This window comes from Osmerus eperlanus, chromosome 2 (assembly GCF_963692335.1).
Source record: "Osmerus eperlanus chromosome 2, fOsmEpe2.1, whole genome shotgun sequence".
Taxonomy (NCBI): Eukaryota; Metazoa; Chordata; class Actinopteri; order Osmeriformes; family Osmeridae; genus Osmerus; species Osmerus eperlanus.
Genome location: NC_085019.1, coordinates 7743660 through 7884768, shown reverse-complemented (window position 1 = coordinate 7884768; position 141109 = coordinate 7743660). Strand labels below are relative to the sequence as shown.

Genomic DNA, 141109 nt, shown 5'->3' with positions numbered 1-141109 from the left:
TCGCTGCATGCAGCTATGATAACGTTGTTACCAAGGCAACCTTTAATCCATAAACTCCACTACAGTATCCAAGTGGTACAATTTTTCTTTCTCCCCCTCGGCTCTTCTCCCAGACATCAAGAATGTATGTTAATAAAACAGCTTCTGTGGATATCTGGATAAGGATGGGGCTTTCTCTTAACCTTTTTCTTTTTACTCGCAAAATGTATATTTCTTGACATCATCCTATAGATCTACATTTTATAACAGATAGCATGTCTGTAAAAAAAAAAAAAGTATATTCGGGATAAGTTTTTTAATAACTGGCAACATGAATACAAACGTTTAGGATTAAAATGATTTCAACATTTCAAAATATAAAGTAGCAAGAAGTTAATTCCCTCTGCTAATACACTGTGCATGTTTGAACTTGAGAGAGAAGCAGAGCCCTAGACAGCACCTCTGGAATTTGGAACCACTGCTCTGGTACTTCTAAAAACTACAGCTAGTAACAGTGAAGGTTTTGTTATTTTTTCACATTGTATTCAACTGTTGAAGTTGCAGTAATAATTATGGTTGTACAGTAGCTTTTACCATTAACTTGTTACGTAGCTATGGCATGTCTGACAAGATGTAATCAGACTTGGTGTAATTTATTGCAGCATGGTGCTGCCTAAACAACAATTGTGGACTATTCCATAGGGGCTAAAAAGCACAAAATACCAAAATGTTGTGGTTCCACGTGGGAATACCATTTAACCTTATCTAGCACATGTGCATGTGTGTTCAATCAGAGACACATTTTGAGAGCTTATCAGGTCAAGACTGAACCTCAACCGAGCTTAGATGTAGCAGATGATAGCAGCTGTATCTGGATCTGTCCTGGTCTGCCCTGTCCACCTCAATGGGATCACTCCTCCTTCGACTCTACAGCTGAATGATAGGATTGTGCCTCGCTGGCCTCCCTTTCAGATCTCGAGCCAGCAAATCAGTTCACACAGCTTTAGCCTGGAACTGGGATCCTCTCTAAATGTAATGCTGGGAACTCACCAGACAAGGAGAGAGGATTTCACCTGAGGTCACCAGTTCTACAGGGCTTCATGAAACTCAAGCAGTGTTGCCACAGTTACTTTGAAAAAGTTATCTGATTACTGATTACCCCTTTAAAAAGTAACTTAGTTACTTTACAGATTACTTGATTTGAAAAGTAACTAAATTAGATTACAAGTTACTTTATTAGTTACATTCAGCAGCTGCCGACAAATGGTAGGTCTATGTATATACACGTGACGTGACCCTCATGCTGAAAACGTAACTTAATTGTCGCATAGGCTACATGACTTCACTCCCAGAGACGCAAGAAGAAATCAAATATACATTTTACTACTAATGAGAAAATAGTAACGCACAGTGACTTGGACAAGTAACTTTTATCTGATTACTGGTTTGGAAATAGTAACGCGTTAGATTACTCGTTACTGAAAAAAGTGGTCAGATTAGAGTCGCCATCACTGGATACATGGAGTACACCTGTACATTAAACCGTACTGTAACTTAAAAAAGTGGAATACACAATACCCAGAAAAAAACAAGCCATTAGATATGTGAACAATAGTACAGGGAAAGTTATCCATTAGAATGCTCTTAGTGCTGAGTCATTGTAATTGTTGAGACAGATTGACTAACCCCAGATTGGTGATGGAGGATGTGACAGTGCACTCTGTATCAGTGGCTGAGAGCGGGAGGACATAATGTTTCAACAGATTATTTCCTCGTCAACTGATTGTTGAAGAGTTGTCTGCAGTGGATTTCGCCAGACAGTCCCTTACAACACTGCAGTGAATTTAATAAGGTTAAACTGCTTTATCAAGCGTTTTCATAGTTTGTTATAGTTTCTATCCAGTTTATTGTTTTTACAACATTGTTATTAACTATTACATTAAAGGAGGACATTTTTTATTTCATTGTGAAAAGTTTAATAACTTAACCAGGACCCTGGCCATTCTGCCTTAGTGGGGATCTGCTGTAAGTCTGTAGCATACACATATTACTCATCCAGGACATTACACTGCCATATGAATAACTGTTAACACCTGCATGGTATCATCATGCTACCATGGTAAACTGCATGTTACATATATCTTTGGCTAGTATAAGGCATTCTGCGGCCATAGGGTTTTTAAATGAATGCTACTGATATGAGGCTCAAGTCTGGGAAATACTCTGTCACTAAATACATAAAAAACGATACATGTAGTATTTGTTGTGCAAGAAATACATACATTCAAAGCAAATAATAATATAACCTAGACAATCCAGGAGCATTTTTGTCAAGTCAGTATTCATCAGAAGGGTATTTCTTTTACCTGTTATGCTTCAATCAGATAATTTTTTTATTTGTTTCCTCACCTGACTTTAGTGCTTTTACTGTTTGCTGATGCTACATGCTGGCACATGGAAAGACACAATCAAAATACACACATTTGCATTCAGTTAAAATGGCGACAGCTGGGAATTCCCCTTGATGTTTATGCCTTCACACCAGATCTGTACCTTTCATTCCTCAATGAATATAGCCAGTCGCATCATTGAGGACTGTGCTCTCCTCCACCGTCTGAGAGCATGGCTCATCGGAATTCTGTGCTTTTAAACAGCATCAAACATAAAAACTTTATTCATTTAGCAGACGCCTTTTCCCACTGCGACATACAAATAAAATGTTAAGAAAACAGGTATAGCTATATTTGGGGTTAACTTTTAGACTAATAGCTTGAAGGCCATTGTGGGAAGTTGGCGACCTCAAATGAAATGATAGATGTCACTCAGGGATGCCAATTACAGGGGAGTGAATCCTCAGAATATGTGCTAAATGGAGCAGAACGTTCATCTTGGTCTGAATCAGACACCGGGGCTGCATGAGTGCACCACAACAGGGGCAATGAGCCATGTGGGGGCCAGGGAGGCCTGTCACTGGGGGCCCAACCAAAGAGGCTGTCTTTTTTCTACCTCTATCCCAACACACCAATAGTGAGAATAAATGTCAAAATGGTTTTACAGTGCCGCACCACACCAAAACTCGAGTACCTTGAGAATATGACCTGAATCCTTTAGCTTTATCACTGCATCAAAAACAATTTCTCAATCTCAATGTGACACAGGGCTAATGGGTCCCAGGGGCAAACGGTGGTCAGGATGAAACTCTATACTGTACTGAGGCTTTTCACAGGCAAATGCATGTGGAGAGGTTAGGGAGACCAAAGACACATTTTTGAAATGTTCTAGTCACCCAGAGGGATTCGGTATGAGCATGACATGAAGTGTTCTCAGCGTCAGCGTCAAGTCCCCAGTGGATTCTCAGGGGAGACTTCAAAGAAAACAGATAAATGTTTCTTCATACATTCTTCAAATGTTTCGTTATCTATCTAATAATGCCAGGAATCTCTGTCTGTCCGTCTGTCTGTGTGTGTACGTATGTGTGTGCAGGGGTGTTTTAAGGGATAGGAAACCTATGTGGTCGCCTAGGGCGCCAGACTGCAGGGGGGCGCCAATTAGGAGCACCGTATTTATTTACATTTTATTGTTGACATTGTGTGAAATGGGTGTACTGCTCTGATGAGTGGTTAGTGAAAATTAAATAGTCCTAAAAAGTGGATCTCTTTATATGACAAACACCAGCGGACTCGCAAAAGATTGCAAACGACATGTTCGCCAGGTTAGCATGGTTTTGTTTTTGAATGAAATGCTGGCTAGCTAATAAAACCACAACATAAAATGGATACTTTATTACTTTAGTTTATAGATCAGTGAATTTTGTTAAATGAATTAATACATTTACTGATGTCCAAACTCTGCCTGCACATTACAAATGTTCACAAACTCCAATTAAACTAACATCAACTATGACATTATAATCACCAGCTGTATCAGGGGCATGGGCACCGCACTATATATTTATTTTTATAATGATATAATCTATAATTCCAGGAATCTGTGTTTTTGTCTGTGCCATTGAATCAATGCCCCACAGCCATCCTCATCATGTTGATGTGAATTGTTTAATTTGTAAGAAGAATGCACTATTTTGAATGTGTCATTTCATCAGAAATAGTTTTGTACACACATGGGGCATGGCCATGCAATTGAATGATTTTATTGTGCAGGCAGATTTGATTTCCACAGGGTCCCACCCCAATGGTAAGGAAAACCATTCGCTAATTATTGACAATCTCTATGGGTATTTTCAGGAAGATGACAGTAACTTACAGAGGCTTGCTGAGGTTTAATTGAAGCCATGGAGCATGTTCACAATCATGAATAAATTCCATGGAAACAATGGTATGTGCAGCCTAGCGTGCTCATTAGTGCTCCTGTGATTTGTTTGTTTAGCTGTTGGTCTGATGCCGACCTCACCACTGAGCTCAGGCTTATCAGTGACTGCTGTAATTCTCAATACAACAGGCATTTAAGAAGAAAAAATAAACAATTTGCTCAAACAAATATAGTTGCTACATGTTTCCTTTGTCGTGGGTGTCAACCGAATATTCGTGAATAAGAGGATGAAGATTGTAAACAACATGCATTATGGGCAATCAGACAGCTCACAGAGTGGCATTAAATCCCAGAAAAAGAGCTCTGCTCTGACAAGTGAAAAAGCAGGATGGTTTCATTTTAATCCATGCACGCTCACAAGAAACATCAGTGGTCTCTGTACCACCACCATCAGTAGTGAAATATTAAATGTTAAAATGAAGTACAGAGCATTGCGTTTGCTATTTAGCAATTTAGGGATAACTTGAAACTGATTGCTGCTTTGTATGCAGCAACATTTTGGTTGGACCCACCAAATCTCACTCCAAGGTTTTTGAGATTTTTGGAAAAGTTGTCAGCCCTGGTTTCACTATGTGATTTGTTTAAATTCCGGTGTGCCAGCCTGCAGTGCTCCCATTGGGAAGTCACTGGGATTGGCTCGTAATACCTGTTGCATTCCCTATCTTCTGTCCTTGAGCATGTCCCGATGAACTTAATTCAACCCATTTGGCCACAGGTTGGAACCAATGACAAATTGGCAAAAATGGCATATGTTCACAATATGACCTAGACTTGGCTTTCTCTGGTAAGTCAACAGTTCAAGGCCAGCTCAGGGCTATCAAGTCAAAGCCAGTTCAACATTTAATGCAGACAGCGAAGATAGAAGTCTGCCTGAGACATGATGAAAGATACATGAACCCACACTAAGACTTTCAGAACTGATCATTTCATACACATACTGTTGGTTAGGAAAAAGACAGCGCTCCTGCCTGTTGAACTCTCCCTGAAGTGAGATATATTTCACTAGTCTGTCCATGTCTCAGAGGCTTGGGGAGATTGCAGGGGAGGTTCTAGACCATTTCAATTGGGGGGGGGGGGGGGGGGGGGTGAAAGCTGGGGTCAGTTGTACTGTTAGATGGGAAAGTTACATTAAACATTATTGTTGTCATATTTCTTCACTGCATTGCAGGCATTCCCAGGCAAAATACCATGTTTATAATTATTCTGATTATTATTATGACTCTACATTTAGCCCCCCCTCCCCCCAGAACATCCCCTTGGAAGATGCTGAGTGGCCTGACTGGACTCCCCCAAAACACATCTGCAGTTCAAATTGGGTTTCCAGGATCGAATGGAGCCAGAAACCTGGGTCACTTCAGCGTCACTGGACGGAAAAAATGACAAGGTTAGGGTTAGCATTAGGGCTTGCACAAATACAACAACATTCAGCCTTGTCAGCCCCTGAACATTGCCCATATAACAAATGATGTTCTTAATATGTCTAATTTACAATTACACACCTGCACGCATTAGGCATTGGAGGATTCAACTATGTAAGTCTGAGCTTATTAGCATAACAACCAAGAATCATCCTCACGTCAACATTTTCTTTAGATTTAATTATACTACCAGGGTACCTGAGGCCAGAAGGATGTCTATTTTACTCACCCTTCACTGATCCCTTATATCAAGGTATTATTAACAGAGATTTCTTTACTTTACCTAATGTAAAAAAGGAGAAACAATGGTCTTCAGACATGACAGTAATACCAGGCAAAGATGCCTGTGGGATCAAGTAAAGAAATAAAAACAGCCCACATCACTTAATCAGGCTCTCATTCAAACTATTAAATAGATATAAAGGGGTTAAGTTCAAGGAGAGCACGGCTCTCCCCTATTTAGCTTGTGCTGTACATTTGTCAGTCTGTGAAATGTAGTTCTGCATGGCTAGGTAGTCAGTGGGCCTGAAAAATGAACACGGTTCACACTGATGACGGTATCATTATGAGAGCTCCCGGGAGACGGATAGTAAAAACACAGGTTCTTCATGCTTCCTGCTGCTATCTACACTGCTGACATTGTTCTTTGGGGAAAAAGAATTTTCCAAATACTTTGGTTACTTGAGTGTAATTCAAAGCACAAAGAATACCGTAAATGACCTGCATAGACCCATTTCAATGAAAGAAGGTGTGGACCCCATCCATATTACTGGCCCTCAAATCACTGTTAAAAGAATAAGTCTGTCAATTTGCAAAGTAATTTAGCACATCTCTACAGAGTTAGTTATCCAAAAAATTCCAAAGCACAGAAAAATGCTTTACAAAATATTTTGCAATAATATTTATTTGTATTAATAGTTTATTTTATTATTAATGTTGAGGCTTGTTGTATTGTTTAAGACCATTTAAATGGCAAGTTATTTCTGTTGTCTCGGTGAAAGAAGAAAATAAACCGATTCAGCATCAAACGCTGATGCTGTATTTCCATGTGGGGAATCATGCACGTGTCTCCACTGCAAAACAAAGCAACACACAAGCAGCACAAAATGCACAGTCAACAAGTTTCCAAAATAAATGTAAGCCTAGCAAAACATCGCTAAAGGGCTCCAAGCGCATTTATAATTCATTTAACACAGAAGTAGCAGCTTGTCCTCCCACCCTGCCATCTGCCTGTTGGCCACCAGCCCGCTCCTCAGGCCAGCCAGCAGGATCAGGTCAGCTCATAACCACGTTTTGAATGTTTCATCTCAAAGCTCACTTTTACATTCACGGATCAGAGAAACACTGCCATTGTGGTGACACTGCACAAACATAAACAACATGGTGGTTTTCTCGAAGGATTCCAAAGTATTCCATTAAAGAAGGGAGATTTACAATGATTTTGGTCTGCAGTTGAATTTTCAAAATGTACAAACTGAAGTTTTGAAGAAAAAAACTTTTCAGCAATAAAGCCGGAATATAAACACTTAGTAAGCCAGAAGTGTTGAATCGTAGCTTGAAATTTCTTGTCTTGTGTCTATAATAGCCTGTTTTTGCAAATCATGCCCAATCAGTTTTTCCATTAAACATGTTCTTCAAAGACTGTACTCTACTCAAGACTGTCCTAACAGAAAGAAACGACTTGTAAAAACATGATGCTCTGTTAACACAACCAACACACTATAGCCAACCCTAACTTCCTCTGATGCGGAATAATTTTGTCTGACAGGCCACTGATACAACTAGAGAGGGTACAATTTCTGTGGAAATTGTAGGGTGTGCTCGCTTGCGTCGGTTGCAGGTGGCTCCGTCCCCTTAAGTTTTTTCCCATTTAGTGATATTTTCAAGCATTTAGCCTACTCAAGAACCCCCTTTGAAACAAGCGAACCCCCTTTGAAACAAGTTACTGTAACAACGTTGTCACCGGCAGTATTTCAGATGGAATCGCGATTCAAACAGTACCATCTGCAAACTGAAAATATGCCCCCAACAATGTAAATAAGCTTTACATCTATTTAGGGAGAAATGGCTAATTTAAAAAAAGCTTACTACGAGCAAGCTAGTTGTGGTGGCTAGCCAAACTTCACTGAGTGAGGGGATTGTTTGAAAGCGCCGGAAATGAGAATGTTTGTTTTGACATAAAGTTTAGGCTGTGGCACTGAAGCCAGCGACGCACCACACAAGCTTGAGTTTAAACTTTACATACATTCTTTAATGTGACATTACTTACTGTACATGCAAGTCTTGATTTGCTTAAATGTACATGTATGATGCTGCTAGTAGTAGCAAAGAGTCAATATAAGTTCTTTGGTAGTAGTACACCACGGCACGATACGATACTCGCTGTGCAACAGCACATCAATCCATGCGTCGTTGCTAACGTGTGCTGACGTAGATAGCACTGAGTACCCTTCGTCGACTAAAGGCACTTTTTTGCCACAAAAACGTTGTAACCTCCTAAACCGTGCAACGGAACGTAAATAAAAATACAAGCAACGCAATCGAGACCAAGACAAACATTTTGACACAGGAGTTGTCTATGTAGTCCAAATATTGACTGATCCTTAGGGGGGCGAAAATAAACAGTAACTAGAGAGGGTACAATTTCTGGGGAAATTGTAGGGTGTGCTTGCGTGCGTCGGTTGCACAGGGGTCCGTTTTTGAATGACATTTTTTTTTTGCTGCTCATTTACAACTGAAAATACGAGTGAAGTGTAGAATGAAATAGATGTCTTCTCATTTCCCCTGCAAGAGGCAGCCTCATCGTTGAATCAAAACGAATAAATTGGGCAGACCGGTGTAAAAATTGACCTAATCTCTATGACTTAAACGTCATTTTAAGTTTTTCCCTTCTCATGATATTTTCAGGCATTTAGCCTACTCATTGCATTCATTCATTAATAAAGAACCCCCTTTGAAGATTATTCTACGACGTTGCCCGGCAGTAGAAGATGGAATCGCGATTCAAACAGTACCATCTGCTAACTGAAAATATGCCCCCAAAAACGTAAATAATCTTGACATTTATTTAGTGGAAAATCGCTCATTGATAAAAAGCTCACTGGTAGCGATCATTGTCAGTAACAACGCAAAATGCAATATAGCCCTGTGTGGAGAAGCTGCCCCGGTAAATTCTACTACGGTACAGTACTAGACTACTGTTGTGTTCGTCTTGGTAGCGATTGCGTTGGTTGAATTGGATTTAACGTTCCGTTGTACGGTTTAGGCTAAAATTAATTATTTTCATGAACAGATTGACAACGTTTAGGCTGTGGCAATGAAGTTCAGGTTAGTAGTTAGATAGACTTTTGATTTAAGTAAGGGGAGTGCCGAACATTTTCTGTCGCCGTTTGACTTCCTAAACAGCTGTGTACTGTAGATGTTTTTGTAGTGTGTCTCGCGTAAGCTACAGCGTTGCAGTGAGCTACACTGGTTTGAAACCACAGGTAATGGTAATTTCACCAACAAATCGTTTACTAATGTCAGAATAAATCCTACAACGAAAATGTATATGTGAGGAATGTTTATTTTAACGATTGAAAACAGATACATCATAGACCACTGTAGTATGTGTTGCCCGGGCAACACAGGCTAACGTCATGATGCTAATACTTCAGTGAAATAGTAGACTACTGTTTCCGAAAGTAGATGTACTTCCTTAATAATATCAGCTTATATTGTACATTACACATCACAATTGTGTGTCATATCACAAAGTAAAATGAGTAAATAGTTATCACCCTGGCCTCTTGCTTGTGGCGTTTCTGCAGCTGCCTTGCAGTAAAGCTATAGTTAGCCTAGCTATCCCCCAAGTTAACAGATGCGAAATGAATGTTCTGCCAAGGGTAGTCACGCGTGTTTTCGTGACGTTAGTGACGTAGTGACGTTAGTAACGTCAGTGACTGTGGCTAGCAAATTAGCCACCGTTAGCTTCACTTTTCGCCACAAAAACTTAACTTAAGCCCAAACCATGCAACGGAACGTAAATTACAATAGAAGCAACTCAATCGCTACCAAGACGAAACTTTTGACACCTACGTTGTCTATGTAGGCCAAATATTGACTGAGTTTTAGGGGGGCAAAAAGAATAATAATAATAATAATATATATGTGAGAGAACAAAGGTTGTGCCCTTGCCGAAGGCAAAGCACACCCAATAATATATATGTGAGAGAACAAAGGTTGTGCCCTTGCCGAAGGCAAAGCACACCCAATAATATATATGTGAGAGAACAAAGGTTGTGCCCTTGCCGAAGGCAAAGCACACCCAATAAATATATATGTGAGAGAACAAAGGTTGTGCCCTTGCCGAAGGCAAAGCACACCCAATGATGTGCACAGTGACCATTTTCTGCTCCTCAGAGGAGATGATTTGAAAAGAAATCTGAAAAAGAAGAGGAAAAAAAATCTAACAGCTCCAACATTTCTTACCTAAGGCAGCATGCTATCCTCAACAATGTAAAACATGTTTCCCTTTCTATGTACTGTACTTTGAATTTATATTCCTTAGTATGATTCTTGCTGCACTATCATCTTAACCATCCACATGTGGATTCCTATTGTGTGGTTCTCCGGGGAACTGTTTGTACTTCAGTCATTTCCATGCAAGGGAGAGAGACACTTATGTTAGAAATAGCATTAAATATCTTTTCCTTGACAACCCACTCAGAGACCAGACTGAGACTGTAGCAGTAATGAATGACATTGCCCCATTTAAATGTTCTTTGTGTTGAATCCATCACATGGTCACGTGTTAGATAAGTTATGGTATCCAAAATAGTCAGTGGCCCACTTCCTGTCTGAAATTTTGTGTCATTCATTGAGAATGACTTCTAGGCTAAACACATTATGTGTCCATCATCATGCCATCATTGACAATGTTTAATCTCAAGTAATCTCAAAGCATCCACGGGTATGATTTGGATCATCAGTCGTGGAATGATTACCATAAATAAATAAAGACACAGTTACACTCCACTGTAAGTATACACAAGAAAAGTTGAGCCAGGTCTTTCTCTACATCAACACATGCCTTTCATCCATGCCCTGTGCCCTTGCCTCTCTTCCCCCCTTTGTTGCAAATGTTTTAGAGCGGAGAAAAACAACACATCATGAAGAATCTTTCGTTCCTCCTCTGAAGTGAGGTGTCGTGAGGGTTATCCTGCAGATCCAGAGATCAGTCAGTGCACTTTGGGGGGTTTTCATGAGCCAAATTATTTTTGAGAATTTGTTGTTGAACAGATAGAGTGCTGTAAGGTTTCTTTTTTACCTAAAATGTGAGCCAAATGAGGAACACTCACATGACGTAGCTCAAGGCTGATGAAGTGGTGACATGGGAAACGACCATCATTGGACAGTGTGCCTGGTAATGCCAATGTCATTGACACAGGGAATTTTAAAAGGGATAGCAGGCTTTCACACTGTTGATATACAATTTCTTTCCTAGGTTTCTGGGTCAATTCTCAAGTGTCTCCAACTGAAAATAGCATTGCTTTGGGACAAAAAGATCCTTTAACAAGTGGAAATTTGAGTCACTTTGTTGAGCTTTAGCAGCAACAGGAGGAGAAAGTCATGTACTTCTGATACATTCTTTTAGGTATTTATGATCTGCTTGATGTTGTCCTCAAATAGACTAGCTACCCATACCTTTTAATCACGACGTATGCATGTTTGCGACACCATGATTGGTGCCGCAATCATTAGCTGGGTATTTTTTGCACTGTAAATCTAGCGTCTCAATGTGGGAGGCAAGAAAGTGTAAATGCCTCATAATGACATTGAAAAACTGAATGACAAAATGTCAGGTTCCAGCGTAAACTCTGTGAGTCCACGTGCTTTCATTATACTTAGGCCATCGTTGTTCTCTCAATGTTGTTTTAATGACAAAATCATGAAACAGGTAGCAACAACCTTGGTAATATGATCCAAACTCACAATAGCACATCCACCGGAATATACAAATATAAGTCAAGTTGTCAGCTCTCAATTACATTTAGTCATTTAGCAGACGATCTTACCCAGAGCGACTTACAGTAAGTACAGTAAGTACAGGGACATTCCCCCGAGGCAAGTAGGGTGAAGTGCCTTGCCCAAGGACACAACGCCATCTGGCACGGCTGGGAATCGAACTGGAAACCTTCTGATTACAAGCCCGCTTCCCTAACCGCTCAGCCACCTGATCAAACATTTCTGCCACAGGTTTTGATGGAAGATTATATTGCAGGAAGAGGACAGAATCGTTGTTACTGAAAGGTCAGTAGAGTTTCCTGTTAATAAAAGCACTAGGGACATATTGGATTTGAATTAAGAATCCTCCCAACACCAGGACAAAGGCCTCTTTCCTTGAAGATAGATGAGCTGACATGGGTGTTGAGTCTGGACAGGCAGATTAACTCCAATACTAGGAGCAAGGTGTCCAGACAGTGGCTTTATTAGCTGTGTGTTGGAACACAATCAGCCTGCAGGCATGTCAGGGACCTGAGATGCTGATCAAAGGGGTATACAGAAGAAGTTGAAACAATGGTCTGTTCTGCAGGCTCAGCACACTGTGCAGGTGGGGTCTGTTTCCTGCGTCACACAGTGGATTGATTGTGAGAGTCTTTTCAGGCTCTTACAATACAGGTGTAGGAACAGGGAGTGTTTTCGTTTTCACTATTTGGATTACTGTGTGTTCGATCTAAAACCTTGGAAATGTGTAGAAGTGGAAAACAGAAAGGGAGAAAATAACGTATGTTTCGATGCACACAAATGTGTTGAAGATAAATTGATTTATTGTAAATATGTTTGCACTGTAGGTGTGAACTGTACAATGGATTTTCCCTTTTTACAACTTGCACATTATGACAAGTGTCCATTTATAAAAAATCTGTTTCTGTGTTCAAAATGATCTACTGACCACAGATGTAAATCCTTTCCCCTACACATTTATAATCAGGCATATTCAACCTTCAACCCTCAATGTACAGTCCAGGTCACCAGTACAATTGTCCAGTTAATAAGAATTGTTGGTGTTACACTCTAACCGTTAAACCCACATGTATACAACAAATGTCAACTACATAGAACTATAGCCTCATACAGGCATATACTAGACACAGTAAAGGGACATTTGAACAGATAATGATTATAACATTTGATTTAAATTTGTCTGGCGGTGAGTCAAACAAATAAACACTAGCATATTGTCATGTATCATGGTGACTAATTTTTTCACCCCTTTTTTCCCCCATTTCACAGAGCTTGTACTGCACTGTATTTGACTACATAAAGGACTTTTATTGTTGGACATCATGGCCTTCATGTAAAACAAAAATACTTCACTAACTTTACAGTCCATGCCAACTTTTGTCATGTACAAGTGCAATCTACCAGGCACTCCAAAACCCATTTTGCAGGGTTGAATTTGTGCACATAGAATACAGTAAGAAAAGGGCTGACTTGTTACAGTTTACATTCTGGTGATTATTGGTTACTCAGTTGATTCCTGTCTCCTGAACAAAAGATGATGATGCTGTTAGTCTGTGTGGCAACTGTGGCTTTTTAAGTAAAAGGTCAGCCCTTGTAGTTCTACTCAACATGACAACCTTGCACTAAACCACAGTTTCAACACAATAACACCTACTGTGTTGTAGAACACTACACTTTTGATACACAATACAAATGTGATACATAGGTACTGTAAGTAGGTATACCTTGTAATATTGTATTTTTGCATCACACAGTTGGTACTCTGACGTGTTTTATTACATTTTGGGACAATGACTGGTGCAAAAATGTGAAACATATGCCTTGCATATATAGTGAACGAACAATACTGTACATAGTATAACTATATTATTGTTCATAAGACATTTGAATCTGCATTAATAGGTGTGGCAGTTTGTGTAATGGCAACTTACATGCAAAAGTGAAATAAGGTTTTTGACAACTGTATAGTCATATAGAGGCAAGAGCAGGTTATGTGCCTTGGTTACACTGTAGGCATACTGTATAGCAATCTATTGTGTAATTACTGTACATCAAACAGAAGAAACAGTATGAATTAAGAGTCAATGCATCCAAAGTATTTGTTTTGGGTATATGTGTGCCTAATTGATAGTTACTGTATGACTCAAAGTAGGTACTGTATTGTCCTCAAATTGAGAGAAACATCTAGTAAGTATTTCTAAAGACAATTTTATGTTAAATTCACAGGACATTATTGTTTTTATCAAACGTGCCATGTGATTTATTAGGAGAACTACAGTGTCTTGGCCATATGCATGTACCTTTTAAGTTTCTAAAGAAGTGGTGAGTGACTGTGCTGGACAACGTGGACATGTATTTTCAGCAGTCGTCATGTGGAGCAAATGAATGACAAGACGGCTTCCTCTACTTCAGCCATTAGAGCCACCTTGTGGCTCTAATGGCTGCCATTAGAGCTGCCTGGCTGAAACGCAGGGAGGAAACCTTTAGAAAGTTGAACCGCAAGTGAAGACATGCAGACAAGGTGTGGGATGTGTCTGCATCACTTGGCAGCAAACGCAACGCAACACATGGCAAATTGCATCAGAAGCCCTTCAGAATGTCTTTTTTTGGTAAGCTAGGCGGGCATCTCAACTGTTAATGCATTATGCTCATGTGGGATTCCCAGAATGAGGCATTTCATTGAAATAGTCCTACGTTTTTATTTGATGACGCACAACTAGCCCACTTAACTCCAAAATTGTCTTCCGAATGAGAGTAACGGCATTGATCGGTAGGGGCTTACATAGCTTATTGTATGTTTGTAGAGTGGCAGTCGACTTTGAAGAGATTTGGGACTAAAACATAATCTGACCAATCCAAGACAAGCATGTATCATAAACATTATTCCATTTGTAGTTGTCCTTCCTAGGTGTAAAAATCATGTTTTCCTTTACTATCATCTGTTAATTTTAACAGTATAATAGTTAACACTTAATATTATTATTTAACACTGAATATTGCTAAACTGAATTAAATTTACTGATACATGATTTGGGATTTTTTTTTTCACTATGTATGTTAAAACAAAAGGATTAGAAGGGCACATGAAATGAGATAATTTCAGAGGGCATTCTCTTTCTTCATCCTGAGTTTCATATCATTCTACATAAAATGCTCCTCTCTAAGGTTAGCTCTGGTCTCTCAACAGCCACAGCTGAATCTCTTGGACATCATCTACTGTAGGATAATCAAATACTTGCTGGCACCGTCAAATGAGAGGCCATTGTACCCTGGTTGAACATTGATCTATGCTACTTTATCTGCTGAAGAATATAAAAAAAACACATTATTAGCTAAGTTACTGGCAGTGACTTTACAGAAGGAGTTAGGTTTAGTTTCAGGGTAAGGATAATACCAACAATGCATTGCTGAATTAAGAAAAAAAATTACATTATCCACACCATTACTGATATAAGAAAGTTGAAATTGGACATGCTTGATTAAGATGGAGCATTCATTTATCCTCATGTCCAGAAGGTCTTTTAAGGAATGTTTCTAAGAGCTATTTGATACGAACAGTATTGAATCCTCTTTGAAAAAGGCACAGTCCCTAACTTCAGTGAGAGTGCGGTGTATAAGAACACCACAGAACCAGTTTGGTAAAGACTTGATTCATCAGCTCTAAATGAACGACTATGCTGTTGGTATAGATATGGAGTTATCACTGTTTTGCAACGTCATCCCTGTCTCTGACATACATGAGCTTGCTTTAAGATGAAGTGCTGAATAACTCTCTCATTACAGTATATACAACATGTATGAGGAACCTTTCTTCAACAATCGATGAACACAAAACTCTAAACTGTGTTCAGATATACTGTAGTCCCATTGAATCATTCGATATGGACAACATAAATCGGACATTTTACAGGCCCGCTGAGATGTCATTAAATACTGACATTTGTAGCCTGAATGGTAATTTGAATGATCAGAGGTTAGACTTCTTTGCTCACGGGTTTAGTCAGACTTGATGTGATTATTGATTGCATTATAATCAGCAATACAGTGATTATTTAAATAACCCTTTGAGGTGTGAAGCGCTGTATTTTTCTGTTGTCACTCTCACCTTTCTGCAGGACTTTCATACATGGCAATCACATGCAGAGTCACGCACAAAGACACACTTGACTCCCTAAAAAGAGGGTCAGAGTCAAGCACTGCAATTCTTCTTCCGCCTCTTGACCAACCCCTCGGTTTTGTGTCTGATATTTCCCCTGCTCCCTGTCTTGCAGCTGCGATTCTAGTGGTAGGGGTAGTTGGGGCCCATCACACAGTCACTTCTGTCTTGCTGTTGGTGACAAAGTAGGGTTGCGGGGGCAGATAGTGCTGGCTGCGCAGGGTGTGCATCTCGTTCACCTGCTCCATGGTGCAGTGTTTCTTAGGGTCATAGGTCTGCCGCCGCCCCAGGGTCTCTGTGTCGTCCCAGCCCTTAAACATGCCTGAGGCGCCCATGGTGTTGGAGCTGTAGGCCAGGGTGTGGGAGGTGTGGGAGCTGTGGGTCTTGTTGCTTTTGGACTTGTGTCCGTTCTGCTTGAGGGAGGGCTGCGGCGGGGGGCTGTAAGGGTTGCTGGGCTCAGGCTCCACACGGACCGGCTGCATGGGGAGGCTGCCCTTGGCCGTCATCTCCACCATGTGCCGCCGGTTGGTGTAGAAGTTCTCATTTGACTTCTCCGCTGGAAGGCACAAACACCACAAAAGGGAACAGAACGATTAGCAAACCGAGAAAGTTCAATATCTTATGCCAGCCTTGCTTTATAGTTAACATATACAGGTCATGTTGTGATTATTAACACATGATTGTCATGCCGGTGCAGATTAATTCCGCCATGAGAATTGTGGTGGAGATGTTGAAAAACAAACAATCCCAATATGCCCTTTGCGAATGTATTGTCTCAAAATACTTACCTGATAGACATTATTTATGATTAGGGACAAAGATTAATCTGACTGGCAAGATGTGGGTTGGCAGTTTTAATGGGTAAAAACTGCCAGGGTTTTTAAATAGTTTGGTGGTGTTAATTATCAGCACAATTAAATGTTGCCAAAGCTGTATTGAATGTCATCATGCCTGAGTATGCCTGTAATAAAAAAAATAAAAAGTTTTATCTACCTATTATCATCTGGGAACATGCTGGTTCTGACTGTCAGAGAATCATCTGGGAACATGCTGGTTCTGACTGTCAGAGGATGTGGACAGGCCTGTGTGCACACATCTATTGTATATGCAAATATGGTGTCATTCATGTCTCCAACACAGCCCCGACATTAAAACAAAATAAAGTGCTAATTGGTGGCGAGCACACCATGTTCCAATGTAAATCCCCATCATTTCACTGTGACATTTCCCATTTCTTTTTAATTGAATGTCCTACAGGTGACCTTTAATAGGCTCTGCCCCCAGCTGGTAGGTGCTGGGGTTGCTTTTGTGCTCTGGATCAAAGGCCATGATGCAGCAGACACATCTGAGATGAGGGGAGTGGACGAGGGAGCCGTGTCTCCTCAGAACAAGCTCCTTTCATACAGCCGATGAAGCAGACTTGCAGACTAAAACACACCAGAGAGACAGGGACATCACAGTGGCTCACCAGGCAGAACCCAAACAGTTTAGTTGAGTTAAGCTTCCTCAGGCTGTCTCCCAGTCCCCAGTCCCACGTCACCTCCATCTCCACCGCTCTCCTTTTCTCTGCCTCTCCATCTCTTAGTAGATAAGATTTCCCCCTGTCTTTATTTTCGTTTTACCCTAATGATCGGTCTACTTGACGGTTCTTGAGTGAATTAGCATCAGCTGCATCTGAATGTCACACAGTGTCTGCTGTTCCACATGCAGAATCCTCTGCTTGATCAGGGCTGCAAATCGCACTCTGACAGCTGTCATCTCTCTGAAGCTTTTTACTGGCTGTGCCTTTAATTGGATGAGACGGAATCCATAAAAGTATATCTGTTTCAGTTCCCTGCTAAAGACTATCAAATGTTTCCATCAATGCTTTTAGACCCATCAAAGACAGTCAGTTTCTGATGCCGGTCTTGAATTCTGTTAATCACACCATATATCATATGCTCTGACTCATGCCTCTTGAACTGTGTTCATGGTGTGTCGGCAAACCAGCTTTGTTTGAAGGTCCATTGGTATCAAACATGGAAATATAAATAAATTAGTATGCTTCTTTTGAAAATGTTGTACATTTCTGTTTATTATAGGATAGTGTAGTTCCGGTACTTACTGTACGGTAGTTCTACCATACATCATGCTCAATAACTTCAAGCATTGAATAAAATACCTCCCAACCCGTAAGATGGGTGAGAGTGAAGGTAGAACAAAGGTCATCATTTCATTATACTATTGTCCGTTTTAATTTGATGATACTAAATTGAATTACTTGCTAAAGCGATGTGCCAAATCTATTGAATATGTCTGTTACAAATACAGAACTAAGATCTTATTAAATCACTGAGGCACCAAGAAGGGGAGTCTTAAACATTTATGATGAGATTGTAAGTTGCAATTATAAGATCTAAAAACTTCTTACAGAAATGATTACATAATCACAGTAAAACCATTTCACCAACAGCACCATTATGGATGGCAGTTCGTGGTGAATATTTATTTGATGTGAGCGGCCCTGGGTGATAAATGATAAATCAATAGCCATTGTGCAAAAAATCTAAGGTTTTTTTCTTTCTTGTCTGACAAGGTAATCAATTCTAATTTCGAATACTTTATTTACACACAGCTAATTTCACATTTCTGTGAAAAGCTCTTTTCCCAAGCCTTGCTTTAAACAGAAAGTGTCACATAAACACTGTCTTTCAGTACACAAGCATTTGCATGCTAAGATTGAGATGGAAAGTGGAGATGAGGCAAAATAATAATTATAGCTGGCAGAACATATCTCTAGTGCTTCGTGTGCTTTACTCCAATTCAGATGTGAGAGATGTGCATTGTGTTAATTAGCTCACATTTAATCATGTAATTTGTCTGTGATTACATGGGACTTCCACACTTCAGGAGCACACGTTCTCTCTCCAAACTCTGTTCACAGTACTGTATCACACTACTTGTCTTTGAAATTGTGAGAAAATGGATGCTATTGAACCAGCAATATTTCCCTTCCACAAAACATTTTGTTTTACATACCGTTTCTGGAATAGGACATATAAACATTGACAAGCCTCAAAATAAGCATCAGTCTCTCACCAACAGCCTTTAGGGAGGCATATTTGTTGATCTCCTTGCCAGGTTGCTGTTGCTCATAGGGGTGGTTGAGCTGTCCAATGGGAGGGTAAGGGTGTGGTGGGGTTAAGCCTGCCATCATAGCTGATCCTGAGCCCACACTGTTCATCTGGTTGCTCTCTGCAGGAAGACAAAAAAAGAAAACATAAGAACCCATGGCCAGCGATACTGTATCGGTATCTCTCGGACATACTTCATGCACAGCAGTAGAAGCTTGGTACACTTTTACGTTCTTTGTAACATTTGCTAGTTTGTGTGCATAAAGTACTCTAACTGCATGAAGTCGCTCACCATCATCATGAAACATGTATAGATGTTATACATATATATAGATAGATATATAGATGTAGATATAGTACATATAGATGTAGATCAATGGGAGTACAATTACAGACCAAAATCCAACCACCAATGGCAGTGCATATTTGTGAATTAAAACAACAGTTTTTACTCACGCTGTAACAGTACAACACTTTTTGTGAGTCTAGAAAGTCTAGAAACTGGAGAAAGTATCCAATGAAAGCTGGAGGAGGTGAGCCCTGACAGTACCCTGTCTGTGTGGGTGCTTACTGACCCATCACCCAAACTTTAGTTTTCTCTGCTAAGGGCATCTCTTCATGTCCACCCCAGGATACAAATCATTAACCATGGATCGCTCGGAGTGCTAGCCAGTTCCAACTGCGCTAATCCCCCTCCAATCCAATTTCTTTTGAACTGGTTTCCTCCAAACAAGCTCCTGCTGATATAACATCCAATATCCCTGATGGAAATGAGCCTGGTGGATGGATGGAAACGGACAATGTTAATTGTTCCAGCTTCTTGGTTGCGTCACTCTCCCAGTGGCTGGCTGTCTCTGGGGACCCAGCTGGGGAAAGTCAGGACTGCTCTTTGTAAAACTGTACTAATCCAACAGAAGACATCTGCTTAATTGAGGGGTGCACAGAACCAGGGTAAATTGACTGGCCCCCTGCCTGCTGGCATGACAGAGCAGCCAGATGTCCCAAGCATCATTTTCCACTGCCCTGATAGCACTGGGAGGTCAGGAGAGCACGCCCACACACAGGTGGCCATTCGGGGGATGCTCCGTGCATCACCACCTTAACAAACAAAGCAGAAATGTCCTTCCCATCATGGCTGTGCTGGTTGGTGAAATCCACACAACCCAAAAGTCACGTTTATTAGGCAACTCATGTCACAGCACTGACATTTAGTTGACGTTCAGTTTTCTTCACACATAAATACCAGCTTCTGTACCAGCTAAGTGCCTCCAAATGAGAATGGTGACAGATGAGGATGTCCCCTCAAGCATGTGATGCTGTACAAGTCAACATCTCTTCCTCCTCTTCTCTCCCTAGTATCCAAAAGCTGCAATGAGCACCAACCATAAGCCCTTGGGAGAGCACAGTTGTTATAACACAACATGGGTGCCATAGCTTGGCTTGGCATACTGAGCTGGCATAGTTAACCTCCAAAGTTCCAAATGGTTAGTCGGACAGTGGTATAAATTATGGACTTTGGCAGCAATTATGTTATACTGGCAGCAAGCTTTGTGAGGATTACTCTTTTTGTAAAAGCAGAGTTTACTAATGGTAAAACATGATACATGATTGATCGTACGTTGTGGTAATTTGTTTAATTGATAACACAGATCATTTCAGAATAATGATGGCAATCATGTAATTGACAACAAAATGTTTTTGCACATATATTACTCGACAAGCACACTATTTAAAATCCATGTCATACCCACAAGCAGTCTGGGATAATTGTCAACAAGAAGACTAATGAACCACTAATGACTTGTTTTTCAAGGCAACAGGTCATCATTTTTTGCAGACATGTTGACTCTTCCACAGCCTAGCAGAGGAGGGGAGAGGGAGAGGAAAAAGGCCCATCCTGTTTACTTCTGCCCCAAATGTTACTGGGCAGTATACTTAATTGGATTGACTTACTTTTAACAAAACTTGTCATCATGCACTTGCTACAGTACAGTTCACACTGACAATATAATGTCAGACAGACAATGCTTTGACTTCCTAATCTCCTTCGAGCGTTATAATACCAAAATGTTTGGTAACAAATAAACATCTAATCAGACAGATAGTGTGTGTAGCAGCAACACCTTAATCACGTCACACTCCACATCGCTAAAGGTCAGTGGTGTGTTTAACGTTGCAAGTACCTCATCCAGACACTTAGGTATCTCGTCACACAGCTACTGCTGCTGAGGTTGTTTGTTTTGGATTGAGGACAATGGGCTGAGAAGACAAACAACACTTGATGCATGGGGGACGGGACGGGGGGACGACATTGCATCAAAAACACTTATGCCAAATTGAATGAAACATTCTCAAACTGGTCTAGGTTAGCAGAGACCATGTGTCATGGAAGACATGTCAACTATCAAGGAAATGCCACCCGAGCTTTTATTCTCCTCATCTTCCCCTGGTAGCCCCTTTGTGTGGAAGTTAGTCATCTTTTTCTTGACAGCTACTTAATGAATATGTCAGCTCTAGTTATGCCTGTTTCCTGCCAGGTGACACAGAAGGACCTGACAGGTCTCTCTAATCCTGAGGAACATGGTCATCACTGGATATACTTTTTCCGAAGGCTGGCAAGACTTGTATTGGAAGTATTATGGACAAATGAAAAACACACATACGGCCAGTATTGATTCATTGATCATTCATTGATTCACATTCATTCAAATGGCACCTGGAGGGTTCTACTGTAACCCAAAACCCCCCACTGGTAATAGTTTTCTTGATGTACAAGAAATGTCAATTGGTGTCCCATTCATGCTAACTGAGCAGGGAATCTATGTGAAGAATCATCCATCAGTTTTGTGAAATATATAGATCATACCAGCAAAAGTGACTGACATTGCTAATCAGAAAATCCTGCTGAGAAATTCTTGTGAAATACAGCATTAAAGAAACACATTTCCCGAGGAAACCCACTGGTCCCTGAGGATTCTCTGCTATTGGGAATAATTCAGGATGGAACAAGGGAAGAAGGGAAGCAGAAAGTCAAGCTAGACCCAAAGAGACCCTGACATGAATTAATGATTATTTTTGGACCCCTTTTTCTCAAGGAAAGTTTATTCCTTGAAAATGACAGGGGAAATAGGAGACCATGTCAATGCAACTACAATAGATTTGACTTTAAAGGGGGGACTGATCTGTTTTGAAAGCGGAAACTGGGTGTGTTTATTTTCTTTAGCAGTGTAATTAATGAAAGAGGAGACTATGCACTGAGATGGAAAGTGGGAGGATGGCAGAGAGAAATCAAGGTCAGGGACAGGAGGTGTGAACCAAACAGAAAACAACTGCCAGAACAACTTCAAAAGGACTCATCTCTTGTGCAGATTTTTTAATTTTTGGGGGTAAGTTTGCTTTTCTAAAGAATCAACTTTTAGTTGTTGGGAGACCACTATTCCTTGGTGGAGCATCTCCTTGATAAAAACAGATAATTAATACAGAAATTAGGCTAATTAGGACCTCTTTTCCCACTGGTCAAAAGGGAACTTTCAGTTCTGTGCTAATTACTTAAGAAAGTACCATGCAATTATCTATGTTGTCCCATGAAAAAGCATAGAGGGATTGACGTGGAGGGGCAGAGTGAAAGCTGTAAGGGCCTTTTCATTCCATTGTTCACCTGAATTACCCACATCCTGGGAATAATGGCCAATCATGGTGAAGTATAATCATGCGGACAGCAAAAGATTAGACAAAAGACTGAAGTGTCCATTCCATAGAGAGTTTCATTCCTGTTCTCTTAGCATGAATACCTTGTTGTGATGTATCAAATCATGTGTGTTGCAACCAGGATCAAAAGCTACTTCTTGCATGTATCTCATAAGAACAGAAGCATTGTTCTATCTCTATCATTGAAGGGGTACAGTATACTAATTTGTGTTTCGTTATCTGCATTTTTCATGTCTGAATATAATGCACAAAACCTGACTCTTAAGCTTCACCATAGTGTTTCAAGAATTAAATATATCCCTTAATTCAACCTTGTCACATTTGCAGGTGAAGAGATATTGTGAAAACTTGTTGTAAGGTTAAATACTTAAAGGTTGTTGCAGAGAGTATGCGAGTCAACACTACAGACATAGATACCTCCCCAGGACTCATTAAAAATTAACGGGTGTATTTTGGGAGCAGGCTGCCCCAAAGGAACAGTACTATGAGAAGGACACTCTTGTTTACAGGTTACTTTTCAAACGGGAATGATAATGATCACTTAACTCCTATTCTTCTAGATGCCTGTTGATGAAGTTGCTATAGATGCTGATGTCATGTAAAGGTTTTTTGGGATGGTTTTTTTCAGTTGTTCCCACTCTAGGATATATCCTTTGAGCACAGGTCGGTCAAATACATGTCATAATATTGTATGGATAGTTAAAGCAAGTGAAAGACATCTAGACACCTTCTTTAGATGTCATACTGACATCCTTAGAGTGTCAGTTCTGGTCTGGTGAAATCCAGTAAAATCCAAAACTCTTAAATCACACTTGGGTACCAGAATTGTATATCATGTTATGTGAAATGTTTGATGAGAACAAAGATAATATGTACATAATAGTAACATGACGCAGTGCCCAAAATCTAACCTTAATACATAATCTGACTGACATTGTGTGGCATTTTGGGAGTAGATTAGAATACAGGCGCCTCCATCACCAACATCTCCAATCATGAATGTAGTTTCATTTGCCGTAGATTGAGTAATTATCCGTAGTTCGCTTTTCAAATCCAATGTTTGATGGCAGGGGTGTCTCAAAATACTGTATATGCGTTGAACAGAGCAATGTAGAGGAATAGATCTAGGCCACAGACAGTGGGATCCAATCAGAGAAGTTAAGCTCTTGCTGTGCGATAATAACTGCAGATATAGCCTGATTTCTGCCTTTGTACCTCACCTGTGCTCATTACCTTACTCCTTACTCTGCCCATGTACATGAGCTTCCCCAAGTGTTATTGAGGACAACATTTCATTTAGTAAATGCTTATGCTCATGGCTTGATTGACTAAATGGGTGAGTGGGTTTGACTTCAAGTGCATTTTCACATCTATTACCTTGTGCTCAGAAAAATTATGCATGACATCTAGCAAATGTACATCCCAGCACTGCATACTTTATGAATAAATTTACACTATTACATTGTGTCCTTTGTGCTTAGTAATTAACGTTGACATTCACCTATGCTAAGTGTACATTAACAGGATGATACTGCTTTTATGACTTATTCATGGTGACCTCATATTGTGCACTTTAGGAACTGATAATTTAACATTTGGGGGAAAAGGGAATGCACCACATAACGATTTGCAACAACATGTTAAATATGCATAAACCATTTACCATTCAATGCATTAAGATCTGTGGACTTTGTGTTGGTGGGAGCTACTTAATGCCACACAAGTTGGTGGGGTTGTGTAATCAAATGGTGCTCTTAATATGTCTAGTTGTGTCAGAGGTGCCAGAGCTTGGAGATTCCATGTATTCCATGCATTTTCGGAAGCAAATGTTGCTTGCTCTCTGCAGAAAACGGTGTCTACGATTATTAAAGCAAACTGCTATTATATATTTAAGTGTTTTCAAAGTGCTTGAGCTTCTTATTAAAGACAAATGCAATTACTTGAGGCAGTGCTTTATTTCTTTCCATGCTGTGGGAGTAATCAATTATAATTTGTTATAAATAGTGCTAATCAGCATCTGATAGAGTTTGACCAATTCATTCACATTGAGCATTTTCAATACATACATTTTCAGCAAACTGATTTTAGACAATTTGACCCTAGGAGAAAGTATAACTCAAATATGTTATAGGTAAAAGTATTATAATAATAACTATAATAGGTATTGAAACATATGCATTGATACAATGGACATAAAACAATACACTCCTTTACACAAATGTGTGTAATAATAGTGTTTTTGTATACTATGTGATATCTTTAGCTTTTTTTCATCATAGTAGGTCACACATATATAGCTCCACTTGTCACCAAGGGATTGCATGGCTAGCCGTTGCGAGTTGGCAGCCAGAGCAGACTTTGTTCTCGCCCGGCTGACTGCCTGGAGAGTAAAAGAGCCCAGGCTGCCACAGGTGCCCTTTGCTCAAACAGGGAGGCCTGAAGGAAAGGAACATGACAGTGTGGGTGGCCAAGATAGCCCTGCAGCACACGAGCTGCCCGCCACCCTAAGGAGAGAGCGAAGCAGAACGCAGCCATGTCTGAGGGGAATGTGTCATCTGTGATGGGTAACGTGTCAGAGAGAGAGAGAGAGAGAGAGAGAGAGAGAGAGAGAGAGAGAGAGAGAGAGAGAGAGAGAGAGAGAGAGAGAGAAAGAGAGAGCTCCGTCTGGACCATCTCACTCAGTGTCAGCTAGACAACACAACCCCTGGCTCACAGCACCCAGTTCAGCTCTGGCACGGTTACACCTGATGGTGCCAGACATGACAAACAGGCACAGCATTGTGCCCTGTGGCCGTGTCCGTCCATCCAAATTCACCCCTGCCAACCTATCCCCGAACCTTGCCCCAGAGCCAGCAACATAAAAAACAAGGAAAACCTGCCACAGCGAGAAATGTTCCTTTTCAGTGCTGCTTTTGAAGTGTGAATTTCGGAGAATCCCTCAGACATATCCCTGCGAACACTACAGTATGAAGGAAATACAAAACATTGCCTCAAGTACATCTATTCCCAAGGCTTTCCTCTGAAAGGTCCAAACTCTGTACTGTACACCGGTGCATTGCGTACTAACGGGGAATGTTCAGTGTTCTAAAAGTATCCTCACACCAGTTTTTTGTGTTTTGTGTCTTTGATATTGCAGTTAATGAACATCACAATACCAATGAAAAAGACATCATGCCACAGTCAACAGTGTACCACCAGTCGTCACTTCTGAAACGAAAACATCGCCACATCCAATGCAATCCAAAACCTCAAAGCTTTCTTAGAAGGTTCTGGCCTAGTGTCCAAATACCTTCATTTAAAGCATGAGTGAAGAAAGATTCTCTTTGTCTCACTGGTATTATTATGATCTTGACAAATCTTCCATGTAACCATTCAATCAATGGCAGATTAGTCTGCTCAGTTTCATTCTTATTCTTACTGTACGGCAATTGAAATTTAATAAGGGATTATAAAGATCTCGTTGATGAGATCTTCAGACATAACCAAACATTACAACTGGGGAGGTTGAACATGTCATGTTGTCATATTGCACAAGACTGCTGTGGATTTGGAATTCATGACCATCTTTTTAAGCCTACAGAGAGGCACACTGGGACCATGTGGTTAAGCTTTGCATATCATGTGTCAATATGTCTGTGGTCAAAAGGGTTGTGCAATATGTCCCCCCTGTACTGTGAAGATGTTCATGTGTGATTTTATCTTCTGTGGAACTCCAAGATGGAGTCCAGAACAGATTTCCCTACGGGGACATTAAATTATATCTTATCTTTTCTTACGTGATGATCCAGGGATTCAAGCTCTTACTTTCACCAAGTTAAAGTTTGCTTTGAGTATTGCTTTCTAATAACCAGTATATATGGAGTGGAGGAGATGCTCTGTAGACAACAGTGCTGGGGCTGCAGTTGCCTGGCTCAGAGACTCTGATTTACACAACCACCTACCTGTCAACATGTCGGCTCAGCTAGTAATGAACTGATAATTATTCCAGGAGGGGGCGCGGTAGAAAAGAGAGGTCTCCGTTTAAAGAATGATTAATTATTCGCCTGTCACGGCAGCGCCAAGACATCACCTAAATTCATTAAACAGAATGATAATTTCAGCAGAAGGAGAAATATTCTGGTCGTGAGAGGTGCACTGACAGGGTAGCGTAATCATCTGGAATGAACCAAGACAGGCACAGCGCGGCACAGCCGTGCCCAAATTTCTTTAAAGATTCACGAGTTCTTCATACTCTCTACCGCTTTCACACCAGGAAACAGGGTTTGACTCTGTCATTTAATGTATTTATTTTTTGTATCTGTATTGTATCTGTTGATGCATTGTATTATGTCTGTGGGTTTTGATGTTGGGTGTTTTTTCAATTTCAAACAATCCAACAATAAACCTGAACTGGGGCCTTCCCGGTACCATATAGGCTAAAGCCTTACTGCAGCCATGGCACTTTGCTGCATATCCTCCCCTCTCTCTCCTTGCCTTTCTTGTCGTAATTCACCACAAGCTTTCCATTAAAGCATGAAAAATGCCCCCAAAATAAGGCTAAGGCTTTTTGTCAGACTGTAATATCATTACGGTGTATGGTAAATAGACCTGTGTGGTGTTACATTTCATGTACAGAAGCTGAGCAGTTTCTGACCCAAGTTTAATGAACATATGGACCTGCACCGCCTCCACAGGTCAGTTAGGAATTCACTGAAGTAAGGCATTTCATTCGTAACCTACAGCAGTTTCCTATGTTGATTCGACAAGAAGCATTGCAGGGTTAAAGTTCCATTTAAAGTAGACATTCCCTCTGTAAAGTGCAATCTAAAGTTGAAGAGGGCTGTGGGGGGAGAACAATTGTCAGCACAATTTGTGAGATCTCCATGGAAAGAGCCATGCAAAGGACACATCCTATATAGACAGTGTTAGAACTGCAAAATTATGCAGGGTCTTAGTTGCCTCAGTGGGGAAATTAATACACAGTCAAATGTCATGCATTCTGCCACAGCATGTTTAAGAGCCCGTCTGTATCCAACAACCTGGATTGACTACCAATACCTGTCTTTCCAAGGAGATGCCATGCGAAAAGGTACTGATCAGTGTAAATTGTATTTAAATGTGCCTTCTCTGAAGCACTAGTGGACAATCAATGTTACAGAGCTTTCAGTGAAAAGTAATGTGAGCTTTGATCCAACTTGCTAGTCCTAGATGGTAGAAACAGTTCTTATGTATTTCAAATGGATATCTTGATGTTATTCACATAATCATGACGATCATGTGAGCCTCTAAAAACATTTTCTGACAAGATAATGCCATGTTCTCTGTATATAAAAATTACGAGAACATGGAAATAAATTAACACAAAACTGTCTCATGTGTCAGTCTTAGTGTAGGTGATTCCATTTACATAATGTACCATTGGAAAGACTGGTCTACCAGAAGCTGAGGAGTTAATGTGCTTGTTTTACATCTGTGGTAATGGGATTTATTTTACAGGTGTAATCCTGTACATGTCAGAGTGGTGATATCCCAGAAGGTCTCTTGATGTTAAATTAGACTACTTTTGAGAATCTTTACTGGAGGACAGAATTTCATTTTTGTTTTCTGCAGCATTTTAAGAACAGCAGTGTTTGGTTTGTTTACCTATTTCAATGGCTAATAGGGCACAGAAGTCTGGCTGATGGTGTGCCTCACAACCTCGTAACTTTACCTCAGTACCATGTAGCTTCAGTATCGCTTTGGCCCTGTGTAAGGGGGTCAAAAGGCTGAGCGGTTAGGGAGTCGGGCTATTAATCAGAAGGTTGCCGGTTCGATTCCCGGCGTGAAAATGATGTTGTGTCCTTGGGCAAGGCACTTCACCCTAGTTGCCTTGGGGAGAATGTCCCTGTCCTTACTGTAAGTCGCTCTGGATAAGAGCGTCTGCTAAATGACTAAATATAAAATGTGTAACCTGACTCATAACACAGTACTACATTGTGTTTTACGTAGCTGCCATCATTCAGATTTCACTCGCAAAGCACTTTTAACTCCTGTGATGTCAATGCATCTCACCCCCCCCCCCCCCCCCCACACACACACACACACACCATTTTCCATTAAATGGCCCAGCTCCCTACAGTCTCACACTGCACTCTCCCTGTTATTTTTCCTTGGCGCGCAAGGAGACAGCTCTTTAGCAGCACAACACCTGTGTGTCAACGGCACCCTCTCAAGAACAGTGACTGCACTATCTGGCGCTGCAAACAAAGATTATCCATTCCCTCTCTTGTAAAAACAACCTATTTCTCCACGAGACAACTCAACAGTGGGAAATGGGATAAGAAAAATCTATTCACACACCATGAGGAACATTCTTTTTTTCTGTTAAGGTTAACAAAACCTTATCCATCAAGCAGATCAATAGACATGCATTACTTCTCTGACTGGGATTCTGATGCTCAAAGTCTTTACACAATTCTCAGCACAAGCTATATAATTATTGTATGCAAACACTTATGAAGACATCAAGCTTTGATCACGACCAGCGTGGGCATCTGTATAGATCTACTGTGTGTAGTAGCAGACACAAACAATCCCAAAAAAGTGAATGCCACAATAGACGATTAAAAAACCTTCAGCCCACTGAATAACACATCATTTTGTACACTGGCACATTGGCACATTATGTTGTGAAAAGTAGACCGCTGACAAGGGCTGAGATTACCTGAAAACTAGCTTCTTGTGCACCCACTGTAATCCACAGGGCTCTTTTGTGCTCAAGTGTGGAAGTTTCCCACTTTAGTGTGGAAACAACAGCCAGTGCGTTCATGCTAACAGCCTTGTAACAGAGCAGGTCAGTCGCCTTTTTTAACACAAAGGTCTTGAGTCGAGCAAATCTCTAACAGCTATATAAAATCCCAATTAAACATGTCACCTTGCAATGCAGAAATATCATATATAATATGTCAAACTAGGACAGGGGAAAAAGACCAGTCCTTTGTTTACTGTATATCAACACGTGTCGGTAACAAGCGGACATGCAATCCATTGGAAAACCAACCTCATCAATGTGTGTAGCGTGTGGGTTTTTTGAGCAGGAAAAAAGAGGGGGGAGAGTCTCAGAGCAAGACAAAGAGATGGGTGAAGCAGAGAGATACTGTAGAAAGAGAGACAGAGAGCGGGTGGAGGGGGGATAGTGAAAAATGTTGTAGTGGGAGATAGAGAATGGTGAAATTGTTATGTTAGTATTAGTCAGAAGCAGTCGATGAGGATAATTATCACAGTATGTTAAGTGATTACTGAGGACATGAGTAATTGCTTCACCAACCCACAGGACTTTCCAAAATGGACTTTCTTTCACAAGTTTCTCTCTTCTCTGAAACACCTAAATCAGGCTAGCAAAGTGATGTGTGAATTTCACATCTGCTTTGCTCCAATGACAAAGGCTGATCTGATTCAGTGGTGCGTTCAATCGACTGTATGAACATAAATACAGAGATGTGCCTTACAGGATATGAATTAAAAGGACTGGATACGATTTGATGATGAATGTTTTATTGTGTGATGGGACAAGGTTGGGTTGGTTATTTTGATTCACAATCTCAAAACCTTACTTTGGCTTTAGATTCCAGCCCTCAACAGATATAAGCTCCTAAACAATTGTATTTTTTCAAATATAGAATTGTATGTAATTCAATATGAATGAAGATAATAGACTGCACACTTACGTTGATTAGTGATTTGTGGTCTGCTGACTTGCATGGTGTCATAGTGCTGGCCATGTACTCCAATGCCTTCTGAGTGTTCTCCTGGAGCAGGCTGGCGCATCACCTGGGCAAGAGCTCTGAGGAAACATTGCTTTCTCAGTGACATCCTCTCCACACCATGGTCCTCTCCACTACTCCCAATATAAGAACTCAACTAATACTGTATCCATGGGAAGACTGTACTGTAGTTCAAGGGTTATGTTTCCACAAACTCCAGTTCTGATCATTAATGCTTACTCCAAAGAGTGTTTTAAAGTACACTACAGTAACAGATAAATGTGCTGCATCAAGTCAATAGGCTCACCTACTGAAATTCAAACTGCATCAAAATAAATGGAGAAGCAGGGTAAGCTGGGTGTGAGACTGAAAAGAAATGTAGACAAATGTAGACAGCTAATTTCAATGACCAGTTTATAATGAAAACAGGGAAATGTAGGGCAACGAGATTATCAAACCCCCAACCGATTTCTTTAAGGAAATGTGGCCATTACTCGTACTAGTTGGTTGCAACATGGTCGAGAGTACCAAGACACAATACAATGGTATTAGTCTACACTTAATTAAAAACATAAGTAGGCCTATTAATTAAAATAAACACTGCTTTAAATGTAGAGGGGTGGTCTAGGATTAATCGTATTATTGAATTTAACCTTGAAATTGATTTATTAAAATGATTAAATGAACTCAAATCAGGAAACATTACATTTAATTGAAAGCCTTTTTGTCATTTTTCACTTTTGCATTCCATGTCTTCTGACTGCATCACCAGTGTGCTCAGTGCTTCTTTGTAATTACTTGTCGCCTAAATGTATAGTACCTGGACATGTTTTCTCTGTGTGGTCGGTGCGCCTTCTCTAGTCCTAATTTCGTGAAGATCCCAACGAGTGCCATAATAGCCACGACACCACATACTATATACACAATCAAATTAGTCTTATCCTTGGTGGGGTCGTGTGCAGGGTCGTTCCTTTTCGGTGGGGGTTTGCCGGTCTTCAGCCACTGTGGAGTGTCGTAATTTTTGCAGGTGGTTTGGTCTAGCCGCGAGATTTTGTATTCGCAGCAGAATCTAAAGCCACAGGTCCCGCAGCAGTACAGGTAACTGCCCGTGGTGCAGTTGAAGGGAGGGTCCCACTGACCCATAACGTCGTAGTAACCGCTGCACCTGCCTTCTTTGTGTGGGACTTCAGCGATGCTATTCTCCACATCTTTCGAGTCGTTGACCATAACAATGCCGTCAAGTTCCTGCCCTGGCTCCCCCTCCGCGTTGCACACAAGAACTTTCACCAAAAAGTAACCGAGTAACAACCCCGCGCTTTTCATCATGTGCCTCCCTTTTTCTCCACTGTAGCCAAACGACAGAAGACTACCAAGTCTCATAAAAAGCCTGAGTACATAATCCAAAGAGGTGAGAAACAGCCATCCACAAAACAATCATGACTGTCTAACACTACTCGTGTTATTTCTTCTAAAACAGTAAATTAAGACCTTAAACCGACTGTAATTGGTTCTAAGCGAATAGAGGCTTCTTGCTTCAGGTATCTACAATAGTTTTGAGCTCATGGTTCTACGCTGCGCCACTAACATTCTCCGTTGATATTCGGAACCTATATTGGTCGTTCACTCAAGGCAGTGGGGAAAGAACGTACGAGGAGAGTGAGTGAGAGAGTGGGAAAGAGGACGAAGAAGACACTTGTGTGGGAGAGAGCGTGTGTGTGTGTGTGTGAGAGAGAGAGAGAGAGAGAGAGAGAGAGAGACAGAGAGACAGAGAGAGAGAGAGAGAGAGAGAGAGAGAGAGAGAGAGAGAGAGAGAGAGAGAGAGAGAGAGAGAGAGAGAGAGAGAGAGAGAGAGAGAGAGAGAGAGAAGCCGATTGCCTGGGGACACGTTTTCAAAACATTATTCTCAATTATCCCAATGAGCATTTGCAACGAATAATGCAATGTAACAATTAATGTAGCGTAGTTTGCACTTTTTGATCAAGAACAGATCGGCCATTTCATAGTTTACGGGACTGAGTTACATTCATAATGAGAACTGAAGCCTCTGAGCCAAATAACAGTTGCTCTGGCAGTCTTAATTGCCCTGGCAATCTTGATGAAGCCATGGATGCAGTGGTTTATAGGCTATAGCATAAATGTAGCCTATTTTAGGAATATTGTAATTGTACCTAGATGTTACCTCTGATGTGATCTTCAATTATGTTACAACAGTGTTATTTCTCAGGATTTCTGTATGTGGTAATTTAGTTACTGGCCTATTTAGTATTTCATTACCAATAAATGATGAAGAAGGTGATTTAAGTCATCATCTCTCAACAAGTACAGATTGCGTAATTCTATTTTTAGAAATACAACGCTTTCATCTTGAGTTATGATGAGCCTTGTTTGAAAGTACCATCTGCCACCTGAGATATCTTACTCATTTGTGTGTGAAGTTGGCTCGTCCGAGCCACGGAAAACTTCTTTTATTTACAATTGGCTGTCATGGGAGTTGTGGTTCATCCTGTCTATTGATGTACCTAAAAGTTCCTGTAAATAGTCCTACACACTCTAGAGACATAAAGTTTGTTTTATAGCGACAAACTTCAGCTTGTTAAGACCCCGACTTCTGGCTCCATCAAAATAGCATACTGCAAAAGAGTAACACAGTCTGTGACTGCAAGGTTATCACTAACTAAATAAAACATGCGTTATCTAAACCCATGTCAATTGGTGTCACTATTTTTTCAAGCTCTTGTTGACTGATTCCCATAGAGCACTGTCCTGTTGGGACACTAGTGCAGCCTAGCGCACTAGTGTAGGCATGTAAGGCAATCTACTCGACAATGTTTTGAATTCATGTCATTTACATAAAGCAAATACATGTATTTGGAATTCAAACATACTCTCTATGCAGGTGCTATTGTAGCTTTCCTTTCTTGTCTCTCTTCCTTTGTTATAAAGATTTACCATGAGCTCATCCCATGTTTTGGTGCAAGCCTAACCAAAGAGTACTTCAGTTTGGCAGTATGGTGCCCTGACCACCACCTGTTCCTCTACATTCCAATTAAGAGAACCTTGAAATATTTATTGCATGGGAATGAAAATCTGGACGCACACTATCATGTCAATATTTGGTTTTATTTTAATGAGGTTCTCATATAAAGAAATTCCTGGATTATGAGCTGACCCTTCAACAGTTTCCAAATCAAGCTCTCGCTTTGACCTTTCCCTCTGTTTTTCTGTCTGGGTTATCATTGTGGTCTTTGTTTGAGTTCACCAAATTCAATTCAATGTGGGAAGTTGTTTCGCAGAGACATGACAAAAGATTTCCCTGATAAGGACAAAGGCATTGACATAGAAATTAATGCCTATTTCTGTGAGCTTTTACTGCTGTATAAATCATAGGGTGCTTATCAGAACTGATAGTTAATTCTATACAAGCAAATTCAAATCTGAAGCCAATGCAGGCACTGTATTCAAACCACAATAGAGCCTTCCATCTGTAGTCCTATAGTAAAGTGTGCATTTCTGTATGGTTCGATTTCATACGACAGGTTACTATGAGGAATGGCAAAGTAGTCTGTGTTATTCATGGTAGCCACCCATGCCCCCCCCCCTACACACACACACACACACCAATCTTTCCCTCCCTCTGTTGAGTACCATCTTTCCTTTCCATCTCCCAGACATCACCATAACATTTGGGAAGCCATTACAGTGTTTCATCTGGCATGTAACCAGAGTTCCTGTGCTCCCACCGGACTGTGATTGAGCTGCCAAACCACATCATCAGAGCTGCCCTCCACTCAACAGGCCGGGCCCACCGTCTGCCACGCGCTTGGTAATTGAAAAAGGAAAGTAAATGTGATTCCTTGTCTGCATGAGTCAACCTGAGGAAATTCTATATTGAACAGTTCAAACGGATCAATATATCTGCCCCCCCCCTTTAGATGCTACATGAGAGAGAACCGTGTGACTCACAATCAAGGGAGACCGAGGTTCTTGTTTGACGACAGGTTCAAGACAGTTAAATGTGTGGAATTTTGTGTGGGGAGGGTGGAATTTGTATTCATGTTCTAATGTTAATACTTACATTAACATTCTCCAACATTCTGGAACAGTGACATCTGTCATCGCTTCAAACACACTGGCCTCAAAGCAGGATACACACGAACGTGACCTGCTGATTGGAGTATTTTTTTTTCTTCTCTCACGGTTTTGTAGATATCCAATTCACGTTGTACCCGTATAAGACCAGAGGTGGAGAGTGAGTGGGCGGTGAGAAGTGATATTGTAAACGCTTAGGCCAATGGGTTCACATCTCCCAGATTAGTTGAAATGAGGTTAACGTTGATCTGAATCTCCTCACTTCAAAGACTATTACTTTTACTTTAGAACACTGCATGGGTGTTGTGTTTTACACTCTTTAAATAAATAATGCACACTTCATTATATCCTCAGGAGCATAGACTGATGGTACCATCATCTTCTTATAATATGTGATGGCATCACATATTACGATTTGAATAATCAATAAGGGAACGATTTGAATAATCAATAAGGGAATGAGGTCAACTCATGATTGATATTAAACACAAATAATATTTTTTTATTTTTGTTAATCATTCGGTGTGGGTGTGATCGTATGCGTCACGTGTGTGTACGTTTCATCTGTGTGTGAGTGTATGCCAATTAATTCTAGGGGGTGTGGTCCACTCTATGTAATGAGCATCTGTTTAATTGCGGTGGAAATGGTATAGCCTCATCCCCTTATTTGATATTCTTATTGGATTTCTCAGACTCTAAATGACTTCCTATCATGACAGGCACAGGTGCAGCTTAAATTAAGATACATTTTGTTGAGTGTTTAGACAAGGCAATGTCTTCTCTTAGTCAAATGCGGAAATGTAGCCACTCGAGTCTTATATGTTGCCTCAATGGCCCCCTGATGTTTCTCTGCTGAAGAAAAATGTGTCAATTAGCTGTTTTTCTAGGCTGCAAACACTCAGTGTTATGGATACCGTTTTTCAGCTTGCGAAAAAGAATGTTGTAACACTTGTAAAACTGGGCAGGATTTCAATCCAGCGTAAATTACTTTTCCTTCCTTCTGCTTGATATCCACCTAGACTGCCTTCCCCTCTGTCACGCTTGCTGCCTTTAAGAGGCATGGTATCGGAGTCTGGATATGGCCAATAGTACCTGATCTTCCGTGGAGTCCATGGTGTCACAGATCCTCATTATCTTACTACAAACAACTGGGCCAACCGCTCCACTCAATCATCTTTGATCTGATGAATCGTCTTTGCTCTTCTATTTCTCCTGAGCAGGGGTGAAGAGCTGAGCATGGAGCGATGAGAGCTTGTGTCCAATTCTGTGTGCTGTTGTTTCATTAACACCTTACAATGGACTTGATATCCATCAAAAAAGTCATTCAATTAAAGGAAGGAAAGAGAGAAGAGAGGAACACCACAAGGAAAGGGTAGGCACTGAGAGCAGTGAGAGGCCTTGTTTGTTCTGGGAAAACAAGGCACATCTTCTGAATGCTGAGTTTGCGACCATGATGAGTAAAGATTTAAGAAATGACCCTACTTTCAGATGTGACATAGGGGAGAAGTAGGCTGGTACTGCCAGGCATCTGTGCAAAGCCACATCTGCCATTTTGGCAAGCACATACTGTACTCACTAGTGCTATTGCCAACGATGCAAACAGAAAAGACGCCTTATTGTACAAATTAAGGCTACGTTAGATAAGATGGATTATCAGTATACTGCACTAGTATACAGAAATCACAATGGTCAACCTTGTAAGAGTACTCTATATGGAACCTTTACAGCCTTTTCACAATGCAGCATTACTGGACAGTGAATAATATACAGTATGTCTACATAGAAACCCCACATTGCTTTTGAATAAGCTAGGTATTACGTAAACATTCACTGCATCTAAACATAACACAAACACACAAAGTATGATATAAGGCGGTATGCTAGTTTGTATGGTGCAGTCACTTACTAAAACCAAACATGATATACACACAGCAAAGCATTGTCAGGATATACTGTATAATATGCTCAAAGATAAGCCTCTCTCAAATCTGTCTGTTCACCACTGTGTTGTGTTTCAAGTATCACAAGTTGGTTAGTCACAGCCTTCCTCCACATATAAAATAAGACAGGAAATCTTAGGAATTCATGTAACATCTTGTTCAATATTCAATATTCTGCTCCACATGTGAAAACCTGACATTCATCCCAAGGGATTGACCACTCTCCTTTTCTTCTTTTTAAACCTATGTCTTGCCAATCTTTGAGGACAATCCCTGGATGAGGATGGAGTTTAAGATCCCTGGTGCTCATTACTTGTTGCAAAATGAAGTAAGTAGAGTTTTATTCTGTCAGGGAATTCTGCTTAACCTTAATTCTCCTCTCAATTATAGTATTCTCATGGAATATCAAAAAGTAACGTCAGATAGGACACCTTAGTAGAGGTTGTTCATTGAGATGTTTTATGTCATATACAGTCACACACTCCAAGGTCTGTCGAGTTAAGTCAAGATTCAATTCAAAGGTGTTACCATATTATGTATGATTTGACATGTAAAACATGTCCTTTCTGCGTCCGTGGTTGCATAATTGATGACTCATCATGCATTCACCATCAAAGACTTGTACTTTCCCCCAAGGACCTCTGATCACAGATCAGATGTGCAACATGAAAGCCAAATGTGTTCAGAACCTTTATAGTATGTCCAACATTTCGCCAATGGTATTATGTTGACACAATTATTTAGCATGCACATTTGTTTAGGTTGACATTCTGCCTTTCACTGTTCCTCCTAGTGTCATTCTATCGAATCACTTCAGCACTTCAGCATGCGGTCTGGTCTAAAAACGTGCTTCATATTCTCATTCATCATGACTGTGTGCCAGTAATTTTGACGGATGACTTGTTTTTACAAGCAGGATAGACATTGTCGCACCGTTGATTTATTGTCATGTCAAAAGGTGAAATATAAACATGATGGAAAGGAGAAGAGCTCCCAGACCCGCACACAGCAGTCAGTGTCTTTGTCACCCTGTATGTGAAGTTATGGCTTCATCCTCCTCTAGTTTGCCAATCTGTCACTTGGTATTACCTAAAGACAACAGACACACCACCTCTCGTACCTGCCCTGCTGCCTCCTGCTGCAGCACGGCTTTGCAAAACAGGACTGGCCAAACAGGACTTTGACAGGACTCGCCGATGTAATTACGAATCAACACAGTCCATCAATTGTGGATTTGAATTGTGCCTCCACAGCCACATTGGAGTGGCCTCAGATTCAGAGCTTAAAAGTGTTCCTGTTTTATTTATTTGCCACCTCACTGTTGGAGATAAGGTTGACTGAAAATCAATAGCAGTAATTTTATCATTCTAATTAATACTTTGAAATACTGTATCCGTTCCAGATTACACCAACGTAGTCTCAGAATGTCAAATCTATACAACTAACTCCAGCCACTTAGCTATCAGCTAAATTTGTTTATTATGATACAATAATGGTTATGTTCCCAGACCAGCCAAGTCAACAAACCTATAAATAAATCGACATTTTCTTACACTATTCTATTTCACAAGATTAAATCAATGAACAATATATTTTATAATTACATGTTTATTTATTTGTAAAACAAATGTATCATATTGAAACATAAAACAATATTGACCTGAATCCAATTAACTGTCCTAGTCGGAATTCATTCCAGCGTTGGTATGAAATGATGAAATTGTTTTAATCAGAAATTAGCATTGAAGTAATCAGAGTGGCCAGAGAGAACTGAAAGATGTACCTACTGTGTGTATGTTCATGCATTGCATTCATCACAGCATGCCTCAACACTGTGGGCATCCAGGAGGAGCTACTGAAGGCATTGAGAGATAATCCTACCTTATCCTGAGGACACTGCTTCCCAGGTGCCGGGACACTACCCTGACAGGCACATCAATCAAGGATTCTCTTTCTCTCACTCGCTCCCTCATTCCCTTCATCCCTCTCTCTCGCTCTCTGTTTCTCTCTCTCTCTCAGTTTTTCTTTCTCAATCAATTTTTCTCTCTCATTCCGTCTCTTTCTCGTTTTCTCATCTCCTCCCTTGTTTCCTTTTTCTTTAGCGATAGTACCTTTTTTTCAAAGATTCCCACGGAGTGTGTCAGGTTGCGTGGTCACATGCTGATTTCCTGTCCCGTTCCCCAATGCAGTTCACTGACTGCCTGAAAGAAGGGTGGAGACATGAAATACTCCCATTTATTCTCTTTGGCTTATGTCCGTGGTATTTTCACTTTGAAGATGTTTTTGACACAATCTAAAGCTACAGTATATTTACATTTACATTTAGTCATTTAGCAGACGCTCTTATCCAGAGCGTTGTCCCAAGTACAGGGACATCTCCCCGAGGCAAGTAGGGTGAAGTGCCTTGCCCAAGGACACAACGTCAGTTGGCATGACCGGGAATCGAACTGGCAACCTTCGGATTACTAGCCCGATTCCCTCACCACTCAGCCACCTGACTTCCGAGTATATGACTTTCTCCTCCTGCTGTTTGCATTAGCTGACCTTTCAGGCTTGGAACACTGGTACAATGGGCCTGTCTTGTCAAGCAGTGTGCCGTATTCAGGAGATGGGACAGGTTGCTGCCTTTACAATTCAGCTTCTAAAACCAGGCTTGGAATTCAAGTTTAGTGACAGATTTTATTAATGCAGGGGGACATTGATGGATTTGCTTTCCTTTGAGGTAAAGGGGCATTCTTTTTAATAACAGACCAGATGCCAGAGAATATGATACATTAATATTCCTAGTGCATACTGTTCATAAATGTTACTCTAGTCTGGGTAAGAATAAACATATTTTACTGTAAACAGGAGAGACCACGTTTATGATGCCTTGAGAGAAAATACTGTGAGAAATGTAAATAGATTTTACCTTGCTTATCAGGCCATCCAGAATCAGAGTGGTTAGAATGATAACTTTGAGACACATTATTCAGATTTTGTGACAAACTGTAAAGAGAATGTACAACACTGGATGTTTTTCATGCTCAATTTGCTGTGATGCTGTGAAACTCCTTTTACATGCATACAGAGATACCGGCACCATTGATGCCTTGCTTTTTCAAGACCTTCAAGTGGCATTTAAGAAGATTGACCATAAGATGGCACAATACACTTCACACAGAACCAAAAGCTTAGTCTCAAACCTGTTTCATTTAATGGAGAATAAACATCACATGGTCACCAATGACCAGTCATATTCATCCATCACATAGGAAAAGCTTCTGTTAAATGACTAAATGACTAAATGCTTATGATTGCTTTACTACCTTAGAAATAATATGAACTTTTGTGCTTTGAAGTAGTGTACTTTTCACATCCTATCTGGTTCATTAAATGCCACAAGATTGCTTAAGATTTTCCCCTCATATTTCTGCCACAAGTGTGTATGAGTGGCAGAAGTGATGTTTTAATTAAAAACCATTAAGCAATGAGGCAAACTGGATTGCTGGGAAAATGATTACATTTCGAAACCAACATCCATGTATGTATATGCCAGGAAGGTGTTCATTGTACTCCGTGCACCCACAGTTCAAACATGGAATGTGAGTGTAAAAATCCTTTGTGATTTTCTTTTTATACAACAAACACTACTGTAACATCAGACAATGACACATTACTTGACAATGACATTGAAAAAATGCAAGACAATGTCTAAGGGCTTATAAGGCCACAAAAGAGCTGGAACCTCATGTGTTCGATGGAATGACATTGTAAGTAGTCAATTACAAGGCTAAGCTTTCCAGCAGCATTACTACTGTTTGCACCAGGGGTTGTTTCAACTGTCAACCAGAAACAGAGCACATCCTGTGAATATAAATATGATGTGTCCTTTCCTAATACTCAATAATTTGGCGGAACATTTTGCGTTAAGAGATGGCTGACAAACCAATGTTGTATTTGACATATTTGTTGACATGATTAACAGTTATTATTCAATAGTTATACATCTAAATGTATCTGTTATCACATGTATATAAGCCCTCCCCTTGTGATATGGACTGATAAGCCTGAATACTGTTTCTCACCTCTAGTTGGGGTTAATCAGTGCAAGCAACATCAAGCAACACAACACATGTAATGTGCATAGTTGTGTTTTATATGAAATAGCTGCTCACACGCAAACAGCCACGACACTGGCATTCACCCTGTAACAGTTGGCTGTTGTGGGGGTAAGGGCTGTGTAGTCTGCACATGACGCAGGAAGGGCTTGAGTAGGTGTCAGCACTACCCACATTAACAATCAAATTAACAACTCAGTTTCTGTAACAAGGCTCTGTTGCTTTCATAGTGTGTCGCTTGAGTGTCAATGTTAAGCTTCTGGCATCTCTCTTTCCAAATGATTGCTCTGGCAGATTGATTATGAACAAGAACATTTAAATCAGAGTATGTGTGACAGATGTTAACCTTGGTGATGTAAACATCTGTGCTGGCAAAAGTTTGTATATTTGTTCCATTCATGCTGGCTGATTGTCTGACACATTTCTCCTGCGTATACTTGTTCATATTCTGCGCATTCAGGAGTGTAGAGGGGTGTTGTCATGGTAACAGATGAAAAACAGCCTGGTTGACCATGAGTGAGGGAGGCCTTGACAGGATTATGTATTGTACAAGATACTTCATGACCTGATTTTACATTGCAGTGTATTATTTTGATAATCTCCACAATCATAAACAAAAGGAATTAAAAGACAGAGAAATATGTGAGAGAGAAAGTGTGTACTGTATGTGTGTGTGCACGATGGGTGTGTGGGTGTATAAAAAATCAAATGTTATTTAATTTGTTAAAGATACTGAGGTTTTGTAAATACTGCGTGGGCGAACTGTAAGCACGTTTGTCTTCATAGAGCCGAGAGCACATGTGAACAAGTTTCTTGTCCGAACCCATCTCACAATACTTTGAAATTGAGTTACCATGAGAAATGCTCAAGTAAAATATTCTGAACTTAATCACTGCTCACAATGCAAACAGACATTTCAGATTCCGTGCAGCTGCACTTTGAAAGAAAACATCAGAAACCTTGGGATTTCGTGTCATTTGAAGCTTTACAAAATCTCAGGAGTGAACATTTAAGCCAAATACTCAGCCCCATTGTCTACTCAACAGTTTAGAGGGCTGGGAATATTTGGTGTCTGTCTTGGGTTTGTACAGATCTTACATAACAAAAGTGAATTGGAGAATGCTTTGGGTATACTATACATGTATGTGTTAGAACTCCATTCAGGAAGGTATTCACCAGCATGTTGTCTTTAGAACATATAAATCCCCTATGTTTCCATTCATATGGCTCACTATATCAATTCAGCAGCTACAGTACCCTTACATTGAGATAGTTAAGCTGGTGTTACACAACCTTGAGTGTCAAATGAGGCTGTCGCTCAAAGCATCCACAAGGTAACAGATGAGAAGCTACTGTGTGTGCACTGTCTTTAAACTGACTCCAGAGAACAAGACTGCAAAGGAAGCAAGCCCACAGCACACAGTGGGGCCTGTTACCAGCCCATCCACTGGGTCAGCCCACAACAAGCAGGCATAAAATACTTTAGTTGTTAAATGTTGTATATATCTAGGTTTTTTGATGAAATCATCAACAATTATCTGTTTTGCGGGACCCTATCTTCCATGTTTACATTTAAGTCATTAGGTTTTCCTTATTATTATCTGTGAACTGCAGTTTGAAACAGCCAGATTGAGCATCATTTTAGGGGCTGTTTGCAAAGTAGATATTAAACTGAACAACTACATAGCAGGGGTCCTTTAGTTCAAAGCACCTAACATATGTCGCAGACAGTCAGTTTGTTTGTAAAATACATCAATCAGCGGACAAAATTAGCAAAACCAAAAGGAGTGCTGTTGGAATGGCAAGGAGTTTTATTAAAATGATAGTTTTACTCTCCTGAACACGTTAAGATCAATGCCATCATTATTACATGAATATGTAATAATGAGAGAGAGCAGTGAGGCAATGGCACAGTATACTGTGTAGAAGCAGTCTCTCACCACTGCCCATTCAGAAAGTCACCATGGAACTGGTTCACAGGCTCAGTAAGCTTTTTAACAGCAGGAAGACTCTGACATCCTCTGGGTCGGCTTGCTATGTGCTACATGGTTGGCTAGCAGGCTGATTAGGAAGGATGAGAGTTCCCTTTTGCTTTAATGGTGTGAGCTGTGGAGCAGCTAATGAACCACCTCTGTCAGAGGGAAACAGTTGTCAAGCCAGTTTATCTAGTTGTGAATGTGGCTACCGTGAATCCAATCTGCCTTTTCCCCTGTCTCAACCCCTCTTTTACTTTCACACTTCTACTCTTATTTCTTTCCTCACTTACTCTGTCTCTCTCTTTCTCTCTCTCTGTCTTTTTCTCTCTCTCTCTCTTGGTTTCTTTCTCTTCTGTCTAATCCTCTGTCTGTGTCTATCTTACTTTGTGGAGGTCTCCTGAAGGCTGGGCAAAAATAATTATTTAAAACTTTCTTAACTTAGGCACCTAATTTGTAAAATTCCATTTAATTTAGCAAGCCCCCCATCCCCCACGATGTCTCATCTTAGAACAGCTATTTAAGATGTTAATCATACATTTGGATTTGAGAGTTAGTCTTGGGTTGATATACTGTGCAATGACAGACTTCTCCAGACTCTCAGCAAGATTAATAATCGATCTGTACTGTCATTATTTCTCAAACCAGGATATTGGAAATGAATGACACAGACAAGTGTGGTGACATACTATAATCAATATAATTACAGCTCGCAAAATGGCAAGAGTTTTATCTGATTAAAACTCAACTCTCTCAGACAACCTGACTGTACACTCAAGAAATTTAAGCATGTCTAAATAAAAAGTGCCAATCCTTTACATCCCCAAGACGTTTTCGGTTAAGAAGCCCATTTACGGTTCTGATTTATGTGCTTGTTTCTGTCGATCGGCTTTTCCCTTAACAAGAATGACAGCTGCAGGTGCTTACTTTGCAGGGCCGTCAATCACTTCTCACCTCAGTTTTCGAAAAACAATCTTTTTGTTGGCAGTGCATTTGCATAACATTACTGTGTGCGAGACCAGGAGATGAGGACAAGTTTAGAGAGTAGAGTTGGGATCTGGGAGTTTTGGCTTCTCTAAGGGAAAGAGAACACCTGACAGAACAGAGATATAAGAAACTGTGCAGCAAACCTTGGCAGGTATCCCAGTCAAATGTGACTCACTGTGGCAGCAATGTGTGAATGTCCGTCCACTATGCACCCAGGCGAGTCAGCCTGTCGAGGTCTGCTATGCTTATCGGTGATGGTTTTGACTTTATTTTGTTTGGACCAAAAAGCACTTGCTGTCTTAGACTTTGTTCTCCTTTATTTATCGTCTCTTTCCATGAGCAAAAGAAAAAGTAAGATTGTCCGAATAGCTTCACCACTCTGTAGGTGTTCATGAGTTCAAGATGAGAGAATACTGGAATTTCATTCTTTTGGTTTGGTTCTGCACACATCCTGTCCAATGTTTCATCACTGAACACTTTAGACAATAAAACCAATAATGACACCTGTGGTGAAATTGGGGATTTGCTGTAAGCCAGGGATTTGACGTTTCCATGGCAGTGAATCTGCCATCAGTAGTGTATACAGAGAGGCAAAAAGACCATTCTGAACAAATCCCACAGAGAAAGGGAAATGTTACCATGAGTGTGACATAATGTACACCTTTCATGTTATGTCCTTTTCTTATCATGAATCAAAATTCATACCTATCAGGAATTTTCTCATTTGAACACATCACCTTGATTTGAACAGTTTCTGTTCAAATGATCTTGTGCAGCATGTTAGGAGGAAAAGGTTCCACCCAAGGCTTCATTGTACTGTAACAACACTCTTTACATCAACAAAGAGAGTTGACATGAAGCCATTCAGAATAACCTCTTCAGTCGTGGCAATAATATTGTGTACTGTATGTCCTACAAGAATCTATTGCATGTTACTGAGGGTGAGACCCTGGATTTCCTAATGAGGGCAACAGCAAAAGCTATGGCTTTATGGCAAGGTTTGGGCCTCTTGTGCAATGTAATACGAAACACAAACTCTTCGATTAGGTCTATTTACGGCACACACATTTTATTGGAGCAAAACTGATCCCTCTAGTCTGCACTCTGGGAGAATTTGGCAATAGTGCATGCAGACAAACAGCAGACACAGGATAATTCCTCAGATAGGAAAACCAGATCTTCTTTTTTTTAACAGCTGCCTCTGAATGTGTGTCAGTCATGAGCAGAGGCATAATGTAGCCAAAACTCCTTAACCCTTGTGCTGCCTTCGGGTCACATGACCCAAAGGTTCACAACGAACCATCGTTGTGTTTACCCAATTTTACCCAATACAAAAAAAAAATCATTTTCTTTTAACCTTCGCAATGTGGGGGGTCTGAGACAGCCCGACGGTTAAAAGAAAATGCTTCACTTTGTTTTTGTATGTGGTAAAGTTGTCGCAATACGACAGTGGGTCACAATGACTGAGGGGTCAGAATGACCCGAAGATAACACAAGGGTTAAGATGGAAGAACCAGGACAGGACTACCTGCATGTAAAACTGCTTGATCTGGGTTGGTTTGGCTGTTGTTCAAGTCTATGAACGTTTTAGTCTTCTCTGTTAACGTGTTGATATAAGACTACATTTTGTTTGTCAGGAATCATCAAATGAAAGTTTGCTCTCTCTTTAAAAAGTCTACAACCATAAAACACTTGTTGTCTTGTTGGATATGCTAGATTTATTTAATGAGCCGCTGACATTTCAAAGCACTGCTCCTGTCACTGTTTTGACAGCATGCTCGAACATCTCCCATCTGTCTCAAGGTTGGCAGACCTTCCCGTTTACGTATCCAACACACTTTCTTTCACCTGCGCTTCTGTCATAGCAGTTTGTCACCACAGCAAAGATGTCTATTTGTATACTTTCTTTCTGGACATTTATTTTCCTAAAGTCATATATCTCCCTGCCTAATACTCTGCACATTGTTTTCCAGGCTTTATTGCTCAAGTTTTGTTGGTCTGAATTGAATGTGACAACCTTGTTATATTTGCAGCAGCATCAGAAAGTATAACAGCCATAAATTGTGTCTACAAGAACATTTTCTTGTGATGTTCTTTTCTTAAACTTTCTTCAATAATTTTGTGGATAGCCACAAATGTTTCTAGGCTGTAAGGCTATGAGTGGATGGCCTTATGTTTACATGCTGTTTGCAATATCTGTTTTCATGATATGTCAAGACATTCCTGTGTATTTCAAAGAAAATATAATCAAATACAATCATCTTGCCTCGTCATTGACCCACTTCTCAAGATGGAGAAAATAGAAATAATGTGGACTAAATAAGGCATTTTTATAGTACCACTGATTATATGGAGCAAACATATAAAATCTAATTTGGTCATGGCCCACATACATTTTAGCCTTGAAAACGGATAGTCTCACTCATGTACTTTAACAATGCTATACTGCCCCCTTGTGACTTCTTGTTGAAACATATACCTCTGGTCCAGTCGGCTACTATCCATCGGTCCAATTTACCCATTAAGATTTGAATAACACTTTTTTTGTGTGTAGACGGTTTCAAGATGACAACATGCGCAGTGTGATAGGCCTATGCCAGGCCTACTGAATAGGTTACTTGGTAGACGCTAGTGTCTACTAGTTGCACCCAATTGTCGTCTGATGATGGTCCTGAAGATGGCTGAAACATTTCCAACGTATTTGAATTTAATATAGGATAATAAAAGAATATTCATATTTGATCATGGTTCATTTCTCGTCCAAATCTGTGAAACGTTGTATTGCTACTGTAGCCTATATCGCAACATTCTTGTTCAGAATCGGAAGACTTAAGTCTCATAAAATTCATGGTCAAAATCGGGAAGGAAACATCATTGCACTAGATGGCAGCACAATATACAATTGACGCAGAGTCAATTGTATATTGTCAAGTTGTTTAGCTGACATCAAACGCTTAATTTTCTGACCTAAATTACCTCAAATATGGTCCTGAGTTCATTCGAGCCAGTGTAATCTTTGTCAGAAGTCAGGCTACATTGCCGTCCGTCATTTCTCATTTTTATGTAAAGATAAAAAAGTCGACAATTATTTCGCCCCGCAACTGAACCAACATTTTACAGTAGCCTACTGTAGGCTTTATTTATGTAGACTACTTATTAAAGTAGGCTTTTGCTCCGTGTTTACATCAAAGGGTTAAGATTATCATTACATCATGAGTCCAGTCCAGTAGGGATCGGCCATCTTTTTCGAAGACCGACAACTTCACTAACAAAAGGGGAAAACAAAACACTTGTTTATCAATTCTTCTCTCCAAACAGACGTGAGTAATTTTGTGTGCATTCATAACCAAAGGACGTTAAGGGGTAGTGGTGGTAAGATTTGCTGTTTGTCTCTCTCTCTCTTTAAATAGTTTTTCCTAAAATACAAAAGCTCGTAGAAAGATGTAGCAACTTTATCACTTAGTTAGCTGACAAATTAGAACTGCCATAAACTCAGATGGTGTCGTGGAGACAGTTCTGCAAATTAATATAAAACGGTGTCAGGTCATTTGTTTGCTTATGTTCTAAAAAAAATGTTTAAATATTCTGTATGAAAATTTATACTTTTTATAATGATACTCGTTTGCATGTATTATCAAAATATCAGACAACATGACTGTAATAAATATATTTTCCATCACAATTTAAGTGTCATTGAATAGAATATTACAGAAACCAGTAATGTACAAGTACTTGCCTTTTTACATTATTGACTGGTATAGTGGCAATTCAGTTAACAATGAGACAAATAAAAAGATGTAAACATATACCTGTCTAAAAATGACCAGTTCTCTGTAATAAAAATGGCACTGTATAGAAACGAATACATTTTGTTCATAAATACCATCAACACTATGATGTGTCTCATTAGGGAAACATAACTGCACAAGATTGCTAGCAACCTTTGACACCAGCAGGGTGTACATGCATCCAGCTGTTGGTGGGAACCCATGTCCTGCTAGTGTTCTCTGCTGCAGGCCTGAGTAAATACTGCATCCATCTAAGCCATCCCTGTGAATGATGAAGAAAGGAAATGTCTGTAATCAGGGCATTTTAACTGTTTCCCAGAGTTGAAACAGGAAGTAAATCAGTTCCTAAGGGATGACAGCCAATGAATGGAGCGAAAATAATTTTTTGTATCTCAAGAGACGGCCTCAGGGAGTGAGATAAAATAACTTTTTGATTGTGAGTTGTGAGTTGCAGCGTTTTGCACCTTATATATTTTGGTTGTTTTTGAAGAGATGGTTTTGCCTTTGTCTACTGTTACTAACAATGATGTATTATGCATCATTTTGAGGGATTAAGTTCTATTACTTGCACCTATAAAAAAAAATATATATATGTTTGACCGCTATCTTTTTCACACCTCCAAAATGGCCAACACCTCCAACACAAACTGTCACTGTGGAGTTTAAAGGGTCTGTTTAATGTATGACAACTGTGTTGAGTTTAAAAGGTGTTTAGCGGTTGTGTATCCTAGAATGTTTATTCGCCACCCTGTGTATAGCCTACTTGTCACTGCAACTCAAAGAAACACAATATTATTACAGTAACCGCAGTGACCATGTATTGTTACATTTTTACACATAGGCCTGAATGGACAGTTATGATGAAAAGTGCTGTGGTATATTTTTACTTAACTGATATCATTCACTATAGTTTCACTTGACTTATTTATGTCCATCAGTGAGTCAACTGTGGGTGTTTTACAGTGAGGGAACGCAGGCCAGCTGTGCTTTGACATAGCAGGGCTTGGAACCCAGAATGTTGCCTGGATATTTATAGTGAGTGTGAGACTGCATAGGTCCCTGGGGATCTGGACTCTGTGTTCTCAGCCCACTGTGCTGTCTGAAGTTGGGGGCTGTGCTTACACTGTTATTGTTACCTATTATTTCTGTGAACAAATGTTATTCCTAATCTTTTCTGGAGACATTGAAGTGTATATAGCAGAACAGTATATCTACTCCATAGGAGTTGAATTAGAGACACATGTTTTTTTTTTGTGAGTATGATTCAGATACATTCAAGTCATGACATAAACATTTGTCCCCTGTTACTCTTGGCCCAGTGAATTCTGTAAACAACGTTCACACACCTTCTGAGCTATAATTCTTTTGAAAGGTTTCCCCGTTGACAACACCAGGCCTATGTTTCCATTCAGTGGAATTGCTTGAATGTATTATTACAATTTAGGGGTGTGTTGTGATGAACAAAAAGTCCATGCTCTCTCCTAAGACATCAGGACAAGAAGCCTGTGACTGAGTTAAACCACAGAGCAGATCCTCCATGAACGACTTCTTACTGGAGTTAGCCCTGATGTTACTCCATAAGCATTGGTATATTAGATTACAGAGAGGGTGTATCACTGTTTGTATATTGCCTTCATGTTACCACCTTGATTTGATGGTACCATGAAAGCTATTGGTTTATAATTGGTGTTCTGGGAAGTAGTCTACTGATTAATATTGTTTGTGTTTCTAAGGTTGTGTTAACATCGCTGTACAATACAGCTGTCCCATGTTTTTCATGGAAAGCAGCCACCTGGTGAACAGAGGTCTCGCACTGTCCACTGTGATAGTAGACCAAAACAGATCCTCCCTCTGCCCTCAGACCCACACAATGAGTTCCAGCATGCCAGTTGGCCGGCTGGGAGGCTATTTCTGTCTGCGGTCAGGTTGCCCCCTCCTCCATTGACCCCTGATGAGTTCAATGCGGCGAGGCCCAGACCCATAGGGGAAGTGGGAGGGTCACACACCATGTGTGAAGTTGTTAGGAATGGCCACTGGAGAATGTGTTAGACTTATGGGAAAGTTACAGTGGTTGGAATGAGGGAATTTGGTGGGCGGGGGGATGTGTAGAGGAATTACCCCTCCCCCTCTCAGCTGCAACAGACTTAGTGTGTTTTCTTTCTTTTTTCTGTGCGTTGTGATATGATGAGACATGCTCTGAGACACATATGAAAAGGACAAGTTTTGTTTTTCTCCGGCTGCTTATTCTGGCCAGTACTGTCAGCTATTTTGAGCTCTTCAGCTGACCTCCACTGGCTTACCAGGGATATCTTTAGTTATCCTTTATGACATCTCTAATATGTCGTATATTTGTAGGATTTCATTGTGTTTCATGATTTATTTCTTTTCTAATAATTTCTCATTTGTTATTGTTGTGGCCTGTGCAACAGAAAGGAAGCGTTGCTTGGTGTGTAGTCTAATCATCAAATATAAACAGAAATAAACTGTATGGTGCAGTCAGTGTTGCTTGACTTGTCCGGAATTCAGTTGGAAGCTGCAAGCTGGTTCCTCTGTTCTCTCTCCACTTTCCATTTAGGCCTATAGGATGAGGCAGAGAGCATTCTATAGGTAATATTTGTAGCTCATTTTATTTTATCTCAGAAGTGATAAATGATACCATTGGGTCTCTGTTCATACCTTCAAGATCCAAATGAGCCTGTCTGTGTTTCCTTGGATAGATCTGAAAGGTTATAAACAAGATAGGTACCTTTGTCTGTTCAAGATGCGGCATGAAACTGCTCAGGCATGTTTAAAAAAAAAAAGTATTGGAAAATCTCATCTTTACGAAGCACCTGTAGTATTCTTCACCTTTGTATCTATATCGGAAACTAGATTGCTGATGTCATACTGGCAGCTTGTGTCCCAACATGTTTTGTCTGTCATCTATCATTTGTCATTCTCCGAGGGGAAATGTGATCACTATGCCATCTGACTCATTCCATCTGCTTTGGGGAGATAAATGAATATTGCGTTTGCCTGTAAATGATGTCATGCCTAAAGTTCCAGTTAGTGGGTGTGTGAGAGGGGTACTGGCATCCAGAACATTCTGAGGTGATAGAATCTATAACAGGTTTTATACCGCCACAGGGCCAGGAGTGGAAGTAGATCATTATTCTCTGACAGGTGAGACTAATCAGGTTCAGGGGAACTGATCCGTACGGTAAAAGACAATAATTCAGATACATTGTACACATTCATTCCAAAGTGTTTGCTGTTTAATCACTGGCAAAAGTGATGGGCAAATTGCCCAAATGGGGAATTTTGGGTAATTAATTAGAATGATGCAGTGTGCCTGTTTTCCATATCTCAGGACGGCCTCTTCAGTGAAGAGACCCTCATCTATAAATACCTGGCCTAGCTAATGCTGTGCAGGCCAATTACTGTTTCCAGAGCAACCATGATTTGCAATGAGCTTGTCAAGTTTGTAATTTCTTAGCCTGGAGCATATTTACATTTAACAAGACATGCGGTATACAGTATTATGTAAAGGTTACATGTGGATATATGTAATAGTGAATAGTTATTTTGTTTTGGTGGCACTTTCCTTTCCAATTAATATCCTTCCTGGGAGCAAATAATATACATTGTTTAGTAGTACAAACATTTAGAGTTGAATTTTGCGTTGGTTATCTTTTGTTTTTAATCTAAGCACATCATGACTTAGTTAGTCCTTACATGGATCCCTCTCCATCAGGTAAGCCCTGATCCAGTGCCTGAGGTTAGGCTACAGGCATGGGGCTAAGCTGGTATTGAGATTTGGAAAGTTACTTTACGAAAGTTAAGGGTATAAAATTGATTTAATGGGCAATATATTTCACTTATTACCCTCCAATCCATTCCAATCCAAATATATAAAAGCTGTGTTACAAAATAGTTACACTACATTACGGGAATGGCAATGGTGACACAAGCTCTCTTTTCCTACCATCAGTCTTTCTAGAGAAAATATAGAAAGCCCCAGAGGAAGGACAACAACATTCTTGAAAACAAGATAATGGTTTCCAACAGCATCATCAGTGAGGAAGTGACGCACTTTTGTAAATGCACTGGAGCGCCATCTACTGATGTTGTTCTATTCCCTTAATGAGGTTTTGAAAGAAAACAAAACAACAGAAAAGGTTATGTTTCATGCATCTCTATAGTTGATCTTTCTTGAACCTACATTTTATAAAATGATTCAATAGTCTACACGATTATCCAAATTGGCCATCTCCAAGTTGCACCAAGACACCAGAAACATTAACTCAAGTGCATACATCTGTGTTGGAGTGTTTCTATGATCGCTGTCAATAATGATATGGCCGACACTGCCATAGCCAGGCCTTTTTATTGACTATTCTTGGCAGCTGGACTGTATGTAGCACTGCTTCAAAGTGAGCTGTGAGGCCTGTAGGGATTTCATCCTGGCTTTCCCACCATCTGCACTGAACTGTGGAGAGCCTAGCAGAGCTCCTTATGAGATGGCTAGCGATGGGAGGTTGGTGGGTGTCAGGGAGACCCTGGGAGTCATTGTTTGCTCCCCTTGGTCATAAACATCAATACTTTTACATTATGAGTGTAAAATTGTATTGTTATTCATGATTGTCGTGATTTGCGCCTGTCTTTGTGTCAAATCTACACAAAGGACTTTCATGTTGTTTTCTTCTACCAGAGACCTGGCCTGGCTGGATCGTATCTCCTTGCGAAAGGTGACACTTTGTCTGCTGGTTGGGTCAAACTGTGCCAAGAAACAAACCTCTCAATAATGAAAATAGCACTATAAGCCAAGAGTTTGTAATCTGAATGTTTTATGACTCTGGAATCAATCACCCAAAACCTCAACCTGACACTCTGACTCTCACTAGTGCCAAATTGAAAATCATCAGTCTTGAGCAGTCAACATTTGAATCCAACTTGACATTTATCTTGTTTAGTCCCGTTTGCCAGATAGTTTAATAGCCAAGCTTGTGTCATTTTAGTTCAGTTCAAAATTTTAGGTGAGATCAGCCCATAAATGGGTTTAGTACTGTTGAAGGACCTAACTATATTCACATGTGGGTACAGATTAAATGTAATGTCTGAGCCAGACCTCCCGTGGGATTCATCCAGAATCGGCCCCTATTCAAATCCTCCAGGGATCAAAAAACACCACAGTGAGGTAAAGGTATCTCCCACAGTGCACCTGAATCTGGTTAAAGAGACCAGTACAATTCCAACAGGAGGACTCTCAATTGTTTGTTCTCAGTATGAGAGAGGCTATCTTCTGCAAGATGTGGTCTTAAAACAGCCTGAATGGCTCATAACAATTTTCTGCTATGTTATTGCTGGCTACCTGCTCTGTTGATCTTCTTATGACGAAGGAGCTAAACTGATCATATTAGTTACAAAACTGAGTTTGATCTTGATATCGTGCTTTGTGCAAAGTAACCTGAGAAGAGTTCTGTAGTATTCCAGTTCCACTTTTTTTACAAGCCACACATGCTTTTTAATACTAGAGAGACTTTGATGTGAAAATGCATTCTCTTTGGAACGAAAGTTGGGAAGTTGCCTTGTGAAAGATCAGTTTAGAAGGAACACAGCAGACAGGAACAACTTGTTACAGTGTGCAAGATGAAAAATACTCTGCTTAAAGGAACATCAACACCAATCAGGATGTAATCGTAGGCAAAACAATGTGCAGAATGGTGTTTGAATGCCAAAATCAGCATGTGTGCTTTTTTTTGGTCACATAGAGGTTGTAAAAGGATGTACTACAGTGCTAATAATGGAACTGGAGTCTGGAGAGCCTGGAGACTTTTATCTCTATACATGCGTCTCTGATAAGACTGGTGTGTTTGGCCAACTGGAGCAGCTCCAGTGATGGGCAGGACTGTACGGTCTGCAGGGCTGGGGTTGTAAACCCTAATGAAAAATCATAAAAAATCCCTAATGCAGTGTACTGGAATCGAACAGTGTAAACTAAGAAGCCATCAGATCGCCATTGATTGAAGATAAACAGGACGCTGAGAGTGGACATTAGTCTTGGCTGATATTCAAGGGATCATGTTCGGACTCCCTTTTAACTGCAAAGAACCTTCTGACTTACAACATAAAGTACACCACGTGGCAGATCAGAGTGTTTTAGTAATGTGCCTTGTGCGTCCGAATCGCAGCCATGGGCTGTGTTTTACATTGTGTTGAATTCTTATCGGGCACTCCTAATGACTGCAACACAACTATGGGTACTCATAGATAATTTCAACATCAGTTCCCATATTCAGCTTTTACTTGGCCCAGAACCATGCAACACAGCTGGTTCTTTGGAGCAGCACAGCTACTGGTCCCATACCACTCTGGTGGGGGGTGGAACCCATGAGAGAGACTCTGAATCTGAGGAGGGATAGTCCCCTAGTCTGAGAGATGGTTAGCACTGTGACACAGAAGTTATATTCGAGACGGAGATGTTGCCCACTCTAGGTTACTCTAAGAACAGATAGTTCATTGATTGGTATTACATGATAGGACACAATAATTCGAAGGTGTATAAACATTCAACCTCCCCTGCTCTACAGACTGTACCCCTGTGCCACAGGATTTAGGTCGGAAAGATATTTTGTGCCGTGTGGTGAATTAGGGATGAAAAATCAGACTGTGTTGTCTAGAAAGGGCTCGAATAATCCAAGGTGATGCGTTTAACAGCTGACTCATGAGGAGTTGTGCACACGCTGAGAGGACAGGATGATGCTCAGAATACCATTATTGTCTGTGTCCAGCCAAGTCTGCCAGTCCTCCATAGGATGCCCGCCAGTTCAGCTTCAGCAGTAGCAGGAAACAAAGACAGTCTTTTAACACGTTGCTTGGAACTCAGGAGTGTCCTAAGCCTTGTCTCTGGCTCCAAACGACAGGTTTCCAGAGTGATGACTTTAGAGGAGTAAAGCAACCGCCTGAAATCCATTTATTGGGATTTAGACCTCTCTGCTCCTGTATTCTCGGTCTCTATTGGATGTGGAATAGCTACACTCTGTGCTCTGTCTACACTGCCACTTCAAGCCTGGGATGAGAACCATATAAAGACATGTATACACAATGTACTGTAAGGTTTCACATATATGTCTGGTTTATGCATAGAGATGGGATGTATGGAGGTTTGGTAAAAAGCCAGTGTGATTGTGTCATAGCTCGCCAGGAAAAACACTGAGGTATTTCAGCTTTTTTCTCAAATGAAATGGAGGAAGGAGAGGTGCTTGAACAGTATACTTACTTGAGTTGGATGGCGTGCCTTGGAATTCTTGGGTTACGGTTAAGGTTGAGAGCATGTGGACTGCAGCATGAGGAAAGAACTATAATTTACTGTACAGTAACTGCACCACAGGGTGATTCTAATGAGAAGTCTGACTGCATCAAACAAGAACTGTCTCTGCCGAGACCTTGAGCAGATGGTAGATGTAAATGTCAGCACTATGGATAGAAAGGTGTCTGTCAATGCACAGATTATTCCTCCTGTTCTCTGAGGAGACTGGCTACTGAGGTTCATCTGAGGTAACAAAGCTGCAACCGAAATAGCTGTTTGGTTATGAAACAGCCAGCAGATTTGCTTTGTGTAAATAACATTTTAGATTTATAGAGAGATGGAATATGACTGATAAACCAAATGGCTCCAACTGAAAAAATTGAAGACTGGGGTGGTTTAATCTTAAACTGTATTGATACCGGATGCCTCAGATTAACTGAATATTAAGCCGTATTGTTCAGCTCTTCACACTAGTCTCCATGATGTGTAATAATAAATGCATTTTCCCCCTCTTTGCAGAATCCACACCAAGCCCTCTGCAAATCAACTATTGTCCCTCGCTGGTTTTCAGGAGACCCTAGCTCCTCCTCCTGAGGACACATGGAGCCCCAGGGGATTCTGGGAAGGGATGGGTGTCCCGGCGCCCCTAGTCCCCGCAGCGAGGCCGTCACCCACGAGCTGGAGGTGCTGTCGCTGCAGCCCAGCAGCCAGACCCTGCCGCCCCTGGTGGAGCGCAAGAACGGTGAGCGGACCCGCCAGACCGTTGTGTGGAAGAAATTGGGATTTCCTGTGTGCTTACATTATTCACTAATCAATATAACTAGTCATTGGATACTAGTTAGTATGTTCTCATGTAAGCTTGCTATTAATAAGAGTAGATGGTGTCTATGTGTCAGGGTTAATAGATGTTCGTGATCAGGAGAAAGTACTGGGTAAACGTCCTTGGTCATGACTACAAGGAGAGCGCCAACTATGATCTCTCTAGTCTGAGTGGTCATGTGTTGGGAGCTGTGAATCTCTTCCTCTGAGACTGTTGTAACGTCATTACAGCCTGACTGTCACTATCTATGTTTACATTCCTGTGCCCTATAAAAGATGGTCCTCCGGCTTTCAGAGCTGAGAGAGACATGATTGAGACCTAAGCCTGGTGTTGTGTGGTCATTTATTGTCAGAGGTCTGGTTTTCTCTCCCAATCTGCAGATTGATAATACTTATTAAAATCCAGAACTCAACTGAACTTAGTCACTCCGTTTATGAAGAGACGGACAAAACACTTTCTTCATCAGTTGCAGTCCCCTTCATGAACCAGCGTCCAAGAACACTCTGCTCACAGCAGTGTGGCATCTTTTCAACAGCAGGCCTGCCTTGACACTGAGAAAACAAACTCTCTCCAAAGAATTGTTTGTGGAGAGAAGAGGGGAATTACACTGGAATTGCATTTGGGAGCCAGCGCATAATCACAGATTTAACCGTCCCTAAAGATCCAAAGTCTTGCTCTTAGGCACTAAGTATTTAGTTTGTTGTTTCAGCAGCTGTCGATAAACAGCTTTTACAAGTCCACTTTGAAGCATATCATTAGGATAGGATCCTATGTCATTTGATTTAGGGGACGTCACATATTATGTGATGCCTGCTGTTCAACTTTCAGCCACCATTCATAAAAAGGTATTGTGCGATGTGTTATCTGTGGCATTTGGCCATTCTCTTCCTGATCATCATCTGCTACTCCTATCACAGAGCTTTTTGGATGTCACAAGCTCACCCAAAAAAAAACCCTGTCTGGAAATTTCTCCCTGGAATGTGAACTAAGGTGAGGGGGTGTGCCAGGGCATGTCTGGTGGGCATAGCTGGCATTCACCCACATTGAGTGGCACAAGGACATTTTTCCCAGAGTCCCATGAGGAGGCCAGAGAGATGGGGAATGCAGTACTGTGTGTTCCCACAGGTCATCCCTGCCCAAGAGACCGCCATTTACAGCTTGTTAATGTCATGTTTGAGGTTTTATGTCCCAGTCTCTGTGTGATCACACAACATGCCCCTCACCATCCCAGCCCACCATGCTTCCTCCCTGATACGATTCAGCCCATGACTCAGTCTGCTTTATCATCACAGCCAAACAGGAATCCGGTGTTTGTGTTCTCAGGTTAATGTTTAATAAATAATTTCCAAATAGCTTACATTAGCTAGATGCGATATGGGTGTTTCAAACATTGTTTACATCGATGGAGAGGCACTATAGCTCTTTCATTGTTCTTAGTTTGACTCTGTACACAATGTTCGTACGAAGAGACACTTGACGTAGGGAGAACGAGCAAGCCACAGTGGAAAAGATCTGTTGCAGAAGAGTGACCCGAGCCCTTTACCACTCGATTGATTGCTTCTTTCTTCCTGCCCTGGTCTGCAGACACATCAATACTCAGCCCCGCTCTCCCATCAGCCCCTCCCGGTGGAGCCTGTCTTCCTCTGCAGTAGTTGACACTCCCAGGCACGCGCACTGCAGCGTCTGGAGGACACGCTACTTCCTGTCTCCCCTAGAGGAAGACCCCTGTGGCTTCACCCTCACAACAGTGGCTAGGCTAGGATTAGTTGTGCTTTTCTAAAGCTACTTGCTCGCCTTGAAGCAGAAGTCCTAATCTATTTGAAAACGTGGGTTCCTTTCACTTGTCAACTTTACCCCAGCAGATCGATTGCATGTTGGTGGCCAACCACAGATATTTGTTTTGTTTTATAACGGTTTTGTGATTTTATGGTGTTTGGATGTTTGGTTCACATGGACGTTGGTTTAGCATGCCAGCAGGAACTGGTTGATCTCTAACCCTGTATTGAGCAGATCTAGACTACTGCTCCTGTATCTATTTTGACTAGCTGGAAAACTCACATATTTTAGTTCTTAAGTTTGTGTCCTCTGGAAAAGGTTTCTTACCGGTTTGGTTTATTTTGTCAGTGGAACATGATTTTCTAGAAAATACAGTTGACAAGGGTGGTTGGGTTGGATACAACCTTATCTTGTATTGAATAGTGATCTAATTTCTTTAGTTTGCACCTCGACTTGTTTGTTATTTCCCCCTAAATCAATATTAGTACACAACTGGAGACTCTGACAGCAAAGCTTGCAGCAAACATGGTTAGAGCTACAGATAAAATAATATTGGCGTAATGTTTCTCTGAAAAACATAACTTTTAAATGATAACAATCATAAAAGTGCTGAAATGTCAGAAATACATTCTTTAAAACTGGAAAAAGTGACTGATATAAACATTTACACCCCAGTGGACCCTATAGTTTGTTTTGGATAATTTTTATCCAGTGACAAAATGTTTTGAAAAACTAAACATGGACCTTTTTCAGACTTAATGTTAGCTATTGTTTGTTTTGGTGGAATTGGTGAAAGGAATTTTTGACAAAGAAGGTCTTTCTACAGTAAGTATTTCGGTGGTCTGTAGACATTTTTCCAAGGCTTAAAAAGAGGTGTTTTAATGAATAACTGTTGTTGTTTTTTGGGGGTTGCTCTGGCTGGTTAATGGTACTGTTTTACTGTGAAGGGCAAACACCTTATGAAAAGGTTGTGTGTGTGTGTGTGCGAAAATGATTGCCTGGATCATTGTACGCTGCCTAAAGTGCAGAGAGCAGACTGGCCCAGCGAGGGTTAACAATAGCAGCCTGTGTTCCCTCCTCCTGACTCTCACTGGCTGAGAAGCAGCGTGAGGAGAACACACACTCTCACTCCACGGAGACCGACTGAGAGACAGACAGAGTGAGCGAGGGGAGGGACTGTGGACGCCTGGGAGAACCAGATCTCGTATGCTTCTCGCTGGGGCTTCACCCACTAAACCTCCCTGCTCCTCATCGTTCCTCACTGCCCTCATCAACCCATGGGACTCCAGACTCGGCCGCTCAGCGACCCGTCTCTCACTTCCATGGCCTGCCTTGATGTGGAAACCCCCGTTGTGTGCAGGGGTAAATTCAAATTCAGTTGTTCTCTCTTTCTCTCTCTGTCTTGCTGATAGCTTGTCGAAATATTTTTGCTACCTTGGTGTCAAGTCAGAATCCGTCCGATCAACCTGCCAGCCTTTGTCCGAGGTATGATAGTCTCTTCGACTGTCTTTTGTGTAGAAATGTACTGTGCTCTAATGCAGTACTGTTGCCGGTTGAAGCAAACTGGAGCACAGATCTGTGTGAGGTCAAATATGTTGGTCAGTCCTCACTGAGAAGACGTGCTGCAGGGATGTGCTTTTTAGAATAGTGTTTTATCAGCCAGAGGGATGTAGGATTGAACTGAGTGAACTGAGGTGTGAAGGGCCGGCACCTATACTTAAACTGTAAACTGTCCACGGTTTCCAAGGAGACCAAAGCAGTGGAAACGGTAGTACTAGTTTGAAAGCTTGTTGTTATCTGATGGATGGAAGTCCCCCTGAGTCTATCTGCAGGAGGAGTTGTGTGTCACCCAGGATTGTGCTGATTGACGTCTGATAATAAGGAACTGCCATGTCACTTTGTTGCCCTCAGGCTTCCAGCTAAACAGATGTCACCTTTGAAGGCTGTCATTGACAAATAGACCTGGCCATGATTAAATGACGTATAGAGCCAGGAAATGTTGTAGGTTAAGATTCTCTTCATGATCTTCATATGCCGTTCCCCCCCCCCCCCCCCATCATATCTTGACAACACCGTTCTCGACAGTGCCATGGATTATCAATGATGCGTTGTTCAACAACGAAGGAGAGTTGTCAACTTTTATTATGACTGGTGAAGTGATCCGTTCCTCCCATTCATGTGATGTTTTTAGATGGGCTGAGAAGTTTTTGATGCAGTGCCTCTGCATAATTCCCCACCTGTGTGGAATGTGAATGAAAGCAGACTCAAACAAGTATGTTGGCTTCGACAGCTGCATGGATCTGCCCTGCTGCAGCATGGAATAGCATTCTCCTCAGTCATGTCGAACAGAGCCTATGTTACAGTCAGACTGTTTATCAAACAGTGTATGTTTTGTCGGTCCAATCAGGGATCAGGAGGAACAGCAAAACCAATGATTTGTTCTGAGAGAAAGGTCAGAAAGGTGGAGAGAAGAGTTTTATTGGGAGGAGCATGGGTAGGGGATTAGAGGGTCGGATCAGGAGACAAGGATTTGAGAGAAGCATGCGCTCTGCGTTTCAGAAGGACTTCTGTTTATGCTCTGCTGGAGAGCTGGGGAGTTGAAGGGGGCTTGCATCACGCAAAGGTTAGCCAGGGTTCACCTAAAATAGCAGGATCGACATTGGCTAAATAAATGCGAGGAGGGCCTCAGGAATGGGCTTCCCTGCCACCTGGATGTCTAGATAAACCCCGGTGTTGTCCCACAGTGGTAGAGCACATGACCTGATGCTGGGCAGTATTCATCTCATAAATCTTCTTGCCTGTAGCATTCTTACGAATGTCAGCCTGCATATGAGTATCAAAACCAACCGACGGTCATTCTTCACAATCTTACCAAAGGATCCCTGAGAAGCTCGTCATATCCCTGACCCTGTGGCACAAATATGTGATGGGAAACATAGCAGTGAAGAACACAGTGTTCTGTTCTGAGCCCTAGAGCAGAGGGCCTGTTAAAGTTTTTGGGATCTTTGAGTGCGGGCTCAGCCCCAGCCCCCACCCACCCCCTCAGCTTTCTGACTCTGTGTTCGTCTGTCCGGTAGTGGGACCGAGACCCCTCATCACGCTGTGGATCCCCCCCCCCCTCCCCCACAAATACACACCACCCCCAGACTCCATGGTTCCCAGGCCTTGTTCTCACAGCTCCCTCGTTTATTTTTGCTGGAGTGAGTCACAGAGGCCTGGTCAGTCGCAATGCCTGTCCCGGGGGACTGTAGTCAGCCTTGGCGTGTTATTGTGTGTGTGTGTGTGTGTGTGTGCGTGGAGTCCCTCTAGCTGGAGCCAGGGAGCAGGCCTCCCCAAGTAAATGTCAGCAGAAACTCAGCACGTGAAAGCACGTCGTTCGTCACATCACCCGTCACCCGTCACCTTCCTCTTCAAATATTTTCTCTGAGGAGCAGTGTTATTCTGCTGAAATAACATGTCCACGCTCGCATGTTTATCAATGTTTAAACTGGCCTCGTACTGCTGTGTATTATTATGGAAAAATAACACTGAGTGTAGTCCAAGGATTTGAAGCTTGTGCACAAGACCAAACATCTTTTAACTTCTTGACCAAGGCATTTTTGTCTTTTGAAGTCGCAGGGGCTTAATGGATCAGTGCTCTACCCATCCAAAGCAAGACTATAAGCATCTCCGTTTTTATGGAGCGGCACTTAGAAGAGAGACACGGTTCATCCACCTCTTGGATGACATCATTCCTCCTCCGCTCTGAGCTGACTTGCGCATAAACTTTGGACTAGAGCTTCCATAGCCATATGTCAAAGAGACACATCTTCTTCCTTATCCATGTTAGCTCACCAAGTTGAAGTAGCTTTCTGTTCTGACCTTTCATATTTGCATTCAGATAAGTCCTCTGCGCTGTCCCAATCCTAACTCGCTCAGGACGTGCACTTGATGTAAAACATCTTGCGAAACGATCTTGTTCATTTAGCAAAAGACGGGCCCTATCAGTAAATGGAGAGGTTGTAATCCTGTCAGTCGTCAATTTTACAGGAAGCAAGTAGGATGTCTGTGGCAGAGACACAGCACTTCCTGGAGGGGGTTTGGCTGTAGTTAGTTGATAGATTCATTAACGTTCCTGTGTGTGTAGTAATGACAGTTTGGTGGGTTGAAGCAGATTTACAGGCCGTAATGGCACCGTCGTCGTCAGTGGAGGTTATAGCGCGTTTGACCTCTGACCTCTTGTTCTCTGCTCTCTCACAGTCCTCCAGCTCCGCCTGCAGCAGAGGCGCACCCGGGAGCAGCTGGTGGAGCAGGGCATCATGCCACGTGAGTATGGTCGCTGTGTTCCTCCAACCACTCAGGGTAGAGCTCTACCCTCTAGTTAAGGGAGGCTTAACTGTCTGACGTATAATCATTAACTTCTAACATGTTATGAAAGCCACTCTTAAAGGAAGGAAGCTGCCTTTCGATTCGAACCGTGATGACAAAAACATTGTTTCAAGGATGCCAACTCTGTCTGGTTTGATTTGCTGTTATTGTAATAACCATGTAGGAGCAGAATTCTTCTGTCACTGACGTCTTAACCGCCCTCTACCACAACCGGCGTATGATGTTTGGAGAATGAATTCTGAGAGTGCCGGAAAACCTAAACTCACAGTGAGGTATAGATCAGTGGTCAGGCTCACGACGAAAGGAATGGCTCTCATCGAATAACCTCCTGAAAGTCTGAAAGTCGAGTCAAGTAGAGCAGCCTCATTTAACCGTCTTCTGCTGGGTCTGCCTCCAGGGGGTAGGGTGATACTTGAGGCACTTCTAATAAAAGAGAGCTAAACCTGCAGAGGATTCACATTGGGCACAACCAGCCGCTCCTCAGTGCCGTGAGGAGCGGCTGGAGCCAAAAGGGCTCTCCCGGGACTGGGACTTTCAGGCCTCCGAGATCTCCTCCACTTGGGCTCTTTGCTCTTGTCAGGCTGCCCTGAGCTGCATGAGTCAGCGACTGGGCCTTCGCTTGGAGGTCAGTCACCCCCACTGTGAGCTATCCCAACACGGCCAATGTAGGAACCTACCGAGCCACTCAGAGTGAAGCGTTCCGCTCTCCCACACAGAGGGCTTATGGGGAGGTATGTTGGGTTTGGGTGACGAGCAGGAATGTTTAGCTTTGCTCTTCTGACACACTCCTTAGAGCCCCCCCCCCCCTCTCTGGTTAGCGTGTGTGTGTCTAAAGCAAACACTGCGTGTGTTGTTAGCAGAGGTGAATAATCGGAGTAAGCAGACCTTGGCAAAGGCAGGATGAATGTGTCACAGCCAAAGTCTCTGTCTGTGTCTCACGACTCGCAAAAGGACAACAGCATTTCTGTTCTCCTGTTGCAGTATCAAATAAGTCACCCATTCTTCCATATCACACACTCTACCCGTATTCTTTCTCGATGTTTCAACCCTTTTTAGTTTATTTGATCATGCAAGATAGTTGGTTTTATTCTGCTTCCCAAACTGTACAAAAGGCAACGATAATAATAATAATAATCAATAATGACCAGTAATCTGTAATCAATTGCCGAGTTGGGTGGGGTCATTCACTGGGTGACGTTGGTTTTCTTTCCCACAGCCCTGAAAACCCCCGCCGTCTTTCACGAGCAGATCCGCAGCCTGGAGAGGGCAAGGGTGAGACTCTCTCAACTCCTCTCATCCACTGTGCTGTCCACTGGGCTTTACTGAGCTACAGACCCGGCCTGTGGTCATCTGTCATGCAAATACCCGTGAAGACATGGGCCGCTTTTCTTTCTTACAGACTGAGAACTTCTTGAAGCACAAAATCCGCAGCAGGCCTCAACGCTCTGAACTGGTCCGCATGCACATCCTGCAAGGTAAGCACACGGCCTGGGCTGCGCTTCCCGATAACGATGGATCGTAGCAACGATCGAGCGAAATAACGAAACCATTGATATTTTTTACGTGCGTTTCCCAAACATGCTCGTAAGGAGTAGGCTAATCTATGCGCTTTCAAGGGCTACGATATTTTCAAGAGACGCTTTAGCTACGGTGTCTTTGGGAACGGCCCGTAAAACTAAGATTTGTCGTACGATGGATTCTACGATCAACTTAGGCTTACGCCGCTTTCGGGAAACGCAGCCCTGGTCAGCTTTGCGATAAGGGTGCGGATGACCGGTACTTTGCACAGGGAGATGAGTAAACTCCTTATCTCACCATACGAAAGGCATTTCAAATGGTTTGTAGTTTACACAACTCTGCAGGACTCTCCGCAGTGAGTCACCGGGGTCGTAGAGCAGAGAAGCCTGACCACTGTGGCTGGTTAGAGCGCTGAAGATCCCCTGTCTTCCCCGCCTGTCCCGCAGAGACCCACGCAGAGCCCTCCCTGCAGGCCACCCAGATGATGCTGAAGAGGGCCAGGTTGGCTGACGACCTGAATGAGAAGATCGCCCAGCGGCCTGGACCCATGGAGCTGGTGGAGAAGAACATCCTGCCGGTTGACTCCAGCGCCAAGGAGGTCATCATCGGTAGAGAACACTCTTAGAACATCCTTTATCTCCAGGGATAGAACCGTGTTGCTACCTTTGACCCACAAAGGTCAACCCGAACCTTTTCAGGATGTTGTAGCCTGGAAAACCAAAACCAAAATAAAATGTCTTTGACATGCCGTGAGAAAAAAAGAAGCCATTGCTTCCCCTATTGTGTTCTTTGAACTAATAAGTCATGCTGTGATGATTTGTTGGTGTTGACCCCGCAGATGGTGAGGAGAAACACCCCAAGACACCAGATGTGTACAACTTTGAAGAGGACAGCAGTGACACCCTGTCCCCCGAGCAACCTGCCAGTCAGGAGTCCCAGAGCTCCTCCGCCTCCCCCAGGGAGCCCAGGGGGACAGAGGCCCCCTCTACCTCCCCTCCCACCAGCTGCGCTCTGCAGGTGGGTCCCCCTGCCCACGCCTAAACACCCGGAATATCCTGCTTGGTGAAACAATCTGTCCTCCGCTTGTATAACACATGGCATGAGTTCTATGATTTTGTGGGGTTAGAGGATTTCTTTTTCAATGCTGTTATATGACTTTTGGATGGATTGACTTGCTGATTTGTTGTGGATGATAGCTCGCCAAAACATGTTTCTTTCATTTGAGGTTTTCTTTTGTGTAAAGAGCCATCCGTCTTTTGTTGTCTGAGTGAAGTATTTTTTTCCAGTTGACGGCCCCCTGGATTTGTGTGGGAGGGGGTTTTCATCCCTCCTCCCCTAACTGAAGTGGCCATGTGGTTTATATCTTTCTATCTCAGTACTGTCCACCTACATCCCAGTCCGCACCAGATGTCCTCAATTTTGCCTCCACCAATGAGCAGCAAAACAATCGACTGACAACTGTGCCTCAACCAATCCCTTCTGTCGCTCCTGCTAAAACAGGGCCTACCCTCATAAAGGTGAGCTACAATTGTAATTAAAAAAAGTTTGGTAAGCCAAGTCAATATTTTGAGGACTGAAATACAGCATTCGAGTCTGGGGAAAGGCTTCTAACAGAATGTGTGTGTGAAGCTATAAAGATTATGTAACACCAGTTCAGTGAGGTGCTTAAGCAAATACTTTTTGAAGTTTATTATCACTAGAGGTTATGACCGAGCAATTTCCAAAGGTTAAAGGAAGTCATTATAATTTGAGACGCACATTTTTTAAACAGTAAAGATGCTTTGCCTTTCTGATCCACACTTGCTGAACAAGCTTTCTCTAAAGACTATTTATACCCTCCAAACATGAAAGTCACCCCTGATATTTGACTCTCAGATCTGCTGTGGGTTTTAGGCAGCTTCCTTTAGGAATATAATCAGACATACAATGTCAGTGGAGGACAGTAGAGCTTTGTTTTGTCATACTGAAAGACTCAGTTCAGGAGTGAGTTAAAAGGCAATGCTCAGCCAAGTCAGACACAGTTCAAAGAACAGCAGGGCCTAAAGGATACAGAGAATTTACTTAACTTGCTCTCATCAATTCAGGTCAAATGACGCACTTGTACACTCTCCCTAACCATTTCTCAGATGCCGAGCCATTTTCATGTGTATCCTGTAATTTCCAGGTAGTGAAACAATAAGGGTCACATCACATCCCTTTCCACTCTCTATTTCCTCATCCTGTCTTTTTCACTGAGCCACACAATTCCTCACAATAAAAAGAAAACAATACTCCACCTCTTCAATTCAAACTGTGAAATGGTTCCACTTCCCTAAGAAGTGACACAATACTGGCAAACGGTTACATGTTCATCTTTACTCTAGAACCTGACATTCAATTCTTCAAAAAATGGCCCCATTTCCTCCACAATGTCTCAGCTGAGGTCTGAACTGCCCCCCCCGTATCTAACTGATATTTCTTTTACAATTGTTTTGATTGTGTACAGCAAAGCCAGCCTAAGACTTCAAGTGACAAGAGCCGCAGCAAAAAGAACAAAGAGTCCAAGCCTCGCGTGAAGAAGCTCAAGTACCACCAGTACATCCCCCCCGACCAGAAACAGGAGCCCAACGAGGCGCCCATGGACTCGGCCTACGCCCGCCTACTTCACCAGCAGCAGCAGTTTCTCCAGCTGCAGATCCTCAGCCAACAGCAGCAGCACTACAACTACCAGGCCATCCTACCTGCTCTGCGCAAGTAGGCTCCCCCCCACACACACACAGAGACTCCTTTCATACTGTACACCCAGAGATAGGAAAGTGTCAGGGCCACATAAAGTACTCAGCCTTTATCTTTATAGACTGATAACTTTGTGCCAGGGCTTAGTTTGGCTTAGTTTTAGCGATTGTGTATCGGCCATACCGTGAATGCAAACATCGGCTTTTCTGAATGATGTTGTATGCAAATATGAACATTTTCAATTTTCAACAGCTAACACCTGTCGCCCGGAGAGATAATCCTACGAATCCGTTTTCCTCTGAGCCTCTTATTGTTCAAAGTTATATTTCTGTCTGCATTGTCCTGCACAGAAGCTGTTGATTGTGACAGACCATTATACAGGAAACTGTTTCTCACACGTCTAAATACTTCCTTCTTTCCCTTGTCTTGCTGCCACAGGCCCGGGGATGAGGCCCAGAGCAGCTGCTCTAGTGTGGCCCTGAATGGTAGTGGTCTGTCCACTCCCATTGTGGTGTCTGTTCCCAGTGGCGCCACTGTGCGGCCAAACCAGACCCTGACCAACCGCAAGCCTGGCCAGTTACCTGCCAACCTGGATGAAATGAAGGTAATGCCCTTTGCCATCCATCACCATCACTGTGTGTCACCTTCATATGAAACACATCTGTATAACAGACCACAAAATACAGAAGTATTTTGTATGGATAGACACAGGTGATAATAGTGTGTCACGATATGACTGAGAATATTCTTTATTCCGTGACCTTTAGGTTGCAGAGCTGAAAATGGAGCTGAAACTGAGAGGGCTGCCGGTATCTGGCACCAAGACGGATCTGATCGAGAGGCTAAAGCCTTATCAGGAGAACTGGAGCGCCCAGCCAGCCTCTACCATGGAGGTGACCGCCCTCACAGAGACACCCCAGCCAGACAACATGAGCTCCACCCCGCCTGTGTCCCCTGTGCCCTCAGAGGTGTCCAGCCTGGGCATGGAGGAGGCCGGGACAGTGGACGGTCGCTTTAGGATGCCAGGGACTCTCTCCCCAGCCTGCCCTGCTTCCTCCGGAACTTCCCCTCACAGAGCCCCTCTGGAGGACAGCTTCATGGAGACCAGGACATCCGAGAAGGACCAGCGGCTGCACGAGAAGGAGCGCCAGATCGAGGAGTTGATCAGGAAGCTGGAGCGGGAGCAGAAATTGGTGGAGGAGCTGAAGATGCAGCTGGAGGTGGAGAAGAAGATCCAAGGGGCCTCGCAGCCAGAACCTAGCCCACCAGCCCGGGTCAAAGAGGAGAGCAGAGCTTCCCCAAACTGCGCTGCCGTGTGCAGCCTTCCAGCCCTGCCAGCTGTGGTGAAACAAGAGGAGCCTGCAACCCAGCTCCACGCGGCTCCAATGCCCCAGTTCTTCCTCAGTCAGCAGCAGGTACCTCAGACAGCCCCCAGACAGCCTCAAACCATGCTGGCGGCCCAGCCTGGAACTCAGATCCTGCTGCCTGTCTCCCTCCCGGCCTCCTCCACCAACATCCGTCTCCCAAACAATGGCATCAAATTGCCAGTCAGACAACCAGCCCTCAAGACCACTATGAGAACTGCATCTCCAGGCCTCATCCAGACTCAGGTGCTTCAGAAAACCGAGGCATCAGTACCTCAACAAAGCACCACTCATCAACAGCCTCAGACACAGCCCATGGAGCAGGTGAGAACCTTGAGAAGATTGACTGCTTTTCTACACCTGCTGTCTCTGTGTCCCATGGCTCTGTTTTCTCCTGAGGATAACTCAGTTATGAAATGATTTCACTTTGTAATACCACAATTTAATTGAATGGTCATGGACTGAATCAAATATCCCCCCCCCCCCACACTTCTTTCTTATTAACCTTTCTATCATAATACTCTTCGCTTTTTCTTTAAAGTAATAACATCCAAAGGCGGCCTCCCTTAGCTTGGGTTACTGGAGCAGGTGCTGAGTGACGGCCAGGCAGACAGCTCTCTGGCTACTTTCTCCAGAAGACTGTCTGCACACACATGCCACTACAACAACCCGCGCCTTGCGTTTTGTCCCTGGAGAGAATGTGTAGTCCACTAAGATACCCTGTTTATTCCTCCCAGAGAGAAGGCAACCAACCACTTCCTATGACTTCGGGCAGGAATGTTCATCAGTGCCACCCGTTGTTGAGTCCTCCCAGAGGGAATGTGAACCACTGCAGCGCTGACCGCTACTCATTTCTTCACAGACAGTCCCACTATGTACCACCTCAGGCTCAGGTTTCCAGATCAGACCAACACATGGCCAGGGCCAGAACCAGCGTCAAGGTCAGGCCATGACAGACATGACCCAAGGTTTCCTCAACTCCTCTCCAGGGAGCAGGTCCCCTGCCAGGGCCTCGACCAACCAAGCGATCGCTAACGTGCCCACAAAGGTAGTGACACGATGTTCAGGTATTCATGTAAACTTAGCATTATCGTTTTTGATGTGAGCCGGAATATGTTGACAATGTTGTTTCTGTCTTCCAGACTCCTTCTCCTTGCCAGCCAACCTATATCCTGCAGCAGCAGACCTTCATTAACCATGTTCCAAAGAGTAAGGACCCACCCCGCTATGAGGAGGCAGTCAAACAGACCCGCAGCATGCAGACTGCTGTTCAGGTGAGAAATGAAATCATTTACAATACTCAGTGACCCACACAGTCTGGTAGTCCCTAACTGTTTTTTGTTCTTCCAGGTTCCCAATGCAACCAGCCAGCACATGGACGACCTGTTTGATGTGTTGATAGAAAGTGGAGGTTAGGAATATACCTTATCTTTTTCGTTGCTGACCGGCAGATGATTATCTGGTTTCTTAACCCTTCTTGTCTACTTCTCTTTGACAGAGATATCCCCCTTCAGCAGACAGGACCATCCCTTCCAGGACAAGCTGCTTCCTGTGACAGCCAGTGTCACCACCCTACCGATTAACACAGTGCTGTCCCGTCCCCCACCCCAGATCCATGTGGCCCGGCCACCTGGCCCCACCCGGTCCCCCCCATCCAGCCTGGTGGCCCTGGCCACAGACAACCAGCTTGAGGCCTTTTTAGACTGCACACTGGCCGGGGGCGCAGAGCCACGGACTCTGAGGTTGATGGAGGAACTGCACAGCCAGCTGCTCAACAATCCACAGTCCCCCATGGACACCAACGAGCTGGGCTTCAATGACGCCACACCTCCCTCCTCCTACCACCTGCAGGACACCAACCTGGACAACATGGAGTGGCTGGACCTTACCATGCCCGTCTCAGCTTCCTCAGGAGTCTTCTCCTCTGATTTTCTGGACTCCCACGACTTGCAGCTGCACTGGGACTGAGAGACATGAGTCTCCTTGTGAGATCACTTATGAGCTTTATGTTGTACAAGGTTCTCCAGACTTCACTGTGCTGTCTTACTGCTAAAGCCAGCAGTTCTCATTCCTCATTAGACTGAGTTTGCTTGCCCTCTGACCTTAATACCGCCAATTCCAACAAAAGTACAGTATGTACCTAATAAAGACCCACTCACTTTGAAGATGGGCTCTCTCTGTAGTGAGGCAGTAAGACCACTGAATTTCCTCAGTACATCTTGAGGAATAATCAGTCAAAGACAGTAAAATGGTTCTACCACTGTCACTCCGACCACTGTTTCTTTGTGCTAATTTACCATTCTTTCCATAATCATAACGAGGAATGTAGATACCTGTGGGGACATGTTTTGCAACAAAAATCTTTGGAGGGGGGAGTAGTCAGAAGTGGCATTAGAGACCACCTGCTTCACACATCCCTATACGGCAGCTGTATAACAATCATTCTTGACATATTTAAATGTGGAATTAGCCAGCATTACTTGAGAAGATGACTACACCTACACTGTTGCCTTCATAGGGGGCAAGGCAGTACAAATATGGATGAACTGTATGTTTCATTATGCTTTTAACCACAAATTTAACATCACACCTCACTATGGATGACAACCAAGTTTAGTTCCAGCACACGTGATCAGACAGGGTTTACTTAGGTTAACCTAGTAACCTACTTACTTTGACCTTCTGCCAGATAGGAAGTCTGATCCAAACTGATTACTTATTAGATTTAGATGAGAATTTAGAATCCGAATGAGACTTAAGAGGGGTTTATGTGATATAGGAGAAATGTGCGTTTTGACAATGTCATAGTGCTGCCAGAAATGGTGCCGTGGCCCAAATGTGTTGCCATAGCTGCATCTCCATGTGGCTCCCAGCCCGCATTGATGTAGAGAATTAGAGGGACCTAATGTCAAAACATTGGATGACCCAATTCAAAATATTAGTGCTTGAACAGTCCATTTAACTGAACTTAGACCGAGATTATATTGGTAACACAGTTAGTTTAAATTATGTTCACGACTCAAGTTCATGTTGTAAAAATGTGATCATAGTGACATCTACTGGCCAAATATGATTGACTTACTTTGCCAAAGATTTCATTTACTGTATATTTGTATATGCTAGAGGCATTTTACACATTGATTGCTACACTCAAATTATTTTTTAGAAACCCCAAATGATAGAAAACATATGTCAATGAATATGACAATCCAAGCACTTAAATATAAATGCAAATAATACTGAGTTTATAACCAACAACGTTTTGAAAATGACCTCCTCCTGTCACTGTATTTCTAGTTGAGCATCAATGCCTAATTTCCCCATTCAAATTGTTTTCCATCTGAATGAGACTTTCTCAGTATAGGAAGCATGTGCTGCATTGTAAGTATGTTATGTTTTGCACATTGTGTAGATATTATGTATATAAAGTATGTTATACATTTTATACAAATGTAGCAGATGTGAGATCCCCTTGTAAATAGCCATAATGTTTGGGTAATGTGTTTTCCATATTGAAATGTGTATATAGCCTTATTGTGTCAATTAAAATGTACCATAGACTGTTGATCTGTTGAATTTCATATATTGACATTTTACATTAAAGTAGCTTAAAGTATAAACAGTATAATACAATGGCACTGTATGTTTATATGGACTGTTACATTCAAGAATGGGTTCTGTGTTCTGGTAGAACCTGAAAAAGACTTATCTTTCTGAGTTCCAGCACATAACCTATCCATCAAAGCTTTGTGATTTTGTGGATGCAGGTTCTACACTTTGGGCATTTGTGGGTGACGTCCTTGAAGTGATTAGTGCAGAAAGGAAGGAAGCAGCAGCCCGCCAAGCAGCTGTGAACAAAGAACAAATAAATATCAAATATTAGCAAGAAAAATATTCCATAACATCTTCATAGATGGCTGTATTTCCTGGGCATTTCCTGTCCTCTGAAGAACTACAAAGACATGGTAGAACAGGAGGGAAACATACCCAATCATAGCCAACATAACGCACACCAAGCAGCTCACACTTCCAATTGAAGTGACAGTTTCTGTGGTGATGAATTGTCGACACTCTGGGCACTGTGTTTGGCTCGGCCACGGGGGGAGTTTTGTCACGTCCAGAATCACAATGGGAGCTATAGAAAATATCAAAATATTATTAGAAAAATGTAAATGTCAGCTTCTTCTGTGTTTAAGGTAACATTCAAAAACATTCAAATCCATTTAATATGAAATTACTTTTCAAAGCCATGCACATCTGACTAACCTGGTGTCATGGGTGGGGCTTCAATTAGAATAATGTAGGGCTCAGGGCTAAGAGGTAAAACAGACGAGCCACTCTGATGAATAACGTCTTCAAAAGAAAGGGAAAAGTCATGGTTAGAATAAAGATGAAATATGCTCTGGTGACAGTACAATACTTTTAAGAAATGTAGATCCACCTTTCTTTCGTTTTTGGCTAAGCTCATCATAGAACTCCTGCATCTCTTTCATCTTTTCAGCCACCTCCCTCAGCTCAGCATCGATGCAATCAATCTCATACTGCTGCGCTGAGCTGTTTCCTGGCCAACAAAAACAGGACTTTCGTTAGAAAAAAACGACTATACTGGGTCTCCAGAAACTGCATTACATATCCACTTAACAAATAACCAATACAAAATGATATACTTTCTTTGAGCGATTAAGCCAAACAAGGATCATCATTGTGAAAATCTACAGAAAGGACATTTATACTAAACATTTGACGATATGTTTTCAGCCCCAATCACTTCCATACACAGAACAATGAAAGCATGCTGATTTTATACCTGCACTGGTATAGTTCACATGGCTCTTGTAATCCTGCAGCACAATAAGCATGTTACGGCGGTCATTAAGCTGATTCTTCTTGAACGATAAGCTGTTTAACTTCATTGATATCTTCTCCAGCTCCTGTTGCTCAGACCGGTCTGCCATTGTGCTGGCTGAAGAGAACCAGGAGTAACACCAGGTAAACCACTTAGAGTAAGTCCAGAATTTTACTATAACACGTTGCTTTCATGTCAGGCACATGTTAAAGGCAACTCAAATATTTATTAGAAAATTCAGCTCACCCTTATAACGCAACCAGGCTGCAAGATAACCGTGATAATGGTGACTTGTTGGTCGTATTCTGGCTGCTCCCCCTTCTAATGTTGTTGTGCTGTAGAAGGAAGATACAAAAGGAAGTTAAACTGTCACAGGGAAATTATAATTTATTCAAACCAAGCTTGTGGGATTACAAAAAAAGATAAGATTCATAGACAGTATGATGTAACTCAAATTTTATTCCATCGTAAGGGCAACAGTACACATTTTTACAAAGCAAACACATAGAAAATAGTAAAAAAAAAAGACAAATACCAAAAAATATATATTACGTTCAGTGACATTTCCACCTGGCCCTAAAATGTCATCTTTGATTTTAAAGAACTCCAATAGGGCAACGACAAGCTGACACGGTAAAGGTCTGAAATAAAACACACAAAGTGTGTTACAAAGTGTAATTAAAAGTAATAACTTTTTCATAAAAGAGACAAATGGAGGGTGCCACAACTAGCATAAATTCCACTGTAGGTATAGTTTGCATATTATGTAACAGCCAAAAGGCCTTTGAAAACAGATGATTTGCATTGCAAATCAGAAAGCTGACATACAATTACCAGTCTTAACTAGTTAACTGTGATAAAACATTCTATTTCCTAAAAGATGCTATTGGTTTAGCAATAATTGACATATATCAATTACAGATTATTAATTTGATCAAGAACATTTGGTCGAAAATAGCAAAAAATGACTGTCCGTCAATGTCATTTCTTCCTCAGCCTCTTCATGAATGTCACTTCATCTCTGTTCCTGATTCCATAGCTAAAGAAGTAAAAAAAATATTAGAAAAGACATTCCAACATGACAATAATGTCAATAAAACATTTTATCCATTTAAGATATTAATAGCAGTAGTGGTGGTGGTGATGGTCCTCATACACATTGAAATTCATGTTCTATAAATTCTTACTCTTTTAGTTTTGTTTTGTCATCCTCAAGCTTCTCCCCTTGGAACATTAAATGAAATGTTCTCCAAACATACCTCCTGCACAAAACAATACAATTGAAATGTTATTTTTTGTAATGACAACTTTCTTGTTTTTATTGTCTGAAATTTCCAGAGATTGGCTTGTATGTATATGGTGTGTGTAAGAAATACCAGCTAATGTATTTCACTCCTCCCTCCCTCTGCTGTTTGAGCTCCATGAATCTGCAGATGGCCTTCTTCAAATCCAGTACTGTTGCATTTTGCACCACAACTATGGCTGAAAAAAGATTACATCAGGTACTTTTTATACATATTGGTTACAAGTCTACATCAAAAAGTGCAAGAGACTGGAAAAAAAAAACCATTTCACTCAGTTATTTTATCACACCGATTACCTAGCATCGCCAGACAAATTTACAAATGCGTATTAGTTTGGATCCTCTGAGTTAATTTTCAGGATCCAAGGGACGTTATCAAGGGGCAAAGACCAAAATGCCTCTGGACACAATTGTATGAAATGTGATAAATTAAACCAATCAGAGCAACAAAACCTAATTTTGGTCGTTTACAAAAATGTCTCAATGGCACTCCTCTGTATAGTTATCGTATTAGTTACCATATTAAACCTGTCCCCAATCAGATAAACAGTTGTGATTTTGAGTGAGAAATCTGTTTGAAAGGGAGGGTGGCCATGGTTCAAATGGAACAAAGCTTGAACCTCCATCCATCCATCCATCATCTTCCGCTTGTCCGGGGGTCGGGTCGCGGGGGCAGCAACCTAAGCAGGGAGGCCCAGACTTTCCTCTCCCCGGTGACTTCCACCAGCTCTTCCTGGGGGACCCCGAGGCGTTCCCAGGCCAGCCGAGAGACATAGTCCCTCCAGCGTGTCCTGGGTCTTCACCGGGGCCTCTTCCCAGTGGGACGTGCCCAGAACACCTCACCAGGGAGGCGTCCAGGAGGCATCCTTATCAGATGCCCGAGCCACCTCAACTGGCCCCTCTCGACGCGGAGGAGCAGCGGTTCTACTCTGAGCCCCTCCCGGATGACCGAGCTTCTCACCCTATCTCTAAGGGAGAGCCCGGACACCCTGCGGAGAAAACTCATTTCGGCCGCTTGTATTCGCGATCTCGTTCTTTCGGTCACTACCCACAGTTCGTGACCATAGGTGAGGGTAGGAACGTAGATCGACTGGTAAATAGAGAGCTTCGCCTTTCGACTCAGCTCCTTCTTCACCACACCACCGATGAAGCCAACAGGACCACATCATCCGCAAAAAGCAGCGACCCGATCCTGAGGTCCCCAAACCGGACCCCCTCAACGCCCTGGCTGCGCCTAGAAATTCTGTCCATATAAGTTATGAACAGAATCGGTGACAAAGGGCAGCCCTGGCGGAGTCCAACCCTCACCGGGAAGAAGTTCGACTTACTACCGGCAATGCGGACCAAACTCTGGCACCGGTCGTACAGGGACCGAACAGCCCCGATCAGGGAGTCCGGTACCCCGTACTCCCGGAGCACCCCCCACATGAGCCCCCGAGGGACACGGTCGAACGCCTTTTCCAAATCCACAAAACATGTGTAGACTGGTTGGGCGAACTCCCATGCACCCTCCAGAACCCTGCCGAGGGTATAGAGCTGGTCCACAGTTCCACGACCAGGACGAAAACCACATTGCTCCTCCTGAATCCAAGGTTCGACAATCCGACGGACCCTCCTCTCCAGCACCCCTTCCGAACGGCTTCGAAAAGGTTCTGGACCACCATCCGGCGACTCAGGAGGGGGAAGCAGTGCACTGTCAAGCTTGAACCTGGATTTTTTTATTTCATTAAATATGGTTGTTTTGACCAAGATTTTGCTGCAAGATGTTTTTTCCCCCCAACTACATTTAAGTTACCAATTATAGGCTAACCTCCAATTCAGTCCCATCTACCAGGGAAAATAAACCAAGAACTCACATTTTGGTCTGGTTCCCAGGCTACAATATTGATTAAAAGAAGATGTCAACTCACGCATCACTTCACCATCAGCTTTTAATATTCGGACAGTCATGGCCTGACCATACTCCAAAGCTATTTGTGAATTGATCTCTTCTAGAGTTACCTATAAAAAAATGCATATGAAACATATGATCAAACAATGATATTGGTGATTACTGCAACTAACTGTACCTAAACAGAGTGGAGACATAGAAGGACATAGGCTACTATCAAATAAGAAATATAAAAAATAATCTTTGCCTAATAATTAGCACAATCAACCTGAATTGGCAGGTCACAAAGCAGAGGGTCCTGCACAAGCCGTGCCAGCCCCTCTTCAAAGATGTCCAGTATTTCTGAGTGTGGCAGTGCTTCTTCATCCTCCTCTTCTGACGGTGTATCCTCTACTATTTGACTGATCTTTTCATCTACCTGTTCAGAATCTTCCTTTTCAACAGGCGGTCTCTCATCTAGCTGGGAGCACGGGATATTATCTCCCATAATTACCGGATAATGGTGTGATAAATCATTTAAAAAGTTGTCTTATGGATTTCTCACTGTTCGACTGCAGCATTGCTTTACTACAAAGCATTGTGTACGTCGGCATTTTTGTACCGGGGAGAAAACAAACGTCTCCACAATCCCTGTTCCGTGATGAGGTCCGATGGATAAATACAAATAGCATACATAATGACAAGCAGATATCCTATAAGTATAACAATTTATACTATTGATTTACCTACTCATTTTAATTTCCTAATCAGATGAAAAATATGCTATAAATATCGGGACTATCTGCGGTGCAAGAACGAACCATAGGAACGAACTCCTTATCAGACTGTGGAGTCGAGGCCACACAGGAAGTCGGCTCGCATCGTGTCTACACTACAGCCAATCGTTGTGCTTGTTCTTTCATTATAGGCGGTTCTTCTGTGGTCGTAACTACTGAAACTTCCGTACGTGGTTGATGCCCAATACATCAACATGCTGCTATTTTGTCCGACATGTGGAAATGTGTTGATTGTCGAAGAAGGTCAGAAGTGTTACCGATTCGCCTGTAATACATGTCCCTATGTTCATAACATCACCAGGAAGGTAAATCAACCTAGGTTGCTTAAAACCAAATCAGACAAGTACCTAACCTAACTACAAAGCTAGTTAACATTGTCGCAGCAATATAAATTCTACATTAATGTCTCTTTCTCATCCACAGGTAAACAACAGAAAATATCCCAAACTAAAAGAGGTTGACGATGTGCTTGGTGGTGCTAAAGCCTGGGAAAACGTTGACTCCACACCAGGTAAACAAGTTGCTTGCTATATAGTTGATGCCTGCTGGGACAGGTTTTTAACTTATCCTTAGCATGTCCTATTCGATAGTATTTGGTTTTGATATAAAGTTGTATTTTTCTTGATGTTTTGATTCTCTGTGTAATCTAGTCCCCTATTTTTTGTTTGTGTTACATAGAAAAATGTCCGAAGTGTGAACACCCCCGTGCCTACTTCATGCAAATCCAGACCAGATCAGCTGATGAACCAATGACAACCTTTTATAAATGCTGCAATATCCAGTGTGGACATCGATGGAGAGATTAAACATTTTGATATTCTGGCCATGTATTTTGAGGACACTGACAACAGTGAAACAACATGTACCTATGGCTAGTCTGCAGAATCATCCACATTATACAAACATAACATTTGTTTTGCCAAATTCACAAACATTTGGACTATTTTGTGAAGGGGTTCCTGTGTTGGTGTTGTATTTGTTTCTGGAAAGTGCTCTATGCAGACATTACATATTATTTAACCCATTTACTTAAAAAAAAAAAAAAGGTTAATTTCATATAGTAATATTGGTTGGATTAATACATTATCATATAAAGGATCAATAAAAGATCAACTTAATGTATTATTATTTTATTATTAAAGTAGTAACATCACTAGTCACAATGCTGCATGTAGTATTTTCAATTAGCAAGACAGACGATCAACATTCTATGCAAACCTTTCATTCTTGGTTTATTATACATCTTGCATGTCAAGCCAGTTTGAATCGGGTGTACCGTCACATTGGATGCATCCCATGTTATCAGAAAACAACCAGTTAACTGGCTAAATGCATGTACATGCAATTGTATTTCACATTTTCTGTATTAACTAAATGTATCATTTGGAATACATTCCATTTTGAATGCAGTTGGAAATCCTATTCATTTAAGCATCAGTAAGCTTTCAAGATGTCAGATCATACATCAGAAGATTGTCAATTAAATCTGTTGAAATTACAGCATCTCAGATAATACAATTAGATTGATAAGTAGCAAACATGCATAAGTTAAATGCAAGCAATCTTAGACATGGAACTCACCAAGAACAGTTGGTAGGTCCAACATCAAGCTTGGACAGATAGTATGACGTGGTACACATTAAAAAAAGACATGAGATTTGTTTGAATATAAAATAGTGCATAATTAGAGGACTTAATATCCTATTCTCTCCGTACTGCTTTCCCAGGACAATCAACCTACTGAGTAGCGAGTCTGAACAGTAACAATAACCAGGAAGCAAAACAATGTTTTTTAAAAGGACAGTGCTAATAATTCTAAATGTAATGTCTACCAGTGAAAGGATAATATGCTCTGGATTGAGGTGGGTATCACAGCTTGACATACATTGCACTCAGCAAGTTGGACATACGGCACACAATTACTGTGTTGTCATGCAGAGTATCTCATTACTCTAATGAACCTCTCTAGCAGAGCACTCTGACAGTTTGCCTTTGCACTGCTCAGATATCTGAAAATAATTGTTGCAAACCCTAATCCCTGGTGTTGGTTGTATTATCCTTATATAATCCATATCTATAGACAAAATATTTTCAAAAAAGAATCACTCATTCCTATTTCCACATAAGATAAATTAATCCAGCATTAACCAATTACAAACCCAAAGCAGTTGAAAAAAACTAATGGGAAGCAATATAATGGCAACTGTTGTTTTATGGACGTATGAAATTTCACATGGGAACTGGGCATTTGCAATACCATGTTACACACAAACAATCACTTCATTATCAAAACTACGTACATTAATACTAATAAAAGGGCATTACTAACAGTTCTGGCAAATTCACTATACAATGACAATCTAAAGCTCTGAAAACATAATAAAAGATACTTCTATTCTGACCATTCTCAAGCGGGAAAACAAGCAGCCTAAAATAAATGTAAAATCTGCCATAAACAGTTTGTTAGGACCAATGTCATAAAGTTACTTACTATACTGACATTTAGAACACATTATCCAGGACACAGGACAAAGTGAATTGCCACATAAATAATTATCTGAAAATAATTTGACATAAACAAAACCTTCAGATTCTTCAATATTAACATTATGTTATATTATATATACATATATGGATAGTGTTAAAATAAGATAAAATAATTACACTAAAAACTTAAGTACTGACCCTGCAAGTGCTGTCTTAACAAATTTGCCTCAGCAAGATTCACAGCTGATTTTTAGTAAACAACAATTTTCACAGCTTTGCACAATTGCCTTCTCCCATCTTAAATGACTAAAATCCCACGCCTTTTTCCAACAGCACGCATAAAACATGCAACACGTACCATTTTGTCACTGGTCCTTCATTTGGAATTTATCAGTTTGCAATATTTACCACGTCTGTCGGTTCTCTCTGTATGTTTCTCCTTTAACCACTAATAAACCGTGTTTGAGGTCTCTACATTGTAACTGGATGCATGTACATAGCAAAGGACGTTAATCTGAAAGTTAGGAACAAGTGCAGGGTAATCAAATTATTCATAAAATGAGACTGTTAAGAGGACAGCTAAATGAAGCACAAAACACTGAGCAAAAAAGGCTGTCTGAGCTGTGAGCTTCTAAGTGTGCAGATCCATGTTTTTATAGTATGTCTGTCGGGGGTTAGCATATACGCTTGTATGTGTAGATGTGGCCTTTGCAGTTGGGGCAGGTGTGCGTCACATCCTTGAGGTCATCAATCAGACAGGGAATCAAGCAGCATCCCAGATCACACCTATAGTTGAGTGGGGAGAAATGGGAGAAACATGAATAACCATATAAAAACAACTCCTTTACTACTTTTTGTGACATTTTTCTTCTTGTCTTATTCCTAGAGACCAGTGTGTGTGTGTGTGTGTGTGTGTGTATCTCGGCAGCATTATTCTTACCCCACACAGAAGCAGAAGAGGCAGAAGAGTGTGTTCATCAAGCCGACGTCGTAAGAGATGCGGGTGACAATAGCCTGATGGCAGTGTGAACACACAGTCTGCACGGGCAAGGACTGGAAAATCTCCCCATGCAGGACGGTGACTCTGGCGCCTGCGGCTTGAGGTGACAGGACGGTGGTGGCATGTCCTTCATAAAAGTGGCCAGGCCCAGGGCCAAACCCAGGGCCAAACTGACCAGGCCCAGGGCCAAACTGACCAGGCACAGGGCCGAACTGAACAGGCCCAGGGCCAAACTGAACCGGCCCAGGGCCAAAATGACCTGGTGGTGGATGGACAAAGTGACCAGGAGGAGCATGGAAGCCACCTGTAGACAAAGATTACATTTTAATGTTACAAAACTATGCACACAGTGTCAAAGAATATCATTAAATATGTCAAATTATGTAGAACTGTAGACAGAGAATACTGTTTATAATTGTTTAACTCTCTGTAGGTGTAATACGTTCACATGCTGAGTAACCTTAATAGCACAAATATTACAACTTTCCTTTTACAATACAGGATTTGTCCCTGTTTGCACAACTGAGTTCTTCCATTAAGGCTGGGATATACCAACGCATCTTTTTGGTGTGTGCAGGTTGCTGCCAGCTGGCACCATCTGTGGTACTTAGCCAGCAGATTCATTATGTAGAATCTTCCACAGTCTTCCACAGAGAAAACAGCTTCTAGCTTGGTTAAACTACTTTAATTGGTTCCTAAACTAACTGACATGTAAAGTTTAAAGTCGCCTATTCTAACTTCAATTTTGAATGTAGTTGATGAAAACAATGAAATGTTCAGTAATATAAACATTTATCAAATTCCAGCTCAGAAGGGACTGTGTCATTTTATGTCACTTTTCTAGTGCATTGTACCAGTTTGACTTGACCAGGCAAACCTGGTTCCTAGTACTATTGGTTTCATTTCAAATCGAGGTTTCAAATACCAAAAGGTGACGTAAAAACACAGCAGACCACTGATTGGTCAAACAGAATCAGGCCACTTTTAAAGAGCCAAGCTACCATAGCAGTAGCATTGTTTTGGCATGTCCACTTCAGTATACATACCGTGTGGTGACAAAATGGGCATTGGCATGGGCCCATCACCTGGGACGTGTGGGGGCAGGAAGCCTGGCTGTAGGCTGGCCTCATAGGGTGGAGGACCATAGTCTGGTGGTAGCGGCTGTCCCTGGGGAGGACCCACAGTTATAGGAGCTTCAGCTGAAAGACACCAAGCATAAATACACAGTTAAGACCACCCTCACATCACTATTCCTTATGGACTACGCTATACTCAGGCATGAGTACAAACAGGTAACCATTTATCACTGAGAGAAACCTACAAAAGTAGAGAAAGAAGCATCAATGAAGCCTATGTGAGAAATGACCCACATTTGAACCGTTTACAATATTCATTTAATCATTGTAATTTACAAGGATGTTTTATTAAGCATTGATATAATTAGGCAAGTACCTATGTGATCAAAACTGTATTTTATTCATGGGAGGAGACGAGGAAAGGGTCTTGTTTACACATATATAAACTGCTTTGAAAGGTTGCCTTGGTGACATTTCCTTTTAGACTTTCCTTACATTAGCCCGAAGGCAGAAAGAGGGGGACGATTTTTTGACTGCACAATATCTTGTAAAACAACACCCAACAAATACTGATACTTTAATTAGGTAAACGTAGCCTAATGTAATAGACAGCTAACAACAACAAACTAAAAACTAATGTCCACAGAACAAACATGCAGTCTGAAAAAAGCTTTAGATATACCCGAGGCTGCAGGCTGTCCGACAGGTTGTCCATTCTTCTCCTCCACGAGAGGGGCACTGGGGCCCCCAGAGTAGGGGGGAGGGGGGTCACTTGACATGCTGGCTGGAATTCAGGGGGGGGGGGGGGCCTGGGGAAGGACCTCCACTCAGAACTGGCCTTAGGTGCGCTCTGCTACTCTGAGAGAAAAGCCCACACCAGCACGACAGTTGAATACCACACAATGACACATTGGTGTTGAGGTTAGGGTACATGTAAACTACGCCGTAATCATGCTTCAGTTTCTTTCCTTCTTTGAATTAGAATTCGGATCAACAATGGCAGCAAAAAATAGACAGTGATGTGTAGCATTGTAAATAAATATCATTGTCCAGCCTTTATTTTAAAGCTAAACTGCCCCAACCACTCGACAGTGAGTGGACTTCATCTGAGGGTTAATGTTTAATATTGATTGTAGAGCTGCAAAGTTAAACTCTGAAACTGCTCGCCTGACTCAAGAGTAGGTTCAACTCACTGTACCAGGAAGAGGCCAGGCTATCCCACCGATCCAACTTCATAGCACAACCGCTTCATCCTATTTGCTGCTAGCTAAAACCTGAAGAGCTAAATTTACACAGATTATCCACTAAACCCTTGTTTCAAATATAGGTAACTTTACGTCATAGCTGTGGCTAATTTAAGTTATTAGCAAGTGAAGAACACTGTGGCTTGTTCATTCATTATGCTGAACACTTTTTGGAGGACAGGTTGACCTGTACTGTTACTCTGCTTAATAAAAGGAAGGCCACTTCAGGGAGCATGCTACATAATCAAATCGATACAAATCCTTGTTTTTATTAACTTGAAGGAAGAGAAAAACATTAAACTCCCTCGCTTTCCATTAGTAGCTCTTACTAAATGTTGGCCATTTAGTAAGAGCTACTTTAGCCTGGAAGTTGAAAATTGGTGCCAAGCACTTGAAGCATTCCCTTATGACTTAATCTGGAGATTGAACTTTCACTGTTTCTGTCTTGTCTTTCCAATCCATCCCCATCTTTTACCATCCACTTAGGCAATGTTGCTATCAAGCTGTCACAACTACACATTTACTCATGTCTCTCATATCTCCCACTTCACATCATATTACATGTGTCAACCTCTTTCACTCTTTAATCTGGGAATCCATTTACTCCCATAGGCTACTTAACATTCCTTACAATTTAGCTCAGTGCTTTCACCTCTTCTACTAGCACATGTCATTTACCGCCCTCTCTCACCATTATTCCTTTCTTTTTCTAACATCTATCAATCCATCTCATCAGCTCAAGACTTTTAAACTACACAGCAATTGGACTATTGATATTTAAAATGAATAAAGTCAATATAAATTGGTGATTTTGCAATCTTCAATTAAAAAAATTCTCACATTCTAAATAGCAACACTGAGAATGTAAAAGTCAAGGCTAGTCATGAACAATGTCAATCGGTGAAAAGACAATTCCAATACCCCAATGATGAGGGTTTGTAGCCAATGATTGAAGCAAAATAAGCTTTATAAAGAATGTTGTGTGTTATACATTCTCAGCAAAAAAACATGATCCCAATGGCAATAAAACCATAGTATTGTACAGTAGACAATCCTTAAATTTAAGACGAATAGGCTAATCAAGGATGGATTGTCAGCTGCCATTAGAGTAATCTAAATCTCTCTTTTTTTTTTGTTACTAGTTGATTGCATTATCGGATGCTATAGGACTACAGCACATCAGATTTTATTAGAACGGATACCACCCTTTTTCACCAGGAAACCTTTTATTTTCTAGCTTATCGCAAGGTCTCTAACAGCATTGAACAGAACTAACTCCAATAAATGCTAGTGTAACCCAGGTTAAGGAAGACAACCTTAAAATAGATATGAATTGTAATCAACTACATTTCCATACAATAGATAATTATTTCCACATATTTCATAAGGGCATACAAGTTTTGTCTTCACCACTGGTGAAACTGTGTAGTGGAATTAACAATCCTAGTAAAAAGTTGTCTTCTGGTTGCAAAGTTTTATATACTTGCTCAATGAACTATAATCAGCACGTCAGAATTTCAAGATAATTGAAGTCATTAATTGTTTATTTAAATTGTCAAAATGTAGAACATGAAATAGCAAGCCAGGTGTTCAAAATGACTACATTTAGTTACAGTACACTGCATCCATAATAGTTTCAAAGACAAATTATTTTGACAAGCTTAATTGGATTCTGAAAAATTGGGTCTACGACGCGTTCTCCAACATATGTTATAGTTTTGTTCTTATTCAAACCAGGTTGAATATATGGCATCATAATTACGGTTACTAGGCATCATAAAGCCCATTGGTCTCAATGGAAAGGATTCAGCTAGCCACCTAATCGTTTTTATGTTATGTCGCGTTACCAAGATGGCGTCCAGTTGACAATCTTGTGTTAAACACTTAAACACTCCACACACAAACCTGAGCTTGACCCAACAATGTTTCCAGGTGTCAGCAAGCTGCATTATCCCCCGGTTAGGGACTTGCGTGACACACTATCAACAGTTATGTTAACAGCCATGTAGCTTAATTGTTTGCTAGCTACCTGAATAAAAGCCCAGCCAGTATTTTGCGGCTTCACTGAGTTTATCCAGGCTAGCTACAGTAGCTAGCATGTCTAACGTAAGTGCTAACTAGCTAGCATAGGCTAACAACAACAACAACCCTTAGCTATTTAAAAGCTGACGTGAAGTAGATACACTTTTAGTGTCTACCTTACTAACTGTATTTACCTGATATGGTGGTATTTCCCTTATTAAAGGAGAGTATTCCGCTCATATCCCAAGCTTTCTCGGATGAAGGATATTGTAGTGATGGATCCTAGTAAGTTTCTGGAACGTTAAGCTTCTCCCGTATCTTTCTAGTACGTGGGATATGACGTAATTCTGGATCAATCTTTGGTTCACAGTGCATCCCAGATTTGGAGTTTTCAGTAGTGCTTCGAAATGCCAAAACTCCACCCGTCTGGCTTACCCCGGCTGATGCGTATATATTAATTTTAAGGGAACCATATAACCAACATTAACTTCTGGCCGAAAACAAGATGTTTCCTATTTTATTTCTTATATAAAACAACTGAAATTATGAACAACTTGAAACATTAGTGTTTGCGCCCAGCATATTTAGTAATGCTTCATACACCGATATGCAACATATTTAGTTTATGACTGCTGTGAATAATTTGATCTAGTTTAAATAATGTAGGCCTACACAACAATCTCTCATGACAGTTAGGCTACTATATACGATAAATAATGAAATATGAAATGCAACAACTAGATAAGTAGACGTGTTAGAGTGTCTCAGGTCTATTGTTATTAATGTATTGTTATTATAATGTATGTGTATATATTATTATATCAGTGATTGTAATCATATCAGTAATGTTAATGTAGAATAACACACCAATTTCAGTAAAAAATCTGGTTTTAGAATTGGCAATTAATCAAGCCTCGAAAAAGCCTCTTAATCAAAATGTGATATGAAAATATTTGTTTTCAAATAACCACTGGAGTGCGCTGTTCTTCAAACAAACTATTGTCATGCCCTTTACAAACCACAACATTCTAGAATGTAATACCGGTTACTTAATTGCAAGTTTCTACAATAATTAAGTAAACCAAACAATCAATTTTTCTTGCCCATAACAAACCTTGGGACTTATTTGGTTGTACATTTCCCAGAAAGCTAGAGTACAGGATTAACCGTATAGTAGTATGACTCTCATATTTGGATTACCTACATTAGAGAGTAAAGACAGCTAGATTGTTTGAGCAGACCAGAGAATGAAGGAGGGGTGGTATGCATCAGTGTAATAAATTAAAGGTTTGTCTGACCCCCCAAAGACCATTAAGTGGCAGTAGTGTTTCTACACCTGCAATCCTGCAAATATATTTTCTTGAACACTGCATGTCTGTACAACCATTTATAGGACCAGTGGCCATGAGGGATGAGGGCAAGCATTGAATTAATTTAAATTGAATTAAAGATCCACAACTTCAGTCAATGGTTTTCCGACTGGTAGATCAATAAGTTTGTTGTTAGCACTTCATTATGCTTAATAATTTGTTTTCCAAGAATAGGTTGAACATGTGAGTTACCAGAACAGCAATAATTGTTAAAGGCAGATAAGTGCACAGTCCACTTTTGCTTTGGTTAATATTTGAACCAGTGTTACTCTCAGTTATGGCTGTTGGAATTTTACCACTGCAGAAAAACTGATGTTGACCTTCAAATGGTGCTTTTGAAAGAGAGATAGAAACACCCATAATATATAGAAAACATGAACTGTTTACAAGCACAGACAGGGAAGCTTATGAAGGAAAACATAAATGGTATATTATCCAAGATAGGTGATTTCCTAAACAGACAGATGATACAGTAGTTGAAAAGGCTGTCTTAACAAAACAAATCTCTACCACATTAGAAAGGAAGTGACCATAATACTGTTTCTGTTTGAACCATGGATATCAATCATACTTATTGTAAATAGTATAGGAGTTAATAATGATCTAAGTGCCATTGCTATAGTGTTTTCCTATCTCCCTGTACAAAACATCTGTTAGACATGAATTACCATCTGGTAATTAATGTAATATAGTAATAATATGTAATAATATTCAAGTAATATGTCCACATTATTTGTTAGAATCAGTATACACACAAAATAAGATGTAGAATATTTATTTAAATGTAGAAAATACAATTAATTAAAGCATTTTTGGGCATTCCTTGCCAATAGAAGAAGAAAAGAATGAGTAAACAGATGTTCACTTTGTACTGTTTGTATATTCAATTAAATATTGCCGTTTATTCAACCAAAGTGAGACTGATTTCTAAAAACCTGAAGCTGCTGTATAAAACAATTAATGGTTATTAATCATGATTTAGTCAAACATATTTTTCTGTATTAATTAGAATGAGACCACAACAGTACAGCTTAAAATACAAAATAACAGATTCATACCTTAAATTTGGTTAAACAAAAAGGTTAAATCATGTCATTCATGCAGTGCAACCTTAGAAGCAAAGGCATCCAGTCCATTGACGGACTAGTCCATTGATTTGAGACACATAAAAAGACAAGGGTATGGTAATATTGATGACATATGTAAACCGGTTTGTTGAAGAGGAATTCTAAATATAGGTCTATCATGATCTAATACAAATAAATTAAAAAGAGATAGGTTTAAATAAATTGGTTGCTTGTGGATTCAAAAAGCACTTACATCAGTCTTTTCAGTGCATGTCCACTTTGATAGTTTGCTTGACATAGCAGTCCATTACTACCGATGTCAAGTAGACTGCCTTTTTAGGTATCTTGTTAACCTGAGACCCCACTCTCATCTCTCTGCCTCCATGGTAACACTGGCCTGTTGCCTGGTGGCTTGTTGAGTGACGGCTGCAGGCCACCCAGGGGGAGGCACCTGAGAAGGCAGCTGAGCAGCAGTCCACATGCCCTGTTGACTCGGACCCCAGTTGACCCGAGGAGGGGGAGATGTTGCCATGGAGGCCAGGGGACTAGTGCTGTTGAAGCTTTCTGAAGTCTTCAGATGAGAGAACATTGTAAGTGCATCTGGGAAGTTTGGGGGTGTTGCTGGTGTGTTGGCTGGAGTGCACATCTGTGGGGTGCAGAGAAACATGGAAATGGTTAACTTCATATCCAGCCGTGTGTGTTACGTTCAGCTGAGACCTCAGAGGATCACCCACAGGGGAGCACTGCCAAACACTGGGCTGGTTCAAAACCAACTCTATCTCAGAAAGGATGCGCAAGAGAAAAAAAATCCTCTGCCTTAAAAGACACCGGCAACTAATGTTACCAGTCATCTACCCAGCAAGGGCTTCCAATACTTCTCCTTAATGTAAGAACAGGTTATTCACCACAGATGATAGTTCACGCACTTTGTGCAGTGTCATATAATATGTCATTTATTAGCAATGTGATGTGTAGTGTAACAGGGAGAAACAGGACTTGCATCTTGCATTCAGAGGGTAGTAGTTGAGTAGTCAATGTGGCAGTAACATTTTAAAGAGGGACATGCATCTGCAACTTAGTAAGAACAATTAAAAATAGTTTGAAGGCCTAAGTGTATTTACCACAAACTGTTACCCAAAATCCAAACTTTTGACAATCGTGGGGGTAGGAATAGTCCGATCGTGCTTCAGCAAGAATTTAAAGAGAGGTTTCACATTAGAAATATGTATATGTGGGTATAAATGGAACTCAGTCCAGACACTGCTTTAGAGTTGACCAGCTTCATATGGATTGGGTAGCCTTTATGCATTATATAATTCTCATTAATGATGCACAATTAACCTTAAGCACAAACATTGCTAAGTTCAGCACAAGCTGTCTTTGTTTAAAATGGGTCAGTGAACATTGTGGCATATGGCTAACAGCTTTAACAATTACATATTTCAGCTTACATGGACAATCACTTCTTCCATGTTTATACTTTATAAATACTTACACTTTTACAAAGGTTTCTGATAAGGAGCAATAAATTAAGAGTGGTTCATTACAGACATGGACAGCTAAAGCATTTGTCTAAATTCTAAAGCAGCAAATTTGCTACAAGAACAATACTGTTTAATATGGCAGACATAATAATAGGTGATGTAAACAAGTAAACTGTGCATATAGGGAATCCGTTTTTAGCATAAATTGTATCAATGGTGTCTTGTTTTTGGTGTTCTGATGCAAGTGCAAAGTGTAACCATTTTGTATTCACACATTTGAACACATGCTCTATTGTCTATCAACCAGCCATTAATTGGCCAAATGGCACGTTTCCTGTCTAACTGTTATATCCAGAAAAGAATGAAGACATGCAACTACACTCACTGAAATAGGACAGCCAACTGTTAATTCATTAATCAACTATGTTAATTACATGAGTATTATCTAATCGCAGTCTGTGAATTTCTTAGTGTTTGATGTTTTTGTCTCCCACCATGATACATTTATACATAAAGCTAAATCACGTGGCAGTTTGAGTTATTGCATCAACTGCATAGGACGACAACGTGGCCACTGTTATTATTTTGTTCGGATCAAGGATGGCAGACATAAAAGCAGTTTGCACACTAACAGCAACTATAACGATGTATTTAGTACTACTTACCATTTGATGATGGCGACCATATGGAATATTGGTTTCTTGAAAGAAGGCACTAAGTGCAGTCTTAAAGGTTGACAGAGCAAAATAGAAACAGTTTCAGAGAAGCAGCCATTTTACTTGGCTGAAATCAGCACACTGTTAATTACTATGTTAACAACAAAGCTCTTTGGGCTTCAATTATTTACTGTAGACTGCTTGATTATGTACCTATCCCACCGGACATATTCACATTTAGCAACAGTGACTGAAGAGCACTAGTGACATACTGTCCATACTGTAGCGAAATCTTCTATTTTAATATAGGCTACTGTCCCAGACAGCCTATATCTACTTAATATATGTGATTAAATACTAGTTGTGATGTCATTGTAGTCTGTCGGGGACTATGCTTACCTCAAACTGCCAATGTGCCGCTTGCAATAGTTGTTTTGCCTGGTCTGCTGCGCATCCTGCAGCCAGGACAAATTGATTTATCATAACTTGATGCTTTAGAATATCCATTTTTCAGCCGCAGCGTACTATTCTGAGTGTTTTCTAGGCTCAGTCCTTTAAATATTCCTTTTCTTTTACAATTACATCGGTAGTTTCTCAGATGTACAAAAAGGCACCTCTTAATAGAACAAACCCCACTTGTTTAGGTGTCTGCGCTGGATACAGTGCAAACTCCAGCGTTCTAGCACTCCTTGATTGGAAACTTACAATTGCAAATCGTAAACGTAAGATGTTATGGGGGATCGGGGTTGGTTCCACCCAATCACAATCAATATCAATAAACGTCACCTAGACAAGCAGGGGAACCATCTTCCTACTCATGTCTACTGTTTCAAAATAAAGTGTTCTAGAAAACGTGATTATAGAGTGTTTCTTACGAAACGTTTTCTTTCTATGTGCGACTATTTTGTTCAGCTATGTTTAATACTATATAACTGTTAGTTAACTTTCAATCTGAATGGATTTGTATCTAATGGAAATTAAAGCATATTGTGTTTTGTTTTATTGTAAGGACATTTATTGTGAAATACATAATTTGTTGCAATGGTTTTTGCCTCAAAAGCTTCCTGGCTTAGTGTACATTATTTCCTGTTTTCCAGTAGGAGATTGTCCAAAATGTATGACTACACCATTTAATTGAACTTGACAGTAACAGTTTTTGTTTGACAGTTATTTATTTTTCGATAGCCTAGTTTTGCTGTCGCAAGTAGCTACGTTGACACTTGCTAGCAAACATTTGTTGTTGTAAACTACTCCGGGAGGCTATCGAGCTAGCTAGTCGACGACAAGATGGGCTCCATACTTAGTCGGAGAATCGCTGGTGTTGAGGATATTGATATCCAGGCCAACTCCGCGTATAGATTCCCTCCTAAATCAGGTAATTGGAAAATGTTTCCTGGCTTGGTGGTTACGCTGCTATCTAAAAACAGCTACCTTACCGTTAGCTGTAGCTATCGACTGATGCAGCTATGTTAACATTATAGCTAGCTAGACTAGCATAGCTGAGTGGCAAACCAAAAACAACAACAAAATCTATCGGCCACAATGCAACCCATTACTGTAAATTATCTTTAACTTTTGATGTCCACCTACAATAGGAAGATATTATAGTCGCTACTTTTTGGAATTGAGAGAAAATACAATTATAGTCGTACTACATATATACCTTCGTAACATTACCTTTCAGGAAACTATTTTGCCAGCCATTTCTTTATGGGAGGGGAGAAATTTGATACTCCACATCCAGAAGGATACCTGTTTGGAGAGAATATGGATCTAAATTTCCTTGGAAACAGACCAGTACAAGTAAGGATACTCGTTCGCAATCCTTATCACGTTTTTTAACCATGAATACAACCATTAGATGCAGCATTCACTGAGGCAATACAGCAGTAATTTATATTGACCCCGTGTATACTGTGCAGCATGGTTGTAATCTCTTTATTGTCTTAGTTTCCATATGTGACTCCAGCACCCCACGAACCTGTCAAGACCCTCCGTAGTCTGGTCAACATCAGGAAGGACTCGCTCCGATTGGTCAGGTGACAAGGGATCATTTAATTTGATATCATAAAGCAATATGCCTACTTTGCTTTCTCACGTTGTGTTCGTGTCATCTACTTTATGATTTTTGTTTATCTGCTTGCCAAATAGGTACAAAGATGATTCTGACACTCCAACCGAAGAGGGTGAGAAGCCCAAGGTTCTGTATGGTGTGGAGTTCACCTTTGATGCTGATGCTCGTGTAGCTTTCACCCTGTACTGTCAAGCCTTTGAGGAATTCTCCAATGGGATGGCAGTGTAAGAGTCTCCTTTCAAACCTCAAGGTTGTTTCATTGAGTTAGCATTAGAATCATTGCTGCCAGATCATTTCACCCAATTGTACTTTTACAGTTTATTACTGTTGTATTCTTGTTGTACCTCAATCCACCCTAGTATGTAACAGTATTTTTTTCCAATGATGTAATTAAAGTTCTTGCCAAGAAATAACTCTTAATAATATGTTGTTATATAAATATAAATATCATAATAATATATGAGATTATTTCTGATATTGACCTTTTTGAATCTGTCTGTCTGTAGTTATAACCCAAAAGGTCCAGGGATGGTCTCTGAAACTGTACACTATAAAAGAGGTGTAAGCCAGCAGTTCTCCATGCCATCTTTCAAAATTGATTTCTCAGAGTGGAAAGAGGAAGATGTAAGTGATTTCATATAATATAAATGCAGTTAAAACTAGACTTAACATACAGATCCATTACATGTGGTCAATTATGTCTTTTTTTACATCCTTTATAGCTAAACTTTGACCTCGACAGAGGCGTGTTTCCTATGGTAATCCAAGCTGTGGTTGACGAAGGGGATGGTTGGTTGGCCCGATCTTATAACACTTTTCATACAATCAAACAACCACACTTAATTAGCAGGTGCCAGATTTGGCATTTTAAATTCAATGTGGGGTATCTCGCTATTCATAAACCTTTTTTTGTTTCTCCAGATTGCCTGGGACATGCTCATGTGCTGTTGGCAGCATTTGAGAGAGTAAGTAAAAGTTACAATGCCCATGTTATCTTGGGTTATTTGGGATGTGTACATATGTAATAAGAATTGTCTAAGTTGTAATGATGGTTTGATGACGAAATATTAAAAACTCATATTGTTCGTTTCCAGCATGTAGATGGCAGTTTCTCGGTCAAGCCTCTGAAGCAGAAGCAAATTGTAGGTTGAATATGATTTTGTTAATTGTTGTGCACTTGTTGTTCATGTTATTCAAATTTCAATATTAATCAGCATGTTCCATCATTTTAAAGGTGGACCGTGTCAGCTACCTGCTGCAGGAGATCTATGGGATTGAAAACAAAAACAATCAAGAGACAAAGGTTTGCTACCAAATCATTACTTAGGGAAAGGTTTCCCAGCTAATTTGCCATAGGTTTAAAGTCTTCAGCTTGAACGATCAAAGTTGCTGCCATCCTAGTAATGCCTTGTAAAGACATTCACAATGATGAGTCTAGGTGCTTTTATCGGAAGAAACCTGTATGATTTTAGTGCAGTAAATAGTTTTCTATTTATTTATTCCCTGTAGCCATCTGAGGATGAGAACAGTGACAACAGCAACGAGTGTGTCGTTTGTCTGTCTGACCTCCGAGACACGCTCATCCTGCCCTGCCGACACCTCTGTCTCTGTAACTCCTGTGCTGACACTCTGCGCTACCAAGCCAACAACTGTCCTATCTGCAGACTGCGTAAGGCCCCAGGGGATTTCCAGTACAGATGCTGGGCCTACCAACCAAAGAGCAGTCTTTGGTTCCCCATGCCTCAGACCTATGGCAATGCACTGCTTTATGAATGCACTAAAAGCAGATTTGAGAGAAATCGAGTGCTTATGATGGTTCCTTCACTTGAACATGGTCATAGATCTCTGCCTGGTTTGTCTGCCCTTAGCCTTCCGAGCTTTGCTGCAGATCCGAGCCGTGAGGAAGAAGCCCGGGGCGCTGTCCCCTGTGTCCTTCAGCCCCGTGCTGGCCCAGAGCATGGACCATGATGAACACTCGGTACGTCCTCGACAAAAGCTTCTGACATCCACGATCTCCTGGTCATGTCATCCCTTGGGAACCGAGCGACGTCGTTCTTCTCCGTGAAACGTGTGCGATTACGTTTGGTCTTTTGTCCCTGCAGAGCTCAGACTCCGTCCCTCCAGGTTTCGAGCCCATCTCCCTGCTGGAGGCGCTGAATGGCCTGAGCTCCGTGTCTCCCACCATCCCCTCAGTCCCACTCTATGATGACATCAACTTCTCAGGGGTGATGGGAGGGGACGGCAGGCAGCCGGGCTCCCCTGAGCACTCCGGGGATGGAGGCCTGCAGAAGGGCAAAGTCAGCAAGTCACCTGACAGGTAATCCTGGGCGAGCATGTAGCCATTGTGAGTCAGCAAAACTTAGTACATGTAAAAGTTTGAATTCAAGGCTGATGTTTGTTTAGGTTTGTTTATGTTGCTGTGCAGTGTATTCCCCTGTGTTGTAACTTTCTGGGATTCAGTCAAGGAAATTGAGGCTACTAAATTATCAGTGTAAAGAGAGGGTTGGATTCTCAATTTGACATTGCTTCACCTTCAGTGATTTGTCATCACTTTGTATAATGGCTGGCAGGACTCCTCATCTTAGAGAATCTGTGAGCTGCTACATCTGCAGGCCCCCACCCCCTTGTGTGTATATCACCCTGCTTGTGAGTGATGAGTCAGCCAGTCCTTGGCAATCCATCTACTTGACATTGCAAATCCTGCAGGAGAGACACTCGCCCAGGTTCAATGAGTGAAAACCTTCCCCATCCCAAGTTCCGCAGGGAAAGAGCCCTTTCAGTCCCTGGCTTTGTGCTCAACCTATATGCTTCTGACCCCACGACTTGTGTGTCTTGTACCCAGCAGCACCCTGAGGTCTCCGTCCTCGCCCATCCAGGAGGAGGACGAGGAGAAGCTGTCGGAGATGTCAGACGCCCAGCCTCACACCCTGCTCTCCGGCAGCCCCGCTCCCACAGAGGTGAGTCTGCTCTGCTCAAATGCAGGCCTATTAGAGGTCACCAGAAGCAGTCATAAGAAGATTGGTGATTCGGCCTTTGTCAATTACGCCCCAAAACTATGGAACAAATTACCCATAAATATTAGGGAAGCAAACACTCTAGACATTTTTAAAAGACAGCTTAAAACCTACCTTTTTACCGAAGCATTTAAGTAATTTTATCTCAAAAGGGTTTTCCTACTTTTTAAAGTTGTTTTCTCTCTTGAACAGAGATCTTATTGGGATTTTTATTTTTGTTTGAATTGTTTATCACTTGTATTATTGTTTTTATTGATTTTATGTAAAGCACCTTGAGCTACAATTCTTGTATGAAATGTGCTATATAAATAAAGTCTTACTTACTTACTCTGCGGCCCTCTGGGGGGCCGAGCTCCCGTTTGCCGTCACCCGTCGGGGCCACAGGTCTCACATTGCGCTCTCTCTCCCGCCCCAGGCCACAGCAGCTGAGGACGTAGCAGACTCCCTCTCCCCAGATGACGGTAAGTTCCGGGCTCCGCGTCGACGCACATATGCATAACTACCAGGCCACGAGTTAGCATTCAATCCACGTGGTTAGGATTCTCTGGATTAGATAGTGTTGTAAACCTACTTGGTCTAATTCTACCGCCCCCCATCCTCCTGGTTGGTGCAGAGGACAGGCTGCACTCTGGAGGAGAGATCCTGCAGGACAGCATCAGTGAGCACAGCAGCCTGACCAAAACAGAGAGTGACCCCCCAGGTGACCTCTCTCTGCCAGGTGAGACATCGCTCAAGGACAGTGTGTGTGAGTGTGTGCATTAGTGTGAACGTATGCATGATTACCGAATGCTAAATAAACAATGCACAAATGACTGTCAGTGATTTATCATTTGCGGCAAACAAATTCTTCTGGCTTTACTCTGGTATTCTCACAGGCTTCCACGCTCCCTAGCTTCACATCTAACCTGTGTGCTGTTGTTCTTCCTTGTTTCCTCACTCCATTCCCTACCATCCTGTCCCCTCCTCTGCCCTTGCTTCGGCCAGCTCTAGGTCCTGATTCCTGCTCTATTGGTATGGAGGAATAACTGTGGTATGTAGGCTGCCCTGTCTGGCCTGCTTCTCTATGTTCTACTCCCTAAAACCCATTCCTCAGTAACATACTCGATCCGTCGATCAAAACGACACTGTCGGTTTATATTTTATACAAGTCATAAGGTATGGATGTTTGGTAAGCTGTCATGCAAAATACAGAAATGCGCAAATTCATCTTTTTGAAAAAGCGTTGATCCCCCTGATTCGTGCGCACCGCCCCCAGGGGCGATCGGTCCGTGGAGTCCTCTTAAACCCCCCCCCCCCGTGTTTCCACAGGATCTTCCGAGTCCACAGACAGTCTGAAGAGTCAAAGCACCAACTGCTCCAGTCAGCCTCTCCTGTGTCCCCCCAGCAGCCTCCACATGGAGGATGAGCAGCTTGACCCCTAAGTCATTCCGGACCCCCCCCCGACGCCCCTCCTCCCCGTTGAGCCCCCCTACTCAGCCCAGGATCATGTCCTCTCACACTCAAGCATTCCCCTCCTTCCTTGGTCTGCTGTGCTGTCGGCTAGCACCGTCCGGGTCTTTTACCCCGTCACGATCTCTCTTTCACGGTCACTGCATTTGGGATAGGAAAGCCAGGTTTTACTGTGTCCCACTGTACTTTGTGATTTGGGGAAAAAGAAACTGTTTTGTTAGGTTGGCCTTGGATGTGTGTGAAAGTGTTTTTGTGTCTCTGGCATGAGTTGGGTCTGGCTTTGTTGTGGGAAGTTGCAGTTGGATTTCAGAGACTATCACTACCCTGATATGGTGGTGCTTCAAGCACACTTACTTTCAATACTTTAACCTGGCTCCATTATATTCTTATTGCTTGACACTAATATAATAAGAGTTAATGGATAGCATTCCGACTTGATAACTATATTAATCGATAAAAATAAGCAAGTCCTTGTTAAAATGTAATTGTTTTTAGGCAGTTTAATAGTAAGGAACCGTACCTGGTGTTAACCCTGGTTAACTTCAGACATTTTCAAAACAGATGACACTCTATTTGAAGTGATTTCATGCTGTCTTTTTTAAAATACTTTGTCTGTGATCCATTTCACCTGATCATTTTGAACTTTACAATTTCTCGAGAAGTCAATGGGATCAATTTAAGTTGTCTCTAATCTCAAACATCTACATGTATGCTTTTTATACTGAATAGTGTGATATCTATGTATTATACCTGTACTAGAATCCTGTGTAGTCAAACCTGTATATTTGTGTACAATGCAGTAGAAACTGAAGTTATAGATCAAAGGCACAGACACATGTACATCACCATTGACTGATTGATTGAATACTACAGGGGCCATGGAGTATTGACATGCCTACAGCTGAACACAAAGATATTCCCTGCAACAAGTGATTATGCTATGCTAACTTTATTGTCCAGTGTGTTTGTCTTAGATGTGGACGATCTCTGTGCAGTCTTTCAGTGGCTTCAAGTCAATGCCAGCATCTGCTTAATGATGTGCAGTAGCTACAGGATGGGTTAACAGTTGCCTGGCAAAATCAATGCCCTCTAGGAGTTTTTAACTCTTGCACTGTCTGACTTTGGTCCTGTCAGTATCATCCTGTATGCATAGATCTATGTGCCTTGAATAGCTAACTGATTTGGCTGTGTTGCACTGGGCTGTTATTGTGATAACTAGTAGAGGATACACTGCAATGAAACCTGTAGCCTAGTTTTTTTTTACATTGGCTGAAAGAGTAAATGTAGGATTTTAATCAGTGTAGTTCTTGCCAGAGCTCTATTGGTTCCCTACTATTTTGGATACATGTACCAATAATACCTAAAAACTGAACGGTCTTATGTTGTCAGTGAATATTGTTGAAATTATTTTGGGATTATGTATATTGTCCAATGCAACATGAAGTAAAACTGTATATTAATAATCAAGACAGCTTTTGCATGTGTTCCTGAATGGAGTGGCGTCTGCATTGGATAGCCTACTGTTAATTTGTCCCTTGCTCTACTCTGATTATGTGCCATTTCAACTTTGATACAGTGTGCCTTGTCCCTGTTCTAATTATTATTGACCTGGTATCCAGGATAACACCAGACTGGGTGATTCATGGCTCTCAGTAAATTCAATCTTTGTCTGTCCCTGTGTGTATATCTGCATGTGTAAAACAATAAAACTCATTAATGTTCACAAAATTGGCATTTCAGTGTGCACTTGTTCTTGCCGGATCAAGTGAACATCTGACGAGACAGTTTGTTATGCGTTTATTCTGATACATGTTTCGCTTTCGCTCCTTGTGCTAAGAGACACTTACCAGTAGGTGATGCTAAAAAGCTGTACTTGCCGTTCAGTCGGGCAATTCAAGAGTGTCAGGAGAGGAGCAGAATGGGTTGAGAATTTCATAACCAATCAGCGTGCAGCACATTTGTTCAGACTCAGCGGGCCATTAAAAGCTTGTGCTGCCTTTCATCCATCAAGTAAACTCATGGTAGAATTGGCAGAAACCGGCAATTATTTTATGCGGATCGCCTCTATCAAACCCTCTCCCGGAGCGACACATCAGCTTTTCTTTTACCAAGATAAAGAACAAATGTAATGTATACGCCTTTATATTTAATTATAAAGTGCAGTTACGCTTTAGAAATTTTGAACAACTTAAAAATCTAATGTCAACAAATTCATTTTGACAGTTTTAAAATGATAGTTCGACTTAAGACCAATTTCCTCAAAAGAGATGAGAAATGGACGAAGCTCTACCCAGACGACAAAGATTACAGGTATGGCTCAGCGCATCTTGATGACAGCCTAACCAGCCTTCATTGGCTTCGAGATTATTCCATACACAATGCAGGCTTAGAAGGCCTCCCAGGTTCCAGATGCTACCAGCAGTGCCACCAACACCTCTGGGCTACAGAGTCTCCCTCCAGCCAGCTTGCTGGAGATACTGCTGCCACATTCATGCCAAGAAGTTTGAGCAGCCCCATCACTTGTAGTGCCTCAGCTAACAAGAAGGACAGCAGAGACATGTCTCAGCAGAAAGGGACTAAACCTACAGCACAGGTAGACTACACTGCCAACCCTCAGGTGAAGCCCCCCTATTCATGTGCCACGTTGATTTGCATGGCCATGCAGGCCAGCAAGAAAAACAAGATCACTCTCTCTGCTATTTATAACTGGATCACAGAAAACTTTGTTTACTACAGACATGCTGAGGCCAGCTGGCAGGTAAGTAGTGCACTATAATTACATTGTTAATTAGAGCTCAGAGTTTACCTGACACAGGATGAGAGCAGTAGGGGATGTTGCATGAGACCAATTTAGAAACTCATTATTCTCTCTGCAAGTGCACTCACATATTAAAATGCTCTGCAACTTGTCATGTCTCTTCATAGAATTCAGTCCGCCACAACCTGTCACTCAACAAGTGTTTCAAGAAGGTGCCCAGGCAGAGGGATGAGCCAGGAAAAGGGGGATTCTGGCTAATTGATCCTGCGTATGCTGACATGTTTGTTAATGGAGTGTTCAAGCGCAGACGTGCAACAGCATCTCGTTTCAGCACACAGAGGCAAAGTAAAGCTCTAGCCACTTCCAGATCCCAACATAACCCAGATCCCCAAGCGTACCTGTGGTCATCAGGCCTTCTACAGAATGACCCACAGAGGAAACAAACCGAAGCAGCTGAAATTCAGATGTGAAACGACATGGTCACAATCGCCTGTGTTGACAGCCGATGCCCGGGAACCTTTGGCACTGAGGGGAGAGTTAGACTGGGCCTTGGTGTTTGACGATGTGCTGAGTGGCAGTAACTTTGAGGGTCTGGACTTCAACCAAGCTCTGAACTCCCTGGGCTGTGACATGAAGCTGTCTCCGCTGGGATGCTACCTGACAGGAACGGGGAAGTGGTGTGGTGTCAGGGCACAGCAGGCTTGCAGGTACATGGAGGTGAGTGACACTGGCTGCAGCGTAGAGAGGATGTTATGTCCTCCGGCGCTCCCAATGGGCCAACCTGAGCACTGTGAGGAGTTTCCTCTGTTCTCAGACCGGCAGAGGCCCCCCTTGGAGGAGCTGAAGGAGGAGGTCCAGGCAGTCCGGACCACTGCCTCAGCTTCTGTGAAGGCTATTTCCACGAGATGCAGCTGTAGGAGAGAGCAGCCACTTAGATGGGACAGCCTCCCATGCAACACTCACAATTTAGCAAGCACTTTAAGTGGAGGTTATCATGTCAGATTTTCTCTAACGTTCGCATCATTAATCACTCAGAGAATGCATTTTACTCTAATTTTAAGATACAAAGAAATACAGTCCTAGCCTAGATTGCCTATGCCGCAAAACACCTTTATACAGATGCCATTATGAACTGTTAAAAGCAGGTCTGCAATAAAATGTTTCTTATTTTGCAAATGATAAAGAATATCAAGAACATAAAACTTCATATTTATTTTTATATGAGAAAATGTATTGACTGAGTTGGTTTGCGTTAGAAAGCCACCATCATAGAGGTGTTAAGGGAACATACAGTGTTTTATATTTAAAGGCAGGAAAGTGTTGGACAATATGCATTCAGACCATTGTACGTACTGTATATTTACTCAATAAATACAATGAATTGCAAAGTACCTTAACTGTGTTTCTTTGACAAAAAATGTACTTCTGATCAGGAGACACATCGGCTAATGAGTTGTTAAATGAATTTAATACTATGGTTAACAAAGATTACAATATTCTTCCTAATGACAAAACATGGCTTGTACAGGGGACCTTTAACCCTAAACAACAAACGTAATAATTACAATTATGTATCCACTGGCAGAGGGTTTTATGTGTGTCTGCAATGATGAGCATCTATGCTGTGTGCTAGGGTCAGGGCCCTTACACTCTCACACTCCCCCCCCCCCTTTATACTTATGTCACAGACTAATTAGGCCCCACCCCACAGGATAAACTGTTAGCCAGTTGCTACAAACACCAGGAGACGACACCAAATACTGGGGAGGCCCTTAAGATGAAATCAGATTCTCTCTTACTTTGAACTGTTAGTGAGCCATGATTGGTACCTTTACATCGTGTTCAGCTTCATTGTCAAACAAACGCTGTACTGGGTTGTTGCTGTCTCCTAGCTTCAGTGACCCAATGAAGTCAGCAGGGGGTGCCATTCCATTGGTCCATTCGATCACCTGGTTCCAATGGCAAGGTTAAGTTCATAATATAGCTCATATAGTGTCACTGTCTTACAGGGTTATAATGGGAGAATAAACTGTACTGTGCTACTACTAGTACTATTCATATGTGGAATTAGAACAATGCAGGCTTTTTAGAATATTATGTCTGAATAACAAATGAATATCAGTATATCAGCTTAAGGCGTATGACATTTCCCAGGAAATGTCCCTCATAAAATGCATTCCTATAACAAGCTACATCAGGTGATATTTTCTGTTTAACCTTTTTGCATCAGAGCATGACTAAATGTTGAATCAAGTCAAGCATGCTGCACAAAGCAAGTTGCACTCTGAATATGTTTCACCATCCATTCACTTGCACATATTTAACTTTTATCTTTATTCTTACTTACTTACTTACTTACTTACTTAAGTAAAGCTCTATGGATTAGAAGGACATAGGACAAGACAGCACATGAGATATCTCTCTCTTTGCTTCTGCTGTAATACAATAAACACATTTTGCTCAGAGTGCACCTGAGCTAATCAGCTGTAAACATGTAAACACCTTCCTGTCTCTCCTGGGTGTTAAAAGCCAGATGGAGCCATTAAGGTGACAGGTTCTTGCAGAGGTCAAACCATCACTGAAAACCAATACCTCAGCTTTATCATACAATGGGTACGGTCAAAAATTACGATGTATTTTCCTTCTCTGATTGGCCAGATCTTTAGATAATGCAGCAATCTGCTGGAATTGGAGGAATCACTACCCCATTACTTGATTGTGAGCCAAAAAAAGGAATAAGTTGAAGTCTTAAAAATAACTAAAGACAATTGCTGATTATGGCCATTGTCAGTGCCGTTAAGGCTAATATGATTATGTCAAGCTTCTGTCAAGAAAACATAGTTTGGGGACACAAACTCTAAAATGATGAATCATCTGGTAATTAAAATATCAATGACACATCCTTATACACTGACTTCAGTGATGTCCAAGCACACCTTCATTACACATACAGTGCAAAATTAACTTATGACGAACTGATGTGAAAATGAATAATAATGAATGATCATTTGACACCTCGTGAGTGTCACCTCACCTGATCTCGTGAGTAATCAAATCATAAACACTGTGTAACTCTTTAATCCCTCTTTACTTTAACTATATCAGGTTTAGATCAAGCCATGGCAAGGTGTTCTTACATTTACATTTACATTTAGTCATTTAGCAGACGCTCTTATCCAGAGCGACTTACAGTAAGTACAGGGACATTCCCTCTGAGGCAAGTAGGGTGAAGTGCCTTGCCCAAGGACACAACGTCATTTGGCATGGCCGGGAATCGAACTAGCAACCTTCAGATTACTAGCCCAATTCCCTAACCGCTCAGCCACCTGACTCCCTGTTCTTCTCATTAAATTAGCAGGTGAGCTAAACCTCTTTGAGTCATTAAGTCAGTCTGACAGCAATCCACACAAATCTCCCTCTCAGTGGGTTTGGTTCCTTCAAAGCCCACATGCCCTTGGTCTTCCACAATAGAAGCGTGTCACGTCAGCCACCCAATAGCACTTCCTTGGGCATGAAGACGTGTTATATAATATCCACTTGCTCTGAAAGTACCAAGTCAATGAAAGGAATTGTTAAGACAAGTTCAAGACAAAATCAACGTATTTATTACACATACGAAAGGTGCGGGTGTCTGATACACGGTTGAGTATCTCAGAAGACTGGACAATGAATACAGGAAGTCAAGGGAGTATATGGTATCACAATATGAGAGGATACAAGATGATTAGCATAGCCTTCGCAGGCACTGAAAAAGGACACTGTGTTCTAGATAGCTTTTGTTTAGGTCTTTAGATAGGGCTCCTAGAAATGGCCTTGTCACTCCTTCTATTTTCCTCATTCAAAGTTGCATGGCATTATACACTTTGGCAATATTGTGACCTCTGACTTATATTAGTGACACAGGCCTTTCCTAGTCACACCTTACAAAGAACTAACTTATGGCTATGAAGGCATAAGAACACAGCATAATGACAGTACATCAAAGATACAAGAAACATAATTAATAGATAGGCATATTTGTCTCCTGGACATAACCAAGGGTTATGTGCTCATGAGCTTAATATAGCAAGGTATAGATCAAACAATGTTTATTATATTCATAACATTTCAAACAGTATAAAAGTAATAAAGTAATCATTATCTTTAATTGTTTTTAACTGATCAGTGGTTTAAGGACAGACCTCTTCAGGCACGCACATGTCGGGTTGGATGAGTAGATTGAAGTTGGGCTAATCAAGGGATGGATGAGGTCATGCATGCAAGCAGCCAAGCCTCCAGACTTTACACTCATCCAGTCATCCATTCCCCTCACGAGACAAAATATCTTGATCTTGTTCAGATATTGGCAAACAAATTTCAACAAAAAGAGGGAAATGTGAGGATTCTTTTATTCCTTTAAGTGCATGTAATCACTTACTTACACATAACATACAGAGGTTGCAAGCTTGTAAAATAGATGATTAATTGTACAACCCCAATTCCAAAAAAGTTGGGACGGTGTGTAGTATGAAATAAAAAATAGAATACAATGATTTACACATCTCATAAACCCATTATGTTATTCACAATAGAACATATAAAACATGTCAAATGTTTAAACTGATGAAATGTTCAATATTAAGGAGAAAATAAGGTAATTTTGAATTTGATGGCAGCAACACGTCTCAAAAAAGTTGGGATGGGGGCAATAAAAGGCTGGAAAAAGTATGTGTTACTAAAAATAAACAGATGGAGGAACATTTTGCAACAAACTAGGTTAATTTCAAACAGGTCAGTAACATGATTGGGTATAAAAAGAGTATCTTAGAGAGGCAGAGTCTCTCAGAAGTAAATATGAGCAGAGGTTCACCAATCTGCAAAAACCTGCATCTACATATTGTGGAACCATTTCAGAATAATGTTCCTCAATGTAAAATTGCAGACTTTGAATATATCATCATCTACAGTTCATAATATAATTTAATTATTCTCAGAATCTGGAGAAATCTCTATGTGTAAGGGACAAGGGGGAAAATAAATTCTGCATGCCTGTGATCTTCAGGCACTCAGGCGACACTGCATCAAAAACAGGCATGATTCTGTAATGGAAATCATTGCATGGGCTCAGAAACACTTCCAGAACTCATTGTCTGTAAACACAGTTTGCTGTGCCATCCACAAATGCAGGTTAAAGCTCTATATTGCAAAGAAGAAACCACACGTGAACATGATCCAGAATCACTGCCATCTTCTCTGGGCTAAAGCTAATTTAAAATGGACTGAGGCAAAGTGGGAAAACTGTTCTGTGGTCAGACAAATTTAAATTAGAAATTATTTTTGGAAACCTTGGACGCTGTGTCCTCCGGACTAAAGAGGAGGGACCAACCGGCTTGTTATCAGCGCTCAGAAGCCTAATTTCTGATGGTATGGAGGTGCATTAGTGCCTATAGAATGGTCAGCTTGCACATCTGGAAAAGCAACATCAATGCTGAAAGGTATATACAGGTTTTAGAGCAACATTTGCTTGTATCCAGGCAACATCTTTTTCAGGGAAGTCCTTGCTTATTTTAGGAAGACAATGTTAAACCACATCCTGCATCTGTTACAACTGCATGGCTTCGTTATAGAAGACTCCGGGTGCTGAACTGGCCTGCCTGCAGTCCAGACCTTTCACCAGTTTAAAGCATTTGGTGGATCATGAAACGAAAAATATTACAAAGACCCAGGACCGTTTAAGCAGCAATAATCCTGTATCAGACACAAAAGGGAAAATATTCCTCTCCCACAACTCCAGCAACTGGTCTCCTCAGTTCCCAGACAGATATAGACTGTTGTTAAAAGAGGAGGGGATGCTACACAGTGGTGAACATGGCCTTGTCCCAACTTTTTGGAGACGTGTTGCTGCCATCAAATTCAAAATTACCTTATTTTTTCCTTAAAATGGTAAATTTAATCAGTTTAAACATTTTACATATTTTATATGTTCTATTGTGAATAACATAATGGGTTCATGAGATTTGTAAATCATTGTATTCAGTTTTTTATTTTATTTCACACAACGTCCCAACTTTTTTTGAATTGGGGTTGTATTTCTCAGTGTTCCAATGCCCAATAATGAACAATGACATTCAGCAGACAGTGCTTACGTACGCTCATAAGCTCCAGACAGTCGTGTGACTGGGGGGGTCAAAAAAGAAAGAGGAGGGGTTCGAAATCTAAAAATAGAGAAAGAGAAAGGGAGAGAGAGAGTGAGAGAGAGTGAGAGAGAGAGAGAAACAGAGAGAGAGAGAGAGAGAGAGAGAGAGAGAAAATGGGCGTGAGACAGATAAGGAGCAGAGGAGGAGATGAGGCAAGAGGGTCGGGGCTTATCTACAACACAGAAGAGGAGCCTTCTTGTGAGAGGAGAAGCCAGAGAGAGGTCTACCTTCAGCAGGGCTGGTTCCTTTTGATCACAGGCTATTGCTACAGTCATCTTGCAAAGAAGCTGGCGTTTGTCATTCAAGATCCAACAGGACAAAGTAGTGCGTAAATCAGTGAAAAGTCAAAGACAGAAGGCAAAGACAAAGAAGATCTAGTCAGTTTTTGCTATCTCCACTGTTCAAGGTAGCCGCAATGACGCAGCAGGTTAGTAGCTCGCCATCCCTAAAGCCCTTTTTTCTGAGGACACCTGTCCGGGTGGTCAACCCCCGGCATCAACGACGACACACACTTCCTGCCAGTGAGTTCAGGAACCTGACCCCACAGGACGCCATCAGCGTGTTTGAGATTGAGAGAGAAGGTAAGAGGGAGTCTACAGGTTTTCCACTGATTGTAGAACTGCTTGTGGTAGGCAGTATAAAGGGGTTTCAAATTTTAAAAGGGTTTAAAATGTGAACCATGAAATACAATTATTTTCGGAATAAAACTCAAGGAAAGGTTTATGCTTCCATGATTGTTTAAAAGAAGTCCGTGAGCAAGTGAGCAAATCAGTTTCTATGCGCCAGATATAGTAGCTCTCAGTCTTTTGTCAGATGTGAACAGCAAAAAGATGACTCCGTTTTTGAGCCATCTGTTACCTTGCCTGTAATCTGCTTACTTGATCTTCAGGATGCATCTTCTGTAGCGCTGTCCATCTTCAGGTCCTAATCTGTCTTGTCTTTCTGAACCCTAGCGTTTGTCTCTGTGTCAGGTGAGTGTCCACTCACTCTTGACGAGGTGCTGAACTTCCTCAGCCAGTGTCCGGAGCTGTCCCTGGGCTGGTTCGAGGAGGGCCAGCTGGTGGCTTTCATCATTGGCTCGGGATGGGACAAAGAGAGACTGGCACAGGTGAGATCGCCACTAAACCATTCATTCAGTTCTGTGGTACAGTACAAGAGAGAAAACAAACGGGCCCTAACCCTACCCTGTGCTTGCTCTCAACAGGAGGCGATGACCCAGCACGTGGCAGAGCCCCACACGGTTCACCTCCACGTGCTGTCAGTACACCGTCACTGTCGACAGCAGGGCAAGGGCACCATCCTGCTGTGGCGCTACCTGCAGTACCTGCGTTGCGTGCCGGGTCTGCGCCGGGCGCTGCTCGTTTGCGAGGAGTTCCTCGTGCCCTTCTACGGCAAGGCTGGCTTCAAGGATAAGGGCCCCTCGGCCATCTCCGTGGGCAACCTCTGCTTCCGGGAGATGGAGTATCTGCTGGGGGGGGTGGCCTTTGCGCGACGAAACAGCGGCTGCTAATCCCTGCCCACCCTCAGCCGACCTCCACACTCCTACCACCCTGGCACTGGAACCAATACAACCAAGAAACATAGACTCTGGGGAGCATTGATGACTTGACCTGACCAGAGCAGACAGACAGCAGACAGGCAAGATTCAGGCAGGCAGGCAGGCAGATAGACAGATGCACCCATAGGGTCTGTGTGCTCCAGTTGTTCCAGTATTGTAAGCCTCACCAGTCTGGGCAGCAGAGGCCTCTGACCCCTAATGTCAGAAGCTCACCGCATTCCTGACCCATGCAGCAATGAGCAAACGGCATCATGTGTTTGTTTGCATATAAGAGCAGAAAATGACTACCCCTTTACACAAGCAGACAGATCTTGAGATGGGTTGTCTATAGATGTTGGTTTGTTCCTGTTTCAGCCATTTGTCATTTTCACTCTGTATACCAACTGTTCCCTCTGTATTAATACACATCTGTGTTGGAGTAGGAGTTGCAATTTAGAAGCTCTCTGTGACTGCTTTAAGTCCAATGTAAATACTACTCTATTTTTGTAAACAATTGAATCATCTGATGAGATGGCTCCTTAAGCTTTGGCTCATCCTTTTGTATGTAACTTGTTGTTTTCTTATAACCACTACAACAATATATCAAAAGCTCTGATCATACTCACTGAACACACACAACTAAAATAAAATCAGACAAACTGGATGGAGTTTAGTATTTTTTACTGTTGTATTCAATTAAATGTGAGTGAACAGGTAGCTAAAACGCTACCTTTTTAATTAATCATCACTTCTTAAGAAGCAATAAACAAATAAAAGGATAACTTTCGAGTGCTCAACATGTAACAAAAATATGGCAGTAGTTGGTACATTTATCAACAAGGCACCAAAGGCATTCATGTTTGATTGGTATCCCTGGTTTTCTGAGAGTTGCCTGAATAATAACAAAAACCTTCTCCTGGATGGTGAGTGTTAAAAAGTATGTAAATAAAAAATAATGACAAATAAAAAAAAATACTGAGTATATTCCTTCTTGATGTTGTACCAGTGCTGGCCCTTCCAATCCCTGACATACAGAAGGATAGAATGAAGGCTTGAAAAGTCAGTACAAGTACCCTTGTTGTCTTAGTCAGATGATGTGGTGTCAAAAGGAAGGTGATTAAAAGAAGAAGTCTTCGTGGTGGGTGAAGTGGCTGTCTACAAAGGAGTATAAAAATACAAGCATAGTTCACAGAGACAGAGAAGGAGAACAAGCCCCTTCTCACACACAGCCACACTAACATTGGGCCTGACAGAGACGTGGATGAGGTGACACATATCATATATCATATTATATCATTACTCTTGACCTGGTGTGCTCCAACTAGGGCTCCGCCGAGGCCACAGGGTTCAGTGGAGGTGAGCGTTGAGGTCGTACTTCTCGCAGAACTTGTCCGTGAAGGGGATGCAGGTGAGCAGTTCGCACCACTCGCACTTGATGGGGTAGACGTAGAATAGCACCACGAGGCCTGCAAACAGCCCCACGAAAACCAGCAAGAACACCATGATCTGGCAGCGCTTGCGGTACATGTCCATGCGGCCAAAACTGATGTAGGGGAGGAAGGCGAAGGACAGGAAGAAGCCCGAGATGAAGCCGCAGATGTGGGCAAAGTTGTCGATCCAGGGCAGGAGGCCGAAGGCAAAGAGGAAGAGCACCACGCAGAGGAGCTTGGTGAAAGCCCTCCAGGGCTGGGCCAGGATCTGCCAACTCTGGATGAGCTCCACAAACAGGCAGGCCAGGATCCCAAACTGAGACCCCGCTGGACCCACCTGGCCAGGGGAGGATGAGCAGGGGAACATGTCAGCTTGGTGTTTACTTACAACTGAACCAGTACAAAACATTATTTCTGTCACTCGATGCTCTCAGTAACCATGAATAACTGAATGACACGGTGTGTGTCTGTTTGTGTGCCTATAAGACAAGAGTGGCAGGCATCACCTCTGCCCTGTAGGGCAAGAAGATGGCACTGGCCAGGTTGCCCGTGATGCCACTGAGAATGTAGATGATGGATATGCGCAGCCAGCCGGCCAGTTTCTCCAGGTCCCTCAGAATAGTCATCTGGAAACATACTGACACCATGCAGTGCAAGATCCTGAAACATAACATGAAATACTGGATGACACATTCGTAAGTAATCCCCCAGGTCAATAGTGGCTAACAGAGGTGTGTCTGCATGTGTGTAAGTGTGTCAAGGCAAATCTGCGACTGTCCGCGTGGCCTCTGCACGTGCTGGAAGACAATCCCCCTGATTAGAAAAGCAAACATCTTAACAGCCAGCCAAGAATGATTTTATCCATCAACATCAATGCTCTCTCAAAGAAGGCACTTTCTTTAATTACCCTTGAGACAGATGAGAGGCAGAACAGACACGTGCTGCTTCTTATAATGGTCCACTCAGCTCTCTCTGATAATAGACAGACTGATCACTGTGGCACCATGTTTTGCACTGCAGCCTCACAGCATGAAGGTCCTGAGTTTGATTCCTGCATGGGGCATGTTCTCCCAAGGCCTGTTTGTGACAGCCAAGTGAACATATTGTGTACAGGTACACACCACAACATCCTGGCGGTCTGTCTATCATAGTTTAGGGGCTCTTAAATGACATGCAGCTACACAGTAAGGTCATTTGAAAATCCCCGAAAACCATTTGAACCAGTTACCTCCCGGGCCTTTCTGTGTGGAGCACATTCTCCCTGGCCTTACATGGGTTTCCTCCGCAAAAAAAAACAGTACAACCCCAATGCAGAACCATGCAGAGCAAGAACAGATGGCTCTCCTGCCCTGTCCCTGACCAAGACATGGGCGTGAGCACTTGGAACTGGTCCCTGGGTGCGGCTGACATAGCTGCCCACTGCTCCTGGCTGTCCTTAGAGGAGGGACAGGGTGGATGGGGAGAATGCGGAGAACGGGAGGGGTTTTGGTGGACACTCCGGCCAGGGCTCGCCCTAGGATTTTGGGGGCCCTAAACCAAAATAGTGTAGGGGGCCCATTTGATTGGCAAACATTTTTTTATTTTTACAAATCCTTTTTTTGGGGGGGGCCCCGAACCAATCGCGGGGCCCTAAACAAATGTTTAGTTTGTTTATTGGGTCGGGCCGGCCATGACTCCGGCAAGCGTGCATGTGTTCTCAGTGTGGTCGCTTCCTGGACGTGTGTCTGTTGCCACATGTGAGATGTTTCTTCTTCTTCTTACACAGTTAGAATTCTATTCTATGAGTAACACTCAGGCTTTAGTGAACACATTGACAAAAATGTAAAGTGCAGTGCAGGATTAGACTAGTGAGACATAACTTTATTCATCGGGATAGCACAATTATATATGCATATATCGTACATCTCCATTCGTTTGATATATATGTAGTTAATAAAAAGGCACTAAAAGTACAATTCACAACGAAATTGTGTGCAGAAACCCTAGTTTCTGGGGCTTGGTTTGAGTAGAAGGCCCCTAACTCACCCAGCATGGAGGAACAGGGAGAGCCACAGCCTATAGAACTGGTCTGGTATTTCTGGGTTGAGAAAAGGGAGCAGGCCACACACGTCATCCATGCAGTGCACCTGACAGAAAGAGAAGCACGACACACACCACGTATGAAGCACAAAGTCATGCGTTCCTGTATCTTTCTGTAGAAGCGCCGTGTAAATATGCGTGTCCAAATACACTGAGGATGTTGGTCCTGTATAATGGAACGCGAACAAGAATGTAACACATTCAGTCTGGGCACTCAGATTACATACAGTGTCTGCCCTCTGTTCAGTTCAGAACTGTGCAAAGGGGATTACTGAAAGCACTATGTGCCCATTCAGTTAAGAATAGCCACGTTGGCACCTTCTATTTTGATTAAACACTCAGTAATCTCCACAGCAGACTCCTCAACAGTCAGACTTATTAACCTACTTGGAATAGGTGCTTTTAGGTGAACTGTCTGGACCATGTCAAAGTCTGGACTGGCCAGGTCTGGTTGGTGTGCAGAGGGACTTTGACCAAATTGACATGCATGTGTATTAGTAACCTACTGTTACACAGGTACAATGCAGGTAGTATTGGTACAATGATCATATCATCTGTTGAGGGAAATCAGATAGGTAGAGAAAGATGCTTACTTGGGAGCAAAGAGTAGCTTCCTCGTGAAAGTAACCCTTCATGAAATCACAATATTCCCGGGACGTGATCTCACACCTGAGGAGCAGTGAAACCCAAGTCAGTTCAAGCTGGCGATGGCGACACCTTTGCTGTCTGGGTTCAGGGCCACTGCTTTGAGGACACCAGTGTGCACACGAAGAGACCGGTATGGCCTTGAGGGTTTGGTCTTGGTGTTTTCAGAAGTGTATCGTGGTTGAGGTGTGGGTTCCTCTCACCTTCCTTTAGTGCCGATGCAGCAGGGCCGGCCTGTGATGGTACAGTCTATGTGAGGCAAGTTGGTGTGGTTCCCTGTGTTGTACCGGGTGCAAATCTGAAGGCACAAAACACAGGCAAAGTAAGATACCTCCGAGCTCCTTTGAACTCTCACCCTTGGGCGAAGAGAGAGCGTGGCGCTTCTGCCAATACTTACTGGCCACTTGGTGATGTCATCAGGCCATTCGTGAGGCGATACGGAGGCCGGCTCGAGACAAATCCTGGGATGAGAACATACGTCATGGAACACAATCCACTGGGTGTCAAATCAAGTCGAATTCCCAGTGCTTGACAGTCAGCGTGCGAGCGCAGCAGGCTTTGTGTGACAGAGAGAGTGCCGGTGTCTCACCTGGGATCCTGGTGGCACACAGAGCCATACTGTCTGTCCTTGCCCTCCAGCTGAGGGGTGCTGGAGTGCCCGGGCCACTTGACCCACACTGCCAGCGTACTCTGCAGACACAGAGCACAAGCACAGAGGGGACGTGGACACCGCCTCCGATTACCACGAGGGTAGAGAGATGTAGACCGAGGTGGTGAGATAGTAATGAGGGATCTGAGGGGAGTGTGAGTGTGTGTGTAAGTGTTTAAGTGTCTGTGTGTGTCTTTGTGTGTTGGTGTGTCTGTGTGTGTGTAAGTGTCTGTGTGTGTCTTTGTGTGTGTGCTTGTCTGTTTGTCTGTGTGTGTCTGTTTGGGTGTGTGTGTCTGTGTGTGTGTGGTGAGGGACTCACAGAGCACTCCTCCTCTGAGGTTTGGACACAACCTGAGCGGTCATTGCGCACGCAGCATGCAGAGTTGCGTTCGATGGCTCTCTTTTCCCTGATCAGGCTGTGCACCTGCTGGTCCTGGCGCATGCAGGGAGAGAACTTGGCCCCCAGGTGGATGAGAGACTCCTGATGGAGAGAACGACAGCCAAGTGAACATATTATCTACAGGTACAAAACACAACATCCTGGCGGTCTGTCTATCATAGTTTAGGGGCTCCTAAATGACATACAGCTATACAGTAAGGTCATTTGAAAATTCCCGAAAACCATTTGAAAGCCAGCGGAGAACTATTCTTACCGAACTGGGCCCAATCCAGAAGTTCTCTTGTTGCACAAACTTGACATTTTCATATACGCCTTTGTTTCTTAAAACCTGAGGAGCAGACGGGAGAAGTATGTTCACTCCCTCAACATTTAAACACACACGTCAGTGAAGGTGTCCTGAAGGAGTGCTTCCATGCAGCACGCTACTACTCACAGAATCAACCGTCTCGTGTTGGGAGAACCCCACTGGTGCGATCCCATAGATGCACACGGCCAGGATGGTGATTAACAAGTGGACAAAAGTGATCCAGTATGTAAAAAAAGGCCTGGTGGAGATCGAAAACAAGCCCTAAATTAGTACAATACAACAGTCAAGATCCTCAACGACAAAAAAGCTTCCTAGTATTGTAACTGATAGATGGGGGGAGGAGTGTGTGTGTGTGTATGTGGGGGGGGGGGCACTAGATATGATGTGCTGCATGAACACACCTATGGTCGTCCATGTCCTCTATCTGCCTCTTGACGTAGCTGTCGATGCGCTTGCGGTACGTGCGGTTCGTGAGCTTGCCCACCATGCCCAGGCCGTAGGGCCTCTTCTCCCGGGCGAAGAGCTTCTTGACGGGCACAACGATGCGCTGACCCCGCCTCTGGCCGTTCACGCTCACCACCTCCTGCCGCAGGGGCACCTTGGGGGGCCCTGGCGTGCCCTCCTTCGCCTTCCTCCACCCTCGCTCCAGGGGCCTGAGAGAGGAGAGGGAGACGCATCACTCTCAGTCCAAGTAAGCAGTGGCCTGTGACTGCATGGCTGCAGGGAGGGAAGCTAACAGTATCCCAGTGTTTTCCCCCTCAGGGGCACCTACAGCATGAGGTGGCTCCTCTCCAGCTCAGTCTTGTCCAGGGCGCTGCCCGTCAGCTCGGTCTCCTCCAGCTTACTGCTGGGCTCCGCATCCTTGATGGCCGCCTCTGACAGCGACTCAAACACCTCGTCGGCATATGTGGACAACTCCTCATGCATCATACAGTCCTGGAGGGGCCGGGCAGGTCAGTTAGGAGAACAACACTGAACTAATAGGTCCATCAGAGACCTTCGATTTCTCTTGCAAATCTGTAAGAGTCCACTAGGTTGTGCTGTGGTTCCATTCCGCGGGCATTATTTAGTGTGCAGTGTGGAGTCGCCTTACCCTGGCGAAGAACGAGGTGTCCAGCTCATCAGGGAAGTCCACCACGTCCTCCTCCATGAAGCTGGCAGGGGTGAAACTTCGCCTCTGTGCCCGTCGCAGGGTATTGTCCCGTAAGGAGCGCCCCTAAAACCACACACACACACAGGCACACACACATGTGCAATACAGGCACACACATAGACACACACACACACACAATACAGGTTGTAAAGTTAGGTAGGTAGGTACATCAAGTAAAGTTGTGTTTTTCCCGTGCCATGACGATAACAAATACTGTAGTCTACAGTTCCACATTGCTGTACTTTAACAACACAACATGCATATCCACAAATGATCACAAGTCAGGCAGACATGATTATTGTGGAGAACTCAATGTCATTCCTCAATTCATACAGACACACATCTTGTCCATGTCAGAAGGGCTTTCCACTGAACAACATGGCACAGCATGGCACACTGAGAGAGGTCTCTACCACCCGCGCACAACACGGTGAGACTAATCCTTTGTCCAAACAAATATGTACTAGAACAACTGTGTTGTTCTAAAGGGCGGGGGGGGGGGGTGGACTGACATCTACGGCTCCACTAGGAGACACAACGGAGCGAGCACGGCTGCTTGTCCAACTCACATGCACCTCACCTGAAGTGTTTGATCATAGGGGCACTGGATGGGAATGGTTTGGATCTGTATGCAACAGACAAGCAATGATCTAACAACAACACACGCACAGGAAAACCTATGAGTGACAACCAAACCTGGCACAAAGACCAGAGAAAGCCTTCCAACGTTTGAGAGGGAAGACAGAGAAGCAGAGAGGCAGAGAGGCAGCCTCCCGTCTCCGGAAAACCCCCCGAGGCCCTGAAAGCTCACCTTGACCAGTGCTGCCGCGGCCCTGAAGCTCATCTTGGCCACCGACTCCCTCTTGCGTCGCCGTGGCAGCCTGTTGAGGCCTGAGCGGGAGCTGGTGAAGGAGCAGAGCGAGGCGGCGCCGGGGGTGATGGGCGTCTGGGGGACGCTGTAGCCGTCCACCTCCTCCACCATACGGAAGGCCCGGCCACGCGCCAGTGGGTCCACGATCTGGAGAGACACGGGAGGAGCAGGAGGTCAGGGCTGCAGGGATTCACAAATGAAGGTTTCAAAGGGGAATGGTACTGGAAAGGTTTCGGTGTTTGTGAGGCTCTGTAAAAACGGGTGGCGTGAGGCTCTGTAAAAACGGGTATATGTGAGGCTCTGTACTGACTATGGCAACACATTTCCTGAAAAGGGCAAGAAATTATCTAATCAAAAAGGCTGAACTCTTAATCGTAAACTGTCCCTCTAGGGGATGGGTGAAGGGAGGAGGGAGGAACTCAAACATCTTCAAGGTGCTGGCGAAGATGATGATACTGTACCTTCTGCATGCCATACTGGGAGGAGGGGACGTAGAGGGGGGGTGGGGTCTCAGTGCTGGTCAAGGAGATGTTGTCCTGGCTGGGCAGGTCCATCTCTCGGATCACCTGTGGCTTCAGCTTCCCGTAGCGCATGCTGCAGTGACGCAGGCTCTTCCTCTGCCATTTCTGTGTGGCATCGCCGTCCTTACTGACCCCGAACCAGTCTGCCGTACCCCTGACACCACAAACACTGACCACTCAGACTGGGGGCAGACATCTCACAGACCCACACACACAGGCTCTCACTAATCACCTCGACCCCAGCCCTGTCAGCACAGAGAGATGCCCCTAACCCAGATAGCTAGCAGGTGAGAAATGGTTTCTGAGATCGAGAGCCGCAGATATGCTTCACTCTTCAAAGTTGTCTCTGGAAGAGTGGGGTGGGCAAGCATGAAACAAACTGATAGGGTGACACTTTCCAGAGTGTAAAAAAAAAAAAAAACGGGCGGAGAGAAGGCGAATAAGCCCAGACATGTTCCAGTCCAGACTCACACACATACACAAATACAGCTCAGATAGGACCTTTAGACCTGGCATACTCTCTCAGGCATATGGAGTCTAACTTGGCCAGCCACTAATACCACTGACTTCACAGTAGATACCATCCTGTAAAATAGAGATGTGCTACTGATCAGTTGCACGTCTTAAAAGTTGCCAAATTCAAAATCCCCTTGCATTCCAAAATCCGTTTTTTGCTACCAAAGTATACTTTCTACAAAAGCTTGGATAAGTAACTGAGGCAGGCATTATCTTACATACCCTGAGGGCAGGAAGAGGAAGTGGAAAGATTTCAGAGGAAGCACTCAAGATCGGGCTCTGTTTAAATAGTTCATTACTTGCAACAGGGTGTGTTTGTAATTGTCTAACAACCATACGCCCCTAACAAAAATTATGATCTCTGACCTGCCTATTGTTCTGGGCAGATAGGGGCCTAGATATCATGAGTGAACCATGTGGGTGACCAGTCCTGTCAGCTGCTGTGTCATGGTCCAGCATGTCATCAGGGTAGCCCTGGCCTGGCCTGCCTGAACACATGGTCTGCCTCTGCATGAGCCAGTCTAATCTAATCTGCGTCTAGCGCGGCCCACGCCCGCCCTTCCGCAGTCAAACCACCACGGCAGAGGATTAACCCTAACCCTAACCATTTCAGCATCCGCTCACACCCAGTCTCAATCAATAACGGTCCTCAAACCCATAGTTTAGGAACGCTGTTTGACAGATGTGCTTGGGTTGTGTGCTCTGTCACATGTCACACAGGCTCCCAGCTGGCTGGCCTCAGCTCTGACCACAGAGGAATGTGGAATGTGGTGTATCTTGTTCATTCCAGGAAAATGGCAGATCTGGGTTTGGCCCTGTGTTCATGACTAATCTAGAATGAATCGGTAGTGATGAGTCATAGCAATACCAGTCATGCCAGTGAAACCAAATGAACAGTGTGCTGTCAAAGCAATCCCTCTTTTCTATGCATCATCCTCACACATAATGCAATAACTCATGCATGCCTGTGCTTCTGTGAGGGCCATGTACTCAGACAGACCCAGACCCGGGCCCGGGCCCAGATCCAGGCCCAGATCCAGAGCCCTTCCTGAGGACCCCTGCACTAGCAGTACCTGAGCAAGGTTCTGGAGAGGGAGTGATGTTTCCTGGGAGCGTGGCGTGCAGCCCGCTGGCCCTTAACAGGCACTGTGTTAATCCTTTCAAAGTGCACCCTCCTGCTGCTGTAGACGGCCAGAGCAGGGAGGCAGGAGGAAAGGGAAGACAGGGCAGGAAACAGAAGGAAAGAGAGAAGAAAAGAACAGGAAGTCAGAAGAAAAGAACAGGAAGTCAGAAGAAAAAGCAGCCATAGAGTGTTACAGCCAAAGTGCCATTAAGAGTTGAAACGAAATTGTTAGGAAAGACCAGTCTAGGTCATGCTTTTGTTATAAGGCCCAAAAAAACAATACAAATTCCCTCATTAGGGAGAAGTGAAATGAGCGTGTCATACTGAGATAACATTTAGACAGAGGGTCTGATTCGCATGGAAAAGGCAATAATCCCTGCTAATAATACACTGTTAATGCACAGCCACTAACACATATTCATAGTAAAAGTAGATCCAGTTGAATCAATACATGATGAGCGGACAAACTGTGAAGAGTGTGTCAGGCTCCATGACACACACACACACACTAACACACACCACAGCATCATGCCTGGAGGCCTAGTTATGCCTTGTAATGTACAGTTCAGTAATGTCACACATACGGTCACACTGACCATGATCGAACCACACTGACTTACAAATAGAGGTAGTGAACACAAATATTAGGAAACAAATGAATGAATCGAACAAACATTTATGCATGCTCTCGATTGGGCTTACTCGTGAGCACAGGCCTTCGAGAGTGGTCACGTGAGGTCACGTGAATGTGTTCCCTCACCTCTTGATGGTCTGAGTGATGGAAGACTGGCGCTGCAGGGCCGGCCGTCTGGAGTCAAAGAGGGGCGGGGACTGGAGGTGGGTGGTCTCCACTGGCATGCTGATGCTGCGGAGGAAACCCTGGCGCTTCACCGGCTGGTCAGACGGACAAAGGAACAGACAGACCGACAGACGTTCAGACCGAGGAACAAACAGACAGACAAACAGACAGACAAAGGAACAGACACGCAGACAGGCAGGCAGGCAGGCAGAGACAGAAAATTAGAACCACAAAATAATGAGACGTCTAAAAACAGCAACATGGAGCCTTTGAGACCAAAACTATTTTGTCTAGACAAACTGGCATGATATTTCAAAGAGATGTGCATCCAGGAGGGCAGAGTGTGTGTGTGTGAGAGAGAGACAGAGAGAGAGAGAGAGAGAGAGAGAGATGAGGTACCTGAACAAAGGTGGCTGGCTCATCTAGAGACACCTGAGCCGTGGGAATGTCCAGTTTAAGCCATGGAGGCTTCTTCCTCTGCAAGCTGCTGGTGCTCTCACGCCGCGGTTCAGCCATGCTCCCTGCCCCGCCCCAGACCTGCCAGCTAGAGGACAGAGAGAGAGAGAGAGAGAGAGAGAGAGAGAGAGAGAGAGAGAGAGAGAGAGAGAGAGAGAGAGAGAGAGAGAGAGAGAGAGAGAGAGAGAGAGAGAGAGAGAGAGAGAGAGAGAGAGAGAGAGAGAGAGAGAGGGACCGAGAGACAGAGGACAAATAAACAGTCCGGTACAGAGAGAAAGGGAGAGGCAGGAGAGAAAGGGAGAGGCAGGAGAGAGAGGGAGATGGAGGAGAGAGAGGGAGCGGGAGGAGATTGAGAAAGACTCATTTGTAACTCCAGCAATGTGTAATTGCTTTCCCTCTTTCTTGGAGGAATGTCATTTTCCAGGATAATGAACATTCAAATGTTCAATCCGCTGATGACGGCCTTGGGCGCCACAATAACAGTGGGAGTTGCAGACCTCTCTCACAAGAGGGAGCTGATCTTCTCTCCTTGCAGGCAAAATCTGCCGTCACAAAACCAGCTCCTACAGGAGCCATAGTTAAACGGAAAGAGACTACACCACATATGTTTACTCTTACCCCCCCAATCCACACTGAACCATTTAACAAAGCAATACATATTTGTGCTGTAGGAGTGGGAATGTTTATAGCCTTAGGACTAATCCTTTAAAGATTAAACCTTAAACGTAATCCCGTTGTGTTGTTTAAACAGCTCTCCCTCCCTGCCAAGGATCTGTGGGAGTGTCTGAAAGACTGTGTTTTAACCACATTCCCATAAAACGGTGTTGAGACCATAGGTGGTGACTAGGTCACATCCACATCCGCCTCATAATCACCAGGCCCTCATTTCATCTGGTGGCCCCAAAATCTCTCCAAACCTCATCTCTCTGTGTGTCCGTTTAGTAAGACCCTGTCATTTTCTTTTATAGTACTACCCTGCCAGGCAAAGCTAAATGTGTATTGAACTGTATATTTGTCCTTCAAATGTTAGGGTGGCAGTCATAAAATGCCATTCTCTTCACATGAACCATTCTACTTTACTGGTGGTAAATGTAAACATGTGAATAAGAAACTGCCTTCCACTGTGGAACAACCGCCTTCACGAGTTGGTTACTCACTCTTGTCCCTGTAATAGAATCCTTGTGAATGTGAAAAAACTTCACACCCTTGTCACATGTTGTCTTTCTCCTCACAGATTCTCCTTTTGCTAAAACGCTTCCCAGGACAAAGGCCTCATGTGTTCGGTTCTTTCATTAGACAGTGAGCGTGGCAGCCATGCGGGGTCACTCATCCCCACTTCTCTGGTTTCAACCTGGGGTCCCTGGAAGAGCCATGGCAATGCCCAACATCTGCTTCACGTTGCTTCTAACCCTCTGCAGGCTCCTGTTTTAGCCCGAGTGATGGGAGCATTCACATGAAACATAAATACCGCCACACAGCCAATGGTGGCTGACAATGGAGGTCAGGGGAGGCCAAGCTGAAGCCTCAGGCTGGACGCGGCGCTGACATGAAGGTCAACAGGACTGTGTCAACATTTAGCCCAACCGTGACCCCACTGACAGCTGATGCACAATCCATCAGTTCATAGCCGGACACTGAAGCAATCAGTTATGGCCTGAATCGTAGGCTGAAGGAAAGTGGTTTTCAGAATTTGCTCCCAAAATACTTTCACACACACATGCAAGCACATGCACTGACACACACACACACACGCACACACACACAAGAGAGCAGAGGGCATTGAGGGCACAGGCCGGCTACAAACCTCTAGTGCAGTGTGTCGTGTGCTTCTATGAAAGGGGAGTAGGGCAGGTCCGTCATCCATGCCATGCTTGAAGGTTCTGCCCCGCTGCACAGACTAAAGGGGGGCTCTGCTGTGGAATGCTGCCTGACCTCCACAGCCTCTCTGTCTGTCTGGACTATGATGACTGGGGTGGATTAAGCTAGGCAGGGAAGAAAAAAGCAGATGGTGCACCGTGTCTGGGGACGGGGAGAGACAGGGTGCTCCTTTAGGGAAATGGACTGAGAGCAAATAAGGTGACACATTTTTATAACACATTCAACTCAGTCACAACTTTGGGTGGCAGCTCTGGCCTTCTCTCTTGATTTTCCCTCCAGGGGGAGTAAGGACTTGTGAAAGCATCCCTGCTCTACCACTAAGATGAGTCATAATGGCCCCATCCCAAGCCCCGCTAAACGAGCTAGCAATGCCTGCAGGAGGTAATGTGAACCTGTCTGCGTTGTTGGAAAGCTTGCAGCAACCACCCACGAAACAAACCCGCAACCACACAGTGGCTTCGGGGTTTGGGCTTCCGTTATTTGATCAGTAAAGCCAGTAGCTCAAACAGCAGGGCTGCTAATGCTCTCTGATCCAGTCCAGAGGGAGCTCCAGTCCCAGGTCTGCAGACGGGATGACTGGATGATGGGGCACTAAGTGCGCTCCACACTGATCATCATCTGCTTCCTGGAGCCAGCAGCGGACTGAGGGATCCCTGCCTCTCTGTGTGTGGGTGCAGCCGAGGCCATGATCCAGGTGCTCCAGGGTTTCTAACCAGCAGCCTGGAAAAGGGTTCACAGCCAGCCCCTGGTCGTAGCTTCACCTTTGCAAGCCCTCTCACCCTCACTAGCAACCACTCTATTATAACACCCAGGTCACTACCAACCTCATAGCCTCCCTGCTCTGCTATGTAATGATCTGCTTGCATACTGGGTGATATGTACTGTGTTTATAGTACGTATGTGGATGTGCACTTCAAATCCAAGATTGTGAGATTTGAGTGAGCTTGGCTGACATGTCTGACTGGTTTCCCGTCACACTGAGAACGAGGTGAACCACCAGCCTTTGACAGGTGCCCATGTACACTGAAAGGCAGGGCTTCTTGTCCTCTTCCAAAGTCAACATGGCAGCTGACTTGGCTAAGGGCTGAGACCTGACTGGCTGCGGTCTGAAAGCAGGACGAAAAGGTAACCACGGAGACAGGATCCCGGGCTCCTGGCAGAGACCACACACTGCTCTATGCTGGAGTCTGAAAAATGGCAGTCATCTCCTGTCACCAGCATAATTAGAGTCTAGTGGGTCTGGACCAAGGACATGGCTATGCTTGACTTTACAAAGAGGAAGTTGTTGAGTGCAGGAGGTACCCTTGAGAAGAGTTGAGTTGATTGAATTCTAGTCTTGGATAAAATCCCAAAGTTCTGGATTGTCCTTCTCCTAGGATAGTTTTCCTGCAATCCTTGCAAACCAAGAAAATGTAAGTTAACTTGTTAAATCTTGTTCTTTAAAAAGATTAGTTTTTGCTTCCAGATTCAGATCTGAGTCATGCTCCAGTACCTGCGATGTTCAAGATACTGTAGGCTTCATGAAACTGCTTCTCATCAAGAAACTGTTTCTTTCAACACAATCGCAAGGCACACTTACAACCCTACAAGCCTGTTTGTTCATTCTAGCTTGGAGCTGTTGTGACAAGGCTCCACACAGCAATTTCTCTCTATTATCTGTTAGAAGACAGACAGGCAAACCAAACAGACAGGACAGGTAGTGTTCTCTCCAGGTGCAGGCCTGAGGAGGTCCAGGCAATAAACTGACACTTTCAAACCACAGCTCTGTCTCACACTGAGTAACTGCAGCCTATTGTGTTGTATGTGCTCCCTACACTCTTGATCAATGAGGTTCAGGCCATCTATTCATATTATGAGTTGAGAAAGCCGCTGAGTCGTGAGAGGGGATGTTCAAAGGTAGACTTGATGGCTGTCTGTAAGTTTGACTTTCAGCTAGGATCTGCCCCAGTTTCCTGTCAGGTTGCCTGTGTACACAGGGTGTTGGGCTTTTCTGGGCTTCATTGTGCAGATTTCAACAGAACCAATTTCTCACACTGCTACCACCAAGCCCATGTAACATGAGAACAGAGAGTCATAAAGCGCATTTCCTTAATTGACACTTCCCGTTTCGCAATCGTCTTACATGTAACTATAAATATAGCTCTTTTCTATTGAAGAAACCAGATTCGGTAGAAGAGTCAGGTGGCTGAGTAGTTAGGGAATCGGGCTAGTGATCCGAATGTTGCCGGTTCAATTCCCGGCCGTGCAAAATTACGTTGTGTCCTTGGGCAAGGCACTTCACTCTACTTGCCTCGGGGGAATGTCCCTGTACTTACTGTAAGAGTAAGATAAGAATAAGAGTGAGTAAGAGTAAGTAAGAATAAGAGTGTCTGCTAAAGTTGCCAGTATGGCTGATCTCATGCTGAATCTCATTAATTTAATTAGGAAAACTGTTGAGGGAAATAATGTAGATTATTCCAAATACTTTGCATTTCAAACATTCCATACCAATCATCCATGAGATCTCTTACTGAAAAGTAAAGTGAAACTGCTGTACAGGAAACCACATAAAATCAAACAAGTATGGACAAGGGGCAGACGGTTTCTCAGAAGTGTGTGTGTGTGTGCGCACGCGCGCGTGTGTGTGTGAACATGCTCAGTTTTGTATGCTTCTGTGGACAGCATCCTTCAGGGTGAGAAATTCAAAGTCTTCGTCATGTGAAATTGAATGTATTCCTCCTGCCATCACTGCTCCTCCTGCCCCTGCTGCACCATCTGCTTCTCTTCCCCCTCCTCCTGCCTTGCTCTGGTCCAAGCTCCTGCCCTTGCTCCTCCTTTTCCTCATCCCCCTGCCTCTCCTTCGGCTCCTGCTCCCAACCCTGCCCCTGGTCCTTCTAGGGGGGAAAGGTGGGTCTGAGGAGGCTAGGCAGATACAGCCTGATGTGCAGGGGCAGTCGCCATGATGGATGACCTCATTAATCTGTTTACTAAGGCGGCCGGACACTTCCTTCCTGAGAACCGCACTTCCTAAGCCCCAGGCTCCTGGTCTCTCTCTCCCCTTTCTCTCTCTCTTTCTTAGACTCTTCTTTCTATTTCACTCCGTTTCAACAGCACACTGCTTACCATAGCCCTGTATTGTACAAACCTCTTCATTTGTATCTCTTTTCTTTAATGTCTCTGCTCAGTTCTTCCCTAAGTGTCTCAGTGGAAACTATGTGTAGGCATACTATTAAACTACAGCGTTCAAGGTCAACACATTTACCCAGTGTACTATGCATTCAGAACTGAAATGCTGACAAAAAGACTCTGTAACATTGACCTTCATGTTACTAGAGCAGTCATCTGCCATACTGTCCTTCCCCACGGTTGGAATCAAAGGCTGACATACAGTCAAAGAAACAATGGAGGGGGAAAATGCTGTCCAGCAGCTGGCTTGCTTATCCAAACACTGATCTCTCTTTCTCTCTTCTCCTCTCCACCTATAGCAGAGAGCGTACAGTATGTTTATGAGCAGACAGTTAATGTTTAACTGAATTCCTACCATGAAATGCAACTCCCTTGGGGAATTCCCCAAAGTTACATGAACCGAGTGTCCCAACAGAAGAGTTTTTATGTAGGCTATTATAAGTAGGTTCAAAACGAGGATTTCACAATAGCCCTCCCAACCCCACCCACAGTAAAAATGCGAAGGAGCTTCAATAGACCCCATCACCATTGAAGTGTTTGAAGGCCAGGGGGAATGTTCTAAGCAGTTTGCAGAAGCATCTGATCTGGCAATCGACCCAGTTAGAGGATCCAGAAGTAAATCAATTGCATATCATAGTCCTTCTCCCTCTGTTGTATAACTCTTACCCATCTGAGACCCATCTGGGCTTTGACTGTAGCGCTGTGCTTTTGATCTTTATATAGCACAGCCCACTACCAATGAAGAATCAATTAAGAAGCTGACAAAACCTGCCAAGCCGTTATTGCTTAGTTTGGGTCCCATGGAAGGCTTCTGAAACAGAAACAGATTACGAGGCTATAAATAAACTCATCACGTTGGAGCGGAGACTGAAACACCAGGTGACAGCGCTGATTGTGGGAGCTGAGTTGGATGCCGAGTTGCCCTGTGACATAACCATGGGGTGCATCGCAATGACAATTGTCTAGCAGGGTGTAGCAGGGTAGTAGCTTCTCTCTGTCTCTCGCCTTTACTGTCTCTCCCTCTCCTTCTCTCTTTGTCCAAACGTCCCTTTGTTTCTCTGACGATGTGCAGAGCCGTGTTACTCAGACCCATGGCTTCCACACACATGGCCCCTACATGAGGCATTTTTTTCGCTGGGTTTGAAAGGAAATAAAAGGACTCTCCAAATCTAGGCGTACTTACTGGCAATTTTCTCTACTTACAAGGAAGGAAATACTCCTCATACTGCAGCTGTAGGCCAGAGGAGGCCTGGCTTACTAAGCAGCATTGGAATTCTGTGTGCCACCGCATTTAACTGAACGGACACAGTGACATGTGACAGGTTGTCACCCCAAACCAGTCCGTCTGACATTAAAAAGCAAACAGACACAACAGGAATACCCACTGCAGCTGACCCGAGGATCGAGTGTCGGGGCATGGGAGGGAATGGTTGGCAGGTTGGGCAGGAATGGAGGGGAGGGCTGGAGCCGGGCTGGGCTGAGCTTGCGTGGCTGTCACATGACAAAAACAGTACATCTAACTGTGTGATCATCTTGTATTTAGATTTGATCTAGTTGGACTTGTTTCCAGTAAAAATGGCTTATCTAGTGACTTAAACAAGCACACAGGTGCCAGAGGCAAAGTCACACATTTTAAGAAACATTTCCAACTGAAATGTTCCTTACTGCACTGGCAGCCAAATGTACTTGTTTTAAGTATAAACAAGCTCATAACAAATATTTTTGCACTTAAAACTGATAGGGTATTTTTGCAGTGTAGGAGGAGTGGGATTGGGTAGGTTTTCGCAGAAGGACCAGTCTGGCAGAGAGAGTAGGCTCATGACATTATTTGTGTTTGCTCAGACAGAGCATAACCAGTGCACCAGAGAGACTTGTGCAAAGTTAAGACTTACAGTGCTAAGTAAAAACTCAAGACAACAATGGGTGGGAAAGTGAAACTACCCTGCTGTTTATGGTCAAACTCTGCTACTGTCTAAACAGTGTTTGCAAAATGATATGGTCTTGTGCCAGAGGTATGAATTGTACACAGGAGCACAAATGGCTTTCCAAGAGTGTGGTGTTGTGAGCACCAGGCTATTTATAGACCTGAATGGCAAAATAAGTTGCTGTGTATGAAACTGTAGACCGTCATGAAAAGGATCCTGAAAGAGATTTAAAGACAGTATGGTGTACAGTAGACAACGTATAAAAACTGGCTTTGTACATTTTAATGTGCATATATATCTCACAAATGAGAAATCCACAATGTTAGACAAAACTTCACTATTGGGGAGGAAAATTAGAAAATATGGTATAGCAAACATTTCGAGTAAATCACCAGGGCCAAAAAACAATTAACACTACCCTCTAAGAATCAAGAGGGACAAAAGTTTACAAAAACTTTTTCTATATGGATAAAACATTGCTGGGGTAGATAATTCAATAGTTAAATTATTTAGCCGTTCTATACTACTGAATTATTCAGTGTATTTCCCATTGGTGCTGGTTTGCACAAACAGGGATGGGGCGATCCACTTGGCCCACTTCACTGACTGCACAGTCTCCTCTCTCTCTCTCAGCTCCACTCTGACCCCACAGCACTTAAAATAGTTCATCCCAAATCTACAGTATCTTCACTCTCATGGAAAAACATGCATGCAGGATATGAGGAGAATGGTGTCTCTGCCATCAGACTTCAGACCAGGCCCCTCTTCCCTAGGAAGACCATCTTATTTAGGCCTGCATTGTACTGACTGTAGTCAAAAAGGGGTTAGTTGCACCTTGGCAGATGGTTGAAACTTACAAACTTAGGTGAGCTGATGAACACCCACTGTCCCAATGTAACCAGGGGTTAATGACTGGGCTTAGTGTGCTGGCATTGAACACCCTGGGTTCTATCGTAGTGGCGTAGAGGAGTAGCAACCAGGAGTGTATCTTAAGGAATTCGACATGAGGATGATATTCATAAGGATATGACTTGACCTCGTTTCAGAGGGCAGCAGGGAAATAGGTCGAAGGTTAACCAAATGGGGGTGTCCCGGTGGCTCACCAGGTAAAGTGCAAGCTGCACAGCCCAGGGCTCGATTCCAACCCGGGCCATTTCCTGCATCCCCTTTCTCTCTCCCCCTGCCTTTCCTGTCTGTCTCTCTGACTGCCTGCCAAAATATTTGAAGCAGAAAACGTCAAAAGAATATTTAAAAAAGTTTAACAAGACACTCCACAAGACAGAGCGACAAGTTGAGACAACTAAATTATTGAGTGGATGCCTTAAATAAAGACATTTTCTAACTAACAATAGAGCTGCTCTAATAACCTGTAATTAATCTGAGAAGGGAAGGTTCACATGAAAGACAAACCACAGTACCACAGAGTGCCATTCTAGGACTTTAGATTGTGGTAATACTGGTATACTGTCGGTAGACAGATGACTGATAGACAGACAGATAACACATCTATGACTATGAAAATGATTTGGTTTACATAACCAATTCACAATTCATCCCTGTATTTAATCCAGACCGTCAAACCAGTTGAACAATATATATTCACAGAGGGCTACGCAACAACCTGAAAACCTCCTCTGCTATTTGACAATCAAAAACCTGAGTATTGAACTTTGCTGCAGGATTTCACTGCGAGTCTTTGACCTCTCGAGTCCCTACCTCTATTGTCTTGACACAGAATTTGTCAGGCTTTACAGCTTTTAAAGTGTCTCAGCTTATAAACCAAAAGAGAAAGAGAAATCTTTCTATCCACTAGTAGAGTGGCTCCCAGATGCATCCCCAAAACTAGAGACAAGCACCGTATTGTCTGTAGGAAGTCAGACGCTTTCCTGTTAAGTGAACTAAGGAGGGGACTCTGAGCAGCAGCATGCCCAAACAACATGTGATCCCCATCGAAATAGTTTCCAGCATGATATCAGCCTGAATCAGGCCTACAAAAGGAGGCATTGTCTCTTCCGCATCAGGCTGATACACATAGGCCTGAACGAGGGTCATTGTCTGGGGCCCGATCCAACTCTCCAACATGAGAGAGGGAACCGCGCTGGACGACTCATTCCTTTATTGATTCAAATGGCGGCATCAGCAAATTCTCGGTTTAGCCAATTACTTTCTGTCAGGCATAGGTTAACCCCATGATGCCATAGGATAGCTGTAACTGACCAGGCAACAAGACAATCTATGTATTAAGTCCTCGAAACAGAGTCTTCTAGAACTGTTTCAGGTCTGCACTACCTTACTCACCGGACTAAGTAAATACCCACAATCTGACTAATCATCACAAGTAAAAATATATTTCACAAAGGGACCCCTGTCACCGCTATCAGTTCACATCCTCCCTGGGAGACCACCAGCACGGAGAGGTCACATTACAGCTTATTTAAGAACGGCTGGAAGGAAGAAGACAACAGAGAGCTCGAATGGAGGCAGGAAATACACTGCTGTCTGGGAATCTTGTCATGTCCGCCGTCACGGAAACCACATGCACAAGCATACACTTTCATACCGTGAGTGGACATGACGCACCCCTCTTCCTCACACACACCACACGGAGGATAACACCCCTCCTCTTCCTCGGTGTGACACCGCCTCTGGCACTTGTGTGCTGGCAGAATGTGAGTTCCCAATGCGGTGTGAAATCAAAGCTTCTGTCCCTATTGAAGAGAACAGACGAAGCATAGCCTGTCGCACTGGGACAAAGAGAATTAGCCCGATTAAACATGAATTCAGGCGTCGAAGAGAATGGGAGCAGTCAATCCAGCCTCTAATCTCTGATAGAAGCCAATAAGGTCAAACTGCTGACGATACACTGGCATGGAACAGTAGGACAGTCACGATTTCTCTGTTGAGGGGTGGGATCTAACACAACCATGACTGGCGCCCACAGACACACAGCCAGCGAAAACACGAATGCCTCACTGTTTGAGAAATAGTTAAACTGTAGCAGCTGAAATCTTAATTTAATCATATACATAATACATTAACACATTAATCTCCTAATTTACGATAAAAAAAAATCTGGAGTATATTTTGAAACTTTAACTTTTATTCCGAGGGGAATTATCCTCTGTGTGAAATATGATTTAAAATGTATTTAATCCTTTAATACAGATTGGTCTGACCTTTGCGGTTAATTAGCCAGAGGATTTCCCTTGGCTCATCTTCCATGCACTGTAGCAAGGCTTGAGCAATACCACGCTATCTTCTGTCCCCCCACCGACAAGATGTATGACAGAAAACCCCACCATCTACGGAATCCTTTTTTCATTTTTTTTTTTTTTTCCTGATTCAATGTGACACCTATTCACCATTTCAGAGGATGAGCCAGTATGTCCTTGAAAGATCTATTTGTGAATGACTCAAAGAAAACACAGAGCACGTGCGTGTTTGGAAAGATGGCGGTCTTGGAACCATTTAAGAAGGATTGATTGTCATGGAGGTTGTGTTCGTAACCTCATGACTTCGAGGCTGGTTTTCACCACATGATGATTCATAACATATTGACAGCATGTGTCACAGATGTACTGAACATAATATTTCATAGCTACAGCTGCAGGGCTACAGTAGAGACACAACAATTCAATAGCGGGGCAATCATTGGATATATCGTACACACGAGCCACAGACACGGTAGCTCCTGACAGACTATGCAGAGGAGGGATTTAATCAGATGGACAGATCTATTTACCTTCACAGTAGACCACTCTGGAATTCTGGGAGGGAAAATGATTCAGTCACAGACACAACAACAGGGTCATTTTTTTTAATGCTCCCAAGTTGAAATCCCTTCATCTGCAATACCTTGAAAATATTCAGGGAGATAAGAGGATAAAACATGTTAGGCATATAATGAGAGCCGATACTGAAGCCACAAATAGGCAGGGATTTTCTTGCTGTGGTTGAGTCAGGCAGAGTCTCACCCAGGATGAGAAACAGCAGGTGTAACAAAAAGAGCACTCTCAAAATAGTTTCACAAAGTCACTGTTCTTGATAGGATCTCTTTATGTTTCCAATCCAGGTAAGGATATATCTGGGTCTGAAGTTCGTAGAAGTTTCTTATCACAGATCGTGAGGAAACTGTGTATTTTGAGATTAATGTGCAAAAACAGATAAGGATTTACAGTAACTAGAATATAAACAAAGTCTTAGGTCACCATTCTACAGAGGTTTTTTTTGCACGATTTATACAGCAGTAACATATACCTACTAAAATACAGATGAAGTTTCAATAACCATGAATGTCACCTGGATAAGTCTGCATTTTACATCACTTTGAATTCCATCTGCGCACCCTATCAGAACGTTCATAGAAGGCCTAATAGACCTGGAAGATAACAAAACTATCTTCCCCTCCCACACACATCAACTTTAACACGACAGTATCAAACAAATCCATCCTTTGTATTTACTAGATAGTAATCTCATAAAGTGCCTGATAAGGAGACTTTCATCAAGTTATCTGGAAGTAAGTGTGTGTGACCCAGTCGAACCCTCAGACATGAGGCCAGGGGTTCAGGGCTGTGGGGTCAGGGAGAGAAGAGGGACAGCCGTGTAGTGGCCGAGCTGTGCAGAAAGAGAAGGGGAACTCCTAAACACAAGCACAGGAAGGCTGGGAGGGCTGGGAGTGCTGGGGGGGCTGGGGGCAGATCCCCTGGGGCTGCCTCTGGCCCAGTGTGGAGGCCACTCTGCTGGATCCTACAAAGGAAAACACTCCTCCAAAGAGATGAGCTCAGTGTTTTCCACTCTTGTCAAACAAGCAAAAGACCCAGGAAGTCCCAGGATCCCAGTTCTCACACTGTGAAACAATTTACATGAATTATGAATGCAACGTATGGAGTGTGAGGATGAACATGCACTTGTAAACAACTGCCACAGAAAGGAATCCTTATTCTCCCCACAGCTGACAATACAAACTGTCTCTTTGAATTGACCTATTATTGTTTTGGATCCCTCTTTAACATTGAATGTGTTTCCATCAGGGTCAAAGTAAAATGTGCTTCAACAGATGGGCTTTCACCCTGGTGAGGAACGCTGTTGCTGGGCACATTTAACTGGGTGGCATCACTGATAGCATTTACATCATCTTCTCTGGCACAGAGTAACGCCAAGTTCTGAGAACTGGCAAGTGGAAAGGAAAGTTGGAATGAAGATGCAGAGTCGCAGACAAGAACAGGAGGGCAGACTAACTGCAGAGCAAAACAGAATTATGGGATCAGGTGCTTACTCAAATACAACTACAGTAAAAAGCCATTAGTCACTCCAACAAATAGAGCTTAAAACCAAATTCCATGGATTGATTGAACTATGTATTTGTATAGCGTTTGTACAACTTTATGACCACAGAACACCCCAGAAGTGAGAGGCTACGTCAACACACTTTAAAATAAAGTCTACGCTACAGTGGTCTCTTCATGCAGGTATTTCAAACCCTCAGTCAAATTTCTGGTGACAGTGTGCTGCTGAGGCCTCCGTAGAATGAGATGTGCACTCTCATTGACCTGCCAAGACCCACTGTCAGATATCATTACACGGTTCTAGATCCCCCCTCTTCCCAAAAGGATTGTGAAGGCCAAGGCACGGAACTCATGAGCACACCCTCATTTCTTGGAAAGACTAGTAGAGTGACTGGGGCCCGCGGTATGTGATGTTGGTGTGGTGACTGTTAAGACTGTTCAAATATAACTCTTTATGTGCTTCCATTGAGGGAACAGTCTACTTGAGTTTACAACTTTGATTCACAATGAGGACTCGCAGGCCCAAGGGTCTGACGACTCGCGGTGCCAAAGATAGCATCAGAGAGACAGGCCGCCCTATTTAAAACTGCACCCTCATCCCTACTGTTACAGTACCAGGATATTATATCAGCCAGGATGGTTCTAGACTTGGTGCTATTCTCTTGCTTCACCATTCACGCTTTCAAAGGTCAGAGCAATAAATAACTGTAGAAGTCAGGTTCTCAACACGAATCTAGATGTTTGCTGTGGTCCATAGTGTTTTTCAGAACGCTCTTGCAGTTATAGATTCTGTGGTCTCACAGGAAAACTGTCACTTCCTTACAAATAGGGAATAGAGAGAATAACAAAAATGTATGTCCTCGCACTGTTAAAGAAAACCCCTATATATCCTGGGTTAAGACAAAGATGTACTCAAAGAAGTACTCATAAACTGCACTGCTTGAATATTGCCAAGTTTTTGAAAATGATGTCAACCCATAGGTTAGATGTGATCTGGGCAGTGGCTAGGATATTCAGGGGTATGCTGTGAACTGTGTGTACTCTATAAGGAGATTCTAGACAGATGTGGACCAAAACACATGAAAATCCTCCTCCCATGGAGTTGCTGAAAAAGACAAGAGTTTATTGGGATATACCTGTGGGGAAAAATTCTCTCTCTGAGAGAATCTACAGGCACAAGGAAAAAGATCAAAGCACAAGGAGCTCTTCCTGCTCCTCAAAGTTCCTGTCTGCTGGAACTCCCACAACATTCCCACGTTACGGAAAATTACTTGTGCCCCAAGCTCAGATGCCATCCCAGCGAGAACACAACCAGGGATTCACACAAACCCAGGCAAAGGCTCAAGCCCCATATCAGATACATTCATCTTCCTTTCAAACGGAAGCCCCCCCCCCCACCGAACATATTAACAGCTTAAAGCCAACAAGAATGTGATGGTTTTACTCATTTCTGACTATGCTACTAAGAAACTCCAATCTGCAGTCATAACAGGAAACGCAGGCATCTGAGTTTCCTGGGGGTCTTGATGATCCCAGTTGAAGTGGGTCTGCATGGGGCTTGATGGATGAGGTGTTGACGGAGAGAGGGGCAGAATGGCTTGCTGGCAGATAGAGCCGTGGAGACCAGAGATAGACCTGAAATAGCCCTGCTGCTGCATTATGGCATTACATCATATCTCAGTTTTCAGTCCTGCTGGCCCCTGCAACATGCCACCTCCAAGATGTTATGGGAGGGGCAGCATGAGCTGCACAGCCGGCGCTCATATAATCAAGCAGCAAACACTGACAGGAAACACTCAGAGACCAAGCAATGTTGCTTTTCTTTCTGCAGCACACCACCAAGCTCGTGAACACCCAGGGGAGGATGATGCAAAGGAACAAACAAATGCCCACCATGATAGAACCTACTCTTCAAATGAAACAAAATGGCAGGGGATAAACGTTGAAGAGGCTTATTCCTAACTTCACAACATGTTGCAAAGATTTTGCATTTTTTGGTACATTACTTGTGATTTTTTGTTTTTGTTTACTGATGGTGTAAGAGCATTGCCTTTCATGGCCTTGTACTTGAACTGATAGCCAGAGGGGTGGCCTTGTGGCAACACCTGAAAAGGAAGCATACCGTTGTTGTCTTGAAGCACAGACTGATACCACACCAAAGCTAAAGAAGTGACCCGTTAAACAAACCACAGAGAAGCCTTGATCACATGGGGCTTTTTGGCAGCTGTGTTTCTCTCACAGTCAATCTTCTGTTAAACCATACCTGACATGCTTTAAAGCGCTATCTTTTTTGTCATTTGTTTTTTGTTTTTATGGTGGGGACAGTCTTAACTTACCTACTGAGCAAGAATCGCTCACAGATTGTTTATAATGCTGTAAAACAAGTTGGTTTACATACTTAACAGCTAGAGATAGACAAGGTTTGCTTGAATTGTAACATTGCTTGTAAAAAGGGCTATACAAATACATTTGATTTGATTTGAATGGTGACACATTAATAGCTCAACAGGTTAGAATTTTTTGATGAAATACCAATGATTTATGAACTTCTAAACCACTCTAAACATGAAAAAAACATTTGCTACACTAGTTATGTAATAATATAAATACTGATGGACTACTTGATTTTAAAGAGAAGCCAATGAAGTTCATAAGACAAATGGCAGCCTACCGATGGTGCTTGGCTATCTCATTTTACATTTAGGCAATGTTACTGTAAATGAATGGGGATAGCACTGGTATGCTGTGAGCACAGAGATAGTTATTCACGTGGCCAATTGGGAGGTATCATGTGATGCAGATGCTTTTGATGCTGAGACTGCCTTCGTGATTTAGAGGAGTACACACATGGAAGTGTTCAACCCAATGAACTCACCTCAGGGGACTGAGAGAGAGAGAGAGAGAGAGAGAGAGAGAGAGAGAGAGAGAGAGAGAGAGAGAGAGAGAGAGAGAGAGAGAGAGAGAGAGAGAGAGAGAGAGAGAGAGAGAGAGAGAGAGAGAGAGAGAGAGAGAGAGAGAGAGAGAGAGATCATTCTGTACATTTTGGGAAAAACCCAAGGGATGATTCCACAAACACAACATGGTTAGGCACATTTCTGTAGACATTTCAGGAAAATGCACAATAGTTTTGTGCTGGTAAAAGCAGCATCATCTCATGGCCTAAAAATAAGGAGGAGGAGTCTTACTATTACTGTCAGGATGTGACTTATGTGTCAAGCAGGGTCAGAGCAACATCTGAATCCTGAGTCCAGGATCTAAGACATGAACATGTCTTAGATAAGTCACCTTTGAAACCTTAGTTTGTATTTCAAGTTCATGTTTTGAATGGTTCTATGGTTGTGTGTTATTATAGATGGAATAACGTTTCCCACATGCATTCATACATTAGAAGACTGCACTCTGGAGGTGTGTTCCTTCCTAATTCCAAATTCCAGATGTGGCCTGTGGCCTGTGAAGTCATAACATTCACATAGAACAACAAGTAATACTAACTCAAGTGTGTATTTATGTTTCCACATTTAACAACAATTTCATTCTCAACCAATACGTCATATGACAATAAACCTGTCAGAATGAAGTGCCTTGCCAACAGGACCAAGGTGGTTCGACACACGCAACCTGGTAAATACAACACGTGTAACAGAGACAGTGATGCACACTTGGCTGGACTGACAGCTAGACAGATACTGCACCATGACTCACCCAGGCATGACTACAGTGTGCCCCCTTAGCAGCCCCCTGCCCTGTAACACACACATACCAGACCACCAACCCATGCCAGCCTGGCTATTCCCTCGGCCTCCTTCAATGCCGGCACCCTCTCTGTTTTTCCAAGAGATCACTGCCCCCTCCCCCCCCCCCCCCACACACAGACACACACCCACCCGACATCCCTCTCTCTCTCGTTCTCTCTTACTCACTCTTTCTCTCTAACTCACAGATTGACACTCTAAGGGTGGAAATATTCTCTCTCCAGTTTAGTCGTAACCGAGACAGAGGATGAGTGTGGCTATCGGCATCACACATCATGCCCCTTCTTTAACTGTATGGTTACATCACCCCCCACGATGACACCTCGAGATAATGCTTCAGAAAACACTGGGCACACATATTAGAGAGGGCCACGTGCTGTTCCCTTTGGCCAAAATAATATAGCAGATTGAATTCCATAATCTCACAGTGATGAATCTGATTAGCGAATTCAGCAACCTCTATATGGCCAGGTAATCCATTTAAATTTGGAATGTAAGGTAGGCATTTGACTCCTACTTTATGACAGCTTAGTATGCTAAGACAAGGAGAAATAGGAAGAGAGGGAAGAGCACCTGCGAAAACACCTATACAAATATGTAGCTATAAGGGTATGAACGTTGTGGGTAACTACTGTAGTCTGTAGACGACTATGGTTAAGCGATGTGATAAAAAAAAATACAGGTATGAACGTTATCTTTGTATGCAGTGTTTCAGAAAGGTAAGTGTTCTAAAATTACATTAAGTTTGTTGCCTGTGTTTCCAGCTGCGCTGAATGGATTGCAATTGTTACTATTCCAAATAGCGACCAAGCGCGGGTGTCTCTAAACAGTCAGTGGTCTTGGCAAAAGCAACCGTGTGAGCACGCGACCGAGGGTTGTTTTGTGAGCGGTATCCTGTCCTGTTAGGCTTTATTCTCTACCCGGCACGGACGTCCAATCATTTCATTGCCGTAGTCTACTACCAGTCTAACCTAACGATAGTCTACAGTATGAACCAACTCACCCTTATGAAAATGAAGTCAGATGTTTTCCAGTGAGAAACAAAATCCGGATGTAAAGATTTCAGTCCCAAGGTATTTGATGTATGTCACTTCATTCTCAGCAGGTACAGATAATGTGTTAAGGTTGCTGCTGTTTCTATCTGAGTGGCTACTCTATTCCTGAATAACAACAACAGCTACGACATTCCCAAATTGTGCAATAGAGGTACGTTTTTCTTATTCCCACGCAGTGTCCAGCGCATTCCCACACTCCATGGATCAGCCGGGGTAAGTTTCTTCTGCCGGTGGTAATTCAGTTTCACCGACTGCGAGCCCCGCCCTTGAGCATAGAGAGACGCTCTCCGACGGCAAAGCCTGTCAAACTCAACAGCCAATCCGTTTACATAGGGAGGTGCTGCCTCACTCGGCGCTTAACGGGTGACTAAGCAATATGATCTTCGGTTTAAAAAATAAATTAAAGCGGTAGGATTTTAACAACAGTGCAATCGTTTGACAGTTAGCAGACGTAGCCTACGGTAGTTTACCGTTTTAAGTCTACAAGTCATTCCTATCTGTGTAACAAAGTTAATTGACTGAATGTTACCAATGCATCATTATGAATAAAAAATCAAAGCATAACATTATATCCTAGCATTATATATAGTCCTATCTTGTTAAATCTGCTCTTTTGCCTTTCATTAGGCCACGCTAGTCAGTTCATTTTTAAGGTGCCTGGTCAAAGTTGTGGAAAAGGTTGGGTAAAATGTCAACTCAAGCAGTGTTTAGGCTATTTGTATTGTTATGTCTGCACTATTTAATTGCATACACATAATCCCATGAATCGTTCGTTTTTACAATGTTACAGCTAAATGAGCTAGTGGTAGGCCTGTAGGTTTATGTTTTTCCACCATCATAAACTGGGAGAGGAAATGATTTATAATAACGGTTGCGATGGAAAACAAGGAGATATCGACATATGTGACATTCTAATTTCCTTACAGTGCATAGCAGAAATTCTTATCATGTTAACCTCAGATGCTCCTTGCCATACTTTTATCATTACGCACACAAACCTCAGCAGTTGGCCTGTTTAACCATATCAAGCATTTTTCCTTGACTCCTGATACACCACGAAAAGGGCTGTTATCAAGTGTGTCTGTCAAAAGAGGTTGCTATGTTACAATGTCTAGGTATGAGGCACAGTACAGTAACCTAATTTTCAATTTGATCCTATAGTATAGTATATTTGAAATGATTTCACACGTTAATCCTTCTGTTTAATGCGCAGACAGTCAAGTTAACAAATGAATATGCAAAGTACACTCGTACACTCGTTTTCGTCCATGCTGTTTTGTCCAAGAATAGTAGTCTGCGGATAAGTACGCCTCAGAGAATAAAATGCTCCTTCTAATGAATAGACCATTCCGGTTTCTTTCCATCATGTTTTCAGTGAAAGCCCATATCCACCTGGGAGCTCCAGAGTGGGGAGACTTGGATGCTGAAGGGCAGGGGCTTTCAGAGGTGATGACAGGGCCAAAGTCTAGGCAGACATATGTAGATGAGACTGCTGGGCACCAGAGTCCCAGGTTCTTCTTCAAGCAGAGCTCTGGGCTGCTGTGTCCTCCCTCATGGCTACATGTCTACGTCCAAGTAGGCATGTCTGGCAGCCAGGGCCCGTAAAATGTAAATGTTCATGCCATGTGCTTGTGTTTTTTTTCCTAAACAGTGAGTAGAGTCAACTGGCAGTGTAACGGAAATAGCAGGGTAACGCAGTTTATGTTGGTTGTGTTACCCAACCATAGTGAACATCTGAGGAAGGGAGGCAATGTGAGATGTGTATTGGTTTAGATCCAGAGCTGAAGCTACAGTACCACTGGCTGAAGGCAACAGTTATTCATGACTAGCAACAGATTGCTAGCGTTACCTCCATCGTACAACAGTGACTCACTGGTCCTCAGGCTTGACTGTAGGAAACAGATGGTAGGAGTCAAGAGTGGGCTTAAAACTGTGTAAAATCTCAAAGGAAATACTAGTAGAGTATAACTGGTTGTTCATCGTTCATTAATTGTAGTTTGTTCTTTTTGGCAACAAACTTCCAAAGAACTGCAATCAGAACAACGTCAGATATTTACTAAAGACATGTAATGTTGAGATGTCTACAGGGAATTTTTGATGGATATACCATGAAGCAGCAGTAATTAACGGTGAGCTCTCCCTCTGGTTTGAAGAGGGAGGAAGAAGGAGGGGTGAAGTCAGGGCGAAAGCAACGATTAGGCCTAAGCTGCGACGCCAGACCTGTAAGAGCACTCAAGCTCCTCTGAAGCCCCATCAATCAGACACAGATAAAAGGGTTGAGCGCAAGGGCCATGTTTGACTAAAGGAGCACCATAAGATGGCCCATAAACTGCTTCCTCTTCTGTCAGCCAACTAGGGAGGTGGTGGGAGGGGGGTGGGGGTTGGGTGGGGTGGGGGGGTGCATCATTTCTGGGTTAAGCTCAGTGAGAATGATGTTCATGCTTGAGTTGAAAGGATTCTCATTCAAACGGTAGACAGGACTCTAGCCTCTGTGAGAAGGTCTGACTCTATAAAGGTGCACTCTGCATTGAGATTTAGTTAGGGCCTAGAAATCAAACAGACATTTTGATCACAGCTTTACCAATAGGAATGCATAAGGAATGAAACGCCATGACAACAGTCCTGAGCATGGGAAGACGTTTTAACAGTTGATTAGAAAAACATTCACACATTTCACTTAAGACATTCGCAATAACTATGTGAGTATGGAAATAATGATTTTACTTTCAGTACAGTAAACACAGAAATCTGTGAAGGGAAAGACATAAAGATGATTTCACGATTTCATGAATTAGGACATGTCGCTTTTGTATCAGCAACAAAACAGGAGGTAGGTAACCCATATCCATAATGTGCAGACGGAAGAGGAAGGCTGCAAAGTAATTTATTGGGGACATTTTTTGCTTGTGGGGGTCACAGTGTGTATTTGGTGGGTATACCTCTTTTCCCTGGATGATAAGACCAACAACAGACTGTAGACAGCCTTGCCTCCCTTTTTCCCCTTCTCACTTCCTGGCTGGCTTAATGGCTGCAGGTGTGACTTTAGACAAGGAAGCCGTTATCAGGGTACACCATGACACCATGAAAGGGGTTAGGAGGGAGGAGAGTTGGGCCTTTCTGTGAGAAAACATCCTCCTTCTGAAGCGATTGCATATCTCAAACAAAAAAGAATGCCTTCAGCTGTTACGAGGCCAACATCTGTTGTAGATCAATGCTGAAGTTTCAGCTACTATTTCAAATATTTCCACTATTATTACTTTTGAATCCCTCTTGTTACCATTTTACAGTGTACTAATTGGTGGGTGCATTTATTCAACATTTTAACATTGGTGCAACTAATTTATTTAGAACCTGATGTTTTTTCTGAAGCCCTAACTGAGTGAACAGGTTGGACAGCTGTTTTTCCCCATCTGTGTCTCTGACAGCGAAGTGGAGGCAGGGGCCTGTGAAGTCAGTCCCGGTGGATATAGAGTAATCCTGCCTCTGTCTCCTGACAAGGAGCCAGCCCACCTGCAGTGCACCTGACACTTGGCCTCCAAACAAGAAAGGAGTCACGTAAAACATTTATGATCATCCATTAAAAATGAATCCCATCAAAGAGTTCAGTAAGAAAGCAGATGGAGATTATACTCTGCCATCCAGAGGCTTGCTGTATGGCTCCTCTAATGTCACATGACCACAAGACCTCCGTTGACCTTGACCTTTCTCCTCACCAATGGTGAAACCACCAATAAAGATATTAACTGTGATGGATTCATAGAAAGCGGGACTAACCAATAATAAAAGCCATTCAAAGCTAATGAGAAAGCATTTTAAGATACATTCTGCAGTATAAAATAGAAAGTGAGCTAAAGAGGCTGAGAGAAGAAAGGAAAGAGGAACAGATTGCAGAAGTCAAAGGCTGTGGAGCCTCAGACACATAAAGCTAGTATCTGTTTGTCAGCTGACAAAGATGTCAGTTAAATATAGCTGAAGTTCAGTTGGGCAAACAGAAGATGCAATATTATACTCTTGGTATTGCATGGCATGAAAATAATATTGGTCTTTATTCCCTGAAAACATTTAAATTAAAAAAATATATTTCTGCTCGTGAGTGCTTATTTTCCTTCACCAAAGGTAAATTATTGATATCGATTTCGATTTTCCCCATTTGTTTAATTAACTTGTCTTGACATCCGTTAATGTTATTGCATTACGTAACACAAACACATCTAAGCAAGTGTTGGGTCCAGCTACCAGAGGGAGATAGAAGCACTGTGCATGTACAGTAGTATGTAAGATAAAGATTACTTGGCATTAAAAGGGCACATTGAAAATAATGTGTGTTGGACGCTAAGATAGATTAACAGGTGCTATGTTGACACATGAGCAGGATGCCATCTGTCTGTTTAAACATTTAGTACATAAATCATTACATATCACACCATGTGGAAGTCGTGTTAATGAGTCCTTTTCTCCAAGTACTGCCTTGGAAACCTTTTAAAACCAGTAATTCTGATACCCTAATTACTATAAATAGGTTAACCCCAAAAGCTCTCTCAAGGTGTGATGGATTCTTGTTCCTGTTCGGGCATAACAATAAACACAATAATGTGTGTGTGTGTATGTGTAAATGACAAAGCAGAATAGTGGTTTGTAAATCATTATACAAACACATAATTTGCACTGCTCTTCAAGATATAAAGGTGCTGAGATTCCAGGAGGAACGTTATGGTTGGTAATGGCTTCTGTGAGTCATGGTGTTCAACGATATTTTACATTTATATTTAGTCATTTAGCAGACGCTCTTATCCAGAGCGACTTACAGTAAGTACAGGGACATTCCCCCCGAAGCAAGTAGGGTGAAGTGCCTTGCCCAAGGACACAACGTCATTTTGCACGGCTGGGAATCGAACTGGCAACCTTCAGATTACTAGCCCGACTCCCTCACCGCTCAGCCATCTGACTCCCATTTTCAAAGTCTGTGCTTCTAAAGAATTCTGGTTGTGGTATGGGGAGCATTCGTCTGTGTTACAAATGAGTCCTTGGCACATTTGCAGAGAAGCATTGTCATTGCTGCATCTGCCAGAGATAAAAAAGAGGCCAGAACACAACACTATAGCCAGGCTCAGTCGCACTGAAAGCAGCTGGACCCAGACTTCACCAGCACTTCTGACAGACACAGGGAACATAAGCCAAAGCCTGGCAACAATAACCTCAACCTGTCTATCACATAGATGACAGACGTTAAATAAGTCATCCAACCATCTCATTGGCTGTTCAACTAATTACCAGACAGCCAGGGACCAGTCACTGACAGAAACTATAGACCACCTGGTTTCACCTTTATGTAAAGAAAGCAACACTATAAGGAGCACTTCTTGATTAAAATAACTATTATATAAATGAGATAGTATAGCATAGTCTACCTATGAGTGAGAAGAGGACAGTTTGTAACACAAAACCAATTTGATTCCGAACTGTGTGGCCTAATTCTAGATTGTTATGTAATTTGGTCACGCAAGAGCAAGTGATAAAAGTTACTACAGGACAGCTGCCATGACATCATTAAAATGAGCCATGCAAATATTAGATCTGGGAATGTTTATGCCATTCTTAAGTTACTGAAGCATCTCAGTTTACCCACTGGCCAACTCATGAGTGCCCTTCACCTATTTCTGCTATGTTCACACATACAACCCCCTCCCCCCAGGGCATAGTGCCCTCACTGGCTCTCCTCCAGAGAATACAGCAAGAGTGCAGCTCTCATCTTTTGAATGTTGATTCGGTCATTCTGTCACACTTTTCTATAGATTGTTTTCACGTCAGGTACTAAAGCAGTTTATATGGTTTGGTTCCTAAATGGACAGTCTGTATGTAAGGCTACGACATGTTCATTCAGTCCATTGGAACACATCAGACCTGGTCTCACAGGAGAGGAGGACAGGTTTGACAGTTGACTGATGATTTAGAAAACTGAGTTGTTTTCTATGAGGTGACAGCTAAGGGATGTATTCAATGCACTTTAGTCTGGACTTGTTAGGTTGTTGCTTGGTAACAGACTGCAACCACTTCAAAGTCCCTTGTCGGTGCATGAAAAGCTTCTTTGGAAAAGCTTCAGAGGAGACCGTCATTGGACCCTGGGATATGGCTTGCAACATGTTCCCCTCTGTTCCTGTAGGTTCAGAGCCTCCCCTCGGAGGGGGTAGTCTCTGGGGAGCAGAAGGCGGTAGGTCTGGTGTCTGGAAACACGTCCGTCTGACTCTGATGGCAGAACCGTACAGAAGGGAAAGGCTGTGCGAGGCAGGGTCATGAGAGTCCAAGTTAGAAACCCAAATCTGTCAACTCCATCAGAGCCACCAACGATCATACTGTCAAGCTGGCCAACATGGAACCCGTACCCCAACTAATCAAGCCTGCAAGTACATTTCCAGAGGAATAAAGACAGTTGAGTGTCCCTGTGTCATAGCGTTTATAAGTTGATGTTTTTAATGTCCTCCATGCTTTTCCTATTCCGTTCATTTTGAAATAAAGCTCTTACTTATAACTTAAAAAATCAAGTGTACTTGTATACCACAAAATAGCCCACAAGGCAGCTAATGATATTAGGACATTTGCGTTCTTTTATTTTTAAGAGGCCAAATATTTCGTATACGGAACTACTTGTACATACACATAGCACCGGTACTAGGATATCTGGAATGCATTTTATGGAAGAGAGTACCTCATACAAAAGCACTTCTTTGTTCCCTGTAGTTAGGCCTACTTAGTGGAATAATACTTTTTCCATTCCCCAAGTCCATTCAGGGAAAGATTATTATAAAATTATAATACAAAAGAGTATATAGGAAAGGTCAATGAAAGACGATGTTTTTTATAGATTCAAATGTAGTGAAATATTCGGAACGCCCATCACCCTACTATGTGCATCTACAAGGTCCATCACAGGAATCACATTGTATTGTGTGTACTGTCATGCTTGGCTGTTTACATATTTTTAAGTTGTCCAATAAATTCGATCAGTCAACAGACTGCTATCCCCGCTGTGTGCTATAAAGCACGAACATGTCCCATTCTGTTACTCAGCCAGGCTGGCACATGGGTCATCACTGCCCCCCAGGACAAGTTGGCGCATGCCGCTTCCTGGGCATGGGCAAACACGAGGACTTATGCACTATTTATAACCACTTATTAGAGAAGACTGTTTTCTTAACAAAGCTGAGAGAAATGATAAGGCAGGATGAGGAAAAGAGAACATATAGCCTACCAACAGCATAGCGTCATTAATTTGCTTACTTTAATACCATGTGATAATGCATCTTTAATTACTCAAATATCCTGTGCTAAAATGCATAGTCCTAAAGTAGTACTTGAACAGGCTACATGATCCAAATGTGTGAAACAGGAAATGCGTATCAATGCTATGAAAGCGATGTTGAGAAAATCATCAGAGCAAGGTCATCCCTAATCAGTTCGAAACAACAGACATTTTCTTATGCAAACAAGTCCAAGACAAAATATTAATAAACAACAGGAAACTGACCTAATCTGATGTCACTGTGACTGCAATACCACTGAGTTACCTTTGCCTGTGACCGTAGTCTCTAAACTATCAAAGCAAACACAGACAAAGCTTTGCAAAAATTAAAAAAGGCGGTGTCACCTATTTAACTCAAGTCCATGTTTCAAAGCTTAAAATGTGCAAAATACTTAAATGTATCATACTTTCACT

At 42.5% G+C, this 141109-nt stretch overlaps 11 protein-coding genes across 18 annotated transcripts; 5 read left to right on the top strand and 6 right to left on the bottom strand.

Annotated features, from left to right (window-relative positions):
- Nucleotides 1-11947: 11947 nt before the first annotated feature.
- Nucleotides 11948-32107, bottom strand: shisa9b (shisa family member 9b). Its single transcript, XM_062450547.1, has 4 exons — nucleotides 31251-32107; nucleotides 30395-30510; nucleotides 18967-19122; nucleotides 11948-16444 (listed from the first exon to the last, which is right to left on the bottom strand). Exons 1-4 carry the CDS (start codon nucleotides 31808-31810, stop codon nucleotides 16038-16040), a joined length of 1239 nt encoding a protein of 412 aa, XP_062306531.1. The 5' UTR covers nucleotides 31811-32107; the 3' UTR covers nucleotides 11948-16037.
- Nucleotides 32108-46691: 14584 nt separating this feature from the next.
- On the top strand, nucleotides 46692-70721 carry mrtfbb (myocardin related transcription factor Bb). 2 transcript variants are annotated; one of them, XM_062450446.1, is made up of 15 exons: nucleotides 46692-46839; nucleotides 55115-55337; nucleotides 61431-61496; nucleotides 62776-62831; nucleotides 62959-63034; nucleotides 63524-63685; nucleotides 63916-64094; nucleotides 64454-64594; nucleotides 65563-65810; nucleotides 66231-66396; nucleotides 66560-67480; nucleotides 68019-68204; nucleotides 68299-68430; nucleotides 68507-68567; nucleotides 68655-70721. In XM_062450446.1, the coding sequence occupies exons 2-15, from the start codon at nucleotides 55196-55198 to the stop codon at nucleotides 69122-69124; spliced, it is 3006 nt and encodes a 1001-aa protein (XP_062306430.1). In that variant the 5' UTR covers nucleotides 46692-46839; nucleotides 55115-55195; the 3' UTR covers nucleotides 69125-70721. The 2 variants fall into 2 exon arrangements, with proteins under 2 accessions (XP_062306430.1, XP_062306439.1); XM_062450455.1 differs by lacking the exons at nucleotides 46692-46839; nucleotides 55115-55337 and adding an exon at nucleotides 57801-58553.
- Nucleotides 70722-70734: 13 nt separating this feature from the next.
- Nucleotides 70735-72686, bottom strand: LOC134011047 (lipopolysaccharide-induced tumor necrosis factor-alpha factor homolog). 2 transcript variants are annotated; one of them, XM_062450477.1, is made up of 7 exons: nucleotides 72555-72686; nucleotides 72249-72337; nucleotides 71964-72119; nucleotides 71598-71717; nucleotides 71423-71509; nucleotides 71144-71291; nucleotides 70735-71004 (listed from the first exon to the last, which is right to left on the bottom strand). In XM_062450477.1, the coding sequence occupies exons 3-7, from the start codon at nucleotides 72109-72111 to the stop codon at nucleotides 70896-70898; spliced, it is 612 nt and encodes a 203-aa protein (XP_062306461.1). In that variant the 5' UTR covers nucleotides 72112-72119; nucleotides 72249-72337; nucleotides 72555-72686; the 3' UTR covers nucleotides 70735-70895. The 2 variants fall into 2 exon arrangements, with proteins under 2 accessions (XP_062306461.1, XP_062306451.1); XM_062450467.1 differs by having other exon boundaries at nucleotides 70769-71004; nucleotides 72538-72639.
- Nucleotides 72444-76019, bottom strand: snrnp25 (small nuclear ribonucleoprotein 25). The gene is made up of 5 exons (XM_062450510.1): nucleotides 75465-76019; nucleotides 75216-75306; nucleotides 73379-73484; nucleotides 73190-73264; nucleotides 72444-73041 (listed from the first exon to the last, which is right to left on the bottom strand). The coding sequence occupies exons 1-5, from the start codon at nucleotides 75681-75683 to the stop codon at nucleotides 72984-72986; spliced, it is 549 nt and encodes a 182-aa protein (XP_062306494.1). The 5' UTR covers nucleotides 75684-76019; the 3' UTR covers nucleotides 72444-72983.
- A 99-nt stretch (nucleotides 76020-76118) lies between these two features.
- Nucleotides 76119-76802, top strand: polr3k (polymerase (RNA) III (DNA directed) polypeptide K). The gene is made up of 3 exons (XM_062450533.1): nucleotides 76119-76277; nucleotides 76396-76483; nucleotides 76651-76802. Exons 1-3 carry the CDS (start codon nucleotides 76167-76169, stop codon nucleotides 76776-76778), a joined length of 327 nt encoding a protein of 108 aa, XP_062306517.1. The 5' UTR covers nucleotides 76119-76166; the 3' UTR covers nucleotides 76779-76802.
- A 1364-nt stretch (nucleotides 76803-78166) lies between these two features.
- On the bottom strand, nucleotides 78167-84153 carry cdip1 (cell death-inducing p53 target 1). 2 transcript variants are annotated; one of them, XM_062450498.1, is made up of 5 exons: nucleotides 83996-84153; nucleotides 81218-81388; nucleotides 80506-80658; nucleotides 79400-79763; nucleotides 78167-79245 (listed from the first exon to the last, which is right to left on the bottom strand). In XM_062450498.1, the coding sequence occupies exons 2-5, from the start codon at nucleotides 81312-81314 to the stop codon at nucleotides 79134-79136; spliced, it is 726 nt and encodes a 241-aa protein (XP_062306482.1). In that variant the 5' UTR covers nucleotides 81315-81388; nucleotides 83996-84153; the 3' UTR covers nucleotides 78167-79133. The 2 variants fall into 2 exon arrangements, with proteins under 2 accessions (XP_062306482.1, XP_062306474.1); XM_062450490.1 differs by having other exon boundaries at nucleotides 81218-81393; nucleotides 83996-84151.
- Nucleotides 84154-86032: 1879 nt separating this feature from the next.
- Nucleotides 86033-89065, bottom strand: ubald1b (UBA-like domain containing 1b). Its single transcript, XM_062450522.1, has 3 exons — nucleotides 88778-89065; nucleotides 88388-88447; nucleotides 86033-86884 (listed from the first exon to the last, which is right to left on the bottom strand). The coding sequence occupies exons 1-3, from the start codon at nucleotides 88883-88885 to the stop codon at nucleotides 86606-86608; spliced, it is 447 nt and encodes a 148-aa protein (XP_062306506.1). The 5' UTR covers nucleotides 88886-89065; the 3' UTR covers nucleotides 86033-86605.
- Nucleotides 89066-89436: 371 nt separating this feature from the next.
- mgrn1b (mahogunin, ring finger 1b) lies at nucleotides 89437-96637 on the top strand. 4 transcript variants are annotated; one of them, XM_062450433.1, is made up of 17 exons: nucleotides 89437-89753; nucleotides 90063-90181; nucleotides 90329-90417; nucleotides 90530-90676; nucleotides 90959-91076; nucleotides 91175-91241; nucleotides 91374-91417; nucleotides 91547-91594; nucleotides 91687-91755; nucleotides 91962-92121; nucleotides 92321-92430; nucleotides 92555-92769; nucleotides 93298-93409; nucleotides 93882-93927; nucleotides 94080-94184; nucleotides 94451-94496; nucleotides 94775-96637. In XM_062450433.1, the coding sequence occupies exons 1-16, from the start codon at nucleotides 89666-89668 to the stop codon at nucleotides 94489-94491; spliced, it is 1578 nt and encodes a 525-aa protein (XP_062306417.1). In that variant the 5' UTR covers nucleotides 89437-89665; the 3' UTR covers nucleotides 94492-94496; nucleotides 94775-96637. The 4 variants fall into 4 exon arrangements, with proteins under 4 accessions (XP_062306417.1, XP_062306401.1, XP_062306393.1 ...); XM_062450425.1 differs by having other exon boundaries at nucleotides 89438-89753; nucleotides 93295-93409; XM_062450417.1 differs by lacking the exon at nucleotides 94451-94496.
- A 508-nt stretch (nucleotides 96638-97145) lies between these two features.
- LOC134035375 (forkhead box protein J1-B-like) lies at nucleotides 97146-98590 on the top strand. Its single transcript, XM_062480373.1, has 4 exons — nucleotides 97146-97673; nucleotides 97841-98073; nucleotides 98108-98380; nucleotides 98488-98590. Exons 1-4 carry the CDS (start codon nucleotides 97146-97148, stop codon nucleotides 98588-98590), a joined length of 1137 nt encoding a protein of 378 aa, XP_062336357.1.
- A 5443-nt stretch (nucleotides 98591-104033) lies between these two features.
- Nucleotides 104034-105359, top strand: aanat2 (arylalkylamine N-acetyltransferase 2). Its single transcript, XM_062483113.1, has 3 exons — nucleotides 104034-104430; nucleotides 104803-104957; nucleotides 105054-105359. Exons 1-3 carry the CDS (start codon nucleotides 104265-104267, stop codon nucleotides 105357-105359), a joined length of 627 nt encoding a protein of 208 aa, XP_062339097.1. The 5' UTR covers nucleotides 104034-104264.
- A 691-nt stretch (nucleotides 105360-106050) lies between these two features.
- On the bottom strand, nucleotides 106051-133691 carry rhbdf1a (rhomboid 5 homolog 1a (Drosophila)). 2 transcript variants are annotated; one of them, XM_062450389.1, is made up of 19 exons: nucleotides 133347-133691; nucleotides 116279-116423; nucleotides 115841-115974; nucleotides 115031-115138; nucleotides 113382-113595; nucleotides 112861-113067; nucleotides 111990-112112; nucleotides 111669-111832; nucleotides 111298-111549; nucleotides 111023-111134; nucleotides 110843-110917; nucleotides 110509-110670; nucleotides 110130-110230; nucleotides 109938-110001; nucleotides 109744-109838; nucleotides 109489-109564; nucleotides 108842-108942; nucleotides 107323-107476; nucleotides 106051-107153 (listed from the first exon to the last, which is right to left on the bottom strand). In XM_062450389.1, exons 2-19 carry the CDS (start codon nucleotides 116393-116395, stop codon nucleotides 106734-106736), a joined length of 2679 nt encoding a protein of 892 aa, XP_062306373.1. In that variant the 5' UTR covers nucleotides 116396-116423; nucleotides 133347-133691; the 3' UTR covers nucleotides 106051-106733. The 2 variants fall into 2 exon arrangements, with proteins under 2 accessions (XP_062306373.1, XP_062306382.1); XM_062450398.1 differs by lacking the exon at nucleotides 115031-115138.
- Nucleotides 133692-141109: the final 7418 nt, after the last annotated feature.

Excerpts from the sequence above, each read along its gene's own strand:
- ubald1b (XM_062450522.1), bottom strand. The coding sequence starts at position 88,885 with ATGGATATTCTAAAGCATCAAGTTATGATAAATCAATTTGTCCTGGCT. Across the intron at positions 88,448-88,777 it reads CGGCACATTGGCAGTTTGAG|ACTGCACTTAGTGCCTTCTT; the intron begins GTAAGCATAGTC and ends TCAACCTTTAAG. Across the intron at positions 86,885-88,387 it reads ATGGTCGCCATCATCAAATG|ATGTGCACTCCAGCCAACAC; the intron begins GTAAGTAGTACT and ends TGCACCCCACAG.
- aanat2 (XM_062483113.1), top strand. The coding sequence starts at position 104,265 with ATGACGCAGCAGGTTAGTAGCTCGCCATCCCTAAAGCCCTTTTTTCTG. Across the intron at positions 104,431-104,802 it reads GTTTGAGATTGAGAGAGAAG|CGTTTGTCTCTGTGTCAGGT; the intron begins GTAAGAGGGAGT and ends TCTGAACCCTAG. Across the intron at positions 104,958-105,053 it reads ACAAAGAGAGACTGGCACAG|GAGGCGATGACCCAGCACGT; the intron begins GTGAGATCGCCA and ends TGCTCTCAACAG.
- shisa9b (XM_062450547.1), bottom strand. The coding sequence starts at position 31,810 with ATGAGACTTGGTAGTCTTCTGTCGTTTGGCTACAGTGGAGAAAAAGGG. Across the intron at positions 30,511-31,250 it reads CACAGAGAAAACATGTCCAG|AGCTCTTGCCCAGGTGATGC; the intron begins GTACTATACATT and ends ATGTTTCCTCAG. Across the intron at positions 16,445-18,966 it reads TGCCTCCCTAAAGGCTGTTG|CGGAGAAGTCAAATGAGAAC; the intron begins GTGAGAGACTGA and ends TGTGCCTTCCAG.
- snrnp25 (XM_062450510.1), bottom strand. The coding sequence starts at position 75,683 with ATGGGAGATAATATCCCGTGCTCCCAGCTAGATGAGAGACCGCCTGTT. Across the intron at positions 75,307-75,464 it reads TTTGTGACCTGCCAATTCAG|GTAACTCTAGAAGAGATCAA; the intron begins GTTGATTGTGCT and ends ATTTTTTTATAG. Across the intron at positions 73,042-73,189 it reads GACAAAACAAAACTAAAAGA|CTATGGAATCAGGAACAGAG; the intron begins GTAAGAATTTAT and ends TTACTTCTTTAG.
- LOC134011047 (XM_062450467.1), bottom strand. The coding sequence starts at position 72,566 with ATGTCACTGAACGTAATATATATTTTTTG. Across the intron at positions 71,510-71,597 it reads TAGCCAAAAACGAAAGAAAG|ACGTTATTCATCAGAGTGGC; the intron begins GTGGATCTACAT and ends TTTCTTTTGAAG. Across the intron at positions 71,005-71,143 it reads GTTATGTTGGCTATGATTGG|CTGCTTGGCGGGCTGCTGCT; the intron begins GTATGTTTCCCT and ends CTTTGTTCACAG.
- mrtfbb (XM_062450446.1), top strand. The coding sequence starts at position 55,196 with ATGGAGCCCCAGGGGATTCTGGGAAGGGATGGGTGTCCCGGCGCCCCT. Across the intron at positions 61,497-62,775 it reads GGAGCAGGGCATCATGCCAC|CCCTGAAAACCCCCGCCGTC; the intron begins GTGAGTATGGTC and ends TCTTTCCCACAG. Across the intron at positions 67,481-68,018 it reads AGACACAGCCCATGGAGCAG|ACAGTCCCACTATGTACCAC; the intron begins GTGAGAACCTTG and ends ATTTCTTCACAG.
- mgrn1b (XM_062450409.1), top strand. The coding sequence starts at position 89,666 with ATGGGCTCCATACTTAGTCGGAGAATCGCTGGTGTTGAGGATATTGAT. Across the intron at positions 91,418-91,546 it reads TGTTGGCAGCATTTGAGAGA|CATGTAGATGGCAGTTTCTC; the intron begins GTAAGTAAAAGT and ends GTTCGTTTCCAG. Across the intron at positions 92,431-92,554 it reads TGGACCATGATGAACACTCG|AGCTCAGACTCCGTCCCTCC; the intron begins GTACGTCCTCGA and ends TTGTCCCTGCAG.
- polr3k (XM_062450533.1), top strand. The coding sequence starts at position 76,167 with ATGCTGCTATTTTGTCCGACATGTGGAAATGTGTTGATTGTCGAAGAA. Across the intron at positions 76,278-76,395 it reads TTCATAACATCACCAGGAAG|GTAAACAACAGAAAATATCC; the intron begins GTAAATCAACCT and ends TCTCATCCACAG. Across the intron at positions 76,484-76,650 it reads AAACGTTGACTCCACACCAG|AAAAATGTCCGAAGTGTGAA; the intron begins GTAAACAAGTTG and ends TGTGTTACATAG.
- LOC134035375 (XM_062480373.1), top strand. The coding sequence starts at position 97,146 with ATGATAGTTCGACTTAAGACCAATTTCCTCAAAAGAGATGAGAAATGG. Across the intron at positions 97,674-97,840 it reads ATGCTGAGGCCAGCTGGCAG|AATTCAGTCCGCCACAACCT; the intron begins GTAAGTAGTGCA and ends GTCTCTTCATAG. Across the intron at positions 98,074-98,107 it reads CCAGATCCCCAAGCGTACCT|AGGAAACAAACCGAAGCAGC; the intron begins GTGGTCATCAGG and ends AATGACCCACAG.
- rhbdf1a (XM_062450389.1), bottom strand. The coding sequence starts at position 116,395 with ATGGCTGAACCGCGGCGTGAGAGCACCAGCAGCTTGCAGAGGAAGAAG. Across the intron at positions 115,139-115,840 it reads ATCACTCAGACCATCAAGAG|CAGCAGGAGGGTGCACTTTG; the intron begins GTGAGGGAACAC and ends GGCCGTCTACAG. Across the intron at positions 109,839-109,937 it reads ATGACATCACCAAGTGGCCA|ATTTGCACCCGGTACAACAC; the intron begins GTAAGTATTGGC and ends TTGTGCCTTCAG.
- cdip1 (XM_062450498.1), bottom strand. The coding sequence starts at position 81,314 with ATGTCAAGTGACCCCCCTCCCCCCTACTCTGGGGGCCCCAGTGCCCCT. Across the intron at positions 80,659-81,217 it reads CGGACAGCCTGCAGCCTCGG|CTGAAGCTCCTATAACTGTG; the intron begins GTATATCTAAAG and ends GGTGTCTTTCAG. Across the intron at positions 79,764-80,505 it reads GCCCATTTTGTCACCACACG|GTGGCTTCCATGCTCCTCCT; the intron begins GTATGTATACTG and ends CTTTGTCTACAG.